General features: G+C 46.0%; 2 protein-coding genes across 3 annotated transcripts; one reads left to right on the top strand and one right to left on the bottom strand.

Moving 5' to 3' along the window:
- Positions 1-2,640: 2,640 nt before the first annotated feature.
- On the bottom strand, positions 2,641-60,298 carry LOC120933642 (alpha-2,8-sialyltransferase 8E-like). The gene is made up of 7 exons (XM_040346956.1): positions 59,665-60,298; positions 49,429-49,509; positions 43,489-43,572; positions 13,469-13,613; positions 7,684-7,793; positions 6,880-6,966; positions 2,641-3,115 (listed from the first exon to the last, which is right to left on the bottom strand). The coding sequence occupies exons 1-7, from the start codon at positions 59,769-59,771 to the stop codon at positions 2,656-2,658; spliced, it is 1,074 nt and encodes a 357-aa protein (XP_040202890.1). The 5' UTR covers positions 59,772-60,298; the 3' UTR covers positions 2,641-2,655.
- Positions 60,299-96,607: 36,309 nt separating this feature from the next.
- On the top strand, positions 96,608-140,164 carry LOC120933643 (alpha-2,8-sialyltransferase 8F-like). Of its 2 annotated transcripts, none has more exons than XM_040346957.1 (9): positions 96,608-96,776; positions 102,555-102,921; positions 108,800-108,880; positions 116,347-116,433; positions 122,739-122,883; positions 132,495-132,607; positions 137,096-137,182; positions 139,283-139,749; positions 140,023-140,164. In XM_040346957.1, the coding sequence occupies exons 2-8, from the start codon at positions 102,815-102,817 to the stop codon at positions 139,740-139,742; spliced, it is 1,080 nt and encodes a 359-aa protein (XP_040202891.1). In that variant the 5' UTR covers positions 96,608-96,776; positions 102,555-102,814; the 3' UTR covers positions 139,743-139,749; positions 140,023-140,164. The 2 variants fall into 2 exon arrangements, with proteins under 2 accessions (XP_040202891.1, XP_040202892.1); XM_040346958.1 differs by lacking the exon at positions 140,023-140,164 and having other exon boundaries at positions 102,555-102,695; positions 102,737-102,921; positions 139,283-139,824.
- Positions 140,165-144,179: the final 4,015 nt, after the last annotated feature.

Below are 144,179 nucleotides of genomic sequence, written 5' to 3' on the forward strand. Positions count from 1 at the left end.
TCGTGAATAGGAATGTGACGTCATTTACTTTCACATCGAATACAATGACGTCCTTGTGGCGTACTTTGTCGCAATGCACCCTGGGATATTTTAAGGACGGCGCATGCGCGGTTTAAAAAAAACGTTGTTTACATCAGGTCACAACGTATTTGCATAGAACACGCCCCCATCACTCCCATTTGCAATTGCGCGCCCTTACGCCGCAATAGATACACTACGCCGCCGTAACTTACTGCGCGGATTCTTTGAGGATTCACAAGAAGAAAAAGTAAGTTACAGCGGCGTAGTGTATATTAGATACGCTACGCCTGCCTAAAGATAGGCAGATCTTTGTGGATCTGCCCCTGAGATTTTAATTCAATTTTATTTGTTTTATTTCTAATTTATCTTTTTAAACCAGATGTTTTGCATCTGTTTTTTTTTTTAACGATGTATATATTTGTATTTGTTTTTAAACAAACGTGCTGATTTACTAAAGAGTGTAAATATGACACAAAATTCACAGAACACTGTGGAATTTGTAGAGAGAAAGTAGAATAGAGTATGTTTTCTTTCAGACCCTCTCTCTCTCTCTGATTGAAGTATTGAAAAGCCTTATAGTGTTAATCTTCAGAGAGGGCGAGTTGCTGCGAGTTTGGACTCACTACTCCAAAACATTAGCTTGCACATGTAAATTTAGCCTTGAGCTAGTGTGCTCGGTTAAAAAAAATCAAGTATATAAAAAGGTAATTTTTTTCTGAAAATATTTTTTATTTTCTGCGTAACATCTCATAATAAATAAGGAAACTATATATAAAACCATGATATATTCTTTTTAGCCCTTTCAAACATTTTCACATTAATAAGTTCCGATCATCACACTTTGCTTGCTTAACATAGAAGAAAAAGTCTTAGGCCCCGTACACACGGCAGAGTTTCTCGGCAGAATTCACCGAGAAACTCTGTCAAAACCCGGATTCTGCCGAGAAACTCTGTCGTCTGTACAGTTTTGGCTCGATGGAGCCGCCGAGGAGCTCGACGAGAAAATAGAGAACATGTTCTCTATTTTCTCGTTGTTCTATGGGAGAAGGCGGCCCGCCGAGCTCCTCGGCGGCTTCATCCCAGAACTCGACGAGGAACTCGACGTGCTTGGCACGTCGAGTTCCTCGGCCGTGTGTACGGGGCCTCATTGGTATGCTCACCTATATGGCTGCAGCATCGGTCTGATGTTAAAGCTGTCTCCAGCCAGCTCTTAATCCGTGAACTAAGCAATCACATGACAGCTGATTACTCAGTTCTTCGCAGAGCAGAGAGTGGTGACTGTCAGTCCCCAATCTCTGCTCTACTTTGGAAGAGGCGGGAGCGTCTGGCTTACAGTAGGTGACCGCGATATTGTAAATAACAGTGGCTCGGGATCGGCAATATTCGCCCTCCGTGACCCCCATTGCGGGGGCCAGCACCAAGCTCTGTTGCTCCTCCCGCTTGCCACCCCCAAGATATTCATATGGATATGCTGCATCTTGTTCTTGAGCACGAGAACCACAGCCTCGCAGTGCCGATTTCCAGCACGATCCCATCACGCTGGAAATACAATCTCGCCGTAGGTTCTCAGTGGCTTGCTAAGAGGGCTGAACCAGCTGCCAATCAGGCATCTAGGTGGATCCCAACCTTAAAGTCGAGATCCTTCAGAAAGCCTGGACCAGCTCTGTGACATCAGCCGACAGCGGGATTTAGCCTGCTGTTGGCTTAATCTGGGCCACAGGAGTGCAGAAATAATTGTCCATCTGTGACCCAGGAGAGAAGTATGGCCAAAAGAGCTTGGACAATACTTCCCTTTTATATATGCATGGAAATGTGTTCTAGGCATCGACTATTAATACATTCTAAGGTTAGATTTGAACTTCCTTTCTGCTAGTTTGAGGTAATGCCTCTATGTTCTTGATCTCAACTTGATATTAAAAATGCTGCTCTCCTAAACCTTATTCACACGCCTCATGCATTTAACATTTTTAGTCATGCCCCTGAGGTCTTTCTTCCAGTCCTTTATGCAGGACATGCCCCCAAGGTCTTTCTTCCAGTCCTTTATGCAGGACATGCCCCCGAGGTCTTTCTTCCAGTACTTTATGCAGGACATGCCCCCGAGGTCTTTCTTCCAGTCCTTTATGCAGGACATGCTCCCGAGGTCTTTCTTCCAGTCCTTTATACAGGACATGCTCCTGAGGTCTTTCTTCCAGTCCTTTATGCAGGATATGCCCCTGAGGTCTTTCTTCCAGTCATTTATGCAGGACATGCCCCCAAGGTCTTTCTTCCAGTCCTTTATGCAGGACATACCCCCGAGGTCTTTCTTCCAGTCATTTATGCAGGACATTCCCCCCGAGGTCTTTCTTCCAGTCATTTATGTAGGACATGCCCCCAAGGTCTTTCTTCCAGTCCTTTATGCAGGACATGCCCCCAAGGTCTTTCTTCCAGTCATTTATGCAGGACATGCCCCCAAGGTCTTTCTTCCAGTCCTTTATGCAGGACATGCCCCCAAGGTCTTTCTTCCAATCCTTTATGCAGGAACTTAAGAAAAGATGGAAAATTATGGACATGGCTGATTCTTTTGAAATACATTAAGGTTGGTGAATAGGTTTACCATGTTATTCAGTTGTAATACAAAACCCAAAAAAATATATATTAGCAGTGTCCCAGATGCAGACGCAGAGACCCTTGCGCATGCATTTGAAGGTACCGATAAAATTCATCGGGCAATGAGTAAAATTCAGGTTTGGGGCGTTCATTGTCAAAGTAGTGATGGGGGATCCAAATTCCATCCAGGTCCTCGGAATAGGGCCAGAATCCGTAGAGCGTCACTTTTTCACAAATTTCAGCCGCCACACTCACCATAACTAAGCCAGGAGACAGTCGCCGAAACTTAAGTCCTGCAATTCTCCAGTGAGCATTAAGTTTCCGTAAGTAGCCTGGGTTGAGAAAGACAACTTTGCTCTTCAAGTCAAGGTCTTCCATGGTGTATAGCGTCCGAAAGGAGACCTCTGTGAACTTAGTAAATGAGAAAGCTGGTAGGAGGATGAAAGAGGAGCCGTATTCCCTCATCATGGTGATAAATGATGTCCTACTGTCCTTAAGACTGTTGAACCTAACAAAGGAGACATAAACATAAATTCAAAATTCTAACAACTTACAAAGCCATCCACAACTCTGCCCTCAGCTACATCGCTAACTTGGTCTCAAAATACCAACCAAACCACTCTCTCCAGCCCTCTCAAGGCCTTCTCTCTAGCTCCCTCATCGCCTCTTCCTATGCTCACCTTCAGGACTTCTCCATAACCCTTCCCATTCTCTGGAACTCTATTCAGTTAAGGCAGCCTTTAAAAATAATAGACAATCTCGAGACACCAAGGAGAAAGAAAGATTTTTGAGCTGATTTGTTGAAAAACTAAATATAAAGGCGCCACATCCCTAATGAATACATAAATATATAGAAGGTTTGTTGGGACTTTTAAAGCGCATAATCAACAGATGTACAAGAATACTAAATGTATTGATAAAAATTCCTAAAATTATCACAGTTAGATCAGCACAATATACCAACAGTGAGTGCATATCTGATTTCTCTCTACATGTTTCGCCTTGTATGGCTTCTTCAGGAGATCTTTTACAACAGGCACTGTATATGAACTGATCACTGTGTATTCACACAATGTTCCGGGTATTCCTATTTGTTACTGGAGCACTTCCAAAGTTTCTTCCTTCAGTGGACCAAGCATATGGGGCATGAGTTATATAAATTTGGATCTCTAGAACCTCCCAGTCTATTTCCCCTCTCTTTGATACTCCCAAATGGTCCCACACATCCTTCCAGATTAAATAGAGGTTTTTATTCTTTAATACACAGTGATCAGTTCATATAGAGTGCCTGTTGTAAAAGATCTCCTGAAGAAGCTGTAAAAGGCTTAACATGTAGAGAGAAATCAGATATGCACTCACTGTTGGTATATTGTGCTGATCTAATTAATAATTTTATGAATTTTTATCAATACATTTTGTATTTTTGTACATCTGTTGTTTTTTAATGCGCTTTAAAAGTCCCAACAAACCTTCTCTATATTTATGTAATTTGGAGGCACCCTTTAGAAATTATGGACAGTCTTGCAGCACCCCGTTCTAAAATGTAAATTCTATTGTAATAGTTTTGCATAATGCAGCAACATCCACACTAAAGCATTAAAGGTGATTTATTCTTCAAAAGCAAATACACTTTTGTAAACTGGTACTGACAAGTATTCCAACATTTCTCTTATCCCTCAGTTTTTCTCCATCACTCAGATAATGTGACCCCAATGCTGATGGAGAGGGGCAGGTGAAGGTCAAAGAAGAATGCTATGCAGACGACTGATGTCCTCCTTATCAACTGATGATGGCATTGGTCATTAGGACACTGGCAGCTAGAAGGATGTAATGGTGCATAATTAAACCTGTGGCTTTGTGTAACTAAAAAGCCTCACACACACACGATCGGACTTCAAACAAACTTTTCCGTGGATTTTTGTTCGAAGGGCGTTGGCCGTGAACTTGGTATGCATACACACGGCAGGACTTTTTCAGCCAACAAACATGAACGTACAGTAGTGACATAATTGACTTATTACGTGTTTTTTTCTGCTCTTTAGTGCCACCCTTTGGGCAACTTCTGCTATTGCTGGTTGATCTTTTGCATTGGTTCTGAGCATGCGTGTTTGTACTTTGGACTTAAGTCCGATGGACCACTGTACACACGATTGGACTTTGCTCCATCAGACTTTTGTTGCCGGAAAGTTTGTCTGTTTGCAGAGCGGACATTTATCCGATGAAAACTGAGAAAGTTTGTCCGATGGAGCGTACACACAGTCGGATTTTCTGAAAAACCTGGTCATTTTGAAGTTTGTTGTCAAAAAGTCAGATCGTGTGTACGGGCCTAAAGGCAAGCTTCATCCACACACCAGCTTGAATACAATTTTTAGGCAATTTTTAGGCATTTTACCAAGGCACCCTTGAAGAAACTTCAAGGCACCCCAGGGTGCCTGGGAACCCTGGTTGAAAAAGGCTGTCCTAAACTATTCATCTTTAGACGATCTCTGAAAAACCATCTTTTTAACCACTTGCGGACAACCCCACACCAGATTTACTGCTATAGGGAGGCCGCTGTATGCAGAATCTTGTGTATATGCATGATTCTGCACTTCTGGGTGGTGGGGGGGTCCATGTGCAATGCCGGCGTGGCGCTTCTGCTGTGATTAGTCACAGCACAAGCCAAACAGCAGGTGTAGGCCAATGTATATCTGCCAGCACCTGCTGATTGGTGAGAAGGCACACTGGAAAGCTGGATATGTAAACAACAGCCCTTCAGGTCTGGTATGGATATTAATGGAAACCCTGCGCCAAAATTTAAAAAGGGGGCTCCCAGATTCCGATAAGCCCCCCGCCCGCAGACCCCCACAACCACCGGGCAAGGGTTGTGGGAAAGAGGCCCTTGTCCCCATAAACATGGGGACATTCTCCCCATGTTGAGGGCATGTGGCCTGGTACGGTTCAGGATGGGGGGGGGGGCGCTCTCTTTTCCTGTGGCCTGCCAGGTTGCATGATCAGATAAGGGCCTGGTATGGATTTTTTGGGGGAACCCCATACAAATTTTTTTAATGTTGGTGCAGGGTTCCCCTTAGAAACCATACCAGACCTGAAGGGTCTGGTATGGATTTTGAGGGGGACCTCTATGACATATTTTTTTTAAATTTGGTGCAGGTTTCCCCTTAATATACATACCAGACCTGAAGGGCCTGGTAATGAAATTTGGGGGGACCCCACGCATTTTTTTTTTTGGTTCAGGGTTCCAAAGGGCCCAAAGGGCCTGGTAATGGACTGAGGGGGGAATCCATGTCGTTTTTTTCAATGACTTTTATCTTTATTGCCAGGACCCCAACAATTCATTATAGGCGCGGGTAGTTTTGAATGACTTTTTTTCCTTTAGAAATGTTATTTTGTGCAAGGACTTTTCTAAGCATGGGAAACATGCGCTACTTTACAGGCATACTATAGGCACCCCCCAGGTATGAAATTTAAAGGAATATTTCACTTTTATTGTTTCACTTTAAGCATTATTAAAATCACTGACGTTTTTAAAACTTTTTTTGCATTTATACATGTCCCCTGGGGCAGGACCCGGATCCCCAAACACTTTTTAGGACAATAACTTGCATATTAACCTTTAAAATTAACACTTTTGATTTTTCATGTTCGTGTCCCATAGACTTTGAGGGGTTGTAAAGGTAAATGATTTTTCGACTTAATGCATGCATGCGCCCCCCCGATTATTTACCTGACCCCTTTGAAAGTCCCATGCCGTAAACGAGCAGGCTTCCTGGCTCATTCATTGGTTGATTGAAAGCAGCGCAGCCATTGGCTTGCAGTGCTGTCAATCACATCCAATGACGCAGCGTGCCGGGGGGCAGGGCTGAGTGATACAGTGAGCTGCTATGGCCACCGGCTGTATCACGGGAGCATGCCCGCAAGCACTCAACACAATGAGAGCTCGCTCGCATGAAGGTGTTGAGTCCTTGCGGGGGGAGCTGAGACAGCCACCGATGGACCCCAGAAGACCAGGTTCGGGGCCACTCTGTGCAAAACAAGCTGCACAGTGGAGGCAAGTATAACATGTAACAAGCGCGTTCGAAACACATTTTTTGCCTGTTCGCATGTTCTGCTGCAAACCGAACCGGGGGGGTGTTTGGCTTATCCCTACTTCTGAAGGCAATTGGTTCTGCTAGATTTTAGCTGGAATGGTTGCTGAACAAAGGCGTACAAAGGGATTTCAATCAACAATTTATATTTCAATTAATTCTATATTAGGAAAGACACCACACTTACTGAGTAAGTAGGAAACTTGGATTTGCGTAAACAAGATCAGTCTTTGTCCCGACGTCCTCCGTCCTGTTCAGTGGAGCAAAATTTAACCTAGAAGGTAAAAAATGGGAAGATTTAAAACAGATTTGGTTTAGAAGCGTGCATAAGCCACAGATTAGATCTCCAAATGAAGGTTGGAGTTGTAATAATGGGAATATTTAAAGACTGAGGTTGGGATAGAGAAAAATTCAATTTTTTAAATTGGTCGTGAAAAACGGTCGTGTGTAGGCTCCAAAGAATTTTTCTCAACGAGAAAAATGGCCGTTAAAAATGTAGAACCTGCTCTATTTTTTCTTGTCGTTTTTCACGTCATTCGATTTCACGGCGTGAAAAACGGTTGTGTGTAAGCTTTAACGAGGGGGAAAAAACATGCATGCTCGGAAGCAAGTTATGAGACTGGAGCGCTCGTTCTGGTAAAACTAGGGTTCATAATGGAAATGGCACATTTGTCACGCTGTAACAGACTGAAAAGCGCGATTCGTCTCTCACCAAACTTTTACTAACACGCGGTAACACAAAATCAGCAAAAGCAGCCCAAAGGGTGGCGCCATTCGAATGGAACTTCCCATTTATAGTGCCGTCGTACGTGTTGTACGTCACCATGCTTTGCTCAAACATTGTTTTTCACAATCGTGTGTATGCAAGGCAGGCTTGAGAGGAATCACGTCGAGAAAAACGTTGTTTTTTCCATGACATGAATAACGGTCGAGTGTAAGCGGCATAAGTAACACATCTCATAAGCTTTTTCCTCAGTGTCTTTATTCCTACCTGAACACAAAGTCGGCCCGATCAATCTCAGATCCGCAAAAGCTGCTGTCTAAAATCCCACCATTACCCACCACTGCGCAGTGTTTTATTGGTTTCTCGAAAGGAGACTTCTGCAATCAGATAGAGAGATGAGACTTTATTATTAAATTTACTGTTCTATATTACTTTGAAGTACCTGGTGCTTCTGTACAAATACAGATTTAGACAAATAGAGATTTAGTGCACACATAGGCAGCCAAGTGCATATTTGTAACATCAGAACTAACAGTGGCTGAGAGTCCACAAGTAAGTTTCCAAATACTTGGTGATAATTGGCTCATGTTTAGGATCCGGTCTATAAACCAGAGGCTCTGGATGGACAGTTGGATAAATGGTTCTATATTTAGGATGTATCTGGTCTATAAACCAGAGGCTCTGGGTGTAGAGTTGGATAAATAGCGCTATATTTAGGAACAATCTGGTCTAGAAACCAAAGTCCCTAGATGGACAGTTGGATAAATGGCTCCATATATAGAATGTATAAGTCTATAAACCAAAGGCTATTGTTGTAGAGTTGGATATATGGCTCTATATTTAAGATGTATCTGGTCTATAAGCCAGAGGATCGGGATGGACAGTTGGACAAATGGGTCTATATTTAGGATGTATCTGGGCTATAGAATAGATGCTCTGCATGGACAGTTGGATAAATAGCTCTATAGTTAGGATATATTTGGTCTATAAACCAGAGGCTCTGGATGGACAGTTGGATACATGGTTTTATATTTAGGATGTATCTGGCCTATAAACCAGAGGCTCTGGATGGAAAGTTGGATAAATGGTTTTATATTTAGGATGTATTTGGCCTATAAACCAGAGGCTCTGGGTGTAGCGTTGGATACATGGCTCTATATTTACAACATATCTGGCCTATAAACCATAGGCTCTGGGTGTAGAGTTGGATAAATGGCTCTGTATTTAGGATGTATCTGGTCTATAAACCAGAGGCTCTGGATGGACAGTTGGATAAATGGTTCTATATTTAGGATGTATCTGGTCTATAAACCAGAGGCTCTGGAGAGACAACAAAAAGTCACAAAGGTGTTAGATTTAATAATTAAAGAACCTTAAATCATTTTAATAAATGTCTAGTGATAAAAGATATAGGATATCTAACAAGGTAATAGCATAAAATCCAGAGGGATTAGACATCCACAGTCAACAGCCAGATATGACACCAAGATTGGGCTTGCTTAAGAGCCGGTTCACACACACTGGGGCGACTCGTCAGGCAACTCAGCCGCCTGACAAGTCGCATCCCATTATATTCAATAGAACCGTTATAATAGGAGCGACGTAAGTCGCTCCGACTTAGAAAAATGTTTTTGTACGACTTTGGGGGAGACTCGGGGTGACTTGCATTGACTTCTATACAGAAGTCATTTTGCAAGTCGCCTCTGAAGTCGTCTTCGGGACGCCTTGCCGAGTCGCCCCAGAAGCCGTGCCACCCCAGTGTGAACCGGCTTTTACTGTATGTCTTTATCCTGTTAAGAATGGATTAAAACAATGACAAACATATGGACTACCGTTGGTTATAAAATCACACTTTCCACACTCTCAGTTGAAGATTCTTGTTTATGGACCGCAGTGTTTTACATTGCCACCCAATAGAACTGCTTCCCAAAGGTACATCAATTTATCATCAATTTATGATCAATTTAATTATTAGAAATTAATATTAACTATGAGGTCCAAGTTTGGGGTGATCCATTTGACCTTCAGCAACAGCAATTCTCCAATTGTGCAAGAAGTCATTAATTAGCGGCATGCATTACCACCATTACCGGTAAATGACACCTTCACTCTCAATGCTGTGGTTGTCAGGATGCTGCACGGAGTGATGTCATCGTGACTTGACCAACCAAGCAGCCGAAGATTTAGAAATCAGAAGAAAAGCCAGAAAAAGATGGCAGCGCCCTTGCAGTAATGTTTGTCTGTCAGCTTACCTCTCCATGTGTTCACTTTAGAGGCCAGCCACTCTCACCTGGCAGCTTAAGTATTCTCTCCTCTAAGCATGGCTCCACCCCAGCCCCTATCAGAAAAGTCTATATTAACCTTTGCACTCAACCCAGCCCTGCTGATCAACATTGTGTGTTTAGCTTTTGCATGTGACTTGCTGTGCCTTCTACATCTGATTCCGGTTACCGATTTTGGCTTGTTTTTGACTATCCCTGCCTGCTTTTGACCCTGACCTTTGGTGTGTTCTATGTTTATCCTTGTCTGCTAGTCACCCAGACCTTTGGCTTATTCCCCTACTATCCTCCTGTAGCCTACTGTGAGCGTGAGCTGGGAGACTCTGGGGGCCGCGACCTGGAGCCAGTTGTAGCCCAGTCAATCCTCACCACTAGAGGCTCTGGTGAACACCTGCTGGCTCTTAGACTCTGCGCCCTGGGGAATCTTATGCTCCAGCTCTCTGTGGGATCTGTGTTGGATGACCTGCCTTCCTTAAAGAGGAGGTCCGGTTTAACAAAAAAAAAATGAAAGTCAGCAGCTACTAACACTGTAGCTGCTGACTTTTAATAAGGACACTTACCTGTCCAGGGTGCCCACGATGACGGCAGCCGAAGCCGAGCAATCGCTTGGGTCTAGGCTGCCCTGCCACCATCCTCGGTAAAGGGAATCAGGAAGTGAAGCGTTGCGGCTTCACCACCTGATTCCCTACTGCGCGTGTGCGAGCCGCGCGGCGCTACGTGAATGGGCGATGTCTCCTTGGACACACACAAGGTCCCAGAAGACACCACTCTCCCATTCCCCGGGAGGCAGCACGAGGAGGAGAAGAAAGAAGGCGGACCGCTGATCAGGAACTTGCAAATTAGGACAATCTGCCTAGCAACAGGCACTTCAGGTATGTATAAAAAAAATACATTTTTTGCAGCATTTTATTTTTTATTTTTTCAGGGTGGAGCTTCGCTTTAATCACCTAGAGTTCCATCGGCAGCAGTCAGCTGTAGGGTCCACTACCTTAGCGGTGCACTCCTAACCCCAACGGTGTGCATCTGTCACTTGGCCCCAGATGACCTGACACAGAGCAGTGCTGGAGGGGATCACTAGCCAGGTAAGTCGGCTAAGCACATTATGGCCAAAAGCTTTTTGCCGATGATTTAATTCACCTTCAACAATCCCTTGTCCAGCAGTGAATTGGGCGGTCTCATTGGTTGCTAGGTTGCCAGAGGCTGTTGTTGTCCTAGCAACCACTATCTTGCTGTGAATAGTAGCACTGAAGCTTTGCTGTCACTAATATCAGGAGGATTGGAGGGAGAGGATCATTGTGGGACATTCACTTTGTGCTACATTACGTTTTGGACATTGTGGGACATTTTTATTATTCTTATAAAGCAGTTTGGCCCAGATTCACAGAGAGCAAGGCGCACATTACGCCGCCGCAGAGTAACCAATGTACGCTACACCAATGCAGCGCAGAGAGGCAAGCAATGCATTCAGCAAGCCAGTGCTCCCAACGCTGCGCCAGCGTGGCGTGGGATTCGAAGGCGTACGCCGGCGTAGGTGGAAGTGGGCGTGACCCATGCAAATGAGGCGTGACCCCATGCAAATGATGGGCGGAGCACCAGACAGATAGGTATCACGAACTGCGCATGCACTGTGACGTGGACGCATCCCCCTGCGCCTGCTCACAACCACGTCGGAACAACTGCCTAAACTACGCCGGATCACTGCGTACGGCGTGAACGTAACCTACGCCCAGCCAGACACACGTCCAACGTAAAATACGCCGGCTTGTGTTCCCTGGTGCAGACCTTTGCATGTCTGCTGCTGGGTTGCACCTCCTTTATGGGCAATAACTTTACGCTGGACGTACAACTTACACGCACCTCGCATTGCCTGCGTCGGGCGCACGCAGGTACGTGAATCGCCATATATCCCTCATTTGCATGTTTAAATGGCTAATCAATGGGAGCGGCACCATGCACCCAGCCTAAATGTGCACCCACCCTACGCCGGCGTAAACAAGCTACGTCGGCGGGCTGTAGCCTGGTTTTAGGCGCATATCTGTTTGTGGGTCTGGCGCACAGATACGACAGCGCACATTTGCACTTACGTCGGCGTAACTTGTTATATGTCGGCGTAAGTGCTTTGTGAATCTGGGCCTTTGTGTTTAGTGTATGTGTGATAATTAATTTTAATTTACTATGTACCCTTTGCACATTCATATGGAGTGAGTAAATGTCTGGGGTCCCCATATTTTAAATGGGGGCTCCATATTCTGATAAGTCCACCCCCCAAACACCCACATCTACTGGAACAGGAATGTGTGGCTAAATCCCTTTTATCAACACAGGGATAATGTGCTTTGCCTGGCAAGGTGCCCTCTCTATACCAGATCCACATAACGGATAAGGTCGTTAGAGCTTTTTTCGAGCGTTTTTCAGGCGAAGCCTCATCTGCAATCCCAATGTGAAAGCCGAGTGCTTTCAGAGCCCTTTCACACTGCCAGCACCCGAAAAACACTGGTAAAGCACTGCTAAGACCCTAACGTTTTAGGGCGTTTTTGCAGTGCCTCAGTGTGAAAGGGCAAGGCGTTTTTACAGCGCTTTCAATTCATTTCAATGGAGAGGGGCGTTTTTGGAGCGTTATTTTCAGCGCCCGAAAGCTGCTCCAAAGATGCTTCTTGCAGTACTCAGTGTGAAAGGGTCCATTGAGATGCATGAAGAGCTTTTTATGAGCATTTTAATAGTGCTATTTTTAATGCTAAAACACTGTAAAAACGCTTCAGTGTGAAAGGGGTCTAAGAGTCTAGTATATAAGGGTCTGGTATGGATGAAGGCAACCATCTTTTTTTAACAGAAGGAAGTTGGCAGTGAAATTTCATTTACTGGCAATTTATGTCAAATGGTATTTTTTTATTTATTTTTTACTTTACTTATGTACATCGTACAGGCGAGACACTTCTCAAGCAGGTATAGGCCTCCTGCGGGCATGATAAATAAAGGTATTATTCATTCAATTTTTTCACTTTAACCGGTTCCCGACAGCGCTCACGCAGATATACTGCGGCAGAAAGGAGAACGAAGATTGGCAGTCCAAGGACCTAGACTATGGAATGCTCTACCAACCAGCATCCGAATCACCTGGCCTTCAGAAAAAAACTCAAAACCCATCTTTTCTGAAGGCAAAAGGACAGTAGTGAACGGATACTAAGCACCCAGAGGCGATTCAGTTTGCATGTGTTGCGCTATATACGTTTCTCACTCACTCACTCAGTCAGAATGGCTCTGATGGGTGAAATCCCATAGGTTTACGGCTTCGCCCAGGAGAGCCACCAGAGGGTGTGTGAGCGCCACCAGAGTCACACGGCAGGGAACCCAATGCGCATGGCCGATTGCCGGGCAACCCACAATCGCGTGCATGAGTGGGAGCACGGGGGGTTTGTGTGTATATACACAAAAATCGCTGTGCTGTCTGAGGAGACAAGACAGATTGGGAGTTATTTGCGAAAAGGCCAATCCACTTTGTATTATGGCCTGGTCATTGGGTAGCCAAATCTTCCAGGCTGAAGTCGTTAAGCATCATTTGAAAGAGCTGCTCTCAGCAAATGGATTTTTTTTTGTATTGGTACATGTCCCCCCTCTCCCCATCTAAAAGTACTGGCGTAGAAGCTGTTGTAAGCTCTTTAATGCTCTCTCTTTCTTCCTCATACCAAATCTTTCTCACACACTTTAAATAGCAGCTGTGAAAACTGGGTGTAAACATTGACTTTACCTTCAGGAGATTGCCCCTCCGCACTCACCTCTGGTAAGAGACTGTAAAGGCTCTCGGTGACATTTCTGAATTTTTTGTTCTGTGGTTCATACTGAATGACTTGTTCCATCAGAGTATTCTCTTGTGTCATAACCAACGAGTAGGAGGCATTGCAACATGTCTGGAAATTTGTCCTATGCAAGACGTGAAAGTAGGTATTAAATCCTAAAAGTTACAATCATTGAACGTACAGGTTCAGCTGTATATATTTTAAAGTGGAGTTTCCATCCCAAAATTTGTTTTTCATTATTGTGCTCATTAGACCTAAAAAAAAAAAAAATTTTTTTTTTTACTCATCTGGAAATGCCTGTTGCTATGCGGTCCCACAAAATCTGCCTTTGAAAGCACATAGGATTCTGATCATCATCTCCCTCTAATGCTCCTGGGAAATGTGTGTCATCATTTCCCAGGATGCAGTGCGCTGTCCAATTATCACTCCCCATCCAAGACTTCCAGGAAGTGCTTGTAGGCTTCACAATGATGGAACTCCGCTTTAAAGGGAACCTATCAGGGCAGCCCTATGAGAACTAAAAACATTTTCTGAAATGTTTTTTTTTTTTCGGTTTTTAAATATACTGACCTCTCCCCTTTTCCTAGTCCTCTAATCCCAATTCTAGGCAATCCATCCTTTCAACCCGACTTGAATGATCCCTCAATTTGATATAGAGATTACTGGGTGGGGGAAGCCTGTACAAAAAATTCTGGCACAATCCCCTATGTAATTAGGAAGAGAAAACTGTATCCCAGGTCTCCCCAAATGAGGGGGAGGGAAGGTGAGGGGAAGAACACTAGGAAATGGAGATTTTTATTTCTCCCAAAATTGTATTACTATGTACCATAATTAAAATCAATATACAGTATTTTTATTTTACCACAACAAACATTAAAAATGCAAAGAATGTGATTTGTATAAAAAAACATATCATATTATACACATCGCCATACAATAAAAATATCTTCATCTGGATAGATCCCACAAGATTGAGGCATTGGAGGCGGCGATTACGATTATCCCCAAGATAGGCAAAGATCCCATCTCCCTACTTAATGCGGACGTGAAGTTGTTCGTCAAAATTTTAGCTGGTAGAATGAGGACTATCATGAAGGATTTGGTACATACTGATCAAGTGGGTTTTTATCCCAGGTAGGGAAAGTAGGGACAACAGCATTAGAACACTCCTACTGATACAGAAAATAAAAGATAGCAAGTCCCCAGGTCTACTTCTGTCAATAGATGCCAAAAAGCGTTTGACAGAGTAGACTGGGGATTTCTTCAGAATACTTTAGAGTTCTATGGGGTAGGACCTAAAATGCTAGGGTGGATAAATGCTCTTTACAATCACCCAACAGCTAGAATTAATGTAAATGGGACGGTATCGCGCCCATTTCAGATGTTTAACGGGACCCGACAGGCTTGCCCCTTGTCCCCCTTATTGTTCATCTTGAACAAATTAATCCGTTAGATCCCACAAGATTTGGATAAACGCGTTTTACCCAGACTACGGGATTCTTCTTTTTTATGGGGGAGGGGTTGGGGGTAAAGGGGGATAGGAGGTAAGACCATAATCCTAACTAAGACCCCTTTCACACTGAGGCACTTTTCAGACGCTATAATGCAAAAAAAATAGCTTCTGCAAAGCACCCTGAAAGAGCCTCTCCTTTCACTTCAGTGTGAAAGCCTGAAAGCCTTGGGCCTAGTACACACGAGAGGATTTATCCGTGGATACGGTCCAACGGACCGTATCCGCAGATAAATCCTCTCAAGGATTTCCACGGATTTTGATCCGATGGAGTGTACTCACCATCGGATCGAAATCCGCGCCGAAATCCCCTCGCGATGACATGTCGCGCCATCGCCGCGATGATGACGCGGCGACGTGCGCGACGCTGTCATTAAAGGAATTCCACGCATGCGTCGAATCATTACGACACATGCGGGGGATCCCTTCGGACGGATCGATCCGGTGAGTCTGTACAGACCACCGGATCGATCCGCGGGAGCCAATTCAAGCGGATAGATTTGTAGACATGTCTACAAATTTTTATCTGCTGGAATTGGGAAATTTCCGCGGATAAATATCCGCAGGAATGTACACACCATAGAATCTATCCACTGAAAGGCCCCATACACACGATAGAATCCATCTGCTGAAAAATCCCAGCGAATGGGTTTCAGCGGATAGATCCTATGGTGTGTACACTCCAGCGGATCTGTTTCCGCGGATATTTATCCCCTGGGATGGATTTTCAGCGGATAAATATTTGATGACATGCTATCAAATCTATCCGCTGGAATCCATCCCAACGGATGGATCCGCTGGTCTGTACAGACTCACCGGATCCATCCGTCCGAAGGGATCCCCCGCATGCGTCGTAATGATTCGACGCATGCGTGGAATTCCTTATATGACAGCGTCGCGCACGTCGCCGCGTCATAATCGCGGCGACGGCACGACACGTCATCGCCAGAGGATTTCGGCGCGGATTTCGATTCGATGGTGAGTACACTCCATCGCATGGAAATCCGCGCAAATCCTCGTATCCGCGGATAAATCCCCTCGTGTGTATGGGGCCTAAGGGCTTTCATACTGGAGTGGTGTGCTGAACGGGTGGTTTTAACCCTTTTTTGGCCGCTAGCGGGGGTTAAAAGTGCCCCACTCGCGCCGCGAAAATGACAGTAAAGCGCCGGTAAAAATAGCGGCGCTTTACCGCCGACGCACCCCCCGCCCCAGTGTGAAAGGGCTCTAATTCCCCATACACACGATCGGAATTTCTGATAGAAAAGGTCAGATTGACTTTTTCCATCCGATTTTTCGATCGTGTGTAACACCATCAGAGTTTTTTCATCAGAAATTCCGATGAATTCCATCGGAGTTTAGATATAGAACATGTTCTAATTTTTTTCCCGATGGAATTCTGATGTGATTTGGCTGGGCAAAAGCGGATCGTGTGCACGCGGCATAACTGTTCCAAAAATTGGCCAACCACACTGTTACATATAATTAAAAAAACTTTATTATAATGTTTTTTTTTTTTCATAATTGTTGAAAACAGATAATCTAAAAACTGTCTTTTGGTCATGACGTCAACCAACTTCATCAAATATTCTAGGAGGTTAAACATGAAATCAATATACATAGGTCAATGTGTTTCACAGGATCACCCGCTTCCGAGGATGCTCTGTAGAAGTATGTAGAAGAATACGTATCGGCCTAAACTGAGGAAAAATAATGTTTTTTTTTATATATTTTTGGGGGATATTTATTATAGCAAAAAGTAAAAAATATTGCATTTTCTTCTTCAAAATTTTCGCTCTATTTTTGTTTATAGCGCAAAAAATAAAAACGGCAGAGGTGATCAAATACCACCAAAAGAAAGCTCTATTTGTGGGAAAAAAACTGTTACCTGTTTAGAGTTGCAGAGGAGGACTAGTGCTAGAATTATTGCTCCCACTCTAATGATTGCGGCGATAACTCATATGTGTGGTTTTTACACTGTTTATTTTTGCTGGCGCGACATATGTATACGTTTACTTTGGAGGGATGGGGCGCTTAAAAAAAATAGTTTTTTCTTCCTTTTTTTTTTTTTTTACATAACATAAAATGTTATGACTTTTATTGCTGTTGCAAGGAATGCAAACATCCCTTGTGGCAGTATTAAGCCACGTACACAAACGAACGGACACATATGTGGAATGTTGTCCGAAGGGCGTTGTCCGTGAACTTGTTCTGCAGACGGCAGAACTTTTTCAGCCAACATACACAAAACTACGTGGGCTTTTCAGCTCTTTAGTGCCACCCTTTGGGGAACTTCTGCTAATGTTGTCTGATGGTTAGCATTGGTTCCGAGGAATGCTTGTTTGTGCTTTGGATTTTAGTCCGACGGACTTGTGTACGCACGATCGGATAATCCAACGGAACACACTTGTTGTCGGACAATTTGAGAGCATGACCATCCACCATTTGTTGTCGGACAATTTGAGAGCATGACCATCCAACATTTGTTGTCGGACAATTTGAGAGCATGGCCATCCACCATTTGTTGTCGGACAATTCGAGAGCATGACCATCCAACATTTGTTGTCGGACAATTTGAGAGCATGGCTATCCACCATTTGTTGTCGGACAATTTGAGAGCATGGCTATCCACCATTTGTTGTCGGACAATTTGAGAGCATGGCTATCCACCATTTGTTGTCGGACAATTTGAGAGCATGGCCATCCAACATTTGTTGTCGGACAATTTGAGAGCATGGCTATCCACCATTTGTTGTCGGACAATTTGAGAGCATGGCTATCCACCATTTGTTTTTCGGACAATTTGAGAGCATGGCTATCCACCATTTGTTGTCGGACAATTTGAGAGCATGACCATCCAACATTTGTTGTCAGACAGTTTGAGAGAATGGCTATCCACCATTTGTTGTCGGACAATTTGAGAGCATTGCTATCCAACATTTGTTGTCGGACAATTTGAGAGCATGGCTATCCACCATTTGTTGTCGGACAATTTGAGAGCATGGCTATCCACCATTTGTTGTCGGACAATTTGAGAGCATGGCTATCCACCATTTGTTGTCGGACAATTTGAGAGCATGGCTATCCACCATTTGTTGTCGGACAATTTGAGAGCATGGCTATCCACCATTTGTTGTCGGACAATTTGAGAGCATGGCTATCCTGGGTCTGGCTGGGCTACATGTGACACAACAGTGATCACTGCTCCCGATGACAGAAGAAGACCAGTGTCCTGTCACAAGGCAGAACAGGGAGATGCCTTTTTTTCACAGGCATCCCCCCATTCTGCAGCTCCGTGACACGATCGCCAGACATCGAATCCGCGGGTCCTGCGGGTACGGTCACGGAGCTTACGGCATCACGGCAGGAGCCCGCACGTCCGCATGTTGTGAAATTTAAAGCAGCATATATGCAGTATTTATCGACGTATGACACGCACCCTAACATTTAAGAGGGAAGTTTCAGGGAACAAAACTTTCCACAGCCCCCTGCGTATAACACGCAGGCACAGTTTACCCTTTATTTTCAGGGTAAAAAAGCGAGTGTTATACACCAATAAATATAGTACAGTATATGTTGCATTGCACAGCCGTGCCATTCTGCCGACGTATGAGTTCGTGAGCCGGTCGGTACTACAAGCAGGGCCCGCCTTAGGTGTTCAGGCGCCCTGTGCGAGCTAATCCTGTGTTTACATTACACAGCACCCTGCATCTCTGGACCCCTTTACATTACACAGCACCCTGCATCACTGGACCCCTTTACATTACACAGCACCCTGCATCACTGGACCCCTTTACATTACACAGCACCCTGCATCACTGGACCCCTTTACATTACACAGAACCCTGCAGCTCTGGACCCCCTGCATGTTACACAGACCCCCCTTCAGTGCAGACCCCCCTTCAGTGTAACCACCCCTTCAATGCAGACCCCCCGTTCAGTGCAGACCCCCCTTCAGTGTAGCCCCCCCGTTTAGTGTCGCCCCTCTCGTTCAGTGTAGCCCCCCTCATTCAGTTTAGCCCCCCCGTTCATTTCAGCCCCCCTTCAGTACCTCAGATCAGCACGGCGGCACATGCACAGCAGGTCCCCTTCCCCTGCTTACACATAAACAGAGAGGAGGGGGAGGCGGCTTTACTCGGCTGTGCCTGTGTTACATCCGGGATCGCACAGACAGGCAGCCCGTGGCCACAAGAGGAGGGAATGGTAGGTGCAGCGGTGTCACCCTGCACCCCCCCTCGCACACACCATCCCCCTCGCCACTGTAGCTAGCTTGCCTCTCCCTGCCTGTGCCAGTGTGCCGCTGCCTAAACCCACGGCGCTGCTATTGTGGGTGTAATACAATCGCGGAGGGGGGTGCCAGTCTGACACCCCCCCAGTGTGTGGTACCCGGGGGCGGCTCGCCCCCCCTTTAGTACGCCTCTGGATGGCCGCATGACGCCCCTGTTGCCCATGGCGCCCTGTTCGGCCGCACAGCTCGTACACCCCAAAGGCCGGCCCTGACTACAAGCCTACAAGCTCCATGCTGGGCCTTCATTTTATGAATGGGCTGCAAAATGCAACACAGAATCTAACAGAAATGGTGATAATTAATGATCCCCTCTCTGTCATTCAGTTAGCGGTACTCTCAGTAAAAAAATTGAAAAAGGATCTCAGGGAAATTTGAAGGAGTTATCGGTGGAGAAGAATTTATGAAGTTTAAACATTTTGTTGATAAGGATGAGATGGATTCAGGTCAATCAATATTTACAGACTTCATTAATACATTTTATTGTATTTGAACAGAGGCTCACTTCTTCTCCCAGGTATAATGAGGTAAGCTATTTATTAGTGTCGCGGTGATTACAGCGAGGTTTTATTGCCGCAATTCTGGATCTTCCCCAGGAATATAAGATAACCATTTATGAGGCATTTTTTTTAAATGAAATCGGTCAAAGTTCATAAGACCAATGAGTTGAACCTTCAATACCTTCATTTTGAAGAGAAAACTTTGTAAATTGGCTTAATAAAATGTGCATTTAGCAAATAGCCTTATTAAATAATTATAAAATATAAGTACACCCCAACAATAAACATCTCTTTTTTGCCTCCTGTTGGTGTGTTAAATATTCCATTGAAAGTGTTTTGCTTCCAAAGAGTAAAAATACCTATTTCTGACAGAAATCTTCCCGTGATCTCTTCCTGTGCCTGACTAATGGATGTGCAGATTACTGAGACCAGGGTCGATCCCAGGCAGGGTGCACAGGGTGCTCTGCACTAGAAATGTGCGTTCCCGTTCGTAACAAATGGATTTTCGTACAAATTTGTTAGTTTTCGTACATTCGGATCAATTCGAACATCCGAAAAGCTGAAAGAACCAAAATACGAAAATTACGGAATTACGAATAAGCAAAATAACGAACAAGCGAAAATACGAACGTACGATTGGACAATCTTACTAAAATACGAAACACCGAAAAAGCAAAAGAACGAAAATGAAATTGATAACGAACGATTTGCATTCCGTATTTTAAATCCTTTGGGGCAGATCCACAAAGATCTGCCCCGGCGCAGCGTATCTGAGATCCGCTACGCCGCCGTAACTTACTTTTTTTTGTTTGAATCCTGAAAGAATTTGCGCTGTAAGTTACGGCGGCGTAGTGTATCTCTCGTGGCGTAACGGCGCCTAATTCAAATCGGCGAGTAGGGGGCATGTTTCATTTAAATGAAGCGCGTCCCCGCGCCGAACGAACTGCGCATGCGCCGTCCCTAAATTTCCCGCAGTGCATTGCGCTGAATGACGTCGCAAGGACGTCATTGTTTTGACGTGGACGTAAATTACGTCCAGCCCGATTCACGGACGACTTACGCAAACACATTTTTTTTTTTTAATTATACGCGGGAACGACGGCCATACTTAACATTGAGTACGCCACCAAACAACAGCTTTAACTATACGCCGGAAAAAGCTGGCTAGAGACGACGTAAAAGAATGCGACGGCCGCTCGTACGTTCGTGGATCGTCGGAAATAGCTCATTTGCATACTCGACGCGGATTACGACGGGAACGCCACCCAGCGGACGCCGAAGAATTGCATCTTAGATCCAAAGGCGTACGAAGACGTATGCCTGTCGGATCTAACCCAGATGCCGTCGTATCTTGTTTTGAGGATTCAAAACAAAGATAGGACGCGGGAAATTTGAAAGTACGCCAGCGTATCAGTAGATACGCCGGTGTACTCACTTTGTGGATCTGCCCCTTTGTCTGTTCGTATTTTCATTTGTATGTTCGTATTTTCATTTGTGTGTTTTGTAAATCCGTTTCTTTGTCTGTTCGTAAATTTGTGTACTTGTATCGTTCTTTCGAATGGGCGCTGGGCAGTGTAGTTAGTGAGTGATGTATCTTACTTAATATCTTAGCCAATCAGCTTATCTCTTTTGTGCTGAGTCATATTGTACAGTGTAAAGCCTCGTACACACGATCGGACTTCAAACAATCTTTTCCGTGGATTTTTGTCTGAAGGGAGTTGGCCGGACTTTTGAAAACGAAAAAGTTTGTCCGATGGAGCGTACACACAATCGGATTTTTTGGAAAACGCTCATTTTGACGTTTGTTGGCAAAAAGTCCGACCGTGTGTACGGGGCTTAAGAGAAAGTCTATCTTAATATGGATTAGCCGCGTGTTGCTATGTATTTACGAAAGTACAAAATTACGAATCCATTCAACGAAAATTATTATCTAACAAAATTACGAATTTCGAATCAATGAAAATAAATTAGACAGAAATACGAATCATTCCGAAAATAAAACTGTTACGAAATACGAACGGGTCCGAATAGGAAAACTTGAGTCTTACGAAATACGAACGGGTCCGAATAGGAAAACTTGTGTCCTACGAAATACAAACGGGTCCGAATAGGAAAATTTGAGTCTTACGAAATTACGAATATTTACGAATCTATGGAACTAGACGAAACGCAACAAAAAAATCCGAAAATTTTTGTTGTGCAGATGAAACGGAACAAAAAAATACGAATTTTTTTGTTGTGCACATGTCTACTTTGCAACCAGGCGCCTGCAGAGGTGGGGGCGCCGAAGTGGCAGAGTTCTCCCCTCCCTCCTTCTCTCCTTATTTGTGTCCGTCCAGAACTAGTATTCTGAGCATAGGTGTGTGTCCATCCAGAACTGATGTGTCTCTGACCATCTCCTGTACTGTGTCTGCAGTCTCTGATCATCTCCTGTTCTATGTATGCAGTCTCTGACCATCTCCTGTACTGTGTCTGCAGTCTCTGGTCATCTCCTGTACTGTGTCTGCAGTCTCTGACCATCTCCTGTACTGTGTCTGCAGTCTCTGATCATCTCCTGTACTATGTCTGCAGTCTCTGACCATCTCCTATATCATGTCTATAGTATGTCTGGGGGTCTTTCTAACAGACTCTCTAACAGAAGCCCTCTCTGTGTCCATCAGAGATGCCCCCCTCCAGGTCCCAATAAAGTATTCTGCTTCTCTTCCTGTATTTTGTTTATTGTTAAGAGATCATGTAAGGATCCCAGGCTAATGAAGACTTTGTGGGGGAGCATCTCTGTGGTTGAGTCATTGCCATAGAAACATTTGTAAAGGGGAGGAGTTAGTAAAATTACCACGCCCATGTAGGGGGCACCAGAAATATTTCTGCACCCAGGCGCCTGTGACCCTAGGATCAGCCCTGACTGAGACTTTGTTTTCCCCCCCAAAAAACTATCAAACACATATTCCTTAAACTCTATAAATTGACCAGACGACACATTCCTTTTTGGAGTCGAATGGCCATAGCAGCCTATTTATTATAACAAATGTAGCGCCGGGTTACTTCAAAGTACCAGTGCTATTTAAATTTAGAGGGAGATCAGAGTGTTAGTTAAACTCTGATCTGGTTAAAATGTTCAAATTGGGTCTCTTTCTCAGCTTGACTGTGCTGTGGGCTCATTCTGTTGTACTGGGGTGTTCCTCCCACCTCAGTGCAGTAGATGGCAGCAGTGGACTCAAGGTTTGGGTGCTCTTCCCCAGCAGCCAATCAGGAGGGTTGAGCCTCGCTGTGCATGCTGGGGGAGGGTATTTATGGGGCAGACGCCATTCGTTTTGGGGTTCTTCTTCGTCCAGTGTGGCACCCACCTTTAGAATGACCACATCACGGCGTCCCAGCGTTGTGGCCTACCTGGAGGGGGCGCGCGTGCCACGAGCGGGAAAACTGTTCGTCTGTATGCTTTTCTGATGTAGAAAAAAAAACATGCATGCTCGGAATCAAGTATGAGACGGGGGCGCTAGTTCTGGTAAAACTAGCATTCGTAATAGAGATAACACATTCGTCACGCTGCAAATTATTGCATCGTTTAATGCAGCGCATTCTTTTCTTCTTTATAATGCTACAATAATGAACTTGATTTGCTGCTGATATTCACACAGAGTTTAGACAAACTTGTTTCTTTATTATTTCTCGTGATCTCATAAATATTTATTTGTTTTTTAGAGCCAGATCTCCATAATAATGTTTATTAAAAAAAATTATTGTCTTTTTTTTGGTAAAAATTTTAATCAAGATCTGCATTTTAATTTTTTTTATATTTTCTAGTGTTCTCCATAATTTTTTATTCTATTTTGGTGTGTCAAGTTACCACAAAAACATTATTATCTTGTCATTTTTGTTTTTATCTCAAGGAGGTTGGTTGGTGTCCCTTGTTAATTTGACATTGTATTTTTGAAATGTACCTTCCTACTCACAACCAAACTGTCCTTTTTTTAAGAAAAACAAATAGGCAAGTATTTACTGTAAAAATAAATTCCATTTATTCTGGCTCATAACAAAATAAAAAGGAAGGCAACGCTGGAGACACTGCTGCAATTTCCAAAGCCTTTGAACCCCAGGGCAGACATCAACTCTGTGGACAAGAGAATTGGGAGCTTGAGGAGTCCATACAATAGGGAGCACAATCTGGTCCTGGACTCCAAGAGATCAGGAACAGCTGCAGATGACAAATATGTCCCTAGTCTGTGGTTCTACAACAGCCTGCGTTTTCTGTCAGACCAGACTGGAAGCCAGGTCATCACTTTCTTGTCTTCTTTGTAGTCTTCCCTGCACCCTTCCTTGCAGCCTTCACTGCACGCTTCCTTGTAGACTGTGGCACTGGAGGTGGACTTGTGCTAGTAGGTTGAGAAGGAGGAGGAGGTGGAGGAGGATGGGCAAACTCAAAAATGTCTGTATTTGTTGTTAGTTTGCCGCTCAACCCCTTATTTATAGCCTTGAAAATTAGAGTCTCAGAGGAGGCCCCTCTCCATTTCCTGCATTTTGGCAGCAACTAGGCTGGCATAGCCCTCTGGAGTGGTGGGGGGTTCTTGGAGTATGGCATGTGCCTCCCGAATGAGGGCCAGTGCTGCCTCCTCCATGTTCCTACCCCTCTTGGCCCTTCTTGTTTGAAGGCGGAGGGGAGGCACCTGCGATTGTGTGATGCCACTGGGCCCAGCCACCTCCTAGCTGGACCTGGCCACCTCCTGGCTGACACTGAGCCCGGCCACCTCCTGGCTGACACTGGGCTCGGCCACCTCCTGGCTGGACCTGGCCACCTCCTGGCTGACACTGGGGACACTGGCAGACACTGACCCCTGCCTCCTCCTGCCTGCCACTTTCCACACCCTCATCCTGGCTGAGCTCATCCTGTGTATAAAAAAGGGACATAGTTTTAGTTTTTGTTTCATCAATCACACACAATTTTCTGCTCATGACTGTTGAAAATTGCAGGGTCATGGTCCATGCTTGACCAATCATCAGCGTGCAATGCCGCAGTGAATTATGGGCCGTTGTGCTTCATTCGAATTTGGCGCGAACGACCCGTTTTGTTCGAAATCGAACACAAAGCTTATCCCTAGTCACAATCTCAAAGCAGTATAGGCCACTGATGACCCAAGTTAAAATGTTATCTTTGGTCTCATGTTCGGCGCTTACTCCTTCCTCCACACACAGAACATAAGTACGACACATGCGTGTTAGCATTATATACACTGTGCATGCATAAAACTCTGCACACGTCGCCCTCCCCTGATGTTCTGTCTAGTATATTCCCCGCGCCTTCTCTTTCGGCGCGCAGTGGGAGAGACATGGCGGAGACACAGCAGGTGCATGATTATTCCACTAACGACGAGGAAAGCCCAGAGCCAGAAACATCTCGATCCAGGAAGAGATATAAGCCTCAAATATGTCCTTTGCAGAGATAGCCGAGATGGTGGACATCTTGAGGAGGACCGACTATGATGGAAAGCATGGGTCGTACAAGAACCCTAATGTGAGAAAGGCCAAGATCATGTCTTAGGCCCGTACACACGAGAGGATCTATCCGCTGGTATTTATCCGCGGATCAGTTCCAGCGGATAGATCCTGTGGTGTGTACGGCCCAGCGCATATTTCCAGCGGATAAAAATTTCTTAGCATGCTAAGAAATCTATCTGCTGGAATCCTGTCCAGCGGATTGATCCGGTGGTCTGTACAGACTCACCGGATCAATCCGTCCGATCACCTCCTTCGCATGCGTCGTAATGATTCGACGCATGCGTGGGAAGTCTTTACCAGTCTTTATCCGTTCCCAGCGGATAATCCTCTCATCTGTACGGGGCCTAAGATTGTGAGGAGTCTGCATAGTAAATTCAGGGTACGGCGATCCAAGGAGCAGCTGAGGCAACGCTGGTCAGACCTGAAACTGAGGGAGCACGACCAGTACAGGAGGATCAAGAAAGTCCTTCAAGAAAGAGCAGAGAAAACCCCAAGATGAAGATGTGGAGGAAGGAGAGGTGGATGAAGTGGTGGAAATTGTCACCACAACAGGTCAGTGTCTGTCACCACAGCTTCAGGTAAGAGATATAGGCCTGCATATTTATAAAACTTTTTTTTTTAGGTGATGAACATGTTGGTGAAGAAGAAACGCCATTTTCCTCGCTCTCTCGCCTTATGGTCACCTTGACCTGGGGAATGTGACAGTTCCTTTTCTGCCTAGGAGCCGGTTGGGCCGAGGCTTCGAACTGGAGGTAGGCCCAGAAGCTATCTGGGGCCTACTGGCTTTTTTTTTTTTTTTTTTTTTCTTTTTTTTTTTCCCACGTCAGACTCTGCTCACATTTAGCAGCGAGACTAGCTCACGGTTCGGCCGCCCATAACGTCTCTCTTGTGGCTTCGCATCATTCGTGGGGTTTGTTTATATATTTCAGTTCCTTTTCTTTTTTTTTTTTTTTTTTTTTTTTTCTTTTTTTTTGTATAGATATAGAATTAACATTTTTAATCCATTGATTACCGATTAACCAGTCTGGCTGCATTGCATTACTATTATAACATGACTAGCCCCCCTTTTTTTTTTTTTTTTCCCCCCCCCCCTTTTTCCCCCCTATCCCGAGATCTGTGTGCCGTGCTATCTTTTCTTTGATTTCTCACCTTTCTGCTTCTACCATTCCCTGGACAAACTTTTCTGTAGATTTAAACACTTTCCAGTTTTCCCAAACCACCCTGTATTTGTCTTCGCCACCTGTCTCTCTACAGGCAAGATACTCCATCTCTTCTATATATTCCACCCTTTCTAACCACTCTTTGATTAATGGCTTCTTTGGGTGTAGCCAGTTCTTTGGTATCAGGGCCTTTGCTGCATTTAGCAGCACTGGAACCAACGTTGTTCCGTACTGTTTTTTTGTTTTTTCCGTTCCGTGAAACAAACAGGTCAACGGGCTGCAAGGAATCCTCTCTCCCGTTATTTCTACAATATATTCCAAAATTTCTTTCCAGTATTCCTGCACTCTCGGGCAGTCCCACCATATATGCATAGTTGTTCCTTTTTGTTTACAATTTCTCCAACATAGCTCTGAGTTATTTGGGTGGATCTTACTCATTCTCACTGGGGTCAAGTGCCATCGGACCATACATTTGTAATTTGCTTCGATGGTAGTGTTGTCTGCTGCATGATTGTATACTGCACCTATCATTTGTTGTTTATCAATCTTTTTACCCAAATCGTTTTCCCATTTTTCTATAAAGGGGAGAGTTTCTTGGGACTCAAGCTCCGTTAGTATCCCATATGTCTTTGATATACCATGTGACAGGGGTTTATCCATATTACAAATTTTTTCTATTAGGTGTAGTGTTTTGTCTTCCCTAATTGGTTGTGGTAATGTGCTCACAAAGTGTTTTAACTGCATGTACTCCCATTCACTCATCGTGTGCTCCCCTTCTCCTATCTTTATATCTTGTCTTAGTTTAATTTTCCCCCGTGTAACAATATCTTTTAATTTTTTCTCCCCTAATAGTTTTCCAAAACGTGTTCCATTGCCTGGTGGAAAAAAATTTGTGCCTGCTAAAGGGATCAGTGGAGAGTTATACTCCCATTTTTCCCGTCTAAAAATTGTGTCCCATATTTTAAGTACGTTCCTTGTTATATTATGTGTATTTGTGCCCAATTCCCTCATTTTAGGTGGTATCCATATATTTCTGTTTAATTGTGTGCTACTTAATATTTCTTCCATTCGTACCCATTTTTTTTTTGTGTATGTATTTGACCATTCTACCAGCCTAGCTAAATTGACAGCAAAGTAATATCTTTTTATATCAGGGAGCCCCATCCCCCCTCCTTTTTTTTTCATGCTCAACAATGAATAGCTTAGTCTAGCCTTTTTACCTGTCCATATATATTTCAGGATTACTGATTTGATTACTTTAAAAAAACTTTGCGGTATTTTTATTGGGAGCATTTGAAGTTTATATGTTATCTTCGGTAATATCATCATTTTAAACGCATTGATCTTACCTATCCAAGAGCTGTGTTTTTTGGCAAGGTTTTTCAGGTCTTGGTTAATTTCGTTAATTAGGGGGACAAAATTAACCGCATATAGTTTTTCAAGTGTTGGTGTGATTTTTATTCCTAGATACGTTATAGCTTCTTTTTCCCATGTAAATGGGAACTCTTTCTGTAGTTCTTCAGCTTCTTTTTTATCTATCCCCAAATTCAAAATAACTGTTTTTATCGGGTTTATTTTAAAATTTGAAAGTTCACCGTATCTTTTTATTTCCTTTATGATATTAGGGAAGGACGCCCTAGGTTTGGTCAAATATAGGAGTATGTCGTCTGCGTACGCCGCCACCTTGTGTTCTTCGTCTCCCACTCTCACCCCCCCTATGTCCGGGTTTTCCCGAATTTTTGCTAATAGTGGTTCCAGAGCTATTACATATAGGAGGGGTGAGAGCGGGCACCCCTGTCTGGTTCCATTTTTCATTTCGAACACAGAAGACATACCCCCGTTGACCTTCACCCTTGCCGTCGGGTGACTATATAGATTCTTCACCCATTTCAGGAACCTTGGTCCCAGGCCTATATTTTGTAGGGTTTCCATCATAAACCCCCAGTCGACTCTGTCAAATGCTTTTTCGGCATCTAGAGACATGAGTACGACTGGGGGTTTCTTTTTTGGATCCTGTTGCAGTAGCAACAGGGTCCTTATGCTATTATCTCTCCCTTCTCTACCTGTTACGAAACCTGCTTGATCTGTGTTTATTACTTGCGGCATTAAACTTTTTATCCTAGTTGCTAATACTTTCGCATATACCTTCAAGTCAGCATTTAGCAATGCGATTGGTCGGTAGTTGGAGCACAGGGTTCCATCTTTTCCTGCTTTAGGGATAATAGTAATATTTGCCAATAGGGATTCTTTTCTTATTTCCTCTTCCTCTCCTATTTTATTAAAATAATTGCACATCTCTGGGACCAGAAGTTCTTTAAATTTTTTGTAATATATAATCGGCAAGCCATCAGGACCTGGGCTCTTACCACACGGTGTTTCCTGGATCGCTTTATATATCTCATCTTGAGTTATTGGAGCCTCCAAGGATTCAATGTCATTTTGAGGGATTTTAGGTAATTTCACTTCCTTTAAATATTCCCTGATTTTCTTTTTTCTAATATTTTCCTGCTCTTGAGTTTCATTTATTCTTATTGCATATAATGAACTATAGAAAGTCCGAAAGGACTCAGCAATTTCGGACGTCCTATATTTCATCTGACCATCTTGATTTTTTATTTTTTCTATGTAGTTTTTCTTTTTTTTTTTCCTGGATATTCTCGCTAGGTATTTCCCTGGTTTATTCCCCCATTTATACCTCTCTTTTCTAACATTTTTGAATATGTCCCTTGTTTCAACCTTCATCAAATCTCTGAGCTGGCCCCTCTTTACAATAATTTCTTGATATATTTCATTTTCTCCTCGCTCTTTATGCGTTTGCTCCAATTCAAATAGTTCAGTTGTTAATTTTTCCATGTTTAATTTTCTTATTTTTTTTTTCCCCGCTCCTATCGAAATCAGTTTCCCTCTAATATATGCCTTGTGGGCCTCCCATACAGTGGCTACCTTTACTTCAGGTATATTATTAAGAATGAAATATTGCTCCAGATCAGTTCTCACTATGTTCATTACCTCGCTGTCCTCTAACAGTTCTTCATTTAAGTTCCATGATCCTTTTCTTTGCTCTATCTCTTTAAATCTAATTTTTACCGTTACCGGGGCATGGTCTGAGATTGTAGTTACCCCTATTGTGGTTTTAACTACCTCTTCCAATAACTCATGGTCTACCATTATATAGTCCAGTCTTGAGTATGTTCCATGGACAGAAGAGTAATAGGTATAGTCCCTTTTATTTGGATATGTTATCCTCCAAGGATCTATTAAACAGTGACTGTGCATTTTTTTTCTTAATATTCTTAACTGTTTAATATTTCGCCTCTGTGCCCCGGACGTACTATCAAGTTGATAGTCCATTGAGAGGTTGAGGTCTCCTGCGAGTATTACATGTCCAAATTTAAAATCCATTAAAGCATTCAGGATCCCCCTCAAGTATTTATGTGGTTGGCTGTTTGGACAATATATATTTGCTAACGTGTATTTTTTCCCTTGGAGTATTCCTTTTAAAAACAAATAACGGCCTTCCGGGTCCACTTTCCTGTCTTCTACTATAAAGGAGATGTTCTTCCCTATTCCTATGGCGACCCCCTTAGCTCTCTTCTTTGGAGAGTCCCCATAATACCAGGTAGGAACTGCCCGAGAATACAATCTAACACTAGAATCCAATGTTATGTGAGTCTCTTGCAAAAAAACTATTTCCGCTGAGTACCTTTCAACCTCTCTTAATACCATATGCCTTTTTTCCGGGCAGTTGAGACCTCTTACGTTATATGTTAAGAAATTTATATTTGTCATATTTTTCTCTTTTTTTTTTTTTTTCCCTTGTGCTTTTCTCAGGTGCATTTGTTTTTCCCTGTTGCATGACACACAGATCTGGGCCCCTTTTCCTAATCTTCCCCTCCCCTCCCCCGCCCGAACCCCTTCTCCCTCCCTCCCCCCCCTTTTACTCCCCCCCCACTTATATCTTGCCCCTGGGGGGCCTACTGGCTTGAGAGTGATCCTATGCCGTCTGTCCTGCGGGAAGAAGCTGAACAACTGAAGGAACCGGGGAAGGACTCGTCTTGGAGAGGACACAGCTGGAAGCTGGTATCTTGAGAGGAGCCTGGTACCTCAGTTGGAGGACGCATCCTGACCTATCTGCTTCACAGTATTGCTGGGTCAGCTTAAAGGGACTTTTTCATACTGTGCAATTGAGTTCATCAAGGAAAATTCTGATTATTGGATCCTGTGGCAGAGGATCGTTCAGCAGCTAGTGTTACTATAAGGTCTGTGGCAGAGACTTTTACTCTTTGACTGTTCGTGCATCATTTTGGCTGCCAGGTCTGTGGCCTAGGCCTGTCCAGATAAGCAAGATCCAACGCCAGTGAGTACACCTGTCTCAGGGATCTCAAGCTTTCATTGATCTACAGAAAGGTACCCAAACTTTCTCTCTCCCTCCATTCCTCTTGTTCTGTCAATGTTGTGGTTGAATAAAAAGCCTTTGGAAAAGACTTGTGACTGGCAACTGTGTTTTTGAAATTTGATTAACCCTAGATTCTGAGCCAACACTGAGAACAGTGGGGTAGCGGCAGACAAAAACTAACCAGCAGCTCCTACGGGGGTAGTGCTACATGCATGTAAAAAGGAGAATTACAAGCTTGCAGCATGCTTGGGGACAAAGGGGACATTCACAGCATATTACAATCATGGTAATTATGGAATGATGAAAGAAATACAATACATTAGCATACATTAAAGACATAGAATGTGATGTTAAAGGAGAAAACTTACCTTAATATAGTCGTTCTGCAGGACTTGTATGATGGCAGAACAGGTCTCTGGAATAATAATCCCCAGAGCCTGGGGGGAGATGCCTGTCGAAAACTTGAGGTCCTGCAGTCTTCTCCCAGTCGCCAAGTATTGCAACATGGCGGCAACTAGCCTCTGCTCGGCAGTGATGGCTTGCCGCATGCAGGTGTCATGCTTCGTGATATAAGGGGACAGCAAAGCCAACAGACGGTGAAAAACGGGGTCTGTCATCTGGAGAAAATTCCTGAAGTCATCAGGATTATTCTCCTGGATCTCCCGCAGCAAAGGCATGTGGCAGAATTAAATTATTAAAGTGACTCAAGCGCTGATATGAATTCTTAAATACAACTAAAAATAGAAGATAAACAAATGATAAAAGTCGCAACTAAAATCTCTGGTTTATTTCGGAATAGGAAAAAATGTGAAAGCACCTGAAGCCTCTATTACCGTATATATTCGAGTATAAGCCAAGTTTTTCAGCACATTTTTTTGTTCTGAAAATGCCCCCCTCGGCTTAGGCCTTAGGTCCCCTGGACCCCAAACTTGACACACATGTAGCCCCACTCTTCCTCTACAATTGTGCAAAGTTTGTTAACTAGGGGACATACGGCCGGGGAGCACCAATTTTTCAAAGCTGGGCACCCCTTCCTTAGACTCCCATGTTAAACGTCAGTCTAGTCATGGGCACAGTGAGGCATGGGCACAGTGAGGCATGGGAACAGTAAGGCATGGGCACAGTGAGGCATGAACATGGACACAGTGAGGCAAAGTGAGGCACAGTGAGGGATGCAGATGGACACCCTAGGCCAGGGGTGGGCAAACCTTTTAACTTAAGGGCCGCAATGGGTTCATATATTGGACCAGGGGGCCAGACCAATAGTAGATGGACGGTGTGTATGTGTGAATTAATATAAATTACATTTAAATTTGTAACATTAAATGTTTAGATTCATTTAAGGTAGACAAGCATAAAAATAGTTATTTTACAAAACTACAATTGATGGCACAGTGGCTGCATTTGATGGCATGGCACAGTGGTGACAATTGATGGCACAGTGGCTGCATTTGATGGCATTGCACAGTGGTGACAATTGATGGCACAGTGGCTTGCGTTTGATGGCATGGCACAGTGGCTGCATTTGGCATGGCACAGTGGTGACAATTGATGGCACAGTGATTGCTTTTGATGGCATGGCACAGTGGTGACAATTGATGGCACAGTGGCTGCGTTTGATGGCATGGCACAGTGGCCACATTTGGCATGGCACAGTGGTGACAATTGATGGCACAGTGATTGCTTTTGATGGCATGGCACAGTGGTGACAATTGATGGGCACGGTGGCTTGCGTTTAATGGCATGGAACAGTGGCTGCATTTGGCATGGCACAGTGGTGAAAATTGATGGCACAGTGATTTTAAATTATTCTTTTTGGCCTCTCTTACCATATCCTGCTGTTCGCGCTCTGTGTGATCACTTGACCGCCGTGTTATCTGCAGCCTCCGGCCAGCTCCTTTCCTGTGTCTCCCCGTGGCAGTGACGTAGGTGGCACCGCCCTCTCAGAGGGCGGCCGGAGGCGAAGCGCCCGCAGCCTAACTGCGCTCGCCTCGCTCCAGCTCCCTCGAAGCATAGGCCGCAAAGCCGTGGCCTCAATCAGCGGCGATCGCGGCACAAAGAGATTGCGGGTGGGGGCCGGATTAAAAGGTCCGCCGGGCCATATACGGCCCACGGGCCGTAGTTTGCCCATTCCTGCCCTAGGCTTATACTTGAGTCAATACGTTTTCCCAGCTTTTTGTGGTAAAATTAGGTGCCTTGGCTTATATTCGGGTCGGCTTATACTCGAGTATATACGGTAATTGGTCAGTGAATAGGATTACATCTAAACAACAGGGACTCGTGTAGTGCTTACCTATCAGGCAAGCCCATCTACACCAGCTTGTGGAAGCTTTTTTTATACTTATCAGATTTTGCTCACCTATTTATTAGCATTTTATATGTGATCATTTGGATTTTATCATATGTTAATTAGTTGGATTGCACCTATTGTGATTTATAAGTATCAGGTTGATTTTAGCGAAAATTCACATACTTATACACATGTGACAGAATTGGTCACGCTGGAGCAACCAATTCTTCGTCCATGAACTCCTCCCCCTGTTCATGGACTGAGCTTGGGTTAAAGCAAGAAGCCCAACACCAAGCTTAGGCACAGCACAAACTCTACGACGAGCACGTACACATAACAATGGCTAGAAAGCGGTTGGCTGGACAGAACGAACTAACAGAATGCACTGAAGAACAGCAAGGCCTATGAAGAATGACCTGAAAATCAGAAACGAGCGGACAAGAACACACTGGAAACCAGTTACGAACTCGCTACATGCACTGAAAGACAGATACCAACCCACAAGCACCAACTGAACAGCAGAAAACGATCTGAAAAGCACAAAGACTGAAAAGCGCGAATCACTCGAACACGAGGATCAGCAAAAGCAGCCCAAAGGGTGGCGCCGTTGGAATGTTCCATTCCCTTTATAGTGCCGTCGTACGTGCTGTAAGTCACCGCGCATTGGATGGGCGGAATTTGATCTGACCGTGTTTATGCAAGACAAGCTTGGCTGGAATTCCATCGGGAAAACCATTGTATTTTTATCCGATGGGAAAACCGGTCGTGTGTACGGGGCATCACAGGTTTTCTTCTAAGATTACCCTGTATTTGTCTCCATCCATCTTCCCATCAACTCCGACCAGCTTCCCTGTCCCTGCTGAAGAAAAGCATCCCCACCACATGATGCTGCCACCACCATGTTTCACAGTGTGTTCAGGGTGATGTGTAGTGTTAGTTTTCCCCCACACATAACATTTTGTTTTAAGGCCAAAAAGTTCAATTTTGGTCTCATCTGACCAGAGCACCTTCTCCCACATGATTGCTGTGTCCCCCACATGGCTTCTCACAAACTACAAACAGTACTTCTTATGTCTTTCTTTCGCCAATGCCTTTCTTCTTGCCACTCTTCCATAAAGGGCAGATTTGTGGAGAACACGACTAATAGTTGTCCTGTGGACAGATTCTCCCCCCTGAGCTGTGGATCTCTGCAGCTCCTCCAGAGTTACCATGGGCCTCTTGGCTGCTTCTCTGATGAATGCTCTCCTTGCCCGGCCCGGTCAGTTTAGGTGGACGGCCATGTCTTGGTAGGTTTGCAGTTGTGCCATACTCTTTCCATTTTCAGATGATGGATTGAACAGAAGCTCTGTGAGATGTTCAAAGCTTGGGATATTTCTTTATAACCTAACCCTGCTTTATACTTCTCCACAACTTTATCCCTGACCTGTCTGGTGTGTTACTTGGCCTTCATGATGCTGTTTGTTCACTAAAGTTCTCGAACAAACCTCTGAGGGCTTCACAGAACACTAAGATTAAATGACACACAGGTGGACTCTATTTACTAATTAGGTGACTTATGAAAGCAATTGGTTCCACTAGATTTTAGTTAGGGGTATCAGAGTAAAGGGGGCTGAATACAAATGCCCCCCACACTTTTCACAGATTTATTTGTAGAACATTTGGAAAACCATTTATAATTTTTCTTCCACTTCACAATTATGTGCCACTTTGTGTTGGTCTATCACATAAAGTCCCCCCCCCAAAAAATCCTTCAATTGGTTCCAATGGTGGGACACTATTCCCCCTGCTAATACTATTGATGGTTCACTGTTTTTCCCATTGACTCCAATGATGGGCACTATTTCTCCCACTGATACCAATGATGGGACACTATTCCTCCCACTGATACCAATGATGGGACACTATTCCTCCCACTGATACCAATGATGGGACACTGTTCCTCCCACTGATATCAATGATGGGACACTGTTCCTCCCACTGATACCAATGATGGACACTATTCCTCCCACTGATACCAATGATGGGACACTATCCCTCCCACTGATACCAATGATGGGACACTATTCCTCCCACTGATACCAATGATGGGACACTATTCCTCTTACTGATCGCAATGATGGGACACTATTCCTCCCACTGATACCAATGATGGGCCACTATTCCTCCCACTGACACCAATGATGGGACACTATTCCTCCCACTGATACCAATGATGGAGCACTATTCCTCTTACTGATACCAATGATGGGACACTATTCCTCCCACTGATACCAATGATGGACACTATTCCTCCCACTGATACCAATGATGGGACACTATTCCTCCCACTGATACCAATGATGGGACACTATTCCTCCCACTGATACCAATGATGGGACACTATTCCTCCCACTGATACCAATGATGGGACACTATTCCTCCCACTGATACCAATGATGGACACTATTCCTCCCACTGATACCAATGATGGGACACTATTCCTCCCACTGATACCAATGATTGGACACTATTCCTCCCACTGATACCAATGATGGAGCACTATTCCTCTTACTGATCGCAATGATGGGACACTATTCCTCCCACTAATACCAATGATGGGCCACTATTCCTCCCACTGACACCAATGATGGGACACTATTCCTCCCACTGATACCAATGATGGAGCACTATTCCTCTTACTGATACCAATGATGGGACACTATTCCTCCCACTGATACCAATGATGGACACTATTCCTCCCACTGATACCAATGATGGGACACTATTCCTCCCACTGAAACCAATGATGGGACACTATTCCTCCCACTGATACCAATGATGGGACACTATTGATCTTTTATTGAAAAGAATCAAGCAACCAATTTTATACAAAAGTAAAAAACAAAACTATAGTACAAAACTTCAAACATAAATCCAAGGAATACACATCCAGGTTCAGAATATATACAATATATACACTATACACCACTACCAAAACATTACTACAAAACTATTTACACAAAGCAGCAGAAAGGGCCTAAGAGGCACAACCCGTCACCTATGTACGCAGCCATTTATCAAAAATGTATCAAAAATAATAATCTAGGGTGATAAGAGACAGACAGCCACACCCGGGAAAGAGACTCCTGGCAGTCAGGGAGGCTTGAAACCCCTCCACGCCTTCAGCCAAGCCCCCTGACCCCGCTTGTCTCTCTCAAGCCCCCGAATCTTCCCCACCTCATGCACAATGTCATACACCACCACCTCAACAGGAAGGATTTTTTGCCGAATGCTGACCTGACACCGTGCGTTCCAGGTGAAATAACGGACCACTAGGCTAACTAAAAAAAGTGTATCCAAACAAAAACCTCCACCGGTACTGAATGCTCCGTACACCCACTCGGCATAACCCAGCCTGGAGAGGAAAGGAACACCGAGCGCCCGCCCCACCTGTTTGTACACTTCTATGTTAAAAGGGCAACGAAGCAGAAAATGGTCCATAGTCTCCTCCTCACCTGCACACTCCTCCCGAGGACAGCTACGATCCACCCCACTGCGGAATTTCAAATTGCCCCGAACATAGAGCCTCCCATGGAAGCACAACCAGGCCAGATCCCTAAATTTAGGAGGTATTCTATCCAAATTAATCAGTCTCAACCCCACCCTCAAAACTGGGCCTGGGCAATCCCTTAAGGCCAGTGGGTCATGAAAGACTTCGCTCAAGACTCGACTCATAAGGTCCTTCCTAGGAACCGATCTGAGATCTTCAGCCGACAATCGCCACTGCCGCAGTAACTTCAGGCACGGAGCTACATAGGCTGGTAGCTGACCACGATGACCCCTGCGATTCTTCACTTGGCCACCTTCTTCCCAAAGTCGCAGAAAAGGACTAAACCAAGATCTAAATATGCCTGCCCATCCAGGAGGTTCCACTGCAAGCATACTACCAATGTTAAACTTGAGAAATAGCAGTGAAAAGAAAAGAATTGGGTTGACCATACCTAAGCCACCCTCCCTCCTGGATAGGTAGGTGACATTCCTCTTGATGGGGTTCAGTCTGTTCCCCCACAGCATCTGGAAGAACACACTACTGACCCTAGCATAGAGAGACACTGGCAAGATGCAGACAAAACTGACATACAAGAAGATCGGAATCAGGTAAGTCTTAATCAGATCAACCCTTTCCCTCATAGATAACTTCCATCTCTTCCAGTTGACCACCTTAGCATTGGCAATTTCCAGTCTGCCTTCCCAGTTTTTGAGGCCATAATCGCCGGGTCCAAATTCAATGCCTAGTATCTTAATTCTTTCCCGGGGCACTGGAAAGGTGTCCGGGAGATCAAACCCCTCACCTTCCTTTCCCATCCAGAAAACTTCGCTCTTTTCCTGATTGATCTTGGAGCCTGATGCTTCAGAATACCGTGATGTCAGAGAGACCACCTCCTCCGCCTCATCCGTCCCAGTGACAATCACCGATACATCGTCCGCATAAGCAACAACCCTCAATGGCGGCTCACCCGGGAGCCCCACTGGTACCCCACACAACATGCCGCTCTCTAGCCTCCTGATGAAGGGGTCGATTGCAAACACATAGAGCAGGGGACTCAGGGGACAACCCTGGCGCACCCCGGAGCCAACCTCAAAGGACTGCCCAACCCAACCATTAACAAGAGGGAAGCTTTCTGCCCCCTTATACAAGACTTTCAGCCAATCAACAAAACCACCCGGCAGACCGTACTTACTAAGGAGCAACCACAGGTACTCATGGTTAACACGATCAAAAGCCTTTGCCTGATCCAATGTCAGCAAATACTTTCCCCAGCCTGCAGCCCTGCACCGCTCCAAGGCCTCCCGGACAGCTAACACCGCTGTGAAGGTGCTCCTACCCTGGACCGAACAGTGCTGATGGCAAAAAGCAAAGACTCTGCTACTGACGACAGGCGCCAGAAAAATATCTTCGCCAGTATCTTTCTATCGACATTAAGAAGGCTGATGGGGCGCCAATTCTCAATCATCGAAGGATCTTTACCCTTTGACAGAAGAATCACAGCCGAGTGCCTCATGGAAGGGGATAGCACCCCCTCAGCAAGACAACTGTTAAAAACCTCTACCAAATGTGGGGCCAGAATAGACTTAAAGGCTTTGTAAAACTCAGCCGTCAAGCCATCCGGTCCGGGTGACTTTTTGATGGCCAGCTGTTCAATTGCCCTCATCACCTCTTCAACTGTGATCTCCTCTGTCAAATTCATCAATGGAACATCTCCACCATTTAGACCTGGAGTAGAGTCCAAAAAGCTTTCCATCTTGTCACGGTCAAGCTCTTTCCTTCCAAGAAGGTCGGCATAAAAGGACCTCACGACCTCCAGAATCCCTGACCTGGACTTTGTCACGGAACCTGTACTGTCCTTAAGGCCAACGACCGCTTTAACAGCTACACCTTGTTTGCAGTTCTGGTAAGGGTCAGGCGAGTGGTACTTCCCATAGTCCCTCTCCAGAACCAAAGAGGCATGCCGGTCATATTGACACTTCCTGAGAAGGAGTTTCACTTCAGAGATTGCCCCAGGATCTCCTCCTCTCGAGACAAGAATATCCAGCTTCCTCCGCAAACGTTGGTAGGTCATGTATTTATTAAACTGTGTTCTATTGGCTAGGCCCCTGAAGAATCCAGCGATCCTCTTTTTGGTCAGCTCCCACCACTCAGCCTTGCTGCTACAAAAGTCCAGGAGGGTCACCTGTGCCTGAAAGAATTCCTCAAAGGATTGTCTAACATGTTCTTCCTTGAGTAGAGTCGAATTCAATCTCCAGATGCCCTTTCCTCTCTGAGGGGCGTCTGAAGCATTCAGGGCCACAGATAGCATACAGTGATCAGAGAACTCTACTGCCTGCACCACTGGGGGTGAGAAAGCAGAGGCCTCCTTCAAAAAAAACCTGTCTATCCTACTCTGACTATTACCACGATGAAAGGTGAACCCGGTGTCATCCGGGAGGTGCGCAATGTGCACATCCACAAGACCAGCATCCCTAACCATACTATTTAAAAAAACGCTATCATATCCCAGCCTGTCCTTGAAGTCCTTCCTGTCCTTGGGCCTAGTTACTGTATTAAAGTCACCTCCAAAGACCACTTGCCGGGATGTAAAAAGAAATGGCTTGATCCTTGTAAAAAGGCATTTCCTGTCCCACTTTGTGTGCGGCCCATAGATATTAATTAGGCGCAGGTCCTGCCCTCCCACAAGGACGTCTAAGACCATACATCTCCCAATCTCCACCTCAATAACCCGCCGGACAGTTACCATGCCGGTTTTAAACAACACCGCCACACCGCCGTAAGGCTCGGCCGCAAGAGACCAGTAAGATGGACCATACCTCCACTCTCTCTTGGCCATATGAATATCTGCCAAGGAGGTGAGCCTAGTCTCTTGCAAAAATAAAATTTCAGCATCTAATTGGCTGAACAAAAAGAAGGCCATAGAACGAGCTCTCACTGACTTAATGCTGGCGACATTTATTGTCGCCACTTTTAACGGAGGGGGAACCGCCATTTGGGTTATTGGGTGGATTGCTTCTTAGCTCCCCTCTGCTGCTCATCACCAGAAGCCTCCCTCTTTCTTGAGGCCGCCTCCAACTCCATCTCTGAATCAGAGCTCAGCTCTGATGAAGCGCCAGATGACGAAATGTCCCACCTAGCGGACCTACGACGGGTGGAGACAGGCACCAGAGCTTCCCGCCCCCGTTCCGTCCTCACCGCCTGCTTCTTCCGCCGCCCAACCTTCCTTCTCTCTTCCAGGTACTTGAGGTCAGCCTCAGAGATGCCCTCATCCCTTGTTTTTTTCTTTGAAGCGACCTTTTTAGTACCCGCAACCACTCCTGATGGGGGGGGTAAATCCGACTTAGGAGGGATAGACTTCTGGGGGGTAACTGACTCAGGGGGCACAGACTTGGAAGGTTCTGACACAAGAGGAGCGGGTACAGTAGGCTGGGGGGACACAGATACAGATACAGAAGGAGTACTTACAGACACAGAAGGGGTGGTCACAGGAACTGGGGAGGAAACTGGGGAGGGATCCTGAGCAGGACCAGGGGGGTCGGTCACCGCAGCGGAGGATGGTACACCAGGGGCCTCCCCCTCCATCCTGTCCAGCCTTGACATCTCATCCACTACCTCCTTCTCCATATTGTGCCAGGCCTCAGGGCATCTGCTATAAGGGTGGCCAAGTCGCAGGCACAGGTTGCACCTGATCTTCTGGGTGCAGTCCTTGGCCATATGACCCTGACCCCGACACACTGAGCATATCAAGGCCGAACAGGAGGAGCTAAGGTGCCCCCTCTCTCCACAGCGGTGGCACAGCTTCGGCTAACCAGGGTAGAAGACGGTCATCCTATCCCTCCCTATGAAAGCCGAGGAGGGCAGGTGACGGACAACATTTCCATCCCTGGCCAGCCTGACTGTTACCGACCATCCCCCAGTCCAGATGTTACGCTCATCTAATATTTTAACGGGTTTGGTCAAAACTTCCCCGTAGTTCCTCAACCAGACCTCCAGATCCCTGGCAGGGACGCTCTCATTGGTGAGGATGATAGTGATCTTTTTTACTGTTGACTGCTGCGAAATCGCAACTGGGGCCAGACTTTCCCATTCGGGTCTTGACCTGCACCGGGCCTCATATCGTTCCCAGAACAGGTCAAGACCCTCTGGCTTGGTGAAACTGACTGTATAATCCCGCGTCCCTGACACATGAATAAAAGCGTAGAGATCGTTAACCCCAAAACCCATTTCTAGAATTAAATCCACCACTGCACGCCTTGCAGGGGGGATTGCACCACCTTCCCATTTCAGGATGACAACATTACGTCTTGGGCCCCCAGCAGAAGCCAGAGACCCAAGACCATATCCCGGGGGGCTCGAGGTGGTAGCTCTTAGAGGAAAACCCTGCTTGGGGGCGGAGCTACCAGGGGCAGAGCGCAACACCTGAGCAAAAGTGGGTTTATTGGGGCCAAGACCCCACACTGAAGTCACTTTATCTGCATGAACAGAGTTAGTATTGTCCATCCCACCTGAACTGGGACCATTGTCCATCCCACCTGAAATGGGACCATTGTCCATCCCACCTGAACTGGGACCATTGTCCATCCCACCTGAACTGGGATGATTATTATCAGCCACACACACATTCCCATCAGGTATAATTATAGTTTCTGTTGCAGTACCGGCCGTCGCCTGATGCTGCGCTGTGGAGTCCAGAGCAGCAGTGGGGCAATCAGCTCTGGTCTCAGCATCAGGAGGGTTAATGGGCTCTGCTGGGACTTGCAGTTCCTTCACAGAAATGTCATTTTTTAAACGGATCTCTTGCTGCATTGCAGCCTCAGCAGGCACATTATTACTGCATACAGGACTGGCAGTCTTATTATTAGGCACATTATCAGTCATTGATGGTACATACACAGTCTTATCCACAACATGGGGCTTAGCTGGCTTCACTTTATCAGGCACATCATCTGCAAAATCTTCATCATTGAAAACCATCCGATCACCCCGCACAGGAGACTCCATTACCTGGATCACCCTCAGCATGCCTCCTGAGTCCTGGGAAGGCATTGGGGTGCTTACCTCTCCCTGGGGGGGCAGGGGGTCAGAACTGGGGGTCTCCTCCTCCTCCACCTCCATCTTTGTCACCTTTGCAAACCTCTTGTCGTTGCAGAACTTTTCCTTGAAAGGACCATCCCTTCCTTCCATTATGGCCACGATGGTCTCCTGGTGGTCCACACGGACCTTGGCCAATTGGATCTCTGGATCCATGGATCCGCGTTTCTGGCTATGTAAACCTTCACGTTGCCTTCTCAGGCGCTTCAGCTCCGCACGTAGCTTGTACAGCTTGTCCCTCTCCCGGTTTAGGACTTTTATCCCGGCCACCACTCGCTCCCGAATGGCCTCCGAGCCTTCATCCACACCAGGGGCAGAGAGATCACCAGCTGAGGCTTGTAGAGGGGCAGACATGTCAGCAGATGGCCCAGGAGATGGCTGAGAGCCTCCAGCAGGGGAGGCCCCGCTGCCCTCCATGGCTTCCCCAGAAAAGGGGCCAGGAGAGCTGGGATAGATTTCCAGGCAACTCCCTTCTCACACAGCAGCTTCTCACACACCTTCCTCCTCACACACCTGTGCTCCAATGGTGGGTGGGGCACTATTCCTCCCACTGATACCAATGATGGACACTATTCCTCCCACTGATACCAATGATTGGACACTATTCCTCCCACTGATACCAATGATGGACACTATTCCTCCCACTGATACCAATGATGGGACACTATTCCTCCCACTGATACCAATGATGGACACTATTCCTCCCACTGATACCAATGATTGGACACTATTCCTCCCACTGATACCAATGATGGAGCACTATTCCTCTTACTGATCGCAATGATGGGACACTATTCCTCCCACTAATACCAATGATGGGCCACTATTCCTCCCACTGACACCAATGATGGGACACTATTCCTCCCACTGATACCAATGATGGAGCACTATTCCTCTTACTGATACCAATGATGGGACACTATTCCTCCCACTGATACCAATGATGGACACTATTCCTCCCACTGATACCAATGATGGGACACTATTCCTCCCACTGAAACCAATGATGGGACACTATTCCTCCCACTGATACCAATGATGGGACACTATTCCTCCCACTGATACCAATGATGGACACTATTCCTCCCACTGATACCAATGATTGGACACTATTCCTCCCACTGATACCAATGATGGGACACTATTCCTCCCACTGATACCAATGATGGGACACTATTCCTCCCTCTGATACCAATGATGGAACACTATTCCTCTCACTGATACCAATGATGGGACACTATTCCTCCCACTGATACCAATGATGGGACACTATTCCTCCCACTGATACCAATGATGGGACACTATTCCTCCCACTGATACCAATGATGGACACTATTCCTCCCACTGATACCAATGATTGGACACTATTCCTCCCACTGATACCAATGATGGGACACTATTCCTCCCACTGATACCAATGATGGGACACTATTCCTCCCTCTGATACCAATGATGGAACACTATTCCTCTCACTGATATCAATGATGGGACACTATTCCTCTCACTGATATCAATGATGGGACACTATTCCTCCCACTGATACCAATGATTGGGTTTTCCTAAAGTCTGAAGATCAGTAAACTGGCCATTGGCTTAGGATATCGGAGTCCCCTGAATTACACTATTGATTTATATGGAAACATCCTTAGAAAAAATATCTAGAAACCATTTCTGGGCAATTCAATTAGTAGGAACATTTTAGTAAAACAATTTTGTTGTTAGCAAATTGAAACTGCTTTACACATACTTACTGCAGCAGCTCGTGATTGGATGGCTTCTCAATCCAACATCTTTGTAGCGCCCTGACTGAATTAAAAAATACGTCTTTTTTTAATCTGTAGAAAGAAATAAAAAAATAAAGAATAATGATTGTGACAATGCTAAGATATCTACTGCATGGAGAATGTGGAGATATCAACGACCTGAATTATCATTTTTCTACAGATGCAGCTAAAGGACCTGGCCCCTTTTTGCGATTCGGCACTGCGTCGCTTTAACCACTTAAGGACCCCTTCACGCCGATAAACATCGGCAGAATCGTGAGCGCACCGCCGGCACATGCACGCGACCCGGTCCGAAGCTCTGTGACCGCGGCCATGGGGCCTGCGAACCCGATCGCCGCCGCTGTCCGCGATCGGTCCTCTGGAGCTGAAGATCGGGGAGAGCTGTGTGTAAACACACCTTCCCTGTTCTTCACGGTGGCGCCATCATTGATCGTGTGTTCCCTGTTATAGGGAAACACGATCAAGAACGTCACACGTCCAGCCCTGCCCCCCTACAGTTAGAAACACATATGAGGTCACACTTAACTCCTTCAGCGCCCCCTAGTGGTTAACTCCCAAACTGCAATTGACATTTTCACAGTAAACAATGCATCTTACAGCATTTTTTGCTGTGAAAATGACAATGGTCCCAAAAATGTGTCAAAATTGTCCGATGTGTCCGCCATAATGTCGCAGTCACGAAAAAAATTGCTGATCGCCGCCATTAGTAGTAAAACAAAATATTAATTAAAATGCAATAAAACTATCTCCTATTTTGTAAACGCTATAAATTTTGCGCAAACCAATCGATAAATGCTTATTGCGATTTTTTTTACCAAAAATAGGTAGAAGAATACGTATCGGCCTAAACTGAGAAAAAAATATGTTTTTTTATATATTTTTGGGGGATATTTATTATAGCAAAAAGTAAAAAAAAATTTTTTTTTTAAATTGTCATTCTATTTTTGTTTATAGCGCAAAAAATAAAAACCGCAGAAGTGATAAAATACCACCAAAAGAAAGCTCTAATTGTGGGGAAAAAAGGACGCCAATTTTGTTTGGGAGCCACGTCGCACGACCGCGCAATTTTCAGTTAAATCGACGCAGTGCGGTTAAAAAAACACTTCCGTACCGTAGGACGTCATATACCGATAACCGGCTTTCCTGTGACAGGGGACATTTACACAGATCATCAGTGCAGACTCAGCAGTGCCCATCAGTGCAGCATATCAGTGCCCATCAGTGCTGCCTATCAATGCCCATCAGTGCCGCCTTGTCAGTGCAGCCTCATCAGTGCCTCTTAATCAGTGCAGCATATTGTGCCCATCAGTGTCACCTATCAGTGGCCATCAGTGCCGCCTTATCAGTGCAGCCCTATCAGTGCCCATAAGTGCAGCATATCAGTGCCACCTATCAATGCCCATCAGTGCCGCCTTGTCAATGCAGCCTCATCAGTGTCTCTTCATCAGTTCCTCTTCAGTCCCCATCAGTGGCAGCTTATGAGTGCGCATCAGTGCTGCCTTATCAGTGGAGCCTCATCAGTGCCCATCACTGCTCATCAGTGCAGCCTCATCAGTGCTCATCAGTGCAACCTCATCAGTGCCCATTAGTGCAGCATATCAGTGCCGCCTATCAATGCCTATCAGTGCCGCCTTGTCAGTGTAGCCTCATCAGTGCCTCATCATCAGTGCCCATCAGCGGCAGCTTATCAGTGTGCATCAGTGCTGCCTCATCAGTGCCCATCATTGCCCTTCAGTGCAGCCTATCAGTGTCACCTATCAGTGCCCAACAGTGCAAGTTACCAATGCCCATCAGTGCAGCCTCATCAGCGCACATCAGTAAAAAAGAAAAATTACTTATTTCCAAAATGTTTTAACATAAACAAGGAAAAAAAACATATTTTTCTAAATGTTCATACTTTTTTGATTGTTTAGCAAAAAATTAAAGCCGATGGGTGATTAAGCACTTCCCGACGGCCGCGCGCACATATACGTCGACACAATGGCACTCCTGGGCAGAAGGACGTATATATACATCCCCTTTAAGGAAGCGCCATTGTGCACGCGCGCACCACAGGCGGTGCTATCGCGTGCCCGCCGCAAGCTCTGTGAACCCGACCACGGGTCCCGTGGGCTCAATGGCCGCGGGGATACCCGTGTGTAAACAAGCATTTCCCCGCTCTGCCTGGTGACAATGACACTGATCTCCGCTCCGTGTAATCGGAGTGGAGATCAGTGTCTTATCACACACAGCCCATCCCGCCTACAGTAAGAAACACTCACTAGGGCACACTTAACCCCTACAGCGCCACCTAGTGGTTAACCCCTTCACTGCCAGTGTAATTTTCACAGGAACCAATGCATTTTTATAGCACTTTTCGCTGTGAAAATGACAATGGTCCCAAAAATGTGTTAAAAGTGTCCGATGTGTCCGCCATAATGTCGCAGTCACAATAAAAATCGCTGATCACCGCCATTACTAGTAAAAAAAAAATATTAATAAAAATTTCATAATTTTATCCCCTATTTTGTAAACGCTATGGCCCAGATTCTCAAAGGGCTTACGACGGCGCAAAGCCATTTGCGCTGTCGTAAGTCCTAATCTAGCCCGGCGTATCTATGCGACTGATTCTTAGAATCAGTTACGCATAGATATCCATTAGATCTGACAGGCGTAAGGCCGATCTTAAATGCAATTTTTTTTCCCACCGCTAGGTGTCGCCTCGTCGTTTTCCCCGTCGTCTATGCAAATGAGCTATTTACGCGAGATTCCCGAATGTACGCGCGGACGACGCAGTGAATTTACAACGTTTCCGTAAGCGTAAACTTGCACCTGCTTTATGAGGGGCAAGTTTACGAAGGTCCGTCGTATGCCATGTTAAGTATGGCGTCGGGTCCGCGTCGGCTTTTTCCGTCGTTTACGTCGTTTTCCTAAGTCGTCCACGAATACGACTTTACGTCAATGACGCTCACGTTGGCGTCATTGACGTTTTCCGTCGTGAGCTGGAGCAAGCGCACTGGGCTATTTTTCCGCCCGGCGCATGCGCAGTTCGATCGGCGCGGGGGCGTGTTTAATTTAAATACAAGCCGCCCCCTTTGAATTACGCGGCCTTACGCCGGGCCATTTACACTACGCCGCCGCAAATTACGGAGCAAGTGCTTGGAGAATACGGCACTTGCTCCAGTAATTTGCGGCGGCGTAGTGTAAATGGCTTACGCTACGCCGCCGCGGAATCTACAAGAATCTGGCCCTTTAACTTTTGCACAAACCAATCAATATACGTTTATTGTAATTTTTATTACCAAAAATATGTAGGAGAATACGTATCGGCCTAAACTGAGGAAAAAAAAAAAAAAATTATATATTTTTGGGGGATATTTATTATAGTAAAAAGTCAAAAATATAGAATTTTTTTCAAAATTGTTGCTCTATTTTTGTTTATAGCGCGAAAAATAAAAAACGCAGAGGGGATCAAATACCACCAAAAGAAAGCTCTATTTGTGGGAAAAAACGGACGTCGACTTTGTTTGTGAGCCACGTCGCACGACCGCGCGACCGCGCCCCCTCCCCCAAAGCACCCACCCCCCATGTTGAGGGCATGCGGCTTGGTACGGTTTAGGAGGGGGGCGCTCGCTCGTCCCCACCCCCTTTCCTGACCGGCTGGGCTACGTGCTCGGATAAGTGCCTGGTATGGATTTTGGGGGACCCCCACGCCATTTTTTTCTGTGTAGGGGGTTCCTCTTAAAATCCATACCAGACCAAAGGGCCTGGTACGCTCCTGGAGGGGGAACCCATGCCCTTTTTTTTTATTTAAAATTTGGCGTGGTATTCCCCCTCAAGATTCATACCAAACACAGTGCCTGGTATTGGTGGAGATCCAAGTAGGATGCCCGTTTATTAAAAGTGGGATGTATGTCGGCTTTAAGTCACAGGGCAAAGTCGGATCCAAAGTAAGACGACTGTTGTGTCGCACCAGTGTGAACCCAGCCTTAGAGGTTAAAACGGGTGAGGAGGCAACTTATGGCCTCCTCGCTTCCTGTTCAATGCCCTAAATGCCCTGAAAAATGATCCACTGCAGACAGTTCTTCAGAGGGCAATGCATGTTTCAACAAACCACTTGTTTGGATCTACTTCAACCACTTGCTTACTGGAGCAATGTTTAAGGCCTCATACACACGACCGAACATGTCTGCTGAAACTGGTCCGCGGACCAGTTCCCGCGGACATGTTCGGTCGTGTGTAGGGCCGACCGGACAATTTTCCGGCCGATCGGACAGGTTTCCAGCGGACAAATGTTTCTTAGCGTGCTAAGAAACATGTCCGCTGGAACCATGTCCGCCGGACATATCCGATGGTCAGTAATTAGACATGTGCAGACTGGAATATTATGTTTCGTTTTTTCGTTTTCGTTTGGAAAATAAATTTATTTAGTTACTCCCGAAAATCGTTTTGATATATTTCGTTTTTCGTTGGGGAATAGCTTTCGTCCGAAAATCCAATAATACTTGGTTTCTGTCGAATGGTCAAAAGAATATTCGCCGGAACGTCGAATCTTTGTTGGTTTCTGTTTACTGGTCAAAAATTATTCGACGGAACATCGAATCTTTACGTCGAATCATACATTTCCGTTCGAATATTCCGCCTACAAGAATTCTAATGTTGTATGACTAGTAATAATGTCGAATCTATTCTCTATAATGTCGAATCTATTTTCTCATAAATCGAAATCTATTCTCTGTAATGTCGAATCTATTATTTCTATAGTGTCGAATCTTTTCTCTATAATGTCGGATCTTTTCTCTATGATGTCGAATCTTTTCCCTATAATGTCGAATCTCTCTATATTGAATTTTTACCGCAACGAAAATAAAGCATTTTTTATGTCGGATCTTTCGGTTTTCGTTTCTTGCACTTTCGTTATTGTTTGTTAAAACGATAACGAAAAAAACAGATTTTCGGACGAAAATGCATTCTAACGAAAACTAATGCACATGTCTAGTCAGTATGACTCATCAGACATGTCCGCTGGCCCGAGAACCCGCGCATTGCGTCAAAGTGATTCGACGCATGCGAGGAAGCATTGAACTTCCGGGTTCACGCACGTCGCCGCGTCATCGTCACGTCGCCGTCACGTCACCGCGCTGTCTGTCCACGGGGATTTTGGTTTGATGGTGTGTACAACCATCAGACCAAATACTCTGAGCGGACATGTCCGATGAAAACGGTCCGCGGACCGTTTTCATCGGACAGGTCCGCTCGTCTGTACGAGGCCTGATTGTTTGCACACATGCTTAAATCTGAATTTTTTAGGCTAGAAATCACTGTAGCCCCCTTAAAAAATATATTTTCTGAAAGCAGAGACCCTGGAGAATAAAATGATGACCGTTGCAATTTTTTATGTTGCATGGGCTTATGTAGCTATATACCAAACGCATATTTTTTAGGAAAAAATACATTAAAATAAATTTTAGCGCAAACTCACTATTATACGCAATTTTTATAAAAGATTGGGCTGCGTTAAGTTAAAAAGATACAGAAGGTGAGGTCTTAAAATTTTGCACATCCACAGAAAACTGTTACAAGCCCCCTATGTGATAACATGGGCAGGTGACAGGTACTGTTTATGGAGACATTGGGGGTCTATTAGACAACTATCATCAACTTCCTCAGGGGGCTGAAACTGACAGGACTCCAAGGTCTGCCCTACACATAACAATTGACTTCTTCAGGCTGGAATTGACAGGTCTCTGTCCTCCGCCTTATGCATTGTCATTGACTTCTTCAGGGGGGACTGGTGGGTCTTGACCCCCAATAATGATCACACAGCAATACAGAGTGTAACTATGAGCATCCACTGATCATGTCCTCACACCTTCATCATTTATACAGTCACATCCTACAATAAAACAAAAGAATTCCAGAACTCACATTTTCAATGTAGAATGTAATATAAGGGATTTTAGACGGGAACAATTAGCATTTGATTGTGTAGCTCCTCTTTTCCTCGACCTGTGGAAAACAATTGGATATTAGAATATCTCTCCTCTCTCTTCTCCTCTCCTCTCCTCTCCTATCCTCTCCTCTCTCCTCTCCTCTCTCTTCTCCTCTCCTCTCCTCTCTCTTCTCCTCTCCTCTCCTCTCCTCTCTCTTCTCATCTCCTCTCCTCTACTCTCTCTTCTCATCTCATCTCCTCTCTCCTCTCCTCTCCTCTCTCTTCTCCTCTCCTCTCCTCTCTCTTCTCATCTCCTCTCCTCTCTCTTCTCTCTTCTCATCTCCTCTCCTCTCTCTTCTCATCTCCTCTCCTATCTCTTCTCCTCTCTCTTCTCCTTTCTATTCTTCTCTCCTCCTCTCCTCTCTCTTCTCCTCTCCTCTCTCTTCTCCTCTCCTCTCTCTTCTCATCTCCTCTCCTCTCTATTCTCATCTCCACTCATCTCTCTCCTCCTCTCCTCTCCCTTCTCCTCTCCTCTCCTCTATCCTCCTTTCCTTTTTTCCTCTCCTTTCTCTTCTCCTCTCCTTTCTCTTCTCCTCTCTCTTTTCCTCTCACTTCTCTTCTCATTTCTCTTTTCTCTTCTCTCCTCTCTTCTCCTCTCCTATCTTCTCCCCCACCCCTCCTCTCCTTACTTCTTACTTCTCTCCTCTACTTTGTTATCCTCTTCCCTCTCTTAACCCCCCTCTCCTCTCTTCTTCTTGCTCTTCTCCTCCCCTCTTCCCTCCTCTCTTCTTCCCTCTCCTTTTCTCTCCTCTCTTCTCCCTGACCTCTCTTCGCTCCTCTCCTTACCTCTGCCTTCTCTCCTCTCCTCTCCTCTCTCCTCTATTTTTCCCCTCTCATCTCTTCCTCCCTCTCTTCTCTCGGTCTCCTTTCTCCTCTCCTCTCTCTTCTCCTCTATCTTCTCCTCTCTCTTCTTTTCTCTTTTCTTTTCCTCCCCCCTCTCTCTCTTCTTCTCTCTCTTCTCCTATCCTCTCCTCTCCTCTCCCCTTTCCTCTCCTCTCCCTTCTCCTCACCTCTCCTCTCTCTTCTCTCATTTCTCTTCTCCTCTCCTCTCTTTTCTCTTCTCCTCTCTCTTCTTTTCTCCTCTTATCTCCTATCTTCTCCCCTACCCCTCCTCTCCTTACCTTTCCTTCTCTCCTCTGTTCTCCTCTTCCCTCCCTTCTCCCCCTCTCCTCTTTTCTTCCCTATTTTCTTCCCTCTCCTCCCCGACCTCTCTCTGCTCCTCTCCTTACCTCTGCCTTCTCTCCTCTCTTCTCTCCTCTATTTTTCCACTCTCCTCTCTTCCTTCCTCCCTCTCTTCTCTCTCTTTCCTTTCTCCTCTCCTCTCTCTTCTACTCTATCTTATCCTCTCCCCTCTCTTCTTCTCTTTTTTCTTTTCCTCCCCCGTCTCTCTCTTCTCCTTTCCTCTCCTCTCCCTTCTCCTCACCTCTCCTCTCCGCTCTTTCTCCTCTCCACTCCTCTCTCTTCTCTTCTCCTCTATCTTCTCCTCTTCTCTTCTCTCCCACCCCTCCTCTCCTTACCTTTCCGTCTCTCATCTCCTCTCTTCTTTTCTTCCCTCTCTTCTTCCCTCTCCTCTCCCCTACTCCTCTCTTCACTTCCTCCTTCATTTATTTTCCCTCTCTTCTCTCCCTTCTCCCATTTCTTCTCTTCCTCCCTGTCTCCTCTCCCCTTTCCTCTCTTCTTCCCTCTCCTCCCCTTTAATTACCTCTTCCTTCTCCCCTCCTACCTCTCTTCTCTCCCACCTCTCTCCTCTCTCCTCTCCTCTCTTCTTCCCTCTCCCCTATCTTCTCCCTTCCCCTTTTCATTTCCAATCCTTCCACGCTGTCTTTTCTTTCCCTCCTTCCTTTGTCCCTTCCTTCCTCCTCTATGTAAAGTATATGTATAGCCATTGTTCTCAGTTTTGGAGAGGGTCCTGCGAGACTAGAACAGCTGTCAGCTTTGTATTGCTGTCTGTATCCCCACTAACTCTCTGTTCTGGTGTCCATTGTAACTGAAGCAGAAAGTAATGGGAAATACAACATTTTGCAGTTGTGAAATAGAAACAGAGGGGAAATCTTCCAATGGGGACACAAGTCCCATTGAAACTATCTAAGAAGGGAATCTCCCCCCAAGCTCCCCCAGTGTAATCTGCAGTGATGAGCTGTCAGTGGGAGTTGTAGCCTTTACCTATAAATGAAAAGACTATTTATAAAGAATTAGATGTCCCAGACAGGTGTCACCATCATTTTCCTAATATGTTTATTTCTCATGACCTAGATCTGGAAAGTACCACATGATGGCCACTAGATGGAGCTGATAATCATAAGAAATAAACATACTAGGTGAATTATGGAGATTATCAGTAAAGGCCGTGCAAATGCTGAGACAGTGTGAATGTCTCAGCATTCAATCAAAAGTCAAGAATGATATCTGTAGTGTTTGTATCACGTGGGAACTGTCCGTTTCTACTTATTGCCATTTGTCTGGTGAATGGAACCTTACCTAACATTCAATTCTAAGAAAAATAGCCTCAAGAACATTTGACCAGAACAGCTAAACAAAAAAAACATTTGACCCACAGAGAAAATAAGCAACCGCTATAGGCTAAGAACATTCGACCTGAAGAGAAAATAATATGAGGGAGACCCAGGCATTATAAACTAAGATATGCATTCCATTAAAAAATGGAAGAGCTATTTGTCATGTGAAACTGTATGTACCGTATATTATTTTTGTGCAAATGGGGGCAAAAAACAAAACAAATGTTATTTTCTCTCCAGGTTGAATTTTTTTTATTGATAACTATAAATTAAATCAGGAAAATACCCCATTATGGCCACTAGATAGAACTAATGACCATAGTAAATACATATTATTCATCAGAAATACAACACAGTTGTATTGGCTCATTATCACCTGTTTAACCTTCTAAATACCGGAAAACCTTGCGGCAACTGTTATCTGACAGGACGGACATGCCACAAACCTGATCCAGGGTTGTGGAGAAGAGGACCTTCATTAACAAGGTATCTTCCTCATGTTGCGGTCATATTCCAGATTCCGATAAGCCCCCGACCAACAGACCCCCACAACCACTGGACCAGGGTTATGAGGAAGTGGACCTTCATTAACAAGGTATCTTCCTCATGTTGCAGTCATATTCCAGATTTCGATAAGCCCCTCCCACCCACAGATGCCCATAACCACTGGACCAGGGTTGTGGGAAGAGGACCTTCATTAACAAGGTATCTTCCTCATGTTGCAGTCATATTTCAGATTCTGATAAGCCACCGACCAACAGACCCCCACAACCACTGGACCAGGGTTGTGGGAAGAGGACCTTCATTAACAAGGTATTTTCCTCATGTTGCGGTCATATTCCAGATTCCGATAAGCCCACCACCCACAGATGCCCATAACCACTGGACCAGGGTTGTGGGAGGAGGACCTTCATTAACAAGGTATCTTCCTCATGTTGCAGTCATATTCCAGATTTTGATAAGCCCCTCACACCCACAGATCCCCACAACCACTGGACCAGGATTGTGGAGAAGAGGGCCTTCATTAACAAGGTATCTTCCTCATGTTGCGGTCATATTCCAGATTCCGATAAGCCCCTCCCACCCACAGATGCCCATAATCACTGGACTAGGGTTGTGGGAAAAGGACCTTCATTAACAAGGTATCTTCCTCATGTTGAGGTCATATTCCAGATTCCGATAAGCCCCTCCCACCCACAGATGCCCATAACCACTGGACTAGGGCTGTGGGGATGAGGACCTTCATTAACAAAGTATATTCTTAATGTTGTGGTCATATTTCAGATTCTGATAAGATTTTGATAACAATCACTGGACCAGGGTTGTGGGAAGAGGACCTTCATTAACAAGGTAACTTCCTCATGTTGTGGTCATATTCCAGATTCTGATAAGCCCCCCACCCACAGACCCCCACAACCACTGGACCAGGGTTGTGGGAAGAGGACCTTTATTAACAAGGTATCTTTCCATGTTGCTGTCATATTCCAGATTCCAAAAAGCCCCCTCCCCCACCCACAGACCCCCACAACCACTAAACCAGGGTTGTGGGGAAGAAGACCTTCATTAACAAGGTATCTTCCTCATGTTGCGGTCATATTCCAGATTCCAATAAGAACCCACCCACAGACCCCCACCACCACTGGACCAGGGTTGTGGGGAAGAGGACATCTTCCTCATGTTGCAGTCATATTTCAGATTCTAAGTCCCCCCAACCCACAAACCCCCACAACCACTGAACCCTAGTTGTGGGAAAGAGGACCTTCATTAACAAGGTATTTTCCTCATGTTGTGGTCATATTCCTGATTCCGATAAGCCCCCCACCCACAGACCCCCACAACCACTGGACCAGGGTGTGGGGAAGAAGACCTTTATTAACAGGGTATCTTCCTCATGCTGCGGTCATATTCCAGATTCCGATAAGAACCCACCCACAGACCCCCACCACCACTGGACCAGGGTTGTGGGGAAGAGGACCTTTATTAACAGGTTATCTTCCTCATGTTGCAGTCATATTTCAGATTCTAAGTTCCCCCAACCCACAGACCCCCACAACCACTGAACCCTAGTTGTGGGGAAGAGGACCTTCATTAACAAGGTATTTTCCTCATGTTGTGGTCATATTCCAGATTCCGATAAGATTTTTTTTATTTTCCCTTGTTTGTAATTTTTGCTATAGGATGAGTTATGGTAAAAGTTTAGAAAGAAAAAACGAATTCAGGTACCGGTAATTCACATTTCCCATGTGGCTAGTTTTTTTTTTTGTAAAAAAACAGCACTGGGACACCCCCAAAATCATTCCAACATACATACAGTACAAAACCACCAGACACTTAAGGGTTGTTGGGGGTCTCCATGCTATTTTAACCAAGAAAACCAAGCTGACAGGGAGATATATCATTTACTGCCATTTTTTTTTCTACAGATGCACCACTTTACATAGAGACTTAAAGGGGTTGTAAAGGTTTGTTTTTTTATTTTCTAAATAGGTTCCTTTAAGCTAGTGCATTGTTGGTTTCCTTACCTTTTCCTTCCATTTCCCTTCTAAATGTTTTTTTTTCTTTGTCTGAATTTCTCACTTCCTGTTCCTCCTCAGTAAGCTTGCCCCCATCATCCGATCTGTTCTGGCTGGGGGTTAGTCAGCGTGCTGGCCCCCTCCCTTGGGACTACATCCCTGCGGGAAGACACTGTTCTGGCTGGGGGTTAGTCAGCGTGCTCGCCCCCTCCCTTGGGACTACATCCCTGCGGGGAGACGCTGTTCTGGCTGGGGGTTAGTCAGCGTGCTTGCCCCCTCCATTGGGACTACATCCCTGTGTAGAGACGCTGTTCTAGCTGGGGATTAGTCAGCGTGCTCGCACCCTCCCTAGGGATAATATCCATGCAGGGAGACGCTGTTCTGGCTGGGGGTTAGTCAGCGTGCTCGCCCCCTCCCTTGGGATTACATTCTTGCGGGGAGACACTGTTGTGGCTGGGGGTTAGTCAGCGTGCTCGCACCCTCCCTTGGGACTACATCCCTGCGGGGAGACGCTGTTCTGGCTGGGGGTTAGTCAGTGTGCTCGCACCCTCCCTTGGGACTACATCCCTGCAGGGAGACACTGTTCTGGCTGGGGGATAGTCAGCGTGCTCGCACCGTCCCTTGGGACTACATCCCTGCGGGGAGACGCTGTTCTGGCTGGGGGTTAGTCAGCGTGCTCGCACCCTCCCTTGGGATTACATCCCTGCGGGGAGACGCTGTTCTGGCTGGGGGTTAGTCAGCGTGCTCGCACCCTCCCTTGGGATTACATCCCTGCGGGGAGACACTGTTCTGGCTGGGGGTTAGTCAGCGTGCTGGCCCCCTCCCTTGGGACTACATCCCTGCGGGGAGACTGTTCTGGCTGGGGGTTAGTCAGCGTGCTCGCACCCTCCATTGGGACTACATCCCTGTGTGGAGACGCTGTTCTGGCTGGGGGTTAGTTAGCGTGCTCGCCCCCTCCCTTGGGACTACATCCCTGCGGGGAGACGCCGTTCTGGCTGGGGGTTAGTCAGCGTGCTGGCCCCCTCCCTTGGGACTACATCCCTGTGTGGAGACACTGTTCTGGCTGGGGGTTAGTCAGCGTGCTGGCCCCCTCCCTTGGGACTACATCCCTGTGTGGAGACACTGTTCTGGCTGGGGGTTAGTCAGCGTGCTGGCCCCCTCTCTTGGGACTACATCCCTGCGGGGAGACTGTTCTGGCTGGGGGTTAGTCAGCGTGCTCGCACCCTCCATTGGGACTACATCCCTGTGTGGAGACACTGTTCTGGCTGGGGGTTAGTCAGCGTGCTTGCCCCCTCCCTTGGGACTACATCCCTGTGTGGAGACACTGTTCTGGCTGGGGGTTAGTCAGCGTGCTGGCCCCTTCTCTTGGGACTACATCCCTGCGGGGAGACTGTTCTGGCTGGGGGTTAGTCAGCGTGCTGGCCCCCTCCCTTGGGACTACATCCCTGCGTGAAGACTGTTCTGGCTGGGGGTTAGTCAGCGTGCTTGCACCCTCCATTGGGACTACATCCCTGTGTGGAGACGCTGTTCTGGCTGGGGGTTAGTTAGCGTGCTCGCCCCCTCCCTTGGGACTACATCCCTGCGGGGAGACGCCGTTCTGGCTGGGGGTTAGTCAGCGTGCTGGCCCTCTCCCTTGGGACTACATCCCTGTGTGGAGACACTGTTCTGGATGGGGGTTAGTCAGCGTGCTTACGTCTCCCCGCAGGGGTGTAGCACCAAGGGAGGGGGCCAGCACGATGACTAACCCCCAGCCAGAACGGCTCGGATGATGAGGGCAAGCTTAATGAGGAGGAACAGGAAGTTCAGACAAAGAAAAAAAACATTTAGAAGAAAAATCAAAGGAAAGGGTAAGTGAACCAACAATGCACTAGCTTAAAGAAACACATTTAGAAAATAAAAAGCAAACCTTTACAACCCCTTTAAGGCAACCCCAGGCGTGTTTTTTGAAAGGAACTGGGCCATTTTATTTATTTTTTGCAGTGGTACAGGGCAGTGCCGATCCCCCTATGCCCTTTGTTTGATGACTTCTTGCCTAGTAGCCTTGAAAAGAGACTTTAAACATTGAGGGCCATATTCTCAGTAGAGTTACGACGGAGTATCTCCGGAAACTCCGTCGTATCTCTCTTTTTTGACCCGCGTATCTATGCAAGTGATTCCTAGAATCATTTTCGCATAGATACGCTGAAGATCCGACATGTGTAAGTCACTTACACTGTCGGATCTTAAATGTAATATGCCGCCGGCCGCTAGGTGGCGTTTACGTTCAGGTCTCATTTGTTTATGCAAATGAGCCTGATACGCCGATTCACGAACAAAATCAAGTCGTTTAACCGTCGCTTACGTCGTTTGCGTAAGCGTAAACTTACCCCTGCTATATGAGGGGTAAGTTTACGCAAGTCCGCCGTATCCATGTTAAGTATGGCGTCGGGTCCGAGTCGTCTTTTTCCGTCGGGTACGTCGTTTTCCTAAGTCGTTCTTGAATACGACTTTACGTCAATGACACACACGTCGGCGTCATTGACGTTTTTCGCCGAGAACTGGAGCATGCGCACTGGGCTATTTTTAGCCCGGCGCATGCGCAGTTCGATCGAAACGGGGACGTGCTTAATTTAAATATAAGCCGCCCCCTTTGAAATACGCGGGGATACGCCGGGCCTTTTACACTACACCTCCGCAAACTACGGAGCAAGTGCTTGAGGAATACAGCACTTGCTCCAGTAAGTTGCGGCGGCGTAGTGTAAATAGCTTACGCGAGGCCGCCGCAGATTATTGGAGAATATGGCCCTGAGTTCCCAATGACCTCAATAGGGGTTGGTTTGCACTTGCCCCTAATTCCCCTCCACTTCTGCATAAATTATGTATTGCCCTTCTGATTTCTCTTTCTGTCTCTTTGTCATCCTTCCATTCTTTTTCCATTATCATCAAAGTTTAGGCCCATGTCCCATGAGAAATCCTGTCATGGCAAGATCCCTAAGGCCTCGTACACACGATAGGTTAACCAGAGGACAACGGTCTGAAGGACCGTTTTCATCGGTCAAAACCGATCGTGTGTGGGCCTCATAGGTTATTTAACCTTCGGTTAAAAAAAAAAGACAACTTGCTTTAAAATGTAACCGATGGATTGGTAACCGATAGGTCAAAACCGATCGTTAATAGGCACAACCATCGGTTAAAAATCCACTCATGCTCAGAATCAAGTCGACGCATGCTTGGAAGCATTGAACTTCGTTTTTTTCAGCACGTCGTTGTGTTTTACGTCACCGCTAGGGATGAGCTTCGTATTTGAGTCGAACTCATGTTCGACTCGAACATCGTATGTTCGATCGTTCGTCGAAATACGAACAAAATGGGTCGTTCGCGCCAAATTCGAGTTACGTTTCACTGCGGCATCGCTGGCTGATGATTGGCCAAGCATGCACTATGACCCGCATGCTTGGCCAATCACAGCTTGCAAAACACGGAGAGCCATAATTGGGCAAAGCCAGGGTGGCTTTGGCCAATTATGGCTCATGGGGTTTAGTACACGCCCCACACTATAAAAGGCCGCCTGCAGGTCGGCCTTGTGTAGTGTGTTGCGGTGGTTAAGAGAGGACAGAGAGAGTGTAATTTTTTTGCAGGTAGATAGAGCAGGCAGGCAGGCTAGTCAGTTAATGTTACAGTGTGTAGAGGATATATATACATCCCAGGTGTTGTACATATATTTATACACTGTATAGTTTAGCTAGATCAGTTCTTCCTAATTTACTGGCAGGCAGGTGATTGTGCTAGCTGCAGTATTCTTATGTGGTGTATTGCCTGTGTCCTCTGTAGTTTGCACTTAAAGCTACTTGGTGTGTACTGGCCGTGTGCTCTGTAGTTTGCACCTAAAGCTACTTGGTGTGTACTGGCCGTGTGCTCTGTAGTTTGCACCTAAAGATTCAGGAGCAGTGATTTTAATGATGCTTAAATAAAAAAAATAAAAAAATGAAAAATTCCTTTAAATATTGTACCTGCTGGGTGTCTATAGTATGCCTGCGAAAATGTCTTTGAGAACCCGGGTCTTGCCTGGGGGAACATGTATCAATGGAAAAAAAGTTTTAAAAACTATGGGCCAGATTCACATAGAATTGCCCTGGCGCAGCGTATCAGAGATACGCTACGTCGCCTTATCTTACCTGGCGCATTTTCGAATCCAGGAAGATTTTGCGCCGTAAGTTACGGCGGCGTAGTGTATCTCTCGGCGCGTTTTTCAAATTGGGCGGGTAGGGGGCGTGATTCATTTAAATGAATCGTGTCCCCGCGCCGATTGAAATGCGCATGCTCCATTTCGAAATTTCCCGCCGTGCTTTGCGCGAAATGACGCCGCACCAACGTCAGTTTTTGAACTTAGACGTGAGTTACATCCTTTCCTATTCACGGACGTCTTAGGCAAAAAAAAAAATTTAAAATTTGACGCGGGAGCGACGGCCATACTTTAACATGGCAAGTCTTTCTATACGCCACGAAATAGCAGCTTTAACTATACGCCGGGAAAAGCCGACTAGCGACGACGTAAGAGAATGCGATGGCCGCACGTACTTTCACGGATCGACAGAAAAAGCTAATTAGCATACCCGACACGGAAAACGACGCAAACTCCACCCAGCGGGCGCCGAAGTATTGCACCTACGATCCGAAGGCGTACGAAGCCGTACGCCTGTCGGATCGAAGCCAGAAGCCGTCGTATCTTGGTTTGAGGATTCAAACTAAAGATACGACGCGGCAAATTTGAAAGTACGCCGGTGTATCAATTCACTGGCAGGCAGGCACACAAATGTTTTTTTAACTGATGGTGTGTAGGCACGACTGACCATCAGTCAGCTTCATCGGTTAACCTAGGACAACGGTCTGAAGGCTATCCTATCGTGTGTACGAGGCCTCACAGACCATTTACCCTTTGCTGTGGAGTCGCCCCCCTCTCTCCCTCTCTAGAAGGACCAACGAGACATTGCCCAGCTAGAAAATTGCCCAGCCCAGCTGAGATTTGATGATTCCATTAAGCCTTTCCTCGGGTATTGCCCATGTGACACGGCCCTTATGCCATCTCCATCATGCCCTACATACACATATACACAAAGTGGAGCCCAACACACCCCTTCGGTATTCTATACCCTCAGAGACTTACCGGTCGTGTCCAGGTTCTGTTTGGCTCTGCTGACTCTGGTAGAAGACGTAACATATCACCAAACTATTGAGGACAAGGATGACCTTCCAAGAGTAACGTCTCGCCATTATGAAGCAGATTGGGATACCTCAGGGTAATTTCACTCTCTGCCGGTAGAAGTGACCTCACCTCTAGAAAGGAGTGCCCACCACAAATAAAACTTTATGTGAACTTCTTGAAAGAATTCCATATCTTCTCCACCATGCTAGCAGGTTTCCTGGCTCACTGCCCAACTCCTTTTCTCTTTCGGTTCATCCACCGACCGCCGGTAATACAAAGAGGAGAGTTCAATCTTTAGATCCCAAATCCGGGCTAAACAAGTATTGGCTACATACAAAGGGCATGTGTATTCTTCCTTCAATCTCGGCGTGCTCCGTGTATTTCATCCAAATCAATGCAGTAATTCAACGTGAGAGAAATCCTGAACTTTGCCTCCATGGAGGAGGTTCAAGCAATAAAGGCCGGCTAAGGCACACACTGAAACCGTAATGTAGAGAACATTGATTCAGCACTTCTTCCTCCTCCACTCTCTGACAAAGTACACCCTGTCATTCTATGTACACATCCAACACTGTCCACTACCTCCACTTTCTGTCGCCTTAAATATTGATTACTGATCCAGCGCTGCTTTTTCCTCCACTATATGACCCCGTATATGCAGATTACTGATCCAGAACTGATTTCTCCCCCACTGTCTATCACATACCTCCCAACTTTTCAACTTCAGAATGAGGGACAAATGAGCATACCCCCCAAACGAAGTTGTTGAGCGGGGGGGAATTCCATGGATCAGAGTTGTTGAGCGGGGGGGTTCTACGGATCTAAGTTGTTGAGCGGGGGGGCAGGGATCAAAGTTGTTGAGCGGAGGGGGGGGTCCACGGATCAAGGATGTTGAGCGGGGGGGGTCCGCGGATTAAAGCGGACAATAGCAGTGCTTGAGGGGACGCGGAATTTAACCCGAACCGCGGGACATTCCGGCGATATGCGGGACGGTTGGGTGGTATGTCTATCACCTTATATACAAGTAGCAAGGTCCCAGGCCACGTTTGATCTCATGAGAACCTCCAGTGCCAGGAATAGCTGACATCCTTCTGTATGTAGTGGGTTGTGAGGCATGGTGGGTGTATAGTTGTTAAAGTTATTGGGTGCCAGACACTTCTTGGATGCAAAAGAAAGTTTATTTCTCTTAAAGCGGGGTTCTTATTACATTTTTCAATTTTTAAAAACTGTGAAGCCCACAAGCAATTACTTTCGGGAATACTGTGGATGACGCTGCCCGTCTCGCCCCATTCTCGTGCGTCCGCAATAGCACTGCAGCGCTGCGCCGTCAAACATGTGGGTTGCCATCACAACGAGCGGCGGTGAAAGTGCAAGCCGTTGTGATGGCAACCCATAAACATCAACAAGCCCAGAGACACAGGGGAAGCGCACTGTATCCTGGGAGTCGAGGGAGCTGACGTCAGGATCCTTGGTGAATAGGAAGGCAGATTTTGTGGGACCGCATAGCGACAGGCATTTCAATGTGAGTAAAACATTTTTTTTTAGGTCTAATCTACACTTTAAAGCAAAATTGTATTGTTGATGGAACCTCCACTTTAATAGACCCTTTTTTTGGGGAGAGAGGGTAAGGGCCAGTCTAGTTAATATTCCAATCGCACAATCGAACAATAAAAGTGAAATATTTAAATTTCGTACCTGGGGGGTGTAAAGTTAGCATGTGAAATAGCGCTTCCCGTACGTAGAACTGTCCCTGCACAAAGTGTCATTTCTGAAAGAAAAAAAGTCATTTAAAACTGACTTGCGGCTATAATGAGATGTGGGCTCTGGCAATTGAGAGAGAATTCATTCATAAAAAAAAAAAGCGTGGGGGTCCCCCCCAAATTCAATTACCAGGCTCTTCAGGTCTGGTATGGATATTAAGGGGAACCCTGCCGTCAATTAAAAAAAAAAGACGTGGGGTTCCCCCCAAATATCCATTCCAGACCCTTCAGGTCTGGTGTGGATTTTAAGGGGAACTCCACCCCAAATTTAAAAAAAAATGGTGTGGAGTTTCTCAAAAATTCACACCAGACCCCTTACCCGAGCACGTTAACCTGGCCGGCCGCAGAAAAGAGGGGGGGACAGAGTGCGCCGCCCCCTCTCCTGAACCGTACAAGGCCACATGCCCTCAACATGGGGAGGATGTCCCCATGTTGATGGGGACAAGGGCCTCATTCCCACAACCCTTGCCCGGTGGTTGTGGGGGTCTGCGGGCGGGGGGCTTATCAGAATCTGGAAGACCCCTTTAACAAAGGGGACCCCAAGATCCTGCCCCCCCCATGTGAATTGGTAATGGGGTACATTGTACCTCTACCATTTCACAAAGGAAGTGTAAATAGTTGTAAAAAACACACACACACACCGTGGAAAAAAGTCCTTTATTAATAAAAAAAGAAACAAAAAATCCAGCGATGGTAATCCTCTCGGTCCCGGCTCCCTGCTCCAACGTTGTTGGGATCCAGCGACGGGTGATCTCCTCTCCGGTCCAGCGATGAGAAGATCATCCGGGATCCAGAGCGCAGCATCTCCCGCCTCCTCTCCCTGACGGACACAGCCCGGCGAATGATGCAGCTGAAGCTGTGACATTTCTTTTATTGGTGAGGCGGGGCCACCCGTCATGTGCCCCCGCCCCCCTCTGACGCACCCTCTCCCCTGTCATTGGGGAAGCTTGGCTTCCCCCTTGTGTCAGAGGGGGCGGGGTCACGTGACGGGTGGCCCCGCCTCACCAATAAAAGAAATGTCACAGCTTCAGCCGCTTTATTCGCCGGGCTGTGTCCGGCGGAGAGAAGGCCGGCGATGCTGCGCTCTGGATCCTGGAAGATCTTCTTATCGCTGGACAGGACAGGAGATCGAGAGTGGATTACCACCGCTGGATTTATTTTTTATTTTTTATTAATAAAAGGACTTTTTTCTACGGTGTCTGTGTGTTTTTTACAACTATTTACACTTCCTTTGTGAAATGGTAAGGGTACAATATACCCCATTACCAATTCACATAGGGGGGCAGGATCTGGGGGTCCCCTTTGTTAAAGGGGTCTTCCAGATTCTGATAAGCCCCCCGCCTGCAGACCCCCACAACCACCAGGCAAGGGTTGTGGGGATGAGGCCCTTGTCCCCATCAACATGGGGACATCCTCCCCATGTTGAGGGCATGTGGCCTGTTACGGTTCAGGAGAGGGGGGGCCGCACTCTGTCCCCCCCTCTTTTCTGCGGCCGGCCAGGTTAACGTGCTCGGATAAGGGGTCTGGTGTGGATTTTTGGGGGAACTTCACGCCATTTTTTTTAAAATTTGGGGAGGAGTTCCCCTTAAAATCCACACCAGACCTGAAGGGTCTGGAATGGATATTTGGGGGGAACCCCACGTCATTTTTTTTTATTGACGGCGGGGTTCCCCTTAATATCCATACCAGACCTGAAGGGCCTGGTAATTGAATTTCGGGGGACCCCCACGCTTTTTTTTTATTTTTTATGAATGAATCCTCTCTGAATTGCCAGAGCCGACAATTCATTATAGCCGCAAGCCGGTTTTAAATGACTTTTTTTCTTTCAGAAATTACACTTTGTGCAGGGACAGTTCTATGTACGGGAAACATGCGCTATTTCACATGCTAAATTTACACCCCCCCTAGGTACGAAATTAAAAGGAATATTTCACTTTTATTGTTTCACTCTAAGCATTATTAAATTCACTGATCTCGAAAAGACGCCAGTTTTTAAAACTTTTTTTTTGCATTGATACATGTCCCCTGGGGCAGGACCTGGGTCCCCAAACACTTTTTAGGACAATAAATTGCATATTAGCCTTTAAAATTAGCACTTTATATTTCTCCCATAGACTTTAACAGGGTGTTCCGTGGCTTTTCAAATTTGCCGCGAACACCTCAAATTGTTCGTTTTTCGCCGAACAGGCAATGTTCGAGTCGAACTCGAAGCTCATCCCTAGTGCTGAAGCGATCACCAGCTAGGTACTGGAACAATCAAGCACATGAACATATTCGCCAGTACACCACGGATCGTATATAACGTCCAAAAGTTTCAATGCAAAGAAAAAATCACAAGAAGTGCAACGTTTCGAGGCCACGCATGACCTCTTCGTCAGGCAAGTGATGGATAAGGGCCAGGACACCCTTAGGTAGTTGCAAGTTCAATTGGGAGACTCCTAGACTTCAATAGGAGGACAACTATGCAGGAAAAGGCGAAAAGGAAAGACGTTCCATCTGCATGTGTAGGAATGCTGTCTCCTATGGCAACAATCTTTAAAGGGGTTGTAAAGGTAATTTTTTTTACCTAAATAGCTTTGTGCAGTCCTCCTTCACTTACCTCATTCTTTCATTTTGCTTTTAAATGTCCTTATTTCTTCTGAGAAATCGTCACTTCCTGTTCTTCTGTCTGTAACTCCACACAGTAATGCAAGGCTTTCTCCCTGGTGTGGAGTGTCATCCTCGCCCCCTCCCTTGGACTACAGGAGAGTCAGGACACCCACTAACACACAGCTCCTTTCTCTATCTGCAACGTAGAGAGCGTCCTGACTCTCCTGTAGTCCAAGGGAGAGGGCGAGCACGTCACTCCACACCAGGGAGAAAGCCTTGCATTACTGTGTGGAGTTACAGACAGAAGAACAGGAAGTGAGGATTTCTCAGAAGAAATAAGGAGATTTAAAAGCAAAATGGAAGGATGAGGTAAGTGAAGGAGGACTGCACTAAGGAAAAAAAGGAAGCTATTTAGTAGGGTTGTCCCGATACAACTTTTTTGGGACCGAGTACAGGTTACTGGACCCATCAGGTTACTGGGCACAGGGTATGGGGCACATCAGAGTACTGGGCACAGGGTATGGGGCAGATCAGAGTACTGGGCACAGGGTATGGGGCACATCAGGATACTGGGCACATTAGAGTACTGGACACAGGGTATGGGGCACATCAGGGTACTGGGCACATAAGGGGACTGGGCACAGGGTATATTGCACATCGGGTTACTGGGTACAGGGTATGGGGCACATCAGAGTACTGGGCACAGGGTATGGGGCACATCAGAGTACTGGGCACAGGGTATGGGGCACATCAGGGTACTGAGCACAGGGTATGATGCACATTAGGTTACTGGGCACAGGGTATGGGGCACATCAGAGTACTGGGCACAGGGTATGGGGCACATCAGGGTACTGGGCACAGGGTATGGTGCACATCAGGTTACTGGGCACAGGGTATGGGGCACATCAGAGTACTGGGCTCAGGGTATGTGGCACATCAGGGTACTGGGCACATCAGGGCACAGCGGGGTACTGGGCACATCAGTGCACTGGGCACAGTGGGGTACTTGGGCACAGGGTATGGTGCACATCAGGGTACTGGGCACATCAGGGCACAGCGGAGTACTGGGCACATCGGGGTACTGGGCACATCAGGGTACTTGGGACATCGTACTGGGCACATCAGGGTACTGGGCACAGTGGGGTACTGGGTACAGCGGGGTACTGGGCACAGCGGGGTACTGGGCAAATCTGGGTACTGGACAAATCAGGGTACTGGGCACATCAGGCCACTGGGCATGGGGCACATCAGGTTACTGGGCACAGGGTACTGGGCACATCTGGGCACGACAGGGTACTGGACACAGCAGGGCACTGTTTCGGTTCAGTTTCCTTTTAAATGCAGAGTAGCGCAGGAATCGTCTCACATCTGTAATAAGTGGCTGTAATAAGTTCTTACTGTCCTCTATCATGTTGCGCTATTCCCCGGCGGCCTCTCCTCTCGTCCATCTCAGATGATGTCACAAGCGTACAACGAGAGGAGAAGAGGGGAGGGGCCACCGAGAACAGCGCGACATGATAGAGAATAGTAAGAACTTATTACAGCCACTTATTAACCGCCTGAGGACTGCTCTCCGCCCCCCGCCCACTCTCCGCCTGCTCTCCGCCCCCTCGCCGCCCCGCTCTCCACCCCCTCGCCGCCGCTCTCTTGCAATAGAGAAATATCGGGTCAGGCATCGGCAGCATTTGCGCGAAAACAAGTACTCGCGCAAATGCTCGGTTTATTAGTATCGGTATCGGGACAACCCTACTATTTTGGAAAAAAAAATTGTACCTTTACAACCCCTTTAATTTGTCGCTCTATTTTAGTTTATAGCACAAAAAAAAACGCAGAGGTGATCAAATACCACCAAAAGAAAGCTCTATTTGTGGGAAAAAAAGAACGTCAATTTTGTTTGGGAGCCACGTCCCACGCAATTGTTAGCTAAAGCAACTTAGTGCTGAATCTCAAAAAGTGTCCCGGTCAATTGCCAGCCAAATGGTCTGAAGTGGTTAAGATGCAAAATGGAGAATCAAAGTCTGTTGGCCCGGATTCATGTAGAGCTGCCCATTTTTAGAGTGGTGTAGCGCATCTCATATGCGCTACGCCGACGTAACTCTGAGGCCCCATACTCACGACCAAACATGTCTGCTGAAACTGGCCCGCAGGCCAGTTTCAGCAGACATGTTTGGTCGTGTGTGGGCGCGAACGGGCCGAATTCCAGCAAACATTTGCCCGCCGGGCCTTTTCCCAGCAGACAAATATTCCTGGACTTGTTTTAAAACAGCCCGCTGGAATTCAGCCCGCTCGGACATGTACGGTCGTCAGTACAGACCTACCGTACATGTCCAGGCGCCCGCCGTCCCTCGCATGCGTCGAATGACTTCGACGCATGCGTGGAAGCATTTTAAAGGCGGGCCGCCCACGTCGCCGCGTCATTGTCGCGGCGACACCGCGTCATCGACGCGGCGACACCGCGGACACGCCCCGCGTATTGTTTACGCGCGGACTTCTGTACGATGGTGTGTACAACCATCGTACAGAAGCCCTCTGGCAGACATGTATGGTGAAAACGGTCCGACGGACCGCTTTCACCATACATGTTTGTCCGTGTGTACCCGGCCTGAGAGGCAAGAGCAGTATTCACAAAGCACTCGCTCCCTATGTTGCGCCAGCGTAACGTAAATTGGCCGGCGTAGGCCCGCCTAATTCAAAGTTGGAAGGTAGTGGGTGTGATACATTTAAATTAACCGTGACCCCATGTAAATGAAGGGCCGAACGAACGGCGCATGATCAGAATCACGTCGCATATACTCCCTAAGATACGACGGCTCAATGCCTACGACGTGAACGTAACCTACGCTCAGCCCCATTCACGTACGACTTACGTAAACAACGTAAAATACGACGGCTTTTCCCTGGTCCATACTCTAACATGACTTACCCCTGCTTTATGAGGCTTAACTTTACGCCGGACGTACGCCTTATGTAAACGGCGTAGATTACAGCGACGGGCGCAAGTACGTTCGTGAAACGGCGTATCTCGGTCATTTGCGTATTCGACCCGTAAATCAATGGAAGCGCCCCTTGCGGTCAGCGTAAATATGCGCCCAAGATACGACGGCGTAGGAGACTTACGTTGGTCGGATGGAGCCAAAATTCAGGCGTATGTTCTTTCAAGAATCAGGCGCATAGATACGACGGCGCATCCGTGCACTTACGCAGCGTATCAGAAGATACGTCGGCGTAAGTGCTTTCTGAATCCGGGCCGTTGTGTTTTGACCCATGTCCTGGATTGCCCTATGTTCTGAGTTCTCTTGTCTTTGATGCGGTACACTTGGCTTTTATCAAGCGATAAAGAACATATACTGTAAGTGCCAAGGCTAATGGACAATGTTATCTGAGATAGTGAACAATTTTTCCAGTCCTTGGACTTGTGCCTGAGATAAGGCTTTCTGCTCAAGATTATGTATAACCTCTCATCCTCCAATCCCCCAAAGCCTACTTCCTTATGTATTTATTCCACTACCATTTACTAGCTTTCTTATCTGCTGCATGATACAACACTTGATTGATGCACTTAATTTCAAGACTCTGGTTCTCTCATTCTAAATGTATTAAGCAAGATGTCTTTTTTTAATGTGTTGCCTATTTAAGTGCTTGCATTCTATCCTGATGCTAGCCAATTGCGATTAAACAGGTATAGATATGTGCATTCCCGTTCGTACGAATGTTATTTTCGTACGAAAATGTTCATTTTCGTACCCGCAGAATAATGTGTACATACAAAAAAATTAAAGCACCAAAATACGAAAACAACGGGATTACGAATGAGCCGCATAACGAACAACCGCAAATACGAACGAACGATCTGACGAAAATACGACAAAACGAAAACGTCAAAAGAACGAAAATGACATCTATAACAAAAGATTTGCACTCTGTATTTTGTTTGAATCCCTTCTCTGTTCGCACCCTCGGTCGCATGATCACACGACATCCACAACAAAAGACCTGCACTCTGTATCTTGTTTGAATCCTTTTTCTGTTCGTATCCTCAGTCGTATGTTCACATGACATCTATAACAAAAGATTTGCACTCTGTATTTTGTTTGAATCCCTTCTCTGTTCGCACCCTCAGTCGCATGATCACACGACATCCACAACAAAAGACCTGCACTCTGTATCTTGTTTGAATCCTTTTTCTGTTTGTATCCTCAGTCGTATGTTCACATGACATCTATAACAAAAGACCCGCACCCAGTATCTTGTTTGAATCCTTTCCCTGTCCGCATCCCCAGTCGCATGCTCACACGACATCCACAACAAAAGACCCACACCCTGTATTTTGAATTCCTTTTTTCTGTTCGTATTTTGGATTCAACAGAATGCAAATCTTTTGCCACAGATGTCACACGAACACACGACCGAAAACACCAAAAGAAAAAGGACCCAAAACACAGAATGCAAATCCCTTGCCACATATGTAATTTTCGTTTTTTTGAATGGGCAGTGAGTGTAGTTGGTGAAGCAGCTTCTCTTTTGTGCTGAGTAGTACAGTAAAGCCAAATAAACTTTTCTGTGGATTTTCATCTGAAGGGAGATCAGTTGGCCAGACTTTTGAACCCAAAAATGGTTTTCTGATGGAGTTTAAAAACGAACAAATTTTCTGAGAACGAACGGAAAACGATCGTTTTTATGTTTGTTGTTAAAAAAGTCTGACCAAGTGTATGGGGCTTAACAATAGTTAATATGGATGAGCCACGTGTTAAAAGTGCCGCGAATCCCGCAATATATTTACGAAAGTACAAAATGACGAAAATCCTTTTTCTGTTTGTATCTTCAGTCGCATGCCCACATGACATCCACAACAAATTGTCATAGATGTCACACGAACACACGACCGAAAACACGAACAGAAAAAGGAATCAAAAACACAGAATGCAAATCATTGACGAAAATTCACGAAAATTATTGTCTAACAAGTAACGAGCATGAATTAAACAGAATACGTACATCCCGCATGTACGAAAATAAAATGGTAACGAAAATACGAAACGATCGGAATACGAAAAAATCTCGTCGTATGAAAAACGAACGGGAACGAACAGGAAAACGGGCGTCTTACGAAAAACGAACGGAAACGAACCTACAGGACGATACGAAACGGAACAAAAAAAAAAGTTTTTTTTTTTCTATGCACATGTCTAGTCTATACACGTAAATTAAGGTTTTAAAGCATATCAACATATGCAACTAGAATCATCACATCATTTAATGAACACACTGTATATTCACTTCCCAAAAACAGGAGGTGCACCTCACTTCCATATAAACTAAAAATTACCTTCATGATCAATCATGTTAAAAAATTCTTATTTTTGGATGCATACAGTATCTACTAACAAACATAAACGCACACATAATATAAATTATTTCAAAAGGGTGTCCCATATGTCTACACGTTTCTCTGTTTTTTGTCACTTCTTCAGGACAGGTAAACCCAAGCTATAAAGTATACAGCCATGGCCAAAAGTTTTGAGAATGACACAAATACTAATTTTCACAAAGTCTGCTGCCTCAGTTTTTGAGATTGGAAATTGCATATACTCCAGAATGTTATTGTCATGAATTACCTCGGCCACCAGAGGGCGCTAGCGGCGCATCGGCACGCGCAATGCGCGCGCAATCGCGGCATCGCGCTCGTGCACGTGCGCACCGGCGGTAACGGCGCGCGGGCACGTGCAGGCGTCCATTTGGCGCCAAAACAAACCTATTTAAAGTGTCCTGGGAGCCTGGCCCCTTGCTGTCCGGTCTGCAGCGTTTCCTGAGACCACCTGTACCTGTACCTGTACCAACTACTCCTGCTTGATCCAGATCCTGATACCCGGCTTGTCTTCGTTGTTCCTGTCTTCCGCCTGCCCTGACCTCGGCTTGCTCTGACCATCCTTCTGCCTGATCCCTGGTACTCCGCTGACCGCCTGTTGCCGACCCGGCTAGTCGACCTCTCTGTTACCTGGGCCTCTCCTGCTACCAGTCCGGCTGCTCCTGCTTCTCCGGTCTTCTGGGACCCTGTTCAGTCTTCTGGGACCTGCTGCGGCCAGACTCTCCGAATACCTTCCTTTCCGGCTTACCTGCTGTTCCAGTGTTCCAGCATCCAGGCTGCTACTTACCGGCCTGCACCTGCCTTTCAGAGACTTCCTCGGACTCCGCAGAAGCTCCATCCGGCCCCTGCACCAGAGTCATCCCTGGCGCTTGTGCGACTCTGCATTCCCGCTCCCCCTGTCTACTCTACCAGGGGTCCGGGATCAGAGGAGCAACAGCAGCCACTTCCTGCACGTCGGGCTCACCCTTAAGGTACGTGACAGTACCGGACAGCCATGTCCGAGCCCGCGCAGGGAGTGGATCCGATGCAGGAACTCTGCCGCCATTTGGAAGGACTAACCCAGGCCGTCCGAACCCTGCAAGAAGGTTATACACGTCTGGAAAATCGGGTCCAAGCCTTGTCCACTCCTGCCACAGCCTCTGCGACTTCAGGGGCATCCGCTTCACCATCAGTAATAATGCTGCCACCTGAACCTAAAGTTCCCATGCCCGAGAGGTTTGCAGGAGAACGTAGCAAATTCCGAGCCTTCCGCAACGCTTGCGAATTATACTTCGCTCTCCAACCCCGGACTTTCTCTCTGGAAGCTACTAAGGTGGGCTTCGTCGTTTCGCTACTGTCTGGCGAACCGCAAACCTGGGCTCATCGCCTCATGGAGATCAAGGATGAATCACTTGACAACTTAACCGCCTTTTTCCAGGCTATGTCTCTGCTTTATGAGGACCCGCATCAGACCGCCACTGCAGAAGCTGCATTACATGCTCTACAACAGGGTCGCAGACCCGCAGAAGACTATGTGTCCGAATTCCGCAAATGGTGTTCTGACACAACCTGGAATGACTCGGCTCTCTGCTACCAGTTTCGCCTTGGCCTGTCCGAACCGCTAAAGGATGAGCTGGCCCGGGTAGGAGTTCCTGGGACCCTGGATGCTTTAATCAACTTGACCATCCAGATCGATCGGCGCCTGAGGGAGCGCAGGACTGAAAGGACCACTGCCCCATCCCGTCCGGTCTGGATGATGCCACGGGTACCTTCCACGTTCAATCCACCTCCATCAGCTCCCACAGCCTCTTCTATCCCTGATACTTCAGAGCCTATGCAGCTAGGCCTCCTTCGCCCTTCACTTACGCCGGAGGAACGACAACGCCGTAGGGCCAACAACCTGTGCCTGTATTGCGGGGAGTCCGGACACTACGTGAGGACCTGTCCTGCCAAGCTGCGTAAGTGTCAATCCTTGTCGTCTGTATCCCTACCTGTCCGTCCAAGCAATTCCACTCATCTGGCTATCCTTGTTTTATTCCAGCTTCCAGGAAGAACTATACAAACCAGCGCCATTATTGATTCAGGAGCCTGTAGCTGCTTTTTGGATCAATCATTTGCCTTCAGATATCAGATTCCCCTCCGCCCCAGGTCTACTGGACTCTCTGTGTACTTAGCAGACGGCTCGGTGTTAAAATCTGGTCCCGTCACCCAGGAGACCCAGCCTCTTGCCACCACCATTGCCGATAACCACCACGAACTCTTATGCTTGGATGTGATCAACTCCCCCCTGTTCCCTGTCATACTGGGAGTACCATGGCTCCAAGTCCACAACCCCCAGATTGACTGGGCCACTGGTAAAATTGACTTCAACTCTCCATTCTGCCGACAGCATTGCCTGCAACTACCGTCTCCACCCCTGCCATTACTCTGTTCGGACTCTGACATTGAGACTCGTCAATCCGTCCCAGAAATTTATCATGACTATCTGGATGTCTTCAGCAAAAAGGGGGCCGAGACCCTCCCACCTCACAGGGCCTATGACTGCCCCATCGAACTCCTTCCTGGTGCCGAAGTCCCCTTCGGAAGGATCTTCCCCTTAACCGGACTTGAACTTGAGACCCTGAAAACCTATATCGATGACAGCTTGAGGAGGGGGTTCATCCGTGCCTCCACGTCACCCGCAGGTGCAGGCATCTTTTTTGTTGAAAAGAAAGACCATTCCCTTCGCCCCTGTGTGGACTACCGGGAACTCAACAAAATAACTATTAAAAACAGATACCCTCTTCCCTTGGTACCCGAACTATTTCAGCGTCTGGGGTCCGCGGTCATCTTTACTAAATTGGACCTCCGAGGGGCCTACAACCTTGTCCGCATACGCGAAGGCTGCCTTCCGTACCCGTTTCGGGCACTTTGAATATCTAGTCATGCCCTTTGGGCTCTGTAATGCTCCGGCAACATTCCAACACTTTGTCAATGACATTTTTAGAGATTATCTGGACCTCTTTGTGATCGTCTATCTGGATGATATCCTAATCTTCTCCCCTTCCCTAGAGAAACACCGGGTACATGTGAGGAAGGTGCTTGAACGTCTCCGTATCCACGGACTGTACGCAAAACCCAGCAAATGCGAGTTCGAGCGCCCCAGTATACAGTTTCTGGGACTTATCATCTCTGTAAGGGGCGTTGAGATGGATCCTCAGAAAGTTTCCGCAATACTTGACTGGCCAGCTCCGACTGACAGAAAGAGTGTTCAGCGATTCGTCGGGTTTGCGAATTTTTATAGGAAGTTCATCAAAGCCTTTTCCAACATCATTTCTCCTATAACGGACTTGACTAAACTGTCTGCTCGGTTTCGCTGGACACCAGAGGCCCAAACAGCCTTCGAAACCCTGAAAGGCTTGTTCACCTCGGCATCCATTCTGAGACATCCCGACGCAAGCCTGCCCTACATTCTTGAAGTGGATGCATCTGAAACCGCGGTTGGAGCAGTCCTCTCTCAGAGGCAGGGGCCCAAGGCACTGCTATATCCCGTCGCATACTTTTCCCGTAAACTATCTGAAGCAGAGAAAAATTACGATGTTGGGGACCGAGAGCTGTTGGCGATAAAAGCCGCCTTGGAGGAGTGGCGGTATCTCCTGGAAGGCGCAGCACACCCGATTTTGATTTTTACAGATCACAAAAACCTGGAGTACCTAAAGGTGGCCAAGAGACTTAGACCACGCCAGGCCAGGTGGGCACTTTTTTTTACGAGATTTTCATTCCACATCACGTACAGGCCAGGGTCGAAAAATGTCAAGCCGGATGCTCTTTCCCGCATGTACGCCAGTTCGGAGCCTCCCAATCCTCCGGATACTATTCTGTCATCGGGGAACTTCTTGCTACTACAAAGAGACTTGGTACCCCAGATCAGGCAGGCATCCGCTGGCATTTCTTCTCCACCTGATCCGGAGCTACAATCCAGGGACGGTTTGCTATGGTACCGGGATAAGATCTTCGTACCCGAGGGGCTGCGAGTTAATGTTCTGGGCTCCTGCCATGACCACAAGCTGGCTGGGCACTTTGGGATACAAAAGACCGCTGAACTTCTGCAACGCACCTTTTGGTGGCCCCAACTCCTGAAGGACTGCAAAGATTATGTGGAATCGTGCACTACGTGCATTCGAAACAAAGGTAGTAAACTCAGAGCCTGGGGGCTCCTTAAACCATTACCCGTACCGGAAAGACCTTGGAGAAGGATCTCCATGGACTTCATCGTGGAACTTCCCCCATCAGAGGGCTTCACCACTATCTTTGTGGTAGTGGACAGGCTGTCTAAGATGGCACACTTTGTCCCCTTAAAGGGCACACCCTCGGCTCCAGAGACGGCTAAAGTCTTCATCAGAGAAATTGTCAGACTCCACGGCATTCCTGCGGATATTGTGTCCGATCGTGGAGTACAGTTCACCTCTAGGTTTTGGAGGGCACTTTGCAGTAGTCTCGAGATCGGCCTATCGTTTTCCTCAGCATACCACCCACAGTCAAATGGGCAGACGGAGAGAACGAATCAGACCCTTGAACAGTATCTCCGCTGCTTCTCGTCCTTTTCGCAAGAAGACTGGGTTTCTCTGCTGCCCTTGGCGGAGTTCGCTTATAATAATTCTATCCATTCGGCCACCAAACAGTCTCCTTTCTTTGCCAACTATGGGTTCCACCCACTGTTCCTCTCCAATTCTGTTCCAGAAAGTACGGTACCCGCCGTTCAAGACACCTTGGATTTCTTTAACTCAAATAACAGGATCCTGCAGGAAACAATGACCCAAACACAGGAACGTAATAAGGAAATCTTTGACAGGAGAAGAAGGGGGGAACTCAACTTAGTACCCGGAACTAAAGTTTACTTGTCCACTTTGAACTTAAGGCTCGCATGCCCTACGAAGAAACTGGGTCCTAAATTCGTGGGTCCCTTTGCTGTCAAGAGAAGGATAAACGAGGTGGCCTACGAACTTGACTTACCAGAGTCCTTTCGAATCCACCCGGTGTTTCATGTGGCCCTGCTCAAACCGGACGTCCCCAACTCCTTCCCTGGACGGGATACCGATCCCCCAGAACCAGTATTAGTCGATGGTGAGGAGGAATTTGAGGTGGAATCTATCCTGGATTGCAGGAAGAGACGCAACCAAATTCAGTTCCTCATTAAATGGAAGGGGTATGGGCCAGAGGAAAATTCATGGGAACCGGAGGACAACATACACGCCGAAAGACTAATTCAGTTGTTTAAAGACTCTCACCCGCTGAAGATGACTCAGTTGGGCATCCGGAGGCTGCCCCTTGGGGGGGGCAATGTCATGAATTACCTCGGCCACCAGAGGGCGCTAGCGGCGCATCGGCACGCGCAATGCGCGCGCAATCGCGGCATCGCGCTCGTGCACGCGCGCACCGGCGGTAACGGCGCGCGGGCACGTGCAGGCGTCCATTTGGCGCCAAAACAAACCTATTTAAAGTGTCCTGGGAGCCTGGCCCCTTGCTGTCCGGTCTGCAGCGTTTCCTGAGACCACCTGTACCTGTACCTGTACCAACTACTCCTGCTTGATCCAGATCCTGATACCCGGCTTGTCTTCGTTGTTCCTGTCTTCCGCCTGCCCTGACCTCGGCTTGCTCTGACCATCCTTCTGCCTGATCCCTGGTACTCCGCTGACCGCCTGTTGCCGACCCGGCTAGTCGACCTCTCTGTTACCTGGGCCTCTCCTGCTACCAGTCCGGCTGCTCCTGCTTCTCCGGTCTTCTGGGACCCTGTTCAGTCTTCTGGGACCTGCTGCGGCCAGACTCTCCGAATACCTTCCTTTCCGGCTTACCTGCTGTTCCAGTGTTCCAGCATCCAGGCTGCTACTTACCGGCCTGCACCTGCCTTTCAGAGACTTCCTCGGACTCCGCAGAAGCTCCATCCGGCCCCTGCACCAGAGTCATCCCTGGCGCTTGTGCGACTCTGCATTCCCGCTCCCCCTGTCTACTCTACCAGGGGTCCGGGATCAGAGGAGCAACAGCAGCCACTTCCTGCACGTCGGGCTCACCCTTAAGGTACGTGACAGTTATGAAGAGTGATCAGACGAAATTGCAATTAATTGCAAAGTTCCTCTTTGCCATGAAAATTAACTTAATCCCATAAAAAAAAATGTCCACTGCATTTGTGAAGAAGGCTTCAGGGTGCCCAAGAAAGTACAGAAAACGCCAGGACCGTCTCCTAAAGAGGATTCAGCTGCGGGATCGGAGTGCCACCAGTGCAGAGCTTGCTCAGGAATGGCAGCAGGTAGGTGTGAGCGCATCTGCCCGCACAGTCAGGCGAAGACTTTTGGAAGATGGCCTGGTGTCAAGAAAAGCACCAAAGAAGCCTCTTCTCTCCAAAAAAAACATCAGGGACGGATTGATCTTCTGCAGAAAATATGGGGAATGGACTGCTGAGGACTGGGGCAAAGTCATATTCTCCAATTAAGCCTGTTTCCGATTGTTTGGGGCATCAGAAAAAAGGCTTGTCCAGAGAAGAAAAGGTGAGCGCTACCATCAGTCCTGTGCCAACAGTAAAGCATCCTGAGACCATTCATGTGTGGGGTTGCTTCTTATGCAAGGGAGTGGGCTCACTCACAATTTTGCCCAAAAACACAGCCATGAATAAAGAATGGTACCAAAACACCCTCCAACAGCAACTTCTTCCAACAATCCAACAACAGTTTGGTGAAGAACAATGGCCCAGATTCAGGTACATTTGCGCGATATTTGCGGGGGAGCTGCCCTCGATTCACGGAGCAGTAGCTCCGTAAATTGCGAGGGCGCGCCAGCAAAATTGCCCGGCGTAAGCGTGCGCAATGTAAATGATCCCGCCGGGGGCGGGAATCATTTAAATTAGGCGCGCTCCCACGCCGAGCGTACAGCGCATGCTCCGTCGGGAAACTTTCCCGACGTGCATTGCGGCAAATGACGTCGCAAGGACGTCATTTGCTTCAAAGTGAACGTGAATGGCGTCCAGCGCCATTCACGAATCACTTACGCAAACAACGTGAAATTCAAATTTCACGTCGCGGGAGCGGCGGCTATACTTTAGCATTGGCTGCCCCTACTATTAGAAGGGGCAGCCTTGCGCTAAAGTTGCCGTACGGAAACTCCGTATCTGGCTTGCGCAGGGCCCGCGCAAGTTTGTGAATCAGTGGTAGTATGCAATTTGCATACTACACGCTGATCACAATGGGAGCGGCCCCTAGCGGCCCACGCAAGAATGCAGCACCGTGCCATAAGGCAAAAGTGATAACTAAGTGGCTCCGGGACCAAAACGTTGACATTTTGGGTCCATGGCCTGGAAACTCCCCAGATCTTAATCCCATTGAGAACTTGTGGTCAATCCTCAAGAGGCGGGTGGACAAACAAAAACCCACTAATTCTGACAAACTCCAATCAGTTAGGAATTGGCCCAGAAGTTGATTGAGAGCATGCCCAGTGGAATTGCAGAGGTCCTGAAAAAGAAGGGCCAACACTGCAAATACTGACTCTTTGCATAAATGTCATGTAATTGTCGATAAAAGCCTTTGAAACATATGAAGTGCGTGTAATTCTATTTCACTACATCACAGAAACAACTGAAACAAAGATCTAAAAGCAGTTTAGCAGCAAACTTTGTGAAAACTAATATTTGTGTCATTCTCAAATCGTTTGGCCACAACTGTATTATTTTACAATGTTTGTGTTTTACCCAACATGTATATGAGATGTGTCTAAAAGGTTCAGTGAATAGTATAAAAAAAAACGAATCGGAAGATACAAACAAATTATCTTTATTGGCCGTCCTTCACAACACATTTTTGGCAACGTTCATTAAGCTTCTGGAAACTGCCAGCAAATGTCTCTTTAGGAATCGATTGCAGAACCGCTGTCACACATTCTTGGATTGTCACCAAGATGGCGATCAACATTGTCTTGACCTTGGACTTTTGCATGTGACTCTTTCTGGGTCGCGGGGAACACCATTTCATCTATTGCTGCTTGGATTCCGGATCAAACTGGTGGCACCAGGTCTCATCCCCTGTGACAATGATTCAAAGAAAGCATGGATTCTGGTCACACATGGTAATAAAATCTCCAGAGGTTTCCATCCGTTTTGCTTTTTGTTCGTCTGTCAGCTTGTGCGGCACAAACCGGGAACAGATCTTCTGCTTACCCAAATCTTCAGGGACGATGGTGCGCAACGTGTCCTTGTTAATGCCCAATTCCTCCGCCATCAGTTCTAGAATCAGTAGCTGATCTCATCTGGGGTTCTACTTGTCGACGGCTGACCCGAACGTGGCTTATCCTCAGACGTTTCCTTCCCATTGCGAAAATGCTTAAAATCAGTCGTAAACAAATTTTCTGCTCAAAGCTTCCATCCCATACCCTTGCACAAACATTTTATGCATCTCCGTGGCCATTACCCGCAAATTGTAGCAGAACTTGATGTTCACTCTATCGGCAGCATCTGCATCATATGGTGGATAATTATCTAGGGGTAACAACAGAGATGGAGAGCTTTCCAGTTGATGATCCACTGGGTTACTGGGTCATGAGAATAGACCACTGGTCAGAACTTGCCCAGTATGCAATTGGGCTGCTGGGCTGCCCTGCATCCAGCGTGCTTTCCAAACGAGCATTCAGTGCTGCTGGCGGTTTTGTTACTGAAAATAGAACGCATCTGTCCACAGACTCCGTGGACCATCTGACATTTATCAAAATGAATCAGTCCTGGATTACCAGCAGCTATGAAGCCCCTGATGCCGATGTCGCCAATTAAGTGTTTTTGGGAAGTGGAATCTTCCAGGCTGCCTAGCTTTGTGGGTGCTGATTTAATCTGGAAGATTTTTTTGGTGTAGGGCACAATTAACACCCAATTGTTCAGCACCTGTTTGACAGGTGCATATCATTAACATTTTTGGTAGCATTAACAAGGCTAATTCTTCATCAAGAGTACCTCTATAGAGATACGATGTCAAGGCACCTAGGGCACCCAAAGACCAATTTTTCCACACCTGCATATCATTTACATTTTTGACAGCAAGACCAATTCTTGCTTTCATCAAGAGTACCTCTATAGGGTTACGGTGTGAAGGCACCACGGACAACCAAAGACCATTTTTTCCACACCTGCTTGACAGGTGCATATCATTACATTTTTTGACAGCAAGGCCAATTCTTGCTTTCATCAAGAGTACCTCTATGGGGTGAAGGTGCCACGACACACAAAGACCAATTTGTTCACACTTAGTACTTCTGATTAAAGCCTATGAAAGAGATACCAAAATGTATCCAAAAAATCGCTAATCTTGTTCCCAGTGTACTACATTGTGGCCTCATCATATAGACTGGCTCCCCATACAGTTGTTTACAAAATAAAGAAAGCTTGCAGGGAAAATGTATTTTTTTTTGCTTTATAAATGCAATTATTGCTGCAGCAGCTTCTATACACAGTACAGATGTGCCACTTTACAGGTAGACTAAGGGCACCACCCAAGCACTATATTGAAAGACATTTTTAATTTTATGCGTTCACTTTAAGTATCAATACATCACTGCTTATTTAAAAATGAAATGTTTACAACTTAATTTTTCATTGATTCATGTCCCACAGGGCAGTACCCAGACCCCCATAGCCATTGTTTGCCCAATTACTTGCATATACAGTAAGCCTTCAAAATTGGTAGTTTTGATTTTTACAGTTCGTTTCCCATAGACTTTAATAGGGTTCGTCATTCGTTTCCAAACTTTTGTGATGTTCTAAAGTTCTGGCGCGAACCGAACAGGGGGTAGTTTGGTCCATCCCTAGTTGATATTCTTGACAACCACAATTTTCTTGTTTAGACTTGGTTACTTAAAGCGGGGGTTCACCCTTAGAGGGCACTTTTCCCCCTTAGATTCCTGCTCGTTATTACTAGGGGAATCGGCTATTTATTTTAAAATATGTGCAGTACTTACCCGTTTACGAGACGCATCCTCTCCGTCGCTTCCGGGTATGGGCTTCGGGAATGGGCGTTCCTTCTTGATTGACAGGTTTCCGAGAGGCTTCCGACGGTCGCATCCATCGCGTCACGATTTTCCGAAAGAAGCCGAACGTCGGTGCGCAGGCGCAGTATAGAGCCGCACCGACGTTCGACTTCTTTCGGCTACGAGTGACGCGATGGATGCGACCGTCGGAAGCCTCTCGGAAGACTGTCAATCAAGAAGGAACGCCCGCTCCCGAAGACCCATACCCGGAAGCGACGGAAGAAGATGCAGCTCGAAAACGGGTAAGTACTGCACATATTTTAATATAAATAGCCGATTCCCCTAGACCGAACGAGCAGGAAGCTAAGGGGAGATTTTTTTTTTTTTTTTAAATGGGTGAACTCCCGCTTTAAGCATTTTGGAGATGATCAACAATGCAATGTGATAAGGTTTTATATCAAAGGACCACTAACTTTAACATATGACGAGCTATGCTACCAAACATATAAATGAAGTCCAGAAGACTGGTCCAGAGGAAGTCCTTTTGTGACGAAAGTAGTTGGGTGAGGGTACAGCAGTGTGGGAGGAGTGGTTCCTGTATTGACAGTGGTATCAATTTCATATAAAAGCCTTCTAGGACCTACTTATTAATTTATAAGGCCATTTTGGATACTCGAGTCTGTCTATGGGAAAGCATGTCTGTGGTGGAGGATTTAACACCTTCTCTGGGGGTGGAGCACCAATTTGAAATGGACACAATGGGGTTTATTTACTAAAACTGGAGAGTGGACAATCTGCTGGAGCTGTGCATGGCAGCCAATCAACTTCTAACTTCAGCTTGTTCAATTAAGCTTTGACAGAAAAACCTGGAAGCTGATTGGTCACCATGCAGAGCTGCACCAGATTTTAGTAAATCGACCTCTCTGAGCTCATCTGAACTGCTTAAAGCGGAGCTCCACCCTAAAGTGGAACTCCCGCTGATCGGAACCCTCCCCCCTCCGGTGTCACATTTGACACTTTTCAGGGGGAGGGGGGTGCAGATACCTGTCTAAAGACAGGTATTTGCACCCACTTCTGGCCACACAGTCTGTGGGTAGACTGCAGGCAGAACGTCAGTTCCCTTCCCCCCCCCCCCCCGTTGTCGGCTCCCAGAACACAGCGGGAGCCAGTCAGACGTTCTTTTTTTCACAAATAGAGCTTTCTTTTGGTGGTATTTAATCATCTCTGCCGTTTTATTTTTTTGCGCTATAAACAAAAAAAGAGCGACAACTTTGAAAAGAAAGCAATATTTTTTACCTTTTGCTATAATAAATATCCCTAAAAAATATATACAAAAAAATCATTTTTTCCTCAGTTTAGGCCGATACGTATTTTTCTACATATTTTTGGTAAAAAAAATATTGCAAAAAGCCTATATTGATTGGTTTGCGCAAAAGTTATAGGCCCAGATTCACGTAGATCAGTGTATCTATGTGCGGGCATAACGTATCCTATTTACTTTACGCTTCCGCAACTTAAACGGGCAAGTGCAGTATTCTCAAAGCACTTGCTCCGTAAGTTGCGGTGGCGTAGCGTAAATAGGCCGGCGTAAGCACGCCTAATTCAATTGTGGAACAGGGGGGCGTGTTTTTTGTAAATAACTTGTGACCCGACGTGATTGACGATTTTCACGCCGTCCGTGGAATATCCCAGTGTGCATTGCTCCAAAGTACGCCGCAAGGACGTATTGGTTTCAAAGTGAACGTAAATGACGTCCAGCCCCATTCACGGACGACTTACGCAAACAACGTAAAATTTTCAAAATTCGACGCGGGAACGACGTCCATACTTAACATTGGTACGCCGCATGTACGCCACCATATAGCAAGGGTAACTTTACGCCGGGAAAAGCTTAACGTAAACGGCGTATCTGTACTGCGTCAGCCGGGCGTACGTTCGTGAATTTGCGTATCTAGCTGATTTGCATATTTCTAGGTGTAAATCAGCGTACACGCCCCTAGCGGCCAGCGTAAATATGCAGTTAAGATCTGACGGCGTAACAGACTTACGCCGGTTGGATCTAATAGAAATTTATAACTAAATCTGTAACTGATTCTATGAATCAGGCACATAGATACGACGGCTCAGACTCAGAGATACGACGGCGTATCTGGGCCATAGTGTCTACAAAATAGGGGATATATTTATGGCATTTTTTTTTTATTAGTAGTAATGGCGGCGATCTGCGATTTTTATCATGACTGCGACATTATGGCAGACACATCAGACACTTTTGACGCTATTTTGGGACCATCGTCATTTATACAGCGATCAGTGCTATAAAAATGCACTGGTTACTGTGTAAATGACACTGTCAGGAAAGGGATTAAACACTAGGGGACGATGAAGGGTTTACGTGTGTCCTAGGGAGTGATTCTAACTGTGGGGGGGGGGGCAGATGACAGGGAGCAGTCGATCTCTGTGCTGTCACTAGGCAAAATAGAGAAATGCCTTGTACATAGGCATCTACTCGTTCTGCAGCTACGTGACACGATCACGGGCACCTGGAGGACATCGAACGCCCACGATGCTGCAATTTAAAGGGGACGTACAGGTACGTACGTCCCCTTGCGCAGCCGTGCCGTATATCGTCGGCAGCGGTCGGCAAGCGGTTAATGCTATTGCTGCACAAGATCAACACTTTGAATAAAATTGTTGTACGAGAGAGTTTCACTCGGCTGGGAGTTATATAAGAATGTTTTTCTCACCTAATGACTATGGACTATGTACTATGTATCGGATATTTAATGGACTCATTGAACAGCTTGTTGCTATTGATGCAAATGATTTACGATGTAAATAGAGTTGCTGTACCAAGCAAATTGTACTCCTTCAGAGTAAGGGAGCTTTATATGGATGTTTTTCCACTTAATGTTCATGCTCTATGTTAAATCCCTTTTTCTTTTACTTCTAACCAAAATATGCTGACCGTGACTTTTGAGCCAGACCTTGACCTTTGACCCCGACCTTGATCCTAACACTAAGGCCCCGTACATACGAGCGGACAGTCCGATGAAAACGGCCTGCCGGACCGTTTTCATCGGACATGTCTGCTCGGAGATTTCGGTCTGATGGCTGTACACACCATCAAACCGAAATCCGCGCAGACAGACAGCGCGGTGACGTGGCGGTGACGCCGCCACGTCACCAAACCAGGAAGTAAAATACTTCCACGCATGCGTCAAATCCATCCGACGCATGCGGGAGATATCTGTCCGCTGGTTAGCATGCTAAGAAACATTTGTCCGCTGGAAATCTGTCTGCTAGCCTGTACACACGATCGGATCTGTCCGCTGACACTGGTCCGCGGACCAGTGTCAGCGGACATGTCCGGTCGTGTGTACGAGGCCTTACTCTGGCAGACCTTAATCTTGTTATTTTTTATTGAATTTTTTTATTCTTATTTTTTTATTTATTTTTTACACACTTTGGTCTGTTTACTTTTTCATCTCCTGCAGGGAGAGGAAGATACAATGGGATCAATTCACTAATTCCCCGTACACACAAAATTTCCGATGAAAAAAGTCATATGGGAGCTTTTCGTCGGATATTCCGACGGACTGATGCCCCGTACACACGATCACTTTTTGTGATGAAAAAAAATGAATTTTTTTTTCATGATAAAAAATGACATTTTTTTTATCACAAAAAGTGATTGTGTGTACGGGGCATGATTTTTTTTGGTCGTTTTTCAGAAGACAAGAAATGATGTTTTTAAAAATGTAATTTTATTTCATCACAAAAAGTGATCGTGTGTACAGGGCATTAGATAGAGAGCAGGTTCTCTATTTTTCCGACGGAAAAAAAAATTCTATTGGAAAATAGAATGCAATTCCGACGCACCAAAAACCACGCACGCTCGGAATCAAGTCGTCGCATGCTCGGAAGCATTGAACTTTATTTTTCTCGGCTCGTCGTGGCGTTGTACGTCACCGCGTTCTTGAGGGTCGGAATTTTGTGTGACCGTGTGTATGTAAGCCAAGCTTGAGCAGAATTCCGTCGGAAAAAACATCTGATTTTTTTTCCAAAGGAAAATCCGTTCGTGTGTACGCGGCATAACTCGGGAAAACCTTAATTTCGTTATTTTTTTATTTTTTTATTCTTTTTTTTTACACACTTTGGTCTGTTTACTTTTTCATCTCCTGCAGGGAAAGGAAGATACGATGGGATCAATTCACTAATTCCCCGTACACACGGAATTTCCGATGAAAAAAGTAATATGGGAGCTTTTCGTTGGATATTCCGACGGACTTAGATAGAGAGCAGGTTCTCTATTTTTCCGACGAAAAAAAAAATTCTATTGGAAAATAGAATGCAATTCTGACGCACCAAAAACCACGCACGCTCGGAATCAAGTCGTCGCATGCTCGGAAGCATTGAACTTTATTTTTCTCGGCTCGTCGCGGCGTTGTACGTCACCGCGTTCTTGAGGGTCGGAATTTTGTGTGACCGTGTGTATGCAAGCCAAGCTTGAGCAGAATTCCGTCGGAAAAACCATCAGATTTTTTTTCCAAAGGAAAATCCGTTCGTGTGTATGCGGCATAACTCGGGAAAACCTTAATTTTGTTATTTTTTTTTATTCTTTTTTTTTTTACACACTTTGGTCTGTTTACTTTTTCATCTCCTGCAGGGAAAGGAAGATACGATGGGATCAATTCACTAATGCTGCGTACACACGACCGTTTTTCATGACGAGAAAACTGCCATTTTTTAGATCGTGAAAACCGGTCGTATGTATGCTCCATAGCATAAAATTAAGACTCTGCTCTATTTTTTCTCATCGCTTTTCCCATCATTCTTTTTCTCGTCGCGAAAACTGCTCGTGTGTATGCTTTTCCGAGGGGAAAAAAATGTGCATGCTCAGAATCAAGTATGAGACGGGAGCGCTCGTGCTGGTAAAACTCGTTTTTCTAATGGAGATAGCACATTCGTCACGCTGTAACGGACTGAAAAGCACGAAGACTGAAAAGCGCAAACCGTTTCTCACCAAACTTTTACTAACACGAGGATCAGCAAAAGCAGCCCAAAGGGTGGCGCCATCCGCATGGAACTTCCCCTTTATAGTGCCGTCGTACGTGTTGTACGTCACCGCGCTTTGCTCGAGCATTTTTTTATGAACGTGTGTATGCAAGGCAGGCTTGTCATGGAAAAAAGCAGCGTTTTTCTCTACGTGATTCTTGTCAAGCCTGCCTTGCATACACACGATCGTGAACAAAAAAAATGTTCAAGCAAAGCGCGGTGACGTACAACACCTACGACGGCACTATAAAGGGGAAGTTCCTTTCGAATGGCGCCACCCCTTGGGCTGATTATGCAAATTTCCCTTCTCATAACTTGCTTCTGAGCATGTGCATTTTTGTCCCCGTCGTTAAAGCCCACACACGACCATTTTTGCACGACGTGAAAAACAACAAGAAAAAATAGAGCAGGTTTTAAATTTTTAATGCCCATTTTTCTCGTCGAGAAAAATGCTCTGGAGCCCACACACGACATGTTTTTAACCACTTAAGCCCCGGACCAATATGCAGCTAAATGCCCAGAGGTGTTTTTACAATTTGGCACTGCGCTGCTTTAACTGGTAATTGCTTTCTTTTGGTGTTATTTGATCACCTCTGCGGTTTTTATTTTTTGTGCTATAAACAAAAATAGAGCGCCAATTTTGAAAAAAAATCTATATTTTTTACTTTTTGCTGTAATAAATATCCCCCAAAAATATATAAAAAAAAACATTTTTTTTCCTCAGTTTAGGCCGATACGTATTCTTCTACATATTTTTGGTAAAAAAAATCGCAATAAGCGTTTATCGGTTGGTTTGCGCAAAATTTATAGCGCTTACAAAATAGGGGAAAGTTTTATTGCATTTTTTTTTTTTACTACTAATGGCGGTGATCAGCAATTTTTTTCATGACTGCGACATTATGGCGGACACTTCGGACAATTTTGACACATTTTTGGGACCATTGTCATTTTCACAGCAAAAAATGCATTTAAATTGCATTCTTTATTGTGAAAATTACAGTTGCAGTTTGGGAGTTAACCACAGGGGGCGCTGTAGGAGTTAGGGTTCACCTAGTGTGTGTTTACAACTGTAGGGGGGTGTGGCTGTAGGAATGACGTCATCGATCGAGTCTCCCTATAAAAGAGATGACATGATCGATGCGCCGCCACAGTGAAGCACGGGGAAGCCGTGTTTACATACGGCTCTCCCTGTTCTTCAGGTCCGGGGAGCGATCGCGAGGGGACGGCTAGAAACGAATAGCCGCGCCTTCATCCCGGATCGCTCCCAGACGATTTCTGACCGCCGCATGTACCGGGGGGGTTCCCGATCGGACCCCCGACCCGCGGAAAGGCAGGAACGTACATGTACATGCAGCGGTCGTTAAGTGGTTAATGACCAATTTAAGAAATGGCATGTTTCTCGCCATGAAAAACGGTCGTGTGTACGCGGCATTAGAGTTAAATAATGGCTAATAAAAACCAGTACAATACTGTATGTGGTGCAAGTGTTCAATTCACTAAGAATTTTGAGTTAAATACTGAACGCGGTATTTGTTAGATTTAGCGGTGATTACCACATTAGTTAATGCGTTAATTTACTGCATTGAGCTGGTTTCTAAAGGAGGGCCTGGTATGCATTGGGGAAGGGGACCCAACGTAGTTGTTTTTTTTTTTCATAATTTTTAATTGCCGGCATGTTTTTTTTTTTACATTCAGCTGTCAGTGGGCAAACCGCTGACAGCTGATGAGTCATCCATTGTTAAGGACCCAGCGGCTGGCTTCCCAACCTGCTCCTAAGCAACCAGCTCAATGCGATAAATTAACCACTTAAGCCCCGCCGCACGACTATATACGTCCTCTTTTTAAAGACGGATATCTCGGTAACGGCAGCAGCTGCTGCCACAACCGAGATAACCATCTCTTCAGGCGGCGGTGCTGTAAACGATAATGGTGGTCTCCGCTGCGGATTAGCCAGAGATCACCGTTATCGGTGGCGGGAGAAGGGCCCCCCTCCCGCCGCTCTCCGACGCTTACCGCAGCTGTTGGTAGCGGCAGAAACAATCCGGTCCTTCTTCCTGCTTGCCTTGGATACGAGTGAGGGCAAGATGGCCCCCCACCCATCTCCATAGCATAGCAGGGCGGAAGCGACGTCAAAACGTCACCACCGCCCAATGCGTCTTATGCCGCATACACACGGTCGGTCAAAACCGATGAAAACGGACTGAAGGACCTTTTCATCAGTCCAAACCGATCGTGTGTGGGCCCCGGTCAGTTATCCTTCGGACCGTTCTCATCGGATGGACTGATCGTGTGTAAGCAGCCTAAAAGGCACATTTTTCTGTTGTCTTTTTTTCAAATGAAAAATTTGAATTTTTTTTTTGCATTTTAGTGTAAACATGAGATGTGATGTCTTTTTGACCCCAGATCTCATATTTAAGAGGACCTGTCATGCTTTTTTTCTATTACAAGGGATTTTTACATTCCCTGTAATAGGAATAAAAATGAACCCCTTTTTCTTTTTAAACAGTGTAAAAAAATAATAAAATCAAGTATAATAAATAAGAAAACAATTTTTTTTTTTAAAGCGCTCCGACCTGACGAGCTCGCGCACAGAAGTGAACGCATACGTGAGTAGCGCCCGCATATGAAAACGGTGTTCAAACCACACAAGTGAGGTATTGCCGCAAACGTTAAAGCGAGAGCAATAATTCTAGCCCTAGACCTCCTCTGTAACTCGAAAGATGCAACCTGTAGAATTTTTTAAACGTTGCCTATGGAGATTTTTAAGGGTAAAAGTTTGACGCCTTTCCACGAGCGGCCGCAATTTTGAAGCGTGACATGTTGGGTATCAATTTACTCCGCGTAACATTATCTTTCACACAATAAATAAATTGGGCTAACTTTACTGATTTTTTTTTCCAAAAAAGTGCGCTTGTAAGACCGCTGCGCAAATACGGTGTGACAAAAAGTATTGCAATGACTGCCATTTTATTCTCTAGGGTGTTAAAAAAAATATATAATGTTTGGGGGTTCTAAGTAATTTCTAGTAAAAAAACAGTTTTAAACTTGTAAACACCAAGTCTGAAAAACAGGCAAGGTCCTTAAGTGGTTAAATAATGCAGGTAATTACCGTTAAATCGAACAAACACCAAATTTTGTTTGTAGTAAATATTAATGAACAACAGTGACTCCATCTTGCTGGATATAAGGATATATGGCCTGGATTCACAAAGCACTTGCGCCGACGTATCTCGTCATACGCCACGTAAGTGCAAATATGTGCCGTCGTATCTGTGCGCCGTGCCCACAAAACTAAGATACGCCTGAAAATAGGCTTCATCCGACCGACGTAACTTGCCTACGCCGGCGTAGAGTGGGCGCATATTTACTCTCGACGTATTTGGCGCTCCCATTGATTTTCTATTCACATATGAAAATGAGGAAGATACGCCGATTCACGAACGTACGTCCGTCCGACACAGTGCGCATAAAGTCGTACGTCCGGCGTAAAGTTATGCCCCATAAAGGAGGTGTAACTCAGAAGCATCCATGCAAAGGGCTGCACCAGGGAACACAAGCCGACGTATTTTACGTAGTTTACGTAGGACGTGAATATGACTAGGCGTAGGTTACATTCATGCCATAGGCAGTGATCCAACGTATCTTAGGCAGTTGTTCCGACGTGATTGTGAGCATGCGCACTGAGATGGGCCCACGGGACGGAGCATGCGCAGTTGGCGATACGTATCTGTCTGGCGCTCGGCCCATCATTTGCATGGGGTCACGCCTCATTAGCATGGCTCACGCCCACTTCCACTTACGCCGACTTGCGCCTTGGAAACCCAGCGCAGATTTGGAAGCACCGGCTTTGTGAATTCAGTGCTTGCCTTTCTGCCCTGCATCGGCGTAGCGTAAAGGAGATACGCTACGGCGGCATAAAAATGCGCCTCTGGGCCGGATTCAGAAAGAAGATACGACGTCGTATCTCCTGATACGCCGTCGTATGTCTGAGTCCGGCCGTCGTATCTATGCGCCTGATTCATAGAATCAGGTTACGCATAGATATGCCTAAGATCCGACAGGTGTAAGTGACTTACACCGTCGGATCTTAGGCTGCAATTCCAGGCCGGCCACTAGGTGGCGCTTCCATATCTTTTACGCGTCGAATATGCAAATGAACATTTACACCGATTCAGAAACGAACAACCACCCGGCGCTTTTTTTTACGTCATTTGCGTTCGGCTTTTTCCGGCGGAAAGTTAGCAGGGGTAAGTGCGGCGTATCCTATGTTAAGTATAGCCGTCGTTCCCACGCCAAGTTTTGATTTTTTTACGTCGTTTGCGTAAGTCGTTCGCGAATACGGCCGGACGAAATTTACATTAACGTCGAAACCAATGACGTCCTTGCAACGTCATTTGGAGCAATGCACACTGGGAAAATTTGCAGACGGCGCATGCCCTGTTCGATCGGCGCGGGGACGCGCCTGATTTGAATAGTGCACGCCCCCTAACCGCGGAATTTGAATTCCGCCGGGGGATTTACGATACGCCGCCGCAACTTTAGAGGCAAGTGCTTTCTGAATAAAGCACTTGCTTCAAAAAATAGCGGCGGCATAACGTAAATCAGATAGGTTACGTGGATCTAAAGATCCGCTAACCTATCTGAATCTAGCCAAGTGTCTGTGAAACCGGGCCTATATCTTTAACTTTAGACTCGAGTTAGCTCATTTTGTATTTCCAGCTTGTAACTGTTTTTGCGAGGCACACACATTAAAAGATAGCTTGCATAGACATTTCTACTTTGCATATTCTATATAAAGAATGTGGTATAGACTGTTTTTCCTGTTTAACAGGACATAGATAAGGAACACGAAAACATGACTTATTAGTCATTGCCAGATAGTACATCCACCTCAGTAACCTTATGTCAGCCATGGTTTTAGAGGTTAAATCGTTTCATTGTTAATGATATGCAATATATCCCTTTACTAACCACTCCCCCTCCCCTATTGTGGTTGGTTGTGATTAGGGATGAGCACATAAGTTCGACTTGAACATCGGGTGTTCGTCTATTCGCCGAATAGCGAACAATTAGCGCTGTTTCATGGCAAATTCGAAAGCCGCGGAACACCCTTTAACCCCCCTGGCAGTATTCCCGAGCGTGACTCGGGGTGGATTTTTTGTGCTAAAATCGGTATCCCCCGAGTCACGCTCGGGGTAGCTATGCAGAGCCTGCAGCGCGCGCTGGCTTACCTTGTTCCTGGATCCAGCGATGCCACCGCGCTGTGTGAGCGAGCGGCGTCCTCGCTCGATTCACACAGTGTCCCCGTGTGCCGTCGATCTCCATTCCCTGCAAAAGTAACGATGCACGGGGGAGGAGATCGGCGCCAAATTCAAAAAAGTAAACAAACACTATACATACAGTATACTGTAATCTTATAGATTACAGTACTGTATGTAAAAAAAACACACCCCCCTTGTCCCTAGTGGTCTGCCCAGTGCCCTACATGTACTTTTATATAATGAAAACCTTTCTTTCTGCCTGAAAACTGTAGATTGTCCATAGCAACCAAAAGTGTCCCTTTATGTCAAAAATGGTTTTAGATCAGCTAGAAAACAGCGATAATAAATTATCATCACTTGCAGAATTGTGCGATAGCGATTTGTGGGGAAATTCATCATAAAAAAAAAAAATAATGACAGCGACAATTCTGCAACTGAGCAAATGTCAGTGATTTTGAGTTGATTACATTATTGAAAAATTGTTATTATAATTATATTATTATTTGTTATAATTATTTATAATTATTTATTATATTATAATTTAAGTGAAACAATAAAAGTGAAATAGTCCTTTAAATTTCGTACCTGGGGGGTGTCTATAGTATGCCTGTAAAGTGGCGCATGTTTCCCGTGTTTAGAACAGTCCCTGCAGCAAAATGACATTTCTAAAGGAAAAAGTCATTTAAAGGGATCGTAAAGGTACCATTTTTTTCCCTAAATAGCTTCCTTTACCTTAGTGCAGTCCTCCTTCACTTACCTCATCCTTCCATTTGCTTTTAAATGTCCTTATTTCTTCTGAGAAATCCTCACTTCCTGATATTCTCTCTGTAACTCCACACAGTAATGCAAGGCTTTCTCCCTGGTGTGGAGTGTAGTGCTCGCCCCCTCCCTTGGACTACGGGAGAGTCAGGACGCCCACTAACACATAGCTCCTTTATCTGCAACGTAGAGAGCGTCCTGACTCTTCTGTAGTCCAAGGGAGGGGGCGAGCACGACACTCCACACCAGGGAGAAAGCCTTGCATTACTGTGTGGAGTTACAGACAGAAGAACAGGAAGTGAGGATTTCTCAGGAGAAATAAGGACATTTAAAAGAAAAATGGAAGGATGAGGTAAGTGAAGGAGGACTAAACTAAGGTAAAGGAAGCTATAGGAAAATAAAAATTATACCTTTACAACCCCTTTAAAGTGAAACAATAAAAGTGAAATATTCCTTTAAATTTCATACCTGTGGGGTGTCTATAGTATTGCTGTAAAGTGGTGCATGTTTCCCGTGTTTAGAACTGTCCCTGCAGCAAAATTACATTTATAAAGGAAAAAAAGTCATTTAAAACTGATCACGGCTATAATGAATTGTCCGGTCCCGGCAATACAGATAAAAGTCATTGAAAAAAATGGCATGGGTTCCCCCCAGTCCATTACCAAGCCCTTTGGGTCTGATATTAATATTAAGGGGAACCCCAAACCAAAATTGAAAAGAAATTGCATGGGGGTCCTTCCAAATTCTATACCAGGCCCTTCAGGTCTGGTATGGATATTAAGGGGAACCTTGTGCCCAATAAAAAAAAATGGCGTAGGGGTCCCCCTCAAAATCCATACCAGGCCCTTCAGGTCTGGTATGTATTTTAAGGGGAACCCTGCACTAAAATTAAAAAAAAAATGGTGTGGGGTTCCCCCCAAAAATCCATACCAGACCCTTATCTGAGCATGCAACCTGGCAGACCACATGGCCTCAACATGGGGGGGTGCTTCGGAGTCATCCCCAAAGCACCTTGTCCCCATGTTGATGGGGATAAGGGCCTCATCCCCACAACCCTTGCCTGGTGGTTGTGGGGGTCTGTGGGCGGGGGGGCTTATCGGAATCTGGAAGTCCCCTTTAACAAGAGGACCCCAAGATCCCGGCCCCCCTCTATGTGAATTGATAAGGGGGTACATTGTATCCCTACTATTTTACAAAGAAAGAGTAAAAAACACAGACACCATTGGGATAAGTCCTTTATTAACCACTTCAGCCCCGGACCATATTGCTGGTCAATGACCGGGCCACTTTTTGCGATTCGGCACTGCGTCGCTTTAACTGACAATTGCGCGGTCATACAAGACAAGAGCCAGCTTGGGATGAGTCCTTTATTAACCACTTAAGCCCCGAGCCTGTTTTTCAGATTCGGGATTTACAAGACTAAAACATTTTTTTTTGCTAGAAAATTACTTAAAACCCCCAAAAATTATATATTTTTTTTCTAACACCCTATAGAATAAAATGGCGGTCATCGCAATACTTTTTGTCTCACCGTATTTTCGCAGCGGTCTTACAAGCGCACTTTTTTTGGAAAAAATTAACTTTTTTGAATTAAAAAATAAGACAACAATAAATTTGGCCCAATTTTTTATATATTGTGAAAGATAATGTTACGCCGAGTAAAATGATACCCAACATGTCACGCTTTAAAATTGCGCCCGCTCGTGGCATGGCGTCAAACTTTTACCCTTAAAAATCTTGATAGGCGACGTTTAAAAAATTCTATAGGTTGCATTTTTTGAGCTACAGAGTAGCTCTAGGGCTATAATTATTGCTCTCGCTCTAACGATCGCGGCGATACCTCACTTGTGTGGTTTGAATACCGTTTTCATATGGCGGCGCTACTCGCGTATGCGTTCGCTTCTGCGCGCGAGCTCGTCGGGACGGGGCGCTTTAAAAAAAAAAAAGTTTTCTTATTTTTTTTTATTAATTTTATTATTTTTAACACTGAAATAAAAAAAAAAAAAATTATCACTTTTATTCCTATTACAAGGAATGTAAACATCCCTTGTAATAGAAAAAAGCATGACAGGTCCTCTTAAATATGAGATCTGGGGTCAAAAAGACCTCAGATCTCATATTTAGGCTTCAATGCAAGAAAAAAAAAAAAAAAAAGGAAAATTTGTCATTTAAAAAAATGACAACAAAAAAATTGTCTCTTTAAGAGGCTGGGCGGGACTGACGTTTTGACGTCACTTCCGCCCAGCAGAGCTATGAGGACGGGTGGGGGCCATCTTGCCCTCACTACAGTCCTCACTCTCCAGGCGGCAACATCCGATCTCCTCCGCCGCTACCGACGGCTCCGGTAAGCGGCGGAGGGCGCGGAAAAGCGGCGGGAGAGGGGGGGCCCCTCTCCCGCCACCGATAACGGCGATCTCGCGGCGAATCCGCCGCGGAGACCGCCGTTATCGTTTACACGGCAGCCCACTGTAAAGGTGGATATCCCGGTTCTGGCAGCAGCTGCTGCCGTTACCGAGATATTCAGCTTTAAAAATAGGACGTATATATACAGTGGGCTGTCGTTAAGTGGTTAAAAAAAAAATAATAATAATTTAAACAGTGTTCACGTGTTCAAACAATTGTTTTGCCTGTTCGCAAGTTCTGGTGCAAATCAAACCGGGGGGGGGGGGGGGGATTGTGTGTTCGGCTCACCCTGAATTGTGATTGGTCGAGTTGAACCAAATATAAGCTGGAAAACTGGCCAATAAAGATCAACCAATTTCCTGAACTTCAAATGGAGTTGTCTCACGGTACCGGGAGTCTTCTGGTTGTTTTGCAGTATTAACCCTTGGCTGGTCTTCCATGTACCTGGAGTACCCTTCAAATCTCTTCAGTATTTAACGCAAAAACTGATTTACCGCAAGCGTTGTTTTAGAGTATTTTTGGGGGCGACATTTACCGTATTTATCGGCGTATACCACGCGCCGACGTATAACGTGCAACCCAAGCTTAGAAGGGAAGTTTAAGGGAAAAAAAACTTACATTTTGAATGCTCGTCGGTGCAGCCTTGTCGGTGTCCGTCTGCTGTCTTGCCCGGCGTCAATCGGCGGTCTTGTCCGGCGTCCGTCTGCGGCCCTGCGCAGAGTCCATCCAGCCTTCTGGTTGTCCATCTGCGGCTTTGGAGGTCGGTGCAGCCTTGTCGGTGTCCGTCTGCTGTCTTGCCCGGCATCCATCAGCGGCCTTGTCCGGCGTCCGTCTGTGGCTTTGGAGGTGTCCATCTTGCCCAAGGTTGCAGCATTGTATTTTTGAGTTTGGCGCTTCAGCTGAGCTGTACAGAGCCGGATTTCCTGTGTGTTCGGCTCCTCTCGGCTTCTCTCGCGGTCCTGCGGGCGGAGCCGAGCTCCTCTCGGCTTCTCTCGCGGTCCTGCGGGTGGAGCCGAGAGTGCCCGAGCCTACCCGTGTGCGCAGTACACTCGGCTCGGTCTATGTCGGTGGTGCTCAGAGACAGCGGGGATCGGCGTATAACACGCACCCACGATTTTCCCCTGATTTTAAGGGGAAAAAAGTGTGCGTTATACGCCAATAAATATGGTAACTCTTAGTGAATTAACCCCAAAAGCTTTAAAAAACATTCTGCCCATGAAGCTCTTCAATTACGTGGGAGGCTCAAGAGGGCGCAGCATCAATATGGAACTGGTAGTCATCGGCTTTAACACAATACATTTCACTATTTAAGGATGTGGGTTTCTTTTTGATCTTTTGAGGCTTGTAGTCCAATGCTACAAAGAAGCGAAGGGAACTATGCTATAGCCCCAATTGTTGGATATGTGCTCCTCAGTTACCTATTAATGAAAGTACAGTGCTTTGAAAAATTATTCATGTACCTTGAAATTTTCCACGTTTGTCATGTTACAACTAAAAACCTAAATGTATTTTATTAGCACACAGAGTGGCACATAATTGTGAAGTGGAAGGAAAATGATAAATAGTTTTCATTTTTTTTACAAATAAATATGTGAAAAGTGTGGGGGGGGGGGGGCATTTATATACTTTGTAAAACCTTCTTTCTCTGCAATTACAGCTGTAAGTCTTTTTGGGAATGTCTCTACCAGCTTTGCACATCTAGAGAGGGACATTATTTTCCATTATTCTTTTCAAAATATCTCAAGCTCTGTGAGATTGGATGGAGAGCGTCTGTGATCAGCAATTTTCAACTTGCCACAGATTCTCAATGTGATTTAGCTCTGGACTGTGACTGGGCCATTCTAACACATGAATATGCTTTGATCTAATCCATTCCATTGTAGCTCTGGCTGTATGTTTAGGGTCGTTGTCCTGCTGGAAGGTGAACCTCCGCCCCAGTCTCAAGTCTTCTGCAGACTCTTAGGCCCCGTACACACGACCGGATCTATCCGCTGGGATTTATCCGCAGATCCGGTCGTGTGTAGGCCCGAGCGGACATTTTCAGGCGGAAAAAAATCCAGTCGACGGATTCCCAGCGGATAAAAATTTCTTAGCATGCTAAGAAATCTATCCGCTGGAATCCAGTCCAGCGGACTGATCCGGTCGTCTGTACAGACTCACCGGATCAGTCCGTGCGCTCCCATCCCTCGCATGCGTCGTAATGATTCGACGCATGCGTGGAAGTATTTACCTTCCAGGGTAGCGCACGTCGCTGCGTCATCGTCGCGGCGACGGCGCGGCCACGTCACCGCGGATGTATTCCGCGGGGATTTTGATCTGATGGTGTGTACAGCCATCAGATCCAAATCCGCCAGAGGATTTATCCGCTGGAAACGGTCCGCCGGACCGTTTCCAGCGGATATCCTCTCGTCTGTACGAGGCCTAATAGATTTTCTTCTAATACTGTCCTGTATTTGGCTCCATCCATCTTTCCGTCAACTATGATCAGCTTCCCTGTCCCTGCTGAAGAAAAGAATCCCCACGACATGATGCTGCCACCACCATGTTTCACAGTGGGGATGGTGTGTTCAGTGTGATGTGCAGTGTTAGTTTTCCGCCACACATAGGGGTAGATCCACGTACAACGGCGCATTATTGCGCCGGGCATAGCGTATCTAAGATACACTACGCCGCTGTAACTTACTTTGTTTTGTTTCGAATCCTCAACGAATTTGCGCCGTAAGTTACGGTGGCGTAGTGTATCTCTTGCGGCGTAAGGGCGCGGAATTCAAATGGATGTAATGGGCCGTGTTTTATGTAAATACGTTGTGATCCGACGTAAACAACGTTTTTTTTTTTACTGCGCATGCGCCGTCCCTGGGGGTATACCAGTGCGCATGCTCGAAATTTAACCGGAACAAGCCAATGCTCACGACGGTGACGTCATTCTACGCAAATTCCTATCCGCAGACGACTTACGCAAACGACGTAAAAAATTCAAAATTGTACGCGGGAACGCCAGCCATACTTAACATTGAGTACGCCACCATATAGCACCTTTAACTATACGCCGGAAAAACCCGAATGAAAACAACGTAAAAAAATGCGCACGGCCGACGTACGTTCGTAGATCGCCGTAACTAGCTAATTTGCATACTCAACGCGGATTTTCGACGGGAACGCCACCTAGCGGCCGCCGAAAAATTGCAGCTTAGATCGTAGATACAAAGACGTACGCCTGTCGGATCGATCCCAGATGCCGTTGTATCTTGTTTTGTGGATACAAAACAAAGATACAACGCGGGAAATTTAAAATTACGCCGGCATAATCCTTTTGTGGATCTGCCCCCATAGTGTTTTGCCTTTAGGCCAAAAAGTTGAATTTTGGTCTCATCAGACCAGAGCACCTTCTTCCACACATGGCTTCTCACTAAAACATGGGACTAAAACATGGGACATAAAATCCCAATAAAATACATTTACCTCTTTGGTTGTAACATGACAAAATGTGGAAAATTTCCAGGGGTATGAATACTTTTTCAAGGCACCGTATCTCTTCATTTTACTCACAGCATACTTATGTTTGTTAAATAATAATTAACCATTCTTGTTATCAATAAAACAGAGCTTTAAAACAGTGACGCTTTTTTTGCAATCTTTATTGCTTTAGTATAATTGTTGGTGTCACGGGGGAGACTTTACAGCTTTAACAAATAGACATCTATATCATCCATGTAAAGGTGACCTGTGCCCCGCCAAAAAAACGTCAGAAGTGTCATAAATTGCGTTCTTTGCTAAATTGCTTCTCTGGCCGAGTCCTGTGTGTTCCTCGATCATTGTACATCTTGTAAAGGAAGAGATTATATATTTTTTCTTAAATAACGCACAACTAAGAAACACATCAACTGCACATCTTAGGATGGAGAGTCGAGGCCAAAACACCTCCAGGTATGAATGGATGGATGGATGGGGAATGTTTAAAGGGGTTGTAAAATAAATTATTTTTTTCCCTAAATAGTTTCCTTTACCTTAGTGCAGTCCTCCTTCACTTACCTCATCCTTCCATTTTGCTTTTAAATGTCCTTATTTCTTCTGAGAAATCCTCACTTCCTGTTCTTCTGTCTGTAACTCCACAGAGATACGCTACGCCGCTGTAACTTACTTTGGCTGGTTCGAATCCTGGAAGAATTTGCGCCGTAAGTTACGGTGGTGTAGTGTATCTCTGGCGGCGGAATTCAAATCGGCGATTAGGAGGCGTGATTCATTTAAATGAAGCTCGTCCCCGCGCCGAATGAACTGCGCATGCTCCGTTTCTAAATTTCCCGCCATGCATTGCGTGAAATGACGTCGCAAGGACGTCATTTTTTAAACTTAGACGTGACTTACGTCCATCCCGATTCACGGACGACTTACGCAAAAAAAAAATTCAAATTTCGACGCGGGAACGACGGCCATACTTAACATGGCAAATCTAACTATACGCCGCAAAAAAGCAGCTTTAACTATACGCCGGAAAAAGCCGACTAGAGACGACATAAGAGAATGCGACGGCCGCGCATATGTTCGTTGATTGTCGTAAATAGCAAATTTGCATACCCGACGCGGAGAACGACGTGAACGCCACCCAGCGGACACCGAAGTATTGCATCTTAGATCCGAAAGGCGTACAAGGACGTATACCTGTCGGATCTAACCCAGATGCTGTCGTATCTTGGTTTGAGGATTCAAACCAAAAATACGACGCTGGTAATTTGAAAGTACGCCGGCATATCAGTAGATACGCCGGCGCACTCGCTAAAATTGTACCTTTACAACCCCTTTTTAGGTATTTTTCTTATTTTAATTTTCTCTTATGCCGCGTACACATGAAAAAAAAAAACATTTTCAAAAACGTCATTTAAAATGATGGTGTGTGGGCTGCACATCGTTTTTCAGCTTCTGAAAAAACGACAAAAAAAATTTGAGCATGCTGCATTTTTTAACGTCGTTTTAAAAAAAATTTGTTTTTCGGGTACTAAAAAATGATCATGTGGGGGCTAAAACGATGTTTTAAACCCGTGCATGCTCAGAAGCGAGCTATGAGACGGGAGCATCGTTCAGGTAAAACTACCGTTCCTAATGGAGTAAGCACATTCATCTGACAGAAAAGCGCGAATCATCTTTTACTAACACAGAATCATCTAAAGCAGCCCAAAGGCGAATAGAACTTTCCCTTTAGAGTGCCGTTGTACGTGTTGTACGTCATTTTTTTAAAACGATGGTGTGTAGGCAACGTCGTTTTTAATGACCAAGTTGGAAAAACTTTGTTTCTTGGACATGCTGAAAAACAATGTTTTTTTTCATGCCGAAAAATGATCGTGTGTACGCGAGATTAGTCTGGGGACGTTGGCGTGGCAGTTTGCAGTGCGACGTTTGTCTAGATTTTTAGAGTGTTTGCTTGGTGACTTATTTTTTTTAGCTTTTTATGTTTGCATTCTAGAAAAGGCACAGGAACAGTTTAGTAATCAGAGGTGAACTGTTTTTACTTAAAGGGGATAAAGCACAGGATAGGGTAAGGGGGGGAAAAAGAAAAAAGATAGAGAAAGAGGAAAAGAGAAAAGACAGAGAAGGTAATAAAGAAGATAATAAATCAGGACTTGCATGGAGAAACGGGAAAAAGAATAGGGAAAGGGAGCGGGATTGGGGAAAAAAAAGGAATGGAATACAGAAAACGAACGGAATTAGAAGAGGGAGCCGGAGAGAAGACAGGAACAGCATAATGTGCATATGTGTGTATATAGAGATAATTATAAAATTATAAAATATATAGGTATATATAGATAGATAGATAGATAGATAGATAGATAGATAGATAGATAGATAGATAGATAGATAGATAGATAGATAGATAGATAGAAATAGATAATACAATTATAATATGTATATATATGTATATATTATAATTTTATTATCTATGTAATACAATAGATATAGATAGATAGATAGATAGATAGATAGATAGATATAGATATAGAGAGAGATATCTATATACCGTATTTGCCGGTGCATAAGACGACCCCCTAATTTTCCAGCTAAAATGTTGTTTTTGGGATATACTCACCGTATAAGACGACCCCCTTCCTACTAGTCATGCCTCGCCTCACCTCACTGTGCCATTACATGCCTCACTGTGCCATTATATGCCAGACTGTGCCACCATTACATGCCTCACTGTGCCACCATTACATGCCTCACTGTCACTGCATACCTCACTGTGCCATTGCATATATCGACGATCCCTTACCTTACCCCTGACATGCAGACTCTCAGTCAGACCGCGGGCGTTAATTTTTCAAAAGCCGCGCCTCCTCCTTTTGCTGTTCCGTGATAGGCGGAACACTCAGCTTCCCAGCAGACACTGTGTTCAGACGAGAGGGCATCCGTGATAGGCGGAACACTGAACAGAGGCTCTGCTGGGAAGCTGAGTGTTCCGCCTATCACGGAACAGCAGAAGGAGGAGGCGCGGCTTTTGAAAAATGGACGGCCGCGGTCTGACTGAGAGTCTGTATGTTAGGTTACCGGCGTATAAGACGACCCCCAAATTTTAAGAAGAATTTCATGGGTTAAAAAGTCGTCTTATACGCCGGAAAATACGGTATATATTTATATACACACTATTCTGCCAAAAGTGTTGGAACACCTGCCTTTATACACACATGAACTGTAATGGCATCCCAGTGGAATGTTTCACCATTCTTCTTGAAGCGCATTTGTGAGGTCAGGCACTGATGTTAGAGAGAAGGCCTGGCTCGCAGTATCTGCACTAATTCATCCTAAAGGTGTTCTATCGGGTTGAAGTCGGGACAGGCCAGTCAAGTTCCTCCACCCTAAACTTGCTCACCAATGTCTTTTTTTTTATTGTCCACTGATCAAAATCATTTGGTGGAGGGGGGGGATTATGATGTGGGGTTGTTTTTCAGGGGTTGGGCTTGGCCCTTTAGTTCCCAGTCAAGTTCCTCCACCCCCAAACTCGCTCATCCAGGTTTTTATGGACCTTGCTTTGTGAAATGGGGAACCATAGGAAAGGGAACAAGATAGGAAATGGAAAAAAAACATAGGAAATGGGGAAACCATTGGAAAGGGAACAGGATAGGAAATGGGGAAACCATAAGAAAGGGAACAAGATAGGAAATGGGGAAAACCATCGGAAAGGGAAAAGGGCAGGAAATGGGGTAAACCATAGAAAAAGTAACAGGATAGAAAATGGGGAAACTCATAGGAAAGAGAACAGAATAAGAAATGGGGAAAACCATAGGACAGGGAACAGGATAGGAAATGGGGAAAGCCAAAAGAAAGGGAACATGATAGAAAATGGGGAAACCATAGGAAAGGGAACAGGATATTAAATGGGCAAAACCATAGGAAAGGGAACAGGATAGGGAATGGGCAAACCCATAAGAAAGGGAACAGGATAGGAAATGGTGGAAACCATAGGAAAGGGAACAGAATAAGAAATGGGGAAAACCATAGGAAAGGGAACATGATAGGAAATGGTGGAAACCATAGGAAAGGGAACAGGATAGGAAATGGGGAAAGCCAAAAGAAAGGGAACATGATAGAAAATGGGGAAACCATAGGAAAGGGAAAAGGGCAGGAAATTGGGAAAACCATAGAAAAGGGAACAAGATAGGGAATGGGGGAAATCATAAGAAAGGGAACAGAATAAGAAAAGGGGAAAACCATAGGAATGGGAACAGGATAGAACATGGGGGAAACCATAGGAAAGGGAACAGGATTGGAATTGGGGAAACCCATGGGAAAGGGAACAGGATAGGAAATGGGCAAAACCATAAGAAATGGAACATGATAGGAAATGGGCAAACCCATAAGAAATGGGAACAGAATATGAAATGGGGAAAACCATAGGAAAGAGAACAGAATAAGAAATGGGGAAAACCATAGGAAAGGGAACAGGATAGGAAATGGTGGAAACCATAGGAAAGGGAACAGGATAGGAAATGGGGAAAACCATAGGAAAGGGAACAGGATAGGAAATGGGCAACCCCATAAGAAAGGTAACAGGATATGAAAATGGGGAAACCATAGGAAAGGGAAAAGGGCAGGAAATTGGGAAAACCATAGAAAAGGGAACAAGATAGGAAATGGGGAAAATCATAGGAAAGGGAACAGAATATGAAAAGGGGAAAACCATAGGAAAGGGCACAGGATAGAAAATGGGGAAAACCATAGGAAAGGGATCAGGATAGGAAATGGGGAAAAGCATGGGAAATGGGGAAAAGCATAGGAAATGGAACAGGATAGGAAATGGGCAAAGCCATAGGAAAGGGAACAGGATAAGAAATGGGGAAAACCATATGAAAGGGAACACCATAGAAAATGGGGAAAACCATAGGAAAGGGAACAGGATAAGAAATGGGCAAAACCATAGGAAATGGGGAAAACCATAGGAAAGGGAACAGGATGGGAAATGGGAACAACACGGGGAAAAGAGAACAGGTTAGAACATGGAAACAGAATAAGGAAAGCAAACAATATAGGCAAATTAAACCAAATACAGAATGGGAACAGGATAGGAAAAGGAAACAAGATAGATCAAGTATAAGAAAAAATGGTAAAAAAGAGGAAAAGGGAACAGAATTATGGCGAAAGAACAGCATAGGAAAAGGGAACAGAGTAGGAAATTGGAAAAACCATAGGTAAAGGAAACAAAATATAAAACTGGAACAACACGAGGACGAGAACAGGTCAGAAAATGGAAAAGAGATCAGGATGGAAAATGGGAAAGGGAACCGGTTAGAAAATGGAAACAACATAGGGGAAGGGAACAGGACAGGTAAAGGGATCAGGATTGAGAAAGGGATAAATCATGGAAAATAAAAATGGGAATCGGATAGTCAAAGGAAACAATGAAAAGAACAGAATAAGGAAAGGGAACATAATAGAAAAATAGAAAACCCAAAGGTAAGAGAACATGATAGGAAATGGGGGGGGGGGGGAACATAGGAAAAGTGAACAGGATAGAAAAGGAAACAAAATACATAAAGGGGACAGCATAGGGGAAGGGAATAGAATAGAAGAAGGGGACTGTGTAGAGGAAGGGGACAGTATACAAGAAGGGGACTGTGTAGAGGAAGGGGACAGTATACAAGAAGGGGACAGTGTAGAGGAAGGGGACAGTGTAGAGGAAGGGGACAGTGTAGAGGAAGGGGACAGTATAGAGGAAGGGGACAGTATACAAGAAGGGGACAGTGTAGAGGAAGGGGACAGTATAGAGGAAGGGGACAGTATACAAGAAGGGGACAGTGTAGAGGAAGGGGACAGTGTAGAGGAAGGGGACAGTGTAGAGGAAGGGGACAGTATAGAGGAAGGGGACAGTATACAAGAAGGGGACAGTGTAGAGGAAGGGGACAGTGTAGAGGAAGGGGACAGTATAGAGGAAGGGCACACTATAAAGGAAGGGGACAGTATAGAGGAAGGGGACAGTATAGAGGAAGGGGACAGTATAGAGGAAGGGATCGGGATAGAGAAAGGGAACAAGATAGATCAAAAGATACATAAAGAATTGAAAAAGAATCAGGTAAAGGAAAAGGGGAAATGAAAAACGGAAGAGAGAAAAAGCTTGCTGTGCATCTTTATATAAATCGCATTGCCCGTTTTCCCTAAAATTTAGTTTTAAGTGTTGGAAATCCTTTCCTTATGCCGTGTGTGTGTATCTTATCTCTTTAGAAGTGTCTGACCCGAATCTAATACAGTGCAATATAAATGAAGTACACGACGATCTTTCACCTTCCTCCTGGCACTGCTCTACTTTGGATCCCGATCCCTTGGCACACCTCCTGACCGTCTAGTGAATCAAGATCGTTCCTTGTGCCAAGCAGGTCAAGCCTGCCCTCAGGTCTACATGTGAGATTCCAATGCCCGTCAATGTCCTCTCTGGGAAGGAATATTTCCTGCCAAGTTCTATAGAGACGATCTGGACTTAGGATATGAAGTTGAACAGTATACTACGTAGATGGCGCCTCTTCCTTCTCGCGGCGCTGGCTCTCCACGGCTTCTACAGCAGTCTGCAGAGGAGGATGACCATCGACTTTTGGTAAGGGATTTTTACTGCTTGTGTGCATTGAACTCCTTTATAGAAGGAAAGCAAACCTGATTTTTTGGGGATTTTCTAGGGTAGATACCTTAATCTGATATCATTTATTGAGCTTCTTATGCCGCGTACACACGAGCGTTTTTCACGACGTGAAAAACGACGAGAAAAAATAGAGCAGGTTCTAAAAAAAATTCTGCCCATTTTTGTCGTCGAGAGAATGCTCTTGGAGCCTACACACAACCGTTTTTCACGTCCAATTAAAAAAAATGGAATTTTTCTCGTCATGAAAAACGGTGGTGTGTACGCGGCATTGGGCAAAATTTCATAAAGTAGAAGCGAGTGTTATTTCGATTATTTATTTTTTCTCTCTTTTTTGTGTGTATGCGTATGATATGTACTGTTGCTTTAATAGTTTATCATTTTACTTTTTTCAGTCTTTTTTTTGTTTTGTTTTGTGTGATAAAAAAATACAAATAAAAATTAGGCTAATGAGGGGCCCTTTTTTTTTTTTGCATAAGGTTAACCCCTTCTATTCACTTGTTTGAATCTGGTTACCCATGTCCTAAAGACTTGTCTGTTTGTCTCAAGTGTTAGCCAGGGCCGCTGATAGGGGGGGACCACCAGTCCTCCTATAGGGGGCCCGGGCACACAGGGGGGCCCAAACACCAGAGGGAAGGAGGGGCAATTACAGCTGCGGCTCTCGGCAGCAGCTGAAAACCCTCCCGCCGATTTTTAGCTGTTGCAGGGAGAGACACGGATACACCTGCTGGCTTCCTTGTCCTGTTAAAAAATAAATAAATAAATAACCCTGTATTGCTTTAATCCATTGTAAAAAAAAAAAAAAAAAAAAAAAAAATTGTATAAAAATAATTAGTAAAAATTGTAAAATAAAAAAAATGTATTTAAAAAAAAATATATAAAATGTTTTTGTTCAAAAATGTTGAAAACTATTTTAAAAAAGGGCTAATTCACACAGCTTTTCTGTTATCTGTGTGTCCGCAAAGAATGATTTTAGTATATTTATTGTGATTTTTTTTATATATATATTTGAGGGGGGCACTGCAAGGTAACTCTTTTGTATATGGTATGTTTTGTTTGTTTTTCTGTGTATAGGCGACCTTCACATGATTTTTCTAACTGCCGAGTAGTTAAACTTTCACAATGCTGTTTATTTGCCTGTCATTCATCTACCCATTTTTTTATTTTATTTTTTTACTGTGTGAACTTTTACTGTGTTTCTCAAATAAAGTTAGAAAATTCTTTGCAGTGCTTTTTCTGTGTGATTGGGTCTTTTTCCATGATTAATGTCAACTCAATAGCATAGTGTTCATTTAGTGGCAAACAGATCAGATATTCCTTTTTTAAGTTTAACACGCAGAGACTGTTTTTTGTTATCTTGGGTTTATATTGAGGGGGAGTTTACATGCCACAGATTGTACATGAAATGTTTGTATTAGTTTCAGTCTCCAATGCTTTGAGACTTACTCTAACATACATCTCAAGTCTCCCGCATTTCTGTGGCGGCTCCCGCACACCCGTAAGCGTCTCGCAAACTCCCGGGAATGATCGGTGCGGCGAGGAACAGCTGTGAACACTGATCTCCTTTGTATAGATTTCAGCTGTACCTCCCACCGCACCTGTTGTTTTCTGTGTGCTCCTCCCCCGGCCCCCTCCGTATCTTTCTCTGCCACTGTGTTCTACTCCGCCCCGTGTCCTCCCCTGCCCTCTTGTCCTCCTCCGCCCCATTGTCCTCCTCTGCCCCATGTTCTCCTCCGCCCCGTGTTCTCATCCGCCCCGTGTTCTCATCCGCCCCTCACATTCTCCTCCCCCGTGTTATCCTTCGCCCCGTGTTCGCCCCCGTGTTCGCCCCCGCGTTCTCCTCCGCCCCGAATTCGCCCCCTGCCCCGTGTTCTCCTCCGCCCATGTGTTCTCCTCAGACCCTGTGTCGTCCTCCGCCCCGTGTTCTCCTCAGTCCCCGTGTTCTTCTCCGCCCCGTGTGCTCCTCCGCCCCCGTGTTCTCCTTCGCCCCCGTGTTCTCCTTCGCCCCCGTGTCCTTCTCTGCCCCTGTGTCCTTTTCCGCCCCGTGTTCTCCTCCGCCCTCATTTTCTCCTCCGCCCCCATTTTATCCTCCGCCCCGTGTCCTTCTCCGCCCCTGTGTTGTCCACCACCCTATGTTCTCCTCCGCCTCAGTGTTCTCCTTTGCCCCATGTTCTTCTCCGCCCTGTGTTCTCCTCCCCCCGTGTTCTTCTCCCCCCCCCCCAGGTTCTCCTCCGCCCCCTGTTCTCCTCCGCCCCCTGTTCTCCTCTGCCCCCTGTTCTTCTCCGCCCCCTGTTCTCCTCCGCCCCGTGTTCTCCTCCGCCCCGTGTTCTCCTCCGCCCCATGTTCTCCTCATTCTCAGTGTTCTCCTCCACCCCGTGTCCTTCTCTGCCCCGTGTCCTTCTCTGCCCCGTGTCCTTCTCTGCCCCGTGTCCTTCTCTGCCCCGTGTCCTTCTCTGCCCCGTGTCCTTCTCTGCCCCGTGTCCTTCTCTGCCCCGTGTCCTTCTCTGCCCCGTGTCCTTCTCTGCCCCTGTGTTCTCCTCCGCCCCCATGTCCTTCTCTGCCCCCGTGTCCTTCTATGCCCCATGTCCTTCTCTGCCCCTTGTCCTTCTCTGCCCCGTGTCCTTCTCTGCCCCGTGTCCTTCTCTGCCCCGTGTTCTTCTCTGCCCCGTGTTCTTCTCCGCCTGTTTTCTTCTCCTCCCCGTGTTCTCCTCCGCCCGTGTTCTTCTCCGCCCGTGTTCTTCTTACCCCCTGTTCTTCTCTGCCGCTCCTGTCCTCCTCCTCCACTCCCCCTCATCCTCCTCCTCCACCCCCCCTTGTCCCCATGGCGTAGGTTGCCATGGTGATCTATGCCCAGAAGTGGGAGCAAATACCTGTATTATGCAGGTATCTGCTCCCTCCTCCCCCCTGAAAAGTGCCAAATGTGACACCGGAGGGGGGTGGGGGGAATTCCAAAAAGCGGAAGTTACATTTTTGGGTGGAACTCTGCTTTAATGAATAGAATAAAACTGGAAGCAATATTCTCCATGTGCTAAGGAAAATTTCATTACGATGATCAGCATTACAATGAGCAAGTGCCCAATGTCTGTTCTGTATTTAAGAATGTGTCTGCGCCCATGCGCTTAACGATTCCACGCATCCCGCGCAAGTCGACAGCTGTTTTCTATTTGTTTAAGTATGCACCATGTCGCACAATGCGTCAACATGTTTATAAAACAGCCCCTAAGTGACACTTTTGAAACTTTTTTTGGGGACCAGTGAAACTATAACAGTGATCAGTGCTAAAAATATGCACTGTCAGCAATGAGTTAATTCAAAGGATCCTCTGTAACTCTCAGTTGTCATTTAAAGCCCACTGCACCCGTTAAAACTCCCAAAAACCCACCTTAATTTCCATTTTTCCATTGACTTTAACATATTTAGACAAAATTTAAATTTCTCCCAATTTTCACAGAAATTTGGGGTAAATTAAAACTTTCAATTTGGCTCATTCTCACTATTTATCTAATCCAGTTCCAGCAAAGAGATTCACAGTAACAATCCCTAGTAGGAACCTCACAGCTAGACTCTCTCTAGCCACTTCCCGCCCGGTCAATAGTCAATTGACGTCCGGGAAGTGGTTCTGTAATCCTGACTGGACGTCTATTGACGTCCTGCAGGATTACATGCCGGTGCGCGCCCGTGGGGCCGCGCAGCGCGGCAATCGGTGATGCGGGGTGTCAGTCTGACACCCTGCATCTCTGATCTCGGTAAAGAGCCTCCGGCGGAGGCTCTTTACCACGTGATCAGCCGTGTCCAACCATGGCTGATCACGATGTAAACAGGAAGAGTCGTTGATCGGCTCCTCCCCACTCGTGTCTGACAGACGCGAGTAAAGGAGGGCCGATCGGCGGCTGTCCTGACGGGGGGGTTTGTGATGATTGTTTATCAGCGCAGCCCCCCTCGGATGCCAACACTGGACCACCAGGGAGTGCCCCCCGGTGCTCAATAGAGCAAAAATAGGCACAAAAAGAAAATAATAACATTTTTTTAACACAATCGATGCCAATCAGTGCCCACAAATGGGCACTGACTGGCAACATGGGCGCTGCCTGAAATGATGCCCAGCAATGCCATCAGTGCCACCCCTCAGTGTCCATCAGTGCCACCCAGTGTCCATCAGTGCCACCTCTTAGTGCCCATCTATGCCCAGTGCCCACCTATCAGTGCCCATCTGTGCCACCCATAAGTACCCATCAGTGCCACCCATGAGTGCCCATCAGTGCCGCCAAAGAGTGCCCAATGCCCCCTATGAGTGCCCATCAGTGCCGCCTATGAGTGCCCATCAGTGCCGCCTATGAATGCCCATCAGTGCAGCATACCAGTGCCACCTATCAGTGCCCATCAGTGCCACCTCATCAGTGCCCATCAGTGCCACCTTATCGGTGCCCATCAGTGCCGCCATATCAGTGCCCATAATTGAAGAAGAAAACTTACTTATTTACAAAAAAAATGAACAGAAACAAATAAAAACTTATTTTTTTTCAAAAACATTTTTCTTTTTTTAGTTGTTGCGCAAAAAATAAAAATCGCAGAGATGATCAAATACCACCAAAAGAAAACTCTATTTGTGGGAACAAAATGATAAAAATTTCATTTGGGTACAATGTAGCATGACCGCGCAATTGTCATTCAAATTGCGACAGTGCTGAAAGCTGAAAATCGGCTTGGGCAGGAAGGTGCGTACGTGCCTGGTATCCACTTCCAGTGGCTTCCAGTGGCTAGAGATGCCAGCAGTTGTGAAAGATTTAGCCCACCACCACCCACTGAAATTTCAGTTGTGGGAAGACTAATGCCCTGTACACACAATCGGAAATTCCAACAAGAAAAGTCCTATGTGAGCTTTTGGACGGAAATTCCGACCGTGTGTATGCTCCATCGGACTTTTGCTGTCGGAATTTCCGCCAACCAAAGATGTGAGGCCTCGTACACACGACCGAACATGTCTGCTGAAACTGGTCCGCGGACCAGTTTCCGCAGACATGTCCGACCGTGTGTAGGGCCGACCGGACAGTTTTCCGGCCTAGCGGACAGGTTTCCAGCGGACAAAAGTTTCTTAGCATGCTAAGAAACTTGTCCGCCCGAAGCCTGTCCGTTGGACATGTCCGATGGTTAGTACGACTCATCGGACATGTCCGCTGGCCCGGAATCCCGTGCATGCGTCGAATTGATTCGACGCATGCGTGGAAGCATTGACCTTCCGTGTCAGAGAACGTCGGTGTCGTCTATGTCACCGCGTTCTCTGTCCGCGGGGATTTTGGTCTGATGGTGTGTACACACATCAGACCAAAACATCCCAGCAGACATGTCCGATGAAAACGATCCGCGGACCGTTTTCATCGGACATGTCTGCTCGTCTGTACAAGGCCTCAGAGCTGGTTCTCAAATTTTCAGATGGAAAAAATTCCTATCGGAAAATCTGAATCGCCTGTAACAATTCCGACGCGCAAAATTCCTACACATGCGCGGAAACAATTCAACGCATGCTTGGAAGCATTGAACTTAATTTTCTCGGCTTGTTGTAGTGTTGTACGTCACCGCGTTCTTGACGGTCGGAAGTTCAGAAATCTTTAGTGTGACCGTGTGAATGCAAGCCAAGCTTGAGCGGAATTCCGTTTGATAAAACCATCCAATGTTTTTCCGACTGAAAATCCGATCATGTGTACGCGGCATTAGAGTTCCCTAATGGTACACAAAGATCAGAAAAATAACCATTCTTTACTCTATCCTAAAAAAAAGTGTTGGCTATCCATAAACTTCAATTAATACAAGTTTGGGTTTCTTCTTTTTAAAATGTTTCCAGGAGGAGAGCGCGTTCTGTGAAGGCCTCGAGTTCTGACTGCGAGAAAGTGAGAAACATCACTTTAACAGAGTCATTAAAATCGTAAGTATTGAAGTCACTAAAATAATGATATCACTTAGGTTACATCAGTATAGCGGAAGTAAGGGAATGGATAGAGCCCCTAGTAGGCTCTTATTTCTGTCTCTATCACTGCTCGGGGTATTCACTCTTTCTATATGTCCTGTTGACCAATGACCATTGCTACTGTGCCAAAACGTGATGGGAAATCCAAACATATGTAGTTGTCCCGGTACAGAAGGGGAAGGGAAATACTCCAGTGGGGACAACTGTTCGGGTGACAACTGCCAAAGAGGGGATTTCCTCCTGTTGTGTCTCAAGGACAGCAAGGGATATCTCTCTAATGAGACACACACAACAAAAACGTGACCATTGGTGTGCGCAGCCTATTGCATTAGGGTGTGCACCCCGAAGAGCAAACATAATTGCATGTGTATATACAGTATACTGATGTTGTCAGTAGAGCTGTGGATGGTGTTAGTAGGGCAGAGATTAATGTCAGTAGTTTTTATTTTTATTATATTTTTTTATTTTAGGAGTCCTATTAGGGAGCTTTGGTGAAATATCAGGGGTCTATTTCTATGCGTTAGTGCACGTTTAACACAGTATATTCCAGTGCATTGCTGCACGTTTAAAGCAGTAGATTTCAGTGTGTTACTGCATGTTTAATGCAGTATATTTCTGTGCACGTTTAACATGTATATTTCAGTGTGTTATGTGCCATTTAATGCTGTATTTTTCTGTGCGTTACTGCACGTTTAACGCAGTATATTTTGGTGCAATCTTCACCACACAGGGTGATTAGGGTGTGCCCATGAAAGTGACCAACTTACTGTACAAAATAAATAATAATAGATGTGCTTTAAAGTCTATATTCACCTTTATTACAACATTTTTATTTATTTATTATTTATTTTTTAAATTACTATTATTATCATTTACCATATTTGTCGGCGTATAAGACGACCTTTTGGATGCAAAAAAAATAGGACTGTGAAAATTAACTATTAATTAATCGATTAATCTTTAATTTTTTTGATCAATCAAAATGTTTTTGATCGATCAAAATGTTTTTGATCGATCAAAATTCTTTTGATTGGTACTCACCTCCCTGCCAGCTTCCGTGCCTTCAGGGAGTTTTGTCGGAGATCCGGTGACGTCGCGGACACCTGCAGGGCTTGCCGTGTCCATCTGAAGGGCTCCTTTGCTGTGCCTTCATATCTGCATGCGGGTGGGACCTTACTATCTGCCACACGCAAGGGCTGTTACACTTCCCTCTATCACTTCCCTCTATCAACCTGGAATTCTACAGCTATCCACTGGGAGTTGTCATAGTTCCCTTCACGAGACATCTACATGCCGACGGACTGATGTTAACCCCTCCTCATCTGGATTCAGCAGTGGTATCATTGTACACATTTTTATACCAGTATCATACTTAGCTACATGTTTTTATGACTGCTTTTGGTACCGTTTGGTATTACTCGCACCATTTTTACAGTTTATGTAGCTACATCGATTTTATCTCCAGTGCAATATTTATTTTGTTACCTACTTGAAGACTATAAAAGTTTTAATGCTATTCCCATCGAGCGCTGCCTTTGTGTGTTTTTTGTATCCTGCTATCCATTTTTCCAGTGGTTGGTAGCTGCACTGGGAATCAGCCTGCAAGGAGATCAGCTAAAAGTAGTTGGATCTGTATGTGCTTTATAATTAATCAAAATTAGTCGATTAATCAATTAAAAAAACAAACGATTAATCGAACACAAAATTTTTAATCAGTAACAGCCCTAAAAAAAATGCATCCAAAGTCGGGGGTCGTCTTATACGCCGGATCTGTCTCCGTCAGGCTACGGACATCCATGTTTCAGACTGCGGGCATCCATGATTTAAAATCCGCGCATCCTCCTCAGACTGTTCCGTGATAGGCAGAACACTCATTTTCCCAGCAGGGCCTCTGTTCAGTGTTCCGCCTATCACGGATGCCTTCTCATCCTCGGACGAGAGGACGTCCGTTATAGGCAGAACACTGAACAGAGGCCCCGCTGGGAAAATGAGTGTTCCGCCTATCACGGAACAGTCTGGGGAGGAGGTGTAGCTTTTGAATCATGGATGCCCGCAGCCTGAAACATGAATGTCCGCAGCAAAAAAATAAGGTAGGGAGATCGTCTTGGCCGGCACAGTAGAGGCATCTGATGGATAGTGGAGGCATGTGATGTCACAGTGGAGGCATGGAATGGCACAGTGGGGGCATGGAATGGCACAGTGGGGGCATGGAATGGCACAGTGGGGGCATGGAATGGCATGGCACAGTGGGGCATGTAATGGAATAGCACAGTGGGGCATGTAACGGAATAGCACAGTGGGGCATGTAATGGAATGGCACAGTGGGGCATGTAATGGAATGGCACAGTGGGGCATGTAATGGAATGGCACAGTGGGGCATATAATGGAATGGCACAGTGAGGCATGTAATGGAATGGCACAGTGAGATTTGAAAAATGCCTGTTTCTGTCAGCGGTTTTTCTGGCTACCCTTCAGCTTCCAGACAGACTAGTAGGAAGGGGGTCATCTTATACGGCGAGTAAATAGGGGGTCGTCTTATACGCCCAGTCGTATTATACGCCGGCAATAATGGTAATTATGTCCTTTTCTCCATGTGTCTGTCACTAGGACTTGTATATGTGTGTTTTCTTTCACTCCGGATTGTAGGGCATGGGTCTTTGCCCCTAAAGCTCCCTCCTTTCCTGCATTGGGGGGGGGTTCTTTCTTTGGTAGGGCCACTCACCAAATACTCGTTGGTTGGCTTTGGCTGATCATGAGGCGTAGGGTCCACTGGGCCTTTTAGATAGGTTGACCTGAGTGTGCCTCCCCCCCAGGGGGGTTAGGGCAGGGTCCTTCATGACACATTCTAATTGTACTTTTTTTGTACACTTTGGTGTTTAATTTTTGCGCACCACACCATGGGCTTAAAAAACACCAAAACACTGGGCCAGATTCACAGAAGAAGTACGCCGGCGTATCTGCTGATACTCCAGCGTACTTTCAAATTTGCCGCATCGTATGTTTAGTTTGAATTCTCAAACCAAGATACGACGGCTTCTGCCTTCGATCCGACAGGCGTACGCTTCGTACGCCTACGGATCGTAGGTGCAATACTTCGGCGCCCGCTGGGTGGAGTTCGCGTCGCTTTCCGTATCGGGTATGCTAATTAACTGTTTACGGCGATCCACGAAGGTACGAGCGTTCGTCGCATTCTCTTATGTCGTCGCTAGTCGGCTTTTCCCGGCGTATAGTTACAGCTGCTATTTCTTGCCTTATATTTAGACTTGCCATGTTAAAGTATAGCCGTCGTTCCCGCGTCGAATTTTAATTTTTTTTTGCGTAAATTGTCCGTGAATAGGAAAGGACGTAACGCACGTCGACCGTTCTAAAAATTACGTCGGTGCGATGTCATTTCGCGCAAAGCACGGCGGGAAATTTCAAAACGGAACATGCGCAGTACGTTCGGCGCGGGAACGCGCCTAATTTAAATGATACACGCCCCATTTGAATTAGGCGGGCTTGCGCCGGACGGATTTACGTTACGCCGCCGCAAGTTTACAGGCAAGTGCTTTGTGAATCAAGAACTTGCCCGTAAAACTTGCGGCGGTGTAACGTAAATGCAATACGTTACGCCGTCGGAATTCTACCTGAATCTGGCCCACTGTTTTCAATAAACTGTCCATACGGGGCACAGGGGCGCCACCCCCCTAATCCATGCACCCAGACCCTAATCTACATGCATGACGCATGGATTCTAATGTTTTTTTAATTTATTTTTGAAGCACATAATTAGAGCCTGAGGATCTAATTAGCTTTAAAAAAAGGGTGGGCATAGCATTGCGCCCCAAGACCACCCAGTTGTGGGACATTAGCGGTTAATATTTGCTAATGTCTTCCTGCTTCTCCTCCTGGCCAATTAGGAAGTGGGTTCGAGCGGATCCTCCCAGTCAGAAGCCTGGGCTATCTACTTGCCTTCCCTGGTGGAGTGATCTTCCTCTGCTCCCCACCCTGTAGTAGCCGGGGCCCATAAGCGTCGCGTAAATAAAGCGGAACGCCACCTAGGAATTGCAGCCTAAGGTCCGACGGTGTAACACAGTGTAACACTGTCGGATCTTAGGCATATCTATGCGTAACGGATTCTATGAATCAGTCGCATAGATACGACCGGCACAACTCAGAGATACAACGGTGTATCAGGAAAAACACCGTCGTATCTCTATGTGAATCTGGCCCAACATCTTGAAGTTGATGTGGGGTCATACACAAGTAAGCAACTGGGATGAGATATGTCTTCTGGAGCCAATTCAGGGTCATACGCAGGTAAGTAGCCATTATGGGAGACCTAATTTGAAGCCATGCTGAGGCTTTGCAGTTGGAATGAGATATATAGTCGGAAATCAAGTCAGGGTCGAGAGATATGGTCTAGAGCCAAGCCGGGGTCGAGAGATATGGTCTGGAGCCAAGCCGCGGTCGAGAGATATGGTCTGGAGCCAAGCCGGGTCGAGAGATATGGTCTAGAGCCAAGCCGGGGTCGAGAGATATGGTCTAGAGCCAAGCCGGGGTCGAGAGATATGGTCTGGAGCCAAGCCGCGGTCGAGAGATATGGTCTGGAGCCAAGCCGGGTCCAGAGATATGGTCTAGAGCCAAGCCGGGGTCGAGAGATATGGTCTAGAGCCAAGCCGGGGTCGAGAGATATGGTCTGGAGCCAAGCCGGGGTCGGGAGATATGGTCTAGAGCCAAGCCGCGGTCGAGAGATATGGTCTGGAGCCAAGCCGGGTCCAGAGATATGGTCTAGAGCCAAGCCGGGGTCGAGAGATATGGTCTAGAGCCAAGCCGGGGTCGAGAGATATGGTCTGGAGCCAAGCCGGGGTCGGGAGATATGGTCTAGAGCCAAGCCGGGGTCGAGAGATATGGTCTAGAGCCAAGCCGGGGTCATAAACGGGAGATTAGATGTTTATCAGCAAGTCAAGGGCACAATCAGGAGTCAAGCAGAGAGAAGTCCAAGAACAAGCCTAGTCTGTAATGGGTAATCAATAAGCGCAGAATCAGGATACTCAGGACCAAGGATCGTGGATACTGTAGAATTACAAATCTCGACTCCTTTCCTTAACTACTTCCAGTCCGTGCCTTTTCTGGCACTTTTTTGTTCACATGTAACAATCAGTATTTTTTTGCTAGAAAATTACTTAGAACCCCCAAACATTTTATATTGTTTTAAAAGCAGAGGCCCTAATGAATACATCCGTGTGTTTGGCAATTTTGAATGTCACACAGTATTTGCTCAGTGGTTTTTCAAATGCAATTTTTTGGGGATTTTTTTTATTTTTTTTTAAATGTAATGCAAAAAAAACACAATACATACTGTAACTAGAGGTCGACCGATATGGGTTTTTCTCTGGCCGATGCCGATATTTAGAAATCGCGGCGGCCGATGGCCGATATATGATGCTGATTTTTTTGGGCCGATATGTTAGGCCGATTTTTTTCCCCCCTTCATCTCATAAAATCTAACAGTTAGACCCCTTTCACAGTGGGGCGTTTTTCAGACGCTTTTGGGCTAAAAATAGTGCCCTTAAAGTGCCTACAAAACTGCTCCCCTGCAGTCTCAGTGTGAAAGCCCGAGTGCTTTCTCACTGAGGCGGTGCGCTGGCAGGACGTTAAAAAAAAGTCCTGCAAGCAGCATCTTTGGAGCGGTGTATACCGCTTCTCCACCACTCCTCCCATTGAAATGAACGGGAACCGCTGCCGAAGCGCCTGCAGTGGTGCTACATGGGAGCATTTAACCCCTTCATCGGCCGCTAGCTGGGATATAAGCGCCCCGCTAGCAGCCAAATAGCGCCGCTAGAATGATGGTCCAGTGTGAAAGCAGCGGAGTTATGCGGAAAAAAATAATATTAAAAGTCAGCAGCTACAAATACTGCAGCTGTTGACTTTAATATATGGACACTTACCTGTCCTGGGTGCCCGCAATGTCGGCACCCGAAGCCAATCTCTCCCTCAGGTGCTGCCGCCACCATCTTCGGTAAGGGAATCAGCAAGTAAAGCCTTGCGGCTTCACTTCCTGGTTCCCTACTGTGCATGCGCGAGTCGTGCTGCGCGATACCACTGGTCCCTGCTGTCTTCTGTTACGGTGGCGTAGTGTAAATGGGCCGGCGTAAGCTTGCCCAATTCAAACTAGGCTGGTAGGGGGCGTGTTGTATGGTAATGAATCGTGACCCCACGTAAATGACGCACCTTACGAACGGCGCATGCGCGCGCATGCTCAGTATCACGTCAAATTTTCTCCCTAACCTAACGCCGGCTCAATGTTTAGTCGACGTGAACGTAACCTACGCCCATCCCCATTCACGGATGACTTACGCAAACGACGTAAAATACGACGCTGTTCCAACGTTTCCATGAATTACCCCTGCTTTATGAGGGGTAAAGTTATGCCGGTCAAGCGTCTTACGTAAACAGCGTATTTTGATACGCCGGACGCAAATACGTTCGTGAATCGGCGTGTCTAGCTCATTAGCATATTAGACGCGGAAATATACAGAAGTGCCCCTAGCGGCCAGCGTAAATATGCACCCCAAGATACGTCGGCGTAGGAGACTTACGGCGCTCTTATCTTGGCAACCGTGAGGCGCGAAGATACAACGGCGCACATTCGGACGCACGTGGAGATACGCTGTCGTAAGTCCTTTGTGAATCCGGGCCATAATGTTTGGGGGTTCTAAGTGATTTTCTAGCAGAATATACAGGATTTTTACTGGTTGTAAGCAACAAGTGTCAAAAAAATTGTCTTTAAATGGTTAAACAGAGAACTCCTACACACTGTATCTCTTATCTCCGACTTGGCAGGCTGCCCAGGAGGGAGAAGTCGCTTCCACTGGAAACTTCTAAGGCAACTTACATTTGACTTCTATTACAGAAGCTTTTTAGCAAGTCGGGCTGCTGAAGTTTTATCGTTTTTTTTTTTTACAGCAAAATCGGCCGATGCCGATTAATTAAATGCCAAATATCGGCCGATATATCGGCCGATATATCGGCTAGTCGATATATCGGTCGACCACTATACATAACCCAATCTTTTTGTAAAATATAAAAGATGAAGTTATGCCGAGTAAATAGACGCCAAACGCTTCATGCTTTAAAATTGCGCACGCAACAGCGGCAAATGACGTAAATTTTACTATCCATAGGTGACGCTATAAAACCCTTTAGGTTCAGATTACCAAAAAAAAAAATTCTCCCACTAACCATAAAGCCTAAGGCATTGTTTACTCCCACTGGTGCTGGGTAATTTTTTTACTCCCGCTGGCCATAGTCCGGTGTCCTTAAAATCTAAAGAACAATAAAATGGCCCCTTGTTCAGAAAGTTGGGAGACCCCTGCTCTTAAATTTAGAAGTGCTGTCGTTTGGAGGTAACAGGTTTCTTTTATTTTCTTCTTTCGACACAGACTTGAACCTGATGACTTCAGAAGGCTTGTTAATGATCTGGGGCATTGTCCATGGCATTACAACAAATCTGAACACAATAAACTAAGGTGAGTATTCCCTATAATGTTTTCTTTTTTCACTATGACAAATCTTTCTGGAAGATTGGAGATATAGTTTAGATCAGGGTTCGACAAACCCTGGGTGCCAGGTCGCATTTGCGACTAGAATTAGTGACCTGGGGCAGCACAGCTGGGGTATCCTGTCTCCATGCCCCCCCCCCGGTGCGATCACATTGGGCCGCGCTGGCTGGTAATTGAGGCCGCGGCTTTGAGGCCTATGCTTGCTTTTGGAATATGTCGCCCTCTTGTGGTGGCCGTTGATATGACAAGACAACCAGCCATGCTTATGGCCTGTTTTAACTGCCCGCCCATCTCCTTCCCTTTACTTAGAGCCACCAGTCATTACATATATTTTTTTTATTCTAACACTCTAGAGAATAAAATGGCGGTGGTTGCAATAGTTTTTGTCACAACGTATTCATGCATCGGTTTTACAAGTGCACTTTTTTGGAAGAAAATACACTTTTTTCTATTAAAAAATAAGACAACAGTAAAGTTAGCCCAATTTTAATTTTATATTGTGAAAGATACTGTTACACTGAGTAAATTGATACCCAACATGTCATGCTTCAAAATTGCGCCCGCTCGTGGAATGGCGACAAACTTTTACCATTGAAAATCTCCATAGGCGAAGTTTGAAAAATTCTACAGGTTGCATCTTTTGAGTTACAGAGAAGGTCCAGGGCAATAATTATTACTCTCGCTCTAACGATTGCGGCGATACCTCATTTGTGTGGTTTGAACACCGTTTTCATATGCGGGCGCTGCTCACGTATGTGGCCACTTCTGCACGCGAGCTCGGCGGGACGGGGCGCGTTCCTGGCTCCTAACTTTGTTAGCTGGCTCCTGGATTCCAAGCAAATTTGTCAAGCCCTGCTTTAGATGAATGGGGGTCATGAACCTACCCCTTAATGGGTCACACGACTGTGCCCTTCCTTCAGAGTGTATTCACTTAGAGTGCAGTGCTAAAGTCATAATGCCATCAGCAGAGGTCCATCCCGGGCCAGAGAGCTTCTCTTTGAGGAGAAGATGAACAATTGTGCAAAGTGGCTTTTTGTTGGGTTTTAAAGCTTTGGTGCTTTAAAGCGGAGTTCCACCTAAATATGGAACTTCCGCTTAACCCACTCCTCGCCCCCTTACATGCCACATTTGGCATGTAATTTTTTTGGGGGGGGAGTGGGGGCTTCAGGAGAAGGGGACTTCCTGTCCCACTTCCTCCTTCCGCCGAGGGGCTGGAAAGGCGATTAGCTTAATCGCCTTTTCACAGCCCCTCCCTGTAGACGAGCGCCTGTCCAATCGGACGACGCCCCGCCGCTCGCGCATGCGCAGTGCCGCTCGCGCATGCGCAGTGGGTGCCCGGCCGTGAAGCCGAAAGCTGTCACTGCCGGGTGCCCACACTAGGAATGAAGAGGGGGGGCAAGGAGCAGAGCCCCGGCCGGCGCGTCGCTGGAGCCGTGGAGCAGGTAAGTGTCTGTTTATTAAAAGCCAGCAGCTACACTTTTTGTGAAAGAAAAAAAGTGCAGCGCTAAATATTGAGTGAAGGGATTCAAACAATACGGTAGGTGGTCCAATTCAATGAAATAAATTCCAATAGAGTTGCACCCAGGAGACACTCTCCAGAGTGATGTGGTGAGTGAAAGAAATAAAAAATGTGTGAAACAATGTAATAATGTGGAAAACCACTGGGAGGTGGTGTTCCTGTTAGAAATGTGTGCAACACACTACAGTAAGTGATATAACACCTGTATGTGATAACAAATTGGGGTAAGCCAAGTACAAAATCCAAGACACAAAAAAAGAAAAAAATATATATATATATATATCAGTCCGATATCAGACTAGTATGTGCAGTCTTTAGAAGATGGATTTAGTCCGAATTTCTTAGGAAGGAAAAACAGACAGCCACTCAAAAGGAACTGATGAATAATGATCCTCTCTGGTATATTAATCAGACGATCAGTGTAGGTGGTAGGGACCTCATCAATGATTCACAGTGATATCCAAAAAGATAAATAGATGGATACTCTTACCAGAATACGTGGACACGTCAGCGACGGTATGTCGATCAAGCATGCACGAACTCCTAGGCAATGATGGTGTTGGTAGGAAGCGTTTTGATATGTCAACCTTTGATCCCTGGGAGCCGGTAAAATCCAAGCAGTGGAAAATAGATCTGGCATCCCGAAATCATGTAAAAAAAGGGTAACTCACATGGTGCGGTTAATCCTTAAAAAAGCCTTTTATTGAGGCATGAAAGGCAAGCAAATTGAACAGAAAACTGGATAAAAAACATGTAAAACATATAAAAAAATTGGTAGATAAAAAATAGTACAAGCCCGATTAACGACAGGTACAAGTGATCACGTATATATAAAATGGCGTCTTGAGCAGGTAGCGTATGGGCTATGTACCCGACATGTTTCGAGCAACAGAGCTCTTCAACTGGGGCTACACTTTTTGTAGCTGCTGACTTTTAATAAACTTAAAAAATGGCTGGAAAACCCCTTTAACTCCAACCAAAATAAATTTGTTATTGGATAGAGTGGGAAAAAGTTGGAGCCCTTGTGACACTTATACTACTGTCTATGTCCTCATTGGGGAGATTCTCACTGTTTTGTCTGACAAGTAGGGAAGAATTTGTCCGAACACGTAAACACTGTTAAAGTCTATGGGACACAATCGTGAACAATCAAAAGTGCTCATTTTAAAGGCTTATGTGCAAGTTATTGCCATAACGAGTGTTTGGGGACCCAGGTCCTGCCCCAGGGGACATAAATCGATGCAAAAAAAAAAACGTTTTCAAAATGGCCGTTTTTTCAGGAGAAGTAATTTTAATAATGCTTAAATTGAAACAATAAAAATTTAATATTTATTTTAATATAGTGCCTGGGGGGGTCTTTTTAGTCCAGGGTTTGACAAATTTGCTTGCAATCTAGGAGCCAGCTAAAAAAGTTTGGAGCCAAAAAACACATCCCGTCCCGCCGGCCGGAAATTCCGACAGAAAATGTCCGATGGGGCCTACACACGGCCGGAATTTCCGACCAAATGCTCCCATCGAACATCTGTTGTCGGAAATTCTGAGCGTGTGTACGCGCCATAACCCTTACATTTAACTAACATTTTAGCTTACATGCTAGCACATGGTCAAAGATCCATAATCCAAGTTCATTGTTAAAACATATCTGACACAACAAGGATACTAATGCATTTTACCCTTTTACCGTAAAACTCCATTTACACTTCCAGGACGACTTTGGGAGGCAACTTGGACGCGACTTGAGTATGAATCACAGCGCGACATGAGGCAACTTACAAGGCAACTTCAAGTTGCCTCCAGGACAGGAGGCTTTCCAGTGGCCAATCAAACAACAATCAGCTCTGTGGGAGGGAGGGGGTTTCCCGGCGTGCATTGCTCCCACTGACGTCACTAGGACGTCAGTGGTTTCGACGTGAGCGTGACTTGCGACGCGCGTGTTTGTGAATCGGCGTACGCAAACGACGTTAGAAAATTCAAATTTGACGCGGGAACGCCGGCTATACTTAACATTGGCTGCGCCTGATAAAAGCAGGGGTAAGTATACAACGGGAAAACTGCTACGGAAACGTTGTAAGAAGACTGCGTCGGGTCCGCGTACGTTCGTGAATTTGCGTATCTCGCTGATTTACATATTATTCAAGGTAAATCAGCAGGAACGCCCCCGGCGCCATTTTTAAATCGAAAATAAGATCCGACAGTGTAACACATTGTAACACTGTCGGATCTAAGCCCTATCTATGCGTAACTGATTCTATGAATCAGGCGCATAGATAGGGCCAGTGTAAGTCAGAGATACGATGGTGTATCTGTAGATACACCGTCGTATCTCTTTGTGAATCTGGCCCATAGTAAGTAGAGTTAAGATTAGGGTTAGCGCTAGGGTTGGTATGGGTAAGGACTAGGTTTAGAGCTATGGTTAGTAGAGTTAGGATTAGGGGTGGAGCTCGGCTGGTAGGATTATGAGTAGATCTAGGGTTGGTAGGGTCAGAATTAGGGTTAGAGCTAGGGTTAGAAGTAGGGTTAGAGCTAAGGTTAGTATAGATAGGATTAGGGTTAGAGCTAGGGTAAGTAGGGTTAGGATTAGTGTTACAGCCAATGTTGGGCTATGTTTTGTGCGTTAATGGGTCGAGGATTCCAGCTCAAGGACGTCATATAACATCCTGGACATTCAGCGGGGATATCTGAATGATGGGTGCAGCTACAGGCATCATTCAGATATCATTATTTTCTGCCAGAGATTCTGTGCACAGCAAGAATGATCATAGCGGCAGTTCCACCGATTGATCGTTCTATTGGGGCATCCCCCACTCCCACCACCATCCGGTGCTTCTCCGGGCTCCCCCGTGCCATCGGGGACCCAGAGAAAGAATCGGCTGGCGCCGGATGACGACCTTAGAGATTTACGGTGACCAAATGGTCACCAGTCCCCAGATGTAAACATAGCCGTAATCGCGGCTGTCTGCATGAGATCGGTGATTTTTTTTTCTCGATCTCATGCTTTTCAGCCTGGAGAGAGATGTGGGATTTTATTGACCCCGCATCTCTCCATAAAGAGGACCTGTCACAATAGATTCCTATTACAAGGGATGTTTACATTCCTTGTAATAGGAATAAAAGTGATCAAAAAATTAAAATATAAAAAAAAGTGTAAAAAAAAAAATTAAGTAAAAAAAAAAAAAAAAAAAAATGTAAACGCCCCTGTCCCAGGTAGCTTGCGCTCAAAAGCAAACACACACCTAAGCCCCGCCCACATATGTAAACGCTGTTCAAACCACACATGTGAGGTATCATCGTGTGCGTTAGAGCGCGAGCAACAATTTTAGCACTATAGCTCCTCTGTAACTCTAAACTGGTTAAAGCGTCGCCTTTGGAGATTTTTAAGTACCGAAGTTTGATGCCATTCCATGAATGTGCGCAATTTTAAAGAGCGACACATTGGTTATCTATTTACTCGGTGTAACATCATCTTTCATATCATACCAAAAAATTGGGCCTATATTACGTTTTTTTTTTTTTTTTAATTCATGAAACCGTTTTGTTTCCAAAAAAAAGGCATTTGAAAAATTCTTGCGCAAACACTGTGCGAGATAAAAAGTTGCAATGACCGCCATTTTATTTCCTAGGGTGTCTGCTAAAAAAACATATATATAAGTGCAAATATGCGCCGTTGTATCTGTGCGCCGTGCCCACAAAACTAGATACGCCTGAAAATAGGCTTCATCCGACCGACGTAACTTGCCTACGCCGGGGTAGAGTGTGTGCATATTTACGCTGGACGTATTTGGCGCACCCATTGATTTTCTATTCACATATGCAAATGAGGGAGATACGCCGATTCACGAAAGTACGTCCGTCCGACGCAGTGCGCGTAAAGTCATACGGCCAGCGTAAAGTTATGCCCCATGAAGTAGGTGTAACTCAGCAGCATCCATGCAAATGTCTGCACCAGGGAACTCAAGCCGTCGTATTTTACGTTGTTTACGTTGGACGTGAATATGGCTGGGCGTAGGTTACGTTCACGTCGTAGGCAGTGATCCATCGTATCTTAGGGAGTAGATCAGACGTGATTCTGAGCATGCGCACTGGGATGCGTCCACGGGACGGCGCATGCGCCGTTCATTATACGTATCTGTCTGAGCCTCAGCCCATCATTTGCATGGGGTCATGCCTCATTTGCATGGCTCACGCCCACTTCCACATACGCCGGCTTACGCCTAGGAAACCCAGCGCAGATTTGGCAGCACTGGCTTTGTGAATCCAGTGCTTGCCTCTCTGCGCTGCGTCGGCGTAGCGTAAAGAAGATACGCTACGGCGGCATAAATATGCGCCGATGTATGTGAATCCGGGCCATAATGTTTGGGGGTTCTGAGTCATTTTCTAGCAAACCAATTATGATTTTTATGATGTAGGAGAGGAGTGCCAGAATAGGCCCGGTATGGAAGTGGTTAAATGACATTCTATGACCATCAGGAACCACCTGAATACCACTGAGAAAAATCTTAAATTTGTATTTCTTGTTGCATTTGGCCAAAATAGCGAAGGACATACATTACAATTCCCACATCCTTATTCTCTAATTCTATATACATCTAAAAGACTGGCTAGAGTTTAGCTATACGCATCTACTTTTCAGAGGGGTGACACATCTTAGGGCACCCCATTAGAAGCCTATCTTCGGGGGGATATATGTATGATCAATACATGAATAATAAACTGTGGATTGGACAGAAATATCAGCTGGTGTAATCTTTGACAGGTTGGAGTTACAAAATTGCTGCAATGCGCGAAGCATGTTACTGACCACCAAGCAAAATGCTCCCCTTGGAACTATACTGAATTATGAGACGAACCCCAACAAAAATATTACAGTGACAGAGGAAATCTACCGAATGCTGCCAAAGGTATCACTTACTTGGAAATAACTGTAAAAGTTGTTAACATAATTAAACATACTGGAGGAGGCATATTTTAAACCCAGATATGTATGTGCACTCTCTAAGGCAGCCTTTCTCAACCTTTTCAACACAGAGGAACCTTTGAAATAGCATTCCGGTTTCAGGGAACCCCTGCTAAAAATGATTATATCTACAACGCACAATACATTAGTGTGATAGTCAGTGGGAAGAACGTTCCTTACACTTGTGGTCATTGGGAAGTGTTACCCCCTTACAGATTGCTAAAAAGATCAATGGTGTCAGTGGGAACTTATCTGAGGGGCAGAATGTTCTCTAAGCTCAAGGAACCCCTAGCAACCTCTCGAAGGAACCCTGATTGAGGAAGAATGTCAATTACACTTATGGTCATTGGGAAGTGTTACCCCCTTACAGATAGCTAAAAAGATTAATGGTGTCAGTGGGAACTTATCTGAGAGGCAGAAGTTGCTCATAGTTTAAGGAACCCCTATGAACCACTGGAGGAACTCAATGGTTCCATGGAACCCTGGTGAAGGAAAAATGCTCCTTACACTTGTGGTCATTGGGAAGTTTTACCCCCTTAGACCTCGTACACACGACCAGTTTTCTCGGCAAAAAACAGCAAGAAAACTGCTTCTTGCCGAGATTACCGTTCGTGTGTACGAGGCATTCAGTTTTCTTGTCAGGAAATCTGGCCAGAATCTTGACGAGAAAAAAAGAGAACCTGCTCTCTTTTTTCTCGTCGAGATTCTTGTCGGCCTGTTTCCTGGCGAGAAACCCAAGAGTGTGTATACTTACCTGTCGCCGTGGAAACCTGCACATGCTCGAAATGACTTTGACGCATGCGCGGTAGTTTCCACGGCATATGTGAAGCAAGATGGCGGAGATGCCATTCAATGTGACGAGTGTATTCTCGACGTAAGCGATGACGTCCCCCGCGTTCTTTCCTTTCAAGAGAACCGCAGTTCTTTTGAAACAAAAGTCTGTACACTCCGGCGGCAAGAGTTTCTTGCCAAGAATCTCGTCAGGGAAAACAACGTGTTTTTCCTGACGAGATTCTCGGTCGTGTGTACGAGGCTTTACAGGTAGCTAAAAACATCAACGGTGTCAGTGGGAACTTATCTGAGATGCAGAAGTTGCTCATAGCTCAAGGAACCCCTAGGAAGCTTTGGAGGAACCCTGGTTGAGGAAGCACGTTCCTTACACTTGTGGTCATTGGGAGGTTTTACCCCCTTACAGAAAGCTAAAAAGATCAATGGTGTCAGTGGGAACTTATCTGAGAGGCAGAAAGTGCTCATAGCTCAAGGAACCCCTAGGAACCGCTGGAGGAACCCAAGGGTTCCATGGAACCCTGGTTGGGGAAGAACGTTCCTTACACTTGTGGTCATTGGGAAGTTTTACCTCCTTACAAACAGCTAAAAACATCAATGTGTCAGTGGGAACTCATCTGAGAGGCAGAAGTTGCTCATAGCTCAAGGAACCCCTAGATAGCTTTGGAGGAACCCAAGGGTTCCATGGAACCCTGGTTGAGGAAGAACGTTCCTTACACTTGTGGTCATTGGAAAGTGTTACCACCTTACAGATAGCTAAAAAGATCAATGGTGTCAGTGGGAACTTATCTGAGAGGCAGAAAGTGCTCATAGCTCAAGGAACCCCTAGGAACCACTGGAGGAACCCAAGGGTTCCATGGAACCCTGGTTGAGGAAGAATGTTCCTTACATTTGTGGTCATTGGGAAGTTTTACCCCCTTACAGACAGCTAAAAACATCAATGTGTCAGTGGGAACTCATCTGAGAGGCAGAAGTTGCTCATAGCTCAAGGAACCCCTAGGAAGCTTTGGAGGAACCCAAAGGTTCCATGGAGCCCCGGTTGTGGAAGAATGTTCCTTACACTTGTGGTCATTGGGAAGTGTTACCCCCTTACAGATAGCTAAAAAGATCAATGGTGTCAGTGGGAACTTATCTGAGGGGCAGAAATTTCTCTGAGCTCAAGGAACCCCTAGGAAGCTTTAGAGGAACCTAAGGGTTCCATGAAACCCTGGTTGAGGAAAAATCCTCTAAGGGCTTTCTGTATGTAGATAATATATATTCTTGCTAAGTGACCTCAGCAAAGAGGCTGCCATGACACATATGACCAGTGGTTTTCTCCGGGAACCTCTGCTGCAACCATGTGTGAAGAAACCCTTTTGTTAGACCACTCATTTCAAAAACAATCTTCCCATATATGCACAATTAATATGCACTATATTGTCATATGTATTGGGACACTTGATTTTTTTTACACACACATGGGGCTAGATTCACATAGATTAGCGGATCTTTAGATCCGCGTAATCTATGTGATTTACGATCCGCCTGTGCAATTTAGCGAGGCTAGTGCAGTATTCACAAAGCACTTACCTTGAAAATTGCACCGTCGGATCGTAACTCCCCCAGCGGAATTCAAATTCCGCGGCTAGAGGGAGTGTACAATTTAAATCAGGCGCGTTCCCGCGCCGATTTAACTGCGCATGCGCCGCCGGCGAAATTTCCCAGTGCGCATGCTCCAAATGACGTCGCTAGGACGTCAGTGTTTTCGACGGCCATCCGTATTCCAGACCGACTTACGCAAACGACTTAAAAATTTGAAACTCGGCGCGGGAACGACGGCCATACTTAACATTAGCTACCCCTCATATAGCAGGGGTAACTATCCGCCGGAAAAAGCCGAATGCAAACGTCGTAAAAAAAAAGCAACGGGCGGGCGTTCATTTCTGAATCAGCGGTTCTCCTCATTTGCATATCCGACGCGTAAAAGACCGAGGCGACACCTAGCGGCCGGCGGGAGATTGCAGCCTAAGATCCGACGGTGTAAGTCACTTACACCAGTCGGATCTAAGGCAGATCTATGCGGAACTGATTCTTATGAATCAGTCGCATAGATCCGACCGGCTGGACTCAGAGATACGACGGCGGATCGGGAGATCCGCCGTCGTATCTCTTTGTGAATCTGGCCCATGAACTTTAAAGGCATCTCAGTTTTAGTCCATATGGTTCAATATTGAGTAGGCCCACTCTTTGCAGCTATAAGACCTTCAACTCTTCAGGTCTAGGAGTGTGTCTATGGGAATGTTTGACCATTCTTCCAAAAGCGCATTTGTGAGGCACTAATGTGGACAAGAAGGCCTGACTCGCAGTCTCCGCTCTAATTCATCCCAAAGGTGTTCTATCGGTTTGAGATCAGGACTCTGTTCAGGCCAGTCAAGGTTCTCCACCCCAAACTCGATCATCCATGTCTTTTTGGACCTTGTTTTGTGCACTGGTGTGCAGTCATGTTGGAGCAGGAAGGGGCCATCCCCAAACTGTTACCACAAAGTTGGGAGCATGAAATTGTCCACAATGTCTTGGTATGCTGACGCCTTAAGAGTTCCCTTCACTGGAACTAAGGGGCCAAACTCAACCCCTGATAGACAACCCCACATCATAATCCCCCCTCCACCAAATGATTTTGGTCAGTGCACAATAAAATAAAGACATGGATGAGCAAGTTTGGGGTGGAGGAACATGACTGGCCTGTACAGAGTCCTGACTACAACCCAAAAGAACATCTATGTGATGAATTAGAGTGAAGACTGCGAGCCAGGCCTTCTCATCCAACATCAATGCCTGACCTCACAAATGCGCTTCTGGAAGAATGGTCAAACATTGAAGAGTTGAAGCTGTTATAGCTGCAAAGGGTGGGCCAACTCAATATTGAACCCTACAGACTAAGACTGGGGTGTCATTAAAGTTCATGTGCATGTAAAGCAGGTGCCCCAATACTTTTGAAGATATTGGGCTAGATTCAGCAAGAATTTACGTCGGCGTATCTATTGATACGCCGCGTAAATTCAAAGCTGCGCCGGCGTATCTTCTTTCTGTATTCAGAAAGCAAGATACGCCGAAATTAGGCTAAGATCCGACTGGCGTAAGTCTCTTACGTCGTCGTATCTTAGTTGCATATTTACGCTGGCCGCTAGGTGACGCGCTTCCGTAGATTTCAGCGTAGAATATGCAAATGAGCTGGATACGCCGATTCAGAAACGTACGTGCGCCCGGCGGATTTTTTTACGTCGTTTGCGTAAGGCTTTTTCCGGCGTAACATTACTCCTGCTATATGAGGCATAGACAATGTTAAGTATGGACGTCGGGACAGCGTAAAATTTTGCGTCGTTTACGTCGTTTGTGTAAGTCGTTCGCGAACAGGGTTGTTTTTTTATTTATTTTTTAACAGGACAAGGAAGCCAGCAGTTGTGCCCGTGTCTCTCCCTGCAACAGCTAAAAGTTGGCGGGAGGGTTTTCACTTTTCAGCTGCTGCCGAGAGCCGCACAGGGTATCCTGTAATTGCCCCACCTCCCCTCTGGTGTTTGGGCCCCCCTGTGTGCCCGGGCCACCTACAGGAGGACTGGTGGTCCCCCCCTATCAGAGGCCCTGGTGGCCAAGACCATACATCGGTTTAACAAGGCAGGTTCCACTCAGAACAGGCCTCTCCATGGTCGACCAAAGAAGTTGAGTTCACGTGCTCAGCGTCATATCCAGAGGTCGTCTTTGGGAAATAGATGTATGAGTGCTGCCAGCATTGCCGCAGAGGTTGAAGGGGTGGGGAGGTCAGCCTGTTAATGCTCAGACCATACGCCGCACACTGCATCAAATTGGTCTACATGGCTGCCGTCCCAGAAGGAAGCCTCTTCTCAAGATGATGCACAAGAAATCCCACAAACAGTTTAAATACATATTAGAAATTGGAAATATAGCAGAAGCGTTCATGACAATATGGGGAATGCTTCTGCTATATTTCCAATTTCTAATATGTATTTAAAATGTAATTAGTTATTCATATATTTTACAGGTATTCATATTTGTGATGTATATGATATCGTGACTGCGATATTGCGGCGGACATATCGGACACTTTTGACACATTGCGTTTTTTTTTACCAAAAACATGTAGAAGAATACGTATTGGCCTAAACTGAGGAAAAATTTGTTTAAAAAAAAAATAAGTTATATTTATTAAATCAAAAAGTAAAAAAATATTGTGTTTTTTTCAAAATTGTCACTCTTGTTTTGTTTAAAGCACAAAAAATAAAAACTGCAGAGGTGATCAAATACCACCAAAAGAAAGCTCTAATTGTGGGGAAAAAAGGAAGTTTGGGAGCCACGTCGCACGACCGCGCAATTGTCATTCAAAGCGTGACAGCGTTAAAAACTAAAAATTGGTCTGGGCAGGAAGGGGGTGAAAATGCCCTGTATTGAAGTGGTTAAATTGGAATTTTTTTATTCAAATAATAACTTTTTTATTGCCTTAAAATTTCCAAATTAGAGGTTTTTCACAGTTTTCTAAGCATCAATGAAATTATCAAAGAAATTGTCTAAATTGCGCCCCCACCTCTGCAGGCGCCTGGGTGCAATCCACCCTGTGCACCCTACCTAGGATCGGCCTTGCCCACCACTCTCCCGCGCCCTCCACCGCTTCCCGGAGCCGTCAGTAGCAGTGGAGGCGATCGGGTCCTGTCTCCTGCTGGGTATGGAGATGAGTGAGGGGAAGATGTCCCCCACCCGTCTCCATACCATAGCAGGGCGGAAGCAACATCAAAATGTCACCTCCGCCCATAGCTCTTAACCTCTTGACCACTGGGCACTTAAACCCCCTTCCTAACCAGACCAATTTTCAGCTTTCGGTGCTCTTACAATTGGAATGACAATTACTCAGTCATACAACTTTGTGCCCATCTGAAATGTTTGTCCTTTTTTTCCCCACAAATAGAGCTTTCTTTTGGTGGTATTTGATCGCCTCTGGGTTTTTTATTTTTTGCGCTAAAAAAGAAAAAACACTGACAATTCTGTAAAAAAATAAAAAATAAATCTTGCTTCTGTCATATTAGCGGGTATTGCGGAGTATTGGGGGTATTGCGGAGTATTGGCGGTATTGCAGAGTATGGGGGGTTATTGCAGAGTATGGGGGGTTATTGCAGTGTATGGGGGGGGGTTATTGCAGCGTATGGGGGGGTTATTGCAGAGTATGGGGGGGTTATTGCAGAGTATGGGGGGGTTATTGCAGAGTATGGGGGGGGTTATTGCAGTGTATGGGGGGGGGTTATTGCAGCGTATGGGGGGGTTATTGCAGCGTATGGAGGGGTTATTGCAGAGTATGGGGGGGTTATTGCAGAGTATGGGGGGGTTATTGCAGAGTATGGGGGGGTTATTGCAGAGTATGGGGGGGTTATTGCAGAGTATAGGGGGGTTATGGGGGTATTGCAGAGTATGGGGGGGTTATTGCAGAGTATGGGGGGGTTATGGGGGTATTGCAGAGTATGGGGGGGTTATGGGGGTATTGCAGGGTATGGATTTTATTGCAGAGTATTGCGCAGGGAAGGATGGATGGCTGGATCTGTGACTGCAGTTGTCACAGATCCAGCCACAGCAGCTGCTGCTGCCTCCGCTCTCCCCCCTCTCCTCTCACACTGTACCGATCGGTTTGTTTACAAGTGATCGCTCCGTCATTTGACGGAGCGATCACGTGGTAAACCGCCGCTATCAGCGGCGATTTACCGCGATCTGTGATGCGCCGGGTCTTCTAGACCCGGCGCTCACAGATGATTCCGGGAGCGCGCCAGAGGTGGCGCGCGAGTGAAGGATTCTGGGAGGACGTCCCAGGGACGTCCTCCCGGAATAACTCCACCGCGCTGTAGACGTCTTTTGTCTATGGCGCGGTGGGGAAAAGGTTAAAGGGTTGTTTTTTTTTCGTAATTTTTTCAAATTATTTTTTTTTTATTGCATTTTAGTGTAAATATGAGATGTGAGGTATTTTTGACCCCAAATCTCATATTTAAGAGGACCTGTCATGTTTTTTTTTCCTAATACAAGGGATGTTTACATTCATTGTAATGGGAATAAAATATGAGAATAAAAATGACCCATTTTTTTTTTAAAACAGTGTAAAAATAAATACATTTGTCCTGTCCCAAAGAGTTTGTGCGCAGAAGCGAACGCCTATGTGCGCAGAAGCGAACGCATACGTGAGCAGCACTCACATATAAAAACGCCGCGATCGTTAGAGCGAGAGCAATAATTCTAGCACTAGCCCTCCTCTGTAGCTCAAAACATGCAACCTGTTGAATTTTTAAACCTATGGAGATTTTTAAGGGTAAAAGTTTGATGCCATTCCACAAGCGGGCGCAATTTTGAAGCGTGACATGTTGGGTTGGGCTAACTTTACTGTTGTCTTATTTTTTCATTTAAAAAAAGTGCGCTTGTAAGACCGATGCGCAAATACGGTGTGACAAAAAAGTATTGCAATGACTGCCGTTTTATTCTCTAGGGTGTTAGAAAAAATATATATAATGTTTTGGGGTTCTAAGTAATTTTCTAGCAAAAAAAATGTTTTTAACTTGTAAACAGTGGGCCAGATTCATGAAGCACTTACACCGTTTTTTTGGTAGATGCACGGCGTAAGTGCAGATTTGCGCCGGCGGATCGCTGCGCCTTACCCAGAGAACCAGATTACGCCTCCAAATAGACTTCATCGCCTCGGTGTAACCTTTCCACGCTGGCGCGGCGTTGGCGCAGATTTACGCTGGTCGGATCTGGCGCGGCCATGGTTTTTGTGTTTTAAATATGCAAATGAGGTTTTTGGGCCGATTCATCAACTTAAGCTTGACCGGCGCAGGCTACTCCCGGTGAGCGGAGCTGAAATTTCCGGTGCAAAGTTACACCTCATAAAAGCAGGGGTAACTTTGCACCAAACTTGCAGAGGTCAGCTGGAGAGCAGCTAAAGTAGCAGCGTTACAAACGAACTGAGCAACAACACTTGCTGGACAACACATAGAGGCGGTCCCCATGTTGGGAGAGGACCTCAATAATTACAGTCCTCTGGGCTGAAATTGGTTATCCGCCCACCTGAGGATTCCTCATCAGCCATAACTGCCCCAGCACACTGCAAACGACCTAGCTTAGAAAAAAAAAAGCTTCAGTACATTTGCACCTGCAGGGCGGAAGTCTGGGCTGATTCATGGACTGGGCTTTGGTAGTGGGTCGGCGTAGCTCAGGGATCACGCCGGGGCGCAGTTCTGAGCATGTGCAGATTGGGGCATTTACCCCTGGATGTCACTGAGCATGTGCGGTCTAAGATGCGCCCCGGCGTGACCCCTGCGCCACGGTCGGCACTTCATTAGCATAGGGTGACTCCCATTTGGCCTTACCCTGCCTTACGCCGTCTAAAATCCGCCCCGCTGGGGCATCGTAGACAAAAAAAGTTTCTTGAATCACCTAACTGCCTCTCCGCGCTGGACCGGTGTAGTCTAAAAATGATGCGCCACGCCGGTGCAAATCTGCACCATTGTACATGAATCTGCCCCACAGAGTCTGAAAAGAGGCTCGGTATTTAACCACTTAAGACCCGGACCTTTAGGCAGGTAAAGGACCTGGCCAGTTTTTGCGATTTGGCACTGCGTCGCTTTAACTGACAATTGCGCGGTCGTGCGACGTGGCTCCCAAACAAAATTGGCGTCCTTTTTTTCCCACAAATAGAGCTTTCTTTTGGTGATATTTGATCACCTCTGCGGTTTTTATTTTTTGCGCTATAAACAAAAATAGAGCGACAATATTAAAAAAAAATGAAATATTTTTTTACTTTTTGCTATAATAAATTTCCCCCAAAAACATATATTTTTTTTCCCTCAGTTTAGGCCGATACGTATTCTTCTACTTATTTTTGGTTAAAAAAAATCGCAATAAGCGTTTATCGATTGGATTTTTATTTTTATTTTTTGCGCTATAAACAAAAATAGAGCGACAATATTAAAAAAAAAAGAAATATTTTTTTACTTTTTGCTATAATAAATTTCCCCCAAAAACATATATTTTTTTTCCCTCAGTTTAGGCCGATACGTATTCTTCTACTTATTTTTGGTTAAAAAAAATCGCAATAAGCGTTTATCGATTGGTTTGCACAAAATTTATAGCGTTTACAAAATAGGGGATAGTTTTATTGCATTTTTATAAATTATTTTTTTTTTAACTACTAATGGCGGCGATCAGCGATTTTTTTCGTGACTGCGACATTATGGTGGACACTTCGGACATTTTTTACACATTTTTGGGACCATTGTCATTTTCACAGCAAAAAATGCATTGTTTATTGTGAAAATGACAATTGAAGTTTGGGAGATAACCACAAGGGGGCGCTGAAGGGGTTAAGTGTGACCTCATCTGTGTTTCTAACTGTAGGGGGGTGTGGCTGTGGGTGTGACGTCATTGATTGTGTTTCCCTATATTAGGGAACACACGATCGATGGCGGTGCCACAGTGAAGAACGGGGAAGCTGTGTGTAAACCCCCGTTCTTCAGCTCCGGGGACCGATCGCGGGACTCCAGAGGCGATCGGGTCCGCGGTCACGGAGCTTCGGACCGGGTCGCGACCCACGGCTGGGCAATTAAAGAGGATGTACCTGTACGTGCTTGTGCCCAGCCGTGCCATTCTGCCGACGTATATGTGCAGGAGGCGGTCCTTAAGTGGTTAAGTGGTAAAAAACATATATATACATTGTAGTTGATGTGCTAATCTTTTTTTATGTGTTTTTAGGAGCCTCCATTCCTCAAGAAACCCTTTGAAACCTGCGCTGTGGTCGGCAATGGTGGCATTTTACTGAATAGTTTTTGTGGGGAGCAAATTGACAGTATGGATTATATCTTCAGGTGAGGAAAAGCCTGTCATGGGTACAGATAAGATTGTAGATATGCACCTACTACAGTGATTTCCAGCTTCTAGAGACCCGGTGCCCAGCCTGTGGCTCGAAGGCTGCATGTGGCCCCTTGGTTTATGATGTGCGGCCCTCAGCAATTGATTAGGGTAATTTCATTGATCTCTACTAGATTCATGTTCTCAGTTTCGTATTGTCTTCTGCACAGGGCTTTTTATCTCAGAGAATAGGTGCAGGAACTCCTCCCTTCCAAGTCACCCTTGACTCCACCCCCTACCCACCTCTGAGCAACGTTCCTTGGTTCCGCCCCTTTATCCACCTCCCAGTACCATCCATTTTAGAGAATACAGAAACAAGTATCATTTTGTATAGAATTTGTTAATGATAACAAGAAAGGCAGTAATGGACTCCCAACAGCCAGCATCAATAGACCATCCAGCATCAATAGACCCTCCAGCAGCCAGCAGATGCCTCCCAGCAAAGATTGACCCCCTGCAACATAAGACCCACCCCCAGCAACAATAGACACACCCTTTAAAAATAGATCCCCTCCAGCAACAGTAGATTCTCCAGTAGTCATCATCAATAGATCCTCCAGCAGCCAGCAACAAAGACCCCTCCCTTAAAGACCCCTCCTAGGAATGACTGACCCCCCCCCCCAGCAACAATAGATTCCCCACGAGCAACAAAAGAACTCCCCAGCAACAATAGACCCCCTTCCTTTGCAAAATAGATCCCCTCCAGCAACAATAGATCCCCCAGCAGCCATCATCAATAGACTCTCTAGCACACCCCAGAACCTCTTTCCATTACATACATTCAGTACAGGAGGTGCCGGAACTGTGTTCCCCAGTGTTCCCGCTGAAAAAAAGCCCTTCTTCTGCAGCATATCCCCGGCCAACAATGTAGCCTGTCCATACTCTCTGATATCATTTCCACTATTAGATCTGCAGTTTCTGACAGTCCTTTCAAGCATCACATATATTAAACATTATGTGCGGCCCTTTGGTGATGTCAGGGGCCTCATATAAGGCCCATTTTAGCTCATAGGTTGAAAACCACTATTCTAGAGCAATGTTTTTCCAAACTGCTGCCAAGAGGCCAGAAGTGGCCCTTTGCTTGCCTTTATCCAGCCCTTTGACACTAAGAATGAGGCACCCTTCCACCCACTACTGACACCAATGATGGGGCACTATTCCTTCCCTTGATACCAACACTTGGCACTACTCCTCCCACTACATGGGACTATTCCTCAGACTGTCACCAACAATGGAGGACCATTCCTTCCACTGACACCAACAATGGAGGACCATTCCTTCCACTGACACCAATGTTGGGGCACTATTCCTTCCCTTGATATAATCAATTGCCACTATTCCTACTCCTAATACAGGGGACTATTCCTTCCACTGACACCAACAATGGAGCACCATTCCTTCCACTGACACCAACAATGGAGGACCATTCTTTCCACTGACACCAAGGATGGGGCACTATTCCTTCCCTTGATATAATCAATTGCCACTATTCCTACTCCTAATACAGGGGACTATTCCTTCCACTGACACCAACAATGGAGCACCATTCCTTCCACTGACACCAACAATGGAGCACCATTCCTTCCACTGACACCAACAATGGAGCACCATTCCTTCCACTGACACCAACAATAGAGCACCATTCCTTCAACTGACACCAACAATGGAGCACCATTCCTTCCACTGACACCAACAATGGAGCACCATTCCTTCCACTGACACCAACAATGGAGCACCATTCCTTCCACTGACATCAACAATGGAGCACCATTCCTTCCACTGACACCAATTATGGGGCACTATTCCTTCCACTGACACCAACAATGGAGCACCATTCCTTCCACTGACACCAATGATGGGGCACTATTCCTTCCACTGACACCAACAATGGAGCACCATTCCTTCCACTGACACCAATGATGGGGCACTATTCCTTCCTTTAATACCAACAATTGGCACTACTCCTCCTAATACGTGGGACTATTCCTCAGACTGACACCAACAATAGAGCACCATTCCTTCCACTGACACCAACAATGGAGCACCACTGACAGACTGACACCAACAATGGAGTCCTGTTCCTTCCACTGACACCAACAATGGAGCACCATTCCTTCCACTGACACCAACAATGGAGCACCACTGTCAGACTGACACCAACAATAGAGCCCCATTCCTTCCACTGACACCAATGATGGGGCACTATTCCTTCCCTTAATACCAACAATTGGCACTACTCCTCCTAATACATGGGACTATTCCTCAGACTGACACCAACAATGGAGCACCATTCCTTCCACTGACACCAACAATGGAGGACCATTCCTTTCCACTGACACCAATGATGGGGCACTATTCCTTTCCTTCATATAATCAATTGCCACTATTCCTACTCCTAATACAGGGGACTATTCCTTCCACTGACACCAACAATGGAGCACCATTCCTTCCACTGACACCAACAATAGAGCACCATTCCTTCCACTGACACCAACAATGGAGCACCATTCCTTCCACTGACACCAACAATAGAGCACCATTCCTTCCACTGACACCAACAATGGAGCACCATTCCTTCCACTGACACCAACAATGGAGCACCATTCCTTCCACTGACACCAACAATAGAGCACCATTCCTTCCACTGACACCAACAATGGAGCACCATTCCTTCCACTGACACCAACAATAGAGCACCATTCCTTCCACTGACACCAACAATGGAGCACCATTCCTTCCACTGACACCAACAATGGAACACCATTCCTTCCACTGACACCAACAATGGAGCACCATTCCTTCCACTGACACCAACAATGGAGCACCATTCCTTCCACTGACACCAATGATGGGGCACTATTCCTTCCCTTAATACCAACAATTGGCACTACTCCTCCCAATACATGGGACTATTCCTCAGACTGTCACCAACAATGGAGCACCATTCCTTCCACTGACACCAACAATGGAGCACCATTCCTTCCACTGACACCAACAATAGAGCACCATTCCTTCCACTGACACCAACAATGGAGCACCATTCCTTCCACTGACACCAACAATGGAGCACCATTCCTTCCACTGACACCAACAATGGAGCACCATTCCTTCCACTGACACCAACAATGGAGCACCACTGTCAGACTGACACCAACAATAGAGCCCCATTCCTTCCACTGACACCAATGATGGGGCACTATTCCTTCCCTTAATACCAACAATTGGCACTACTCCTCCTAATACATGGGACTATTCCTCAGACTGACACCAACAATGGAGCACCATTCCTTCCACTGACACCAACAATGGAGGACCATTCCTTTCCACTGACACCAATGATGGGGCACTATTCCTTTCCTTCATATAATCAATTGCCACTATTCCTACTCCTAATACAGGGGACTATTCCTTCCACTGACACCAACAATGGAGCACCATTCCTTCCACTGACACCAACAATAGAGCACCATTCCTTCCACTGACACCAACAATGGAGCACCATTCCTTCCACTGACACCAACAATAGAGCACCATTCCTTCCACTGACACCAACAATGGAGCACCATTCCTTCCACTGACACCAACAATGGAACACCATTCCTTCCACTGACACCAACAATGGAGCACCATTCCTTCCACTGACACCAACAATGGAGCACCATTCCTTCCACTGACACCAATGATGGGGCACTATTCCTTCCCTTAATACCAACAATTGGCACTACTCCTCCCAATACATGGGACTATTCCTCAGACTGTCACCAACAATGGAGCACCATTCCTTCCACTGACACCAACAATGGAGCACCATTCCTTCCACTGACACCAACAATGGAACACCATTCCTTCCACTGACACCAACAATGGAGCACCATTCCTTCCACTGACACCAACAATGGAGCACCATTCCTTCCACTGACACCAATGATGGGGCACTATTCCTTCCCTTAATACCAACAATTGGCACTACTCCTCCCAATACATGGGACTATTCCTCAGACTGTCACCAACAATGGAGCACCATTCCTTCCACTGACACCAACAATGGAGCACCATTTCTTCCACTGACACCAACAAGGGAGCACTCGGTCCTGGCACAAACCTATGAATTTCTGGCAAGGCACGCCGGACCTTCAGACTGCATGAGCCGGTGACATAACTGGCTGCATTCAGGGTGACTTTCAGCTACAGCTCTTAATCTTTGCAGGACATATTTTTTGTTGAACAAGAAAATGAATATAAACCACACAGCTATCTATACTGCTTACTTATTATAAATCCTTGTTTGCAAAGATAGTATGCTGGTTAATTAGATTTGCTATATATTGCTGCTCTTTACATCATAAATTGCTATCAGTTCCGGAGGTCAGTTGCCGGGGGATACAATAAAATGCCAATTTCATCCTTTACATAAACCTTGTTTTTTCCTCTATAATCTGTTGCAGGCTGAATCTACCACCTCTCACAATGGCAGAACACATTGGAGTGAAGTCCCATTTCATCACTTGCAACCCAAGCATTCTAAGACAAAAGTGAGATTCTCTTCTTTAACATAGGGGTTTTAGATGTGGAATGTGACTTGTCAGCTCTAGTAATTAACTCCTCTAGATTCGGTGCCAGAATGTCTGTCTGGGATGTGGATTGAGGGGGGAACTCGTTAAGCACCCATTGTGTGATGTTTTGGGTGGAGAGTTTCATTGTCCCTGTGATTACTGTAGCATGCTTGTAACTGTATATAACAAGGCTGAGTTACCATTAAAGTATTCATTCTTTTTTGAACCAGAGACAGAGCTGTGTGTGTTCTCGTCCTTCTGGGGAATTCTAATGGATCGTGTCTGCTGGATTGTTGGAGTGTCGGATAAGCTGTCTTGGGTTGGTGGAATGGAATATCGTAAACGGTGTTAACCCCTGACAGTTACAGAAAGTGTCTTAATTTAAGAGATGATCTGACAGTGCCTCTGCAAAGGGTCCCATCCCCTCCCACCCTAGGCCTAATGATTGGCTGACAGACCTGAGCACTGTCTCATGGTGTTAGGTCACATGGTCCTTATCCAGAAGTGGTGGGTATGGACCTGAGGGAGCATTGGTTGGTATAGATTGGTCAAACGGGGGGGGGGGAGGTTTTCGGGGACACTTTGATACACCCAAAAGTCATGAAAGGATCCACATTCTGCCATGGTGACAAAGTGTTTGACCCTTCTGCCATCATGACCAAAGGCTCTGCCCAATTGTGATAATTATAGTATCGGCCTCTTGCCATCAGGGCTGGTGCCACCACTAGGCAAACTAGGCAGCCACCTAGGGCGTACTGCCACCTAGGGTGCCTGGCCGCCGATGTTCCTACTCTCTTCTCTTTGCGGCAAGCAACTAAGTCTCGGCATTAGCAGGCAGCCACCTCTCCATGTGCACATAGTGTCAGAGGTACAGAGGTGGCAGAGGACTGTGTCTGTGTCCCGACTCCTGAATGAAGGGAAGCGAGCAAACATTTATTCATTCATTAATGGACACTGGTGAGGCTGCATTGATGGGCGCTGCTGAGGCTGCATTGATGTACACTGGTGAGGCTGCATTGATGGGCGCTGCTGAGGCTGCATTGATGGGCACTGGTGAGGCTGCATTTGATGGGCACTGGTGAGGCTGCATTTGATGGGCACTGGTGAGGCTGCATTTGATGGGCACTGGTGAGGCTGAATTTGATGGGCACTGGTGAGGCTGAATTTGATGGGCACTGGTAGGCTGCATTTGATGGGCACTGGTGAGGCTGCATTGATGGGCACGGGTGGGCTGCATTTGATGGGCACTTGTGGGCTGCATTTGATGGGCACTTGTGAGGCTGCATTTGATGGGCACTTGTGAGGCTACATTTGATGGGCACTGGTGAAGCTGCATTTGATGGGCACTGGTGAGGCTGCATTTGATGGGCACTGGTGAGGCTGCATTTGAAGTACACTGGTGAGGTTGCATTGATGGGCACTGGTGAGGCTGCATTTGATGTACACTGGTAAGGCTGCATTTGAAGTACACTGGTGAGGCTGCATTGATGGGCACTGGTAAGGCTGCATTGATAGGCACTGGTAAGCTGCATTTGATGGGCACTGGTGAGGTTGCATTGATGGGCACTGGTAGGCTACATTTGATGGGCACTTTATTAAAAAGGTGGGGTATACATGGGCAGAGCAAAATGGGTGGAGTCAGGGGTGGAGTCAGGGGTGGAGTCGGGGGGGGCGTAAAATGAGGTTTCGCCTAGAGTGTTAAAAATCCTTGCACCATCCCTGTTTGCCATAGAAATTGAAGAATTGGGCCAATTGATGATATCCAAGTACCTTGTCAGCTATGCGATAAGGTCTGTTGCCATAGTGAGCAATGAACCATGCCCATTATTCACAGTGACAGAGAGATAGGGTCCCTTTTTGGGGCTAAAACCTATTGCTATGGCAGCAGAGTATTGGGCTGATTACCATGGTGACAGAGTGGTCCATCAATGAATGGCGGGATTGGTACTGTTGCTCTTGGTTGACTTAGCAATCAACAAGTCCATTTTATTGGGGGGGTGGGGCATTTCTATCTCTTCTTGTATTTCTAAAGTAAATAAACTTCTGTTCTCTTATTAACTGGCCTCTTAATCCTTCAAGGTACGAAAGGCTCTTTTCAAGGCGAAAGCCTTTCATCGACGATATAAAAGGTTACGGTCCTGCAATGATCGTGTTGCCAGCTTTCGCCTACGTCAGCAGCACCGAGGTTTCCTTCCGGGTCTTTTACTCTGTGGAAGAATTCCAGTTGAAGAACAAAGTTGTCTATTACCATCCGGATTATCTCAGCAACATTTCCAGCTACTGGAAAGAGATGGGTGTTGAGGCCAGGCGGCTATCTTCAGGAGTCATGATAGTCACCGCCGCTCTTGAACTTTGCAAAAAAGTGACCCTCTATGGATTTTGGCCATTTTCTAGAGACCCAGAAGGGAATGTTATCCTTCACCACTATTATGATAACAACATCCCCAAACCCGGCTTCCACGCCATGCCTCATGAGTTCTTTATCTACACAAAGATGCATTCAAAGGGAGCACTCTATCTGCAAGTTGGGAAGTGTTGAATGTTTGGCCCTGTACACACGACCGAATTTCTCGGCAGAATCCAGCAAGAAACTCGATGGGAGACGTATTCTGCCGAGAAAACCGGTCGTGTGTACACTTTTGGCCGAGAAACCCGTTGGGAAACTCGTCGAGCCAAATAGAGAGCATGTTCTCTATTTCCTCGTTGGGCAATGGGGAAATTTGGCTCGACAAGTTTTTTGACAGCCGAACGAGAAACTCGACGAGAAAAACGATGTGTTTTGCCCGTCGAGTTTCTCGGTCGTGTGTACGGGGCCTAAGACTTTTGAAGCTCAAAGGTTCATAGAAATATTTCGAACTGCAGCTGTTGTCATGAGCCATGGAAGAACTGTTTACATTATTTAGCCAACTGTTTCATTGTTTTTCACTATTTTAACCCAAAAAATTTACAGTTGGAACCATTGTCAAGGCCTTTTTTTTTCAAATACACTATTTAAAACGTTTTGCCGATACACTGTACAGTGGTACCTCGGATTACGACCATAATCCGTTCCAGGAGAATGCTTGTAATCCAAAGTACTTGCATATCGTTTACAAACAATTTTATTGTAGAAAAGGTCAAGTTACAAAAAAATAACAATGATGGTACAGGAATGTATACAAGTATCATTGACGGTGAACATTGTACAGGAAGAAAAGGGTAGGGTTAGTAATATTTAAAGCGGGAGTTCACCCGAATTTTTTTTTTTAACATTAGATTGATGCTCATTTTGTCTAGTTTTTTTAAAATCGAAGCAGTACTTACCGTTTTTGAGAGCGATCTTCTCCGCCGCTTCCGGGTAAGGTCTTCGGGACTGGGCGTTCCTATTTGATTGACAGGCTTCCGACAGGCTTCTGACGGTCGCATACATCGCGTCACGAGTAACCGAAAGAAGCCGAACGTCGGTGCGGCTCTATACGGCACCTGCGCAACAACGTTTGGCTACTTTCGGAATATCGTGACGCGATGTATGCGACCGTCGGAAGCCTGTCGGAAGCCTGTCAATCAAGTAGGAACGCCCAGTCCCGCAGCCCATACCCGGAAGCGGCGGAGAAGATGCATCTCTAAAACGGTAAGTACTGCTTCGATTGTAAAAAAAAACACCAGATTCCCCTTGACAAAACGAGCCTCAATCGAATGTTAAAAAAAAAGGTGTTTGGGTGAACTTCCACTTTAAAGCGGAAGTTCACCCATAAAAAAATTTTTACCCTTAGATTGATGCTCATTTTGTCTAGGGGAATCGGGTAGTTGTTTTAAAATCGAAGCTGTACTTACCGTTGTAGAGAGCGATCTTCTCCGCCGCTTCCGGGTATGGTCTTCGGGACTGGGCATTCCTATTTTGATTGCCAGTCTTCCGAGAGGCTTCCGACGTTCGCATCCATCGTGTCACGAGTAGCCGAAAGAAGCCGAACGTCGGTGCGGCTCTATACTGCGCCTGCACACCGACGTTTGGCTACTTTCGGAAAATCGTGACGCGATGGATGTGACCGCCAGAAGCCTGTCGGAAGACTGTCAATCAAGTAGGAACGCCCAGTCCCGCAGCCCATACCCGGAAGCGGCGGAGAAGATCGCTCTCTACAACGGTAAGTACAGCTTCAAATTTTAAAACAACTAGACAAAATGAGCAGGAATCTAAGGTTAAAAAACCTTATTTCTGGGTGAACCTCCACTTTAATCTTGAACCAAAAAGGTGGTGTCCCAAAGAGACCATTTTTTTTTTATACCGGGGCATAGAATCATATAACGTATGATGAATTCTCTCTGAGAGTTTGATGTTTGTCATACGGTTGAGAATCTGTGGCCAAGGTACTGAAGTGGAGCACCAATTAAAGGCTATTGCCCCATGAATCGAGGTGAGAAATGTGTGGATAAGCCTTGTGCTAGATGTTGGAATATCCTGAATAGTGGAGAATAAAAGGCAGATTTGGGGTGTAAGAGGGATCCTTCGGCCGGAGATTTTATCAATCACGATGCTTGTTTTGTGCCAAGTGTCCTTTAGATGGGGACAGTCCCAAAAAATATGTAATAACGTACCCTGGGTGGGACATCCCCTGAAGCAGAGTGGAGACAGTGAAGGATAAAATGTATTAAGTTTAGCCGGTGTAAGATACCATCTATAGAGCAATTTGATAGCGGAGTCTCTGATAGATGTTGTTTTGGTACATCTATGGAGGTTAAAGAAAATGGTATCCCATTGTTCCAGAGAAAATGAAGTATTTAAATCCGATTCCCATTGTAACATGGTATGCGACTTCTCAGGCATGTTTGTTTCATTCAAGCTTTTATATATTCTGGAGATCAAACCCCTAGCTCGAGGAGTGGAGATACAAATTTGTTCGAATTGTGTATAAGGGGGGTAAAGTGTAAGTGAGTAGTATTTCTGATAGAATTGTCTAATTTTTGTATAGTTTTCTAAAAAGTACTCGCATATCAAAGCGACTTTCCCCATTGAAGTCAATGGAAACGAAAATAATTTGTTCTGCATTGACTTCAATGGCATACAATACCATATGCGGCCTGGAGGCGGGGGGTGCCGGAGAACCTCGGAAACTGGCGGAAAGGCCCGAGGTCAGTTCGGCTTACTTACCTCGGCAAACCTTGGAAAGACTCAGTTCTCGAGTCTTTCCGAGGTCAGCCAAGCTGTCCCTGGGCCTTTACGTGCATTTCCGAACGGCAACGATCAACTGCGATCAGCAGGAGGCAGGGAGCATAGGAAATGGGCATTACGTATTTACATCAACATAACCTAAGGAACACAAAGCCACATATCACAGTATCATTCACAGGTGGTGGGAGTCTGAATCCTGCAGTCTCAAATTGTGTTATATTTGGAGGGGCGTTCTCTATATAGATAAACTTTTATATGGGAGAGTACTATTGACTACACTGATCCATGCAGCAAATGTGGGAGGTGTTGCCTGCATCCAATTACCAGGGAAGAGTTTGCTCGCTGAGAACAGGGGCTACTGCAGGAAAGTTTTTGTGAACTTTACGAGATCTGGGTTGGGATAAAGCCCAAGCAGGCAAGGTTTAAAGTGAAGAGTTAGCGGAAAACTCAAAGTATCATGGAGAAATCTCACCACTTGTGTCCAAAACCCCTGGATAATGGGACAAGACCATAATAGATTAAATAAAGTACTGTGACTGGCCTGACACAGGGAACACAGGAGCGGGTCAGCCATAAGAAATTTTGGGTCCCCCTACACAGCTTTAGACTGGGACCCCCTGGGCCTGACCGCCAACATTGCACAGGGCCCACCCAATAGCTGTCCCACCAAATCTGTCCACTGGCCATCCCACAAAGGCCCATCCCATGTCCCAATGTCCTCCTCCTTCTCTGTTCTATGTTTCCCCATGCCATTTCCTCCTCGTCCAGTCTCATCTTCCCCATCCCATGTCCTCCTTCTCCTCCATCCCATGTCCTCTTTCTCCTGCAGTCCCATCTCCTCCATCCTATATACTCCTACTCCAGTACCATCTCCTCCATCCCACATGCTCCTCCAGTCCAAACTCCTCCATCCCACGTCCTCCTCCATCCCATGTCCACCAGTCCCATCTCCTCCATCCCATGTCCTCCTCCTCCTCCAGTCTATCTCCTCCATCCCATGTCCTCCTCCCCCTCCTCCAGTCAAATCTCTACCATCCCATGTCCTCCTCCTCCAGTCTATCTCCTTCATCCCATTCCTCCTCCAGTCCCATCTCCTTCCCCCACAAGATCCATACCAGACCCTTATCCGAGCACGCAACCTTGCAGGTCAGGAAAGGGGGAACAAGCGAGCGCACCCCCACCCCAAAGCGCCTTGTCCCCATGTTGATGAGGACAAAGGCCTCTTCCCGACAACCTTTGTCGATGGTTGTCGGGATCTGTGGGTGGGGACTTATCGGAATCTGGAAGCCCCCTTTAACCCCCACCCTAGGTGAATCAGTATGGGGTACATCATACACAGTGGTGGCTGGTGCTCAATTTTTTTTGGGGGGGGGGGGGACACAAACAAACTGAAAAATTCTGAAACAAAAACATAAATATGCAGACTCTGTGCCCAGCAAAAGCAGCCACCTGTGCCCATCATATGCAGCTCTGTGTTAGCATGAATGGGCGTCCGCAGGTAGGGGCATTTCAAAATGTCCTAAGACTCTGGCACAGAACAGATTATGGATACCTACTGTACATGGGAGCCGAGGAGACAAGAGTATCTGGATGATGGAATTATATGGTAGGAGTAAAGACAAGAAGGCAGTAAATTGTATTGGGAATGGTGCATTTGCACACTGGGGCAAACTAAAGTAATGGCATGTGTGTGCCGTTGCTGCAGTCCGTGTGTTGTTACCGGCGGCTCCAGCACAATCACAGCCCTGGAAGCCACAATATCCAGAAGTAAGCCCCGGGAGAGATGTCGGCAGCCGGAGGGGGAGACGAGGATGGCTACAGGGGATTCGA

The sequence above is a fragment of the Rana temporaria genome, chromosome 3 (genome assembly GCF_905171775.1).
Source record: "Rana temporaria chromosome 3, aRanTem1.1, whole genome shotgun sequence".
Classification (NCBI taxonomy): Eukaryota; Metazoa; Chordata; class Amphibia; order Anura; family Ranidae; genus Rana; species Rana temporaria.

Bases quoted from the DNA above. Each gene is read 5' to 3' on its own strand.
- LOC120933642 (XM_040346956.1), bottom strand. From the start codon at position 59,771: ATGGCGAGACGTTACTCTTGGAAGGTCATCCTTGTCCTCAATAGTTTG. The intron at 49,510-59,664 runs GTAAGTCTCTGA...TGTTTTCCACAG, and splicing joins ACAGAACCTGGACACGACCG to GTCGAGGAAAAGAGGAGCTA. The intron at 13,614-43,488 runs GTAAGTATGTGT...CGTCTTGCATAG, and splicing joins TCCAATCACGAGCTGCTGCA to GACAAATTTCCAGACATGTT.
- LOC120933643 (XM_040346957.1), top strand. From the start codon at position 102,815: ATGAAGTTGAACAGTATACTACGTAGATGGCGCCTCTTCCTTCTCGCG. The intron at 102,922-108,799 runs GTAAGGGATTTT...AAATGTTTCCAG, and splicing joins AGGATGACCATCGACTTTTG to GAGGAGAGCGCGTTCTGTGA. The intron at 116,434-122,738 runs GTGAGTATTCCC...AATCTTTGACAG, and splicing joins TCTGAACACAATAAACTAAG to GTTGGAGTTACAAAATTGCT.